The 144,179-nt window shown below is 45.2% G+C and overlaps 2 protein-coding genes and 2 pseudogenes across 2 annotated transcripts; 2 read left to right on the top strand and 2 right to left on the bottom strand.

Annotated features, from left to right (window-relative positions):
* Positions 1-17,430: 17,430 nt before the first annotated feature.
* On the top strand, positions 17,431-19,150 carry LOC123191796 (septin and tuftelin-interacting protein 1 homolog 1-like; annotated as a pseudogene).
* Positions 19,151-25,100: 5,950 nt separating this feature from the next.
* Positions 25,101-26,436, top strand: LOC123189902 (uncharacterized). The gene is made up of 3 exons (XM_044602418.1): positions 25,101-25,418; positions 25,529-25,683; positions 26,083-26,436. Exons 1-3 carry the CDS (start codon positions 25,256-25,258, stop codon positions 26,245-26,247), a joined length of 483 nt encoding a protein of 160 aa, XP_044458353.1. The 5' UTR covers positions 25,101-25,255; the 3' UTR covers positions 26,248-26,436.
* Positions 26,437-27,642: 1,206 nt separating this feature from the next.
* On the bottom strand, positions 27,643-40,175 carry LOC123189901 (probable inactive beta-glucosidase 14). Its single transcript, XM_044602417.1, has 12 exons — positions 39,921-40,175; positions 31,377-31,443; positions 31,186-31,244; positions 31,011-31,086; positions 30,841-30,915; positions 30,673-30,760; positions 30,330-30,582; positions 30,086-30,201; positions 29,487-29,739; positions 29,296-29,398; positions 28,523-28,631; positions 27,643-28,168 (listed from the first exon to the last, which is right to left on the bottom strand). The coding sequence occupies exons 1-12, from the start codon at positions 40,056-40,058 to the stop codon at positions 27,946-27,948; spliced, it is 1,560 nt and encodes a 519-aa protein (XP_044458352.1). The 5' UTR covers positions 40,059-40,175; the 3' UTR covers positions 27,643-27,945.
* A 1,765-nt stretch (positions 40,176-41,940) lies between these two features.
* On the bottom strand, positions 41,941-117,329 carry LOC123185768 (beta-glucosidase 16-like; annotated as a pseudogene).
* Positions 117,330-144,179: the final 26,850 nt, after the last annotated feature.

Here is a 144,179-nt window from a genome sequence, read left to right as displayed (position 1 = left end):
TAGATTTTTATTCCATATGCTCCTGTTCGAGGCCCCGTAACTTTGCATCTGTAGCTCCGATTTGGGCATATAGCATATCAAAATGTTCGCCTCGATGAGTACATCATTTCATTCCATTGCATCATTTTCATTTGAGTTCATCTTGATGCCTGAAATGCTGTTAGAAGGAGGCTTCATGAGTTAATTGTCAGATCTGCTAGTTCATCTTAGACTTTTGTCATTTTTGCCATGATTATTGTGTGCATGCTATGCCTGTGAGTCCTTCATATGTTTTGTTAAGGATTTTTTCATCTATCAAGAGGTGCAACCCATGCATTTTTAGGATGTGTGTGGTGACTTGTGCAAGCTTGCACAGTGAGGCACCCGGTAAATCTGTTTACAGGGACTTAGTAGTTTTCACTAAGTCTGGGATTATTTGGTTCATGATGTCATATGTTCAGCTTGTTTCCTAGTGATCCGTGCCTCTTTTGAGGATGATCAGTATAGGAGTTTTGTTAATCTTGTTATGCTCTATCCATCCATGTCTTTGTTTGCAATTATGGAGCACCCTAGCTTGAGTCAATCGACTTCTCCTTTTGCTTCGTTGTGAATCTGGGCAGATCGTCAACTCGTTTGCGATGTTGCCGATGTTATTGTAGTTGATCCGTGCATGCTATGCCATTGTTCTTGCCATGTCTAGCTTGTATTTTGTGTCTTCTTTATGGGTGTATGCTTGCCTTGCCTTGCCATGACTTGCACCGTAGTGAGTGCATCGAGCTTGTAAACACGCCTTCGTGAGTTATGTTTCAGCATGTCTCCGTTTTCACTAAGTCTTAAACTGGTTATGTTTTTTTGCTATGTTCGTGTGCTTGTTAGTATATTTTGTGATCCCTTTTGACTCAAGGTCACTTAGGGTCTTTTGTTAAGCTTGTTGAGTAGCTCCATTCCATGTTCTTACTTGTCTTAATCAGGTCATGTATCATGTTGTTTTGCTGCTCCGAAGAGGGCTTCGTGATCTGAAATTTCAGACAAGTGTTAATTTCACTAAGTCTGGAATCTGTTTTGCATTTGCGTTTTTGCCATGCTTGTTTGAACCTCATAATGGATGAATTGGCCGTGGCTTAGTGCTAGTATTTTGTTAAGCATCTTGTGTACATCCCTTCCATGCATTTTGTTGTCATGTTTGGGTGCTGTAGCATGTTCATCTCATTGCATTTAGATGCCTACTTGCTGTAAATCGCAGACCGGTGTCATTCTTAAAACGCTTGCCATTTCTAAACCGTAACTCCGATTCCAATGATCTTTATATCGTTTTCAAGAGATTTCATCTCATCTTTCCAGTGGCACACTTGGATTTCCAAGTTGAGGCCAGGTTCATGCATTTCCTGTCATATCTTGCATTTTGCATCCCACATCGCATCTCGCATAGCATATCATCATTTCATCATATCGCTTGATCCTTGCACGTGGTTGATTGTATCCTTGTTGCTTGTTTTTCTTGTTTGGGTAGAGCCGGGAGACGAGTTCTCTACCGAGGAGCCCGTTGAGTTTGCTTGTGAGGATCCAATCAACTCTAACAACTGTGCAGGCAAGATGATCATACCCTCGAAATCACTACTATCTTTGCTATGCTAGTTTGCTCGCTCTTTTGCTATGCCATTGCTACGATGCCTACCACTTGCTTGCAAGCCTCCCAAATTGCCATGTCCAACCTCTAACCCACCATTGTCGTAGCAAACCGTTGATTGGCTATGTTACCGCTTTGTTCAGCCCCTCTTATAGTGTTGCTAGTTGCAGGTGAAGTTTGGAGGCCGTTCCTCATTGGAACATTTATTTTTCTTGTTGGGATATCAGTATATTATCTTGTTATCTTAATGCATCTATATACTGGGTAAAGGGTGGAAGGCTCGGCCTCTCGCCTAGTGTTTTGTTCCACTCTTGCCACCCTAGTTTCTGTCATATCGGTGTTATGTTCCCGGATTTTGCGTTCCTTACGCGGTTGGGTTATAATGGGAACCCCTTGATAGTTCGCCTTGATTAAAGATTTTCCAGCAATGCCCAACCTTGGTTTTACCATTTGCCACCTAGCCTCTTTTTCCCTTGGGTTACCGGAGCCCAAGGGTCATCTTATTTTAACCCCCCCCCCCGGGCCAGTCCTCCCTCTGAGTGTTGGTCCGAACCGGGCAACCTGTGGGGCCACCTCGGGGAAACTTGAGGGTTGGTTTTACTCGTAGCTTGACCTATCTGAGTGTGCCCTGAGAAAGAGATATGTGCAGCTCCGATCGGGATTTGTCGGCACATTCGGGCGGTGTTGCTGGTCTTGTTTTAACCTGTCGAAGTGTCTTGAGTTACCGAGATACCGAGTCTGATCGGAACGTCTTGGGAGGAGGTCTATTCCTTCGTTGACCGTGAGAGCTTGTCATGGGCTAAGTTGGGACTCCCCTGCAGGGTTTGAACTTTCGAAAGCCATGCCCGCGGTTATGGGCAGATGGGAATTTGTTAATGTCTGGTTGTAGATAACTTGAACCTTAATTAATTAAAATGAATCAACTGAGTGTGTCGCCGTGATGGCCTCTTCTCGGCGGAGTCCGGGAAGTGGACACGGTGTTGGAGTAATGTTTGCGCAGGTTGTTCTCTAGCTTCTCGCTCGTGCTTTGCCTCCTCTTCTCGCTCTCTTTTGCGTATAAGCTAGCCACCACATATGTTAGTCGCTTGCTGCAGCTCCACATATATGTTGCCTTACCCTTCCTATAAGCTTAAATAGTCTTGATCGCAGGGGTGCGAGATTGCTGAGTCCCTGTGGCTCACAGATACTATAACTCCAGATGCAGGTCCAGGTGATTCCGCTCCAGGTGACGAGTACGAGCTCAAGTGGGAGTTCGACGAAGACTCTCAGCGATACTATGTTTCCTTTCCCGATGATCAGTAGTGGTGCCCAGTTGGGGGTGAACGGGACCTTGTCGCATGTTGGGTTCTCTTTTATTTTGGCGCCGTAGTCGGGCCATGAGTGTTTGGATGATGTAATGTTATTTATGTACTTGATTGACGTGGCGAGTGTAAGCCAACTATGTTATCTCCCCTTTATTATTATTCCATGGGATGTTGTGAAGATTTCCTAACTTGTGACATATGCCTTCAATGCGATTATGTCTCTAAGTCGTGCCTTGACACGTGGGAGCTATAGTCGCATCGAGGGTGTTATACAGACAAAAAGTTCTTCTTTGGGAAACTCTCATGGGACATTTCACCCTAACAGATGCAGATGTGGAGAAAGTCAAGGACGCTGCTCTTAGGTGCGGGAACAGTTCAGAGAGGTGCGGGAACAACTCCTAGCAGAGGAGCGCATAGAAGCAATTCAAGAGGAAATAGCGGGATTTTTGCTCGACCAGGTCATAGATCCCAAAGGAGAATACTATTACCCACTAACGCCCCATGAACCACTTCCAATTGTCATCGTGCTCCGAAGGCACCAGTTAGGCTAATGCCACTGGCTCCGAAGGCACCAATTAGGAGAAATTGTATATAGCTAGCTAATTGTATATATATACATGTGTGTATATATGTGTGAATTAATGGTGGTGGTGAGACATTCGATGATATATATATATATATGATCGGTTCTACTAGAAATTCTATTTATATATATGCATAATGTGTACAATATGTAGTACCGTAAAATACCAGCAAACGAAAAAGAATTAAATGGAAAACACAAAATTAAATGAAAAAAATCATAAACCCAAAACCCCCCCAACCTTTTAATACCGGTTGGTGTCACCAACCGGCACTAAAGGGCTCCCTGCCCCCGGAGCTGGCTCGTGCCACATGGTTGCCCTTTAGCACCGGTTCGTGTTGAACCGGTACTAAGGGGTGGCCTTTAGTGCCCACACTTGCTTGGTTCTGCACTAGTGGATGGCGACGGATTCTCCTCTCCGGAGCCCCGAACAGACTCCAGATCTGCCCTCCCGAGGAAGAACATGGCTTGGCGGTGGCTCCGTATTGTAAAACGCGATGAATCCTTCGCTTAGAATATTTTCTCCCCGAAAGAAAATATATGGAGTTGGAGTTGAGGACAGTGGAGGTCCAGGGGGCCCACAAGGTCAGAGGGCGCGCCCCCCACCCTTGTGGCAAGGGTGTGGGCCCCCTGGTGCTGATTATTTCGCCAATATTTTTATTAATTCCAAAAGTTATCTCCGTGAAGTTTCGGGTCATTCCGAGAACTTTTTATTCTGCACAAAAATAATACCATGGCAATTCTGTTGAAAACAGTGTCAGTCCGGGATAGTTCCATTCAAATCATGCGAGTTAGAGTCCAAAACAAGGGCAAAAAAGTTTGAAAAAGTAGATACGTTGGAGACGTATCACTATGCTATTCTGACGGTGGATGAAATAATGGAGGGATTTAAGGAGCTGGAGCTTTACTACCCTACAGGTGAAGGGGAGATTTATCTGGAAAATGCTTTAAGGAGTACCTGTCTATGGAGAAAGGAGTACATCAAGCTTCCAAACTGGACTCCACCTCCGCCACCTCTGGCGCGTCAGCCGGATGAGGCCCCTCGGCAGAGTCCTCTTCCGCCTCAGCTGTCTTCGGTGCGTCAGCGGACTCCGCCTCCTCCGGCGCGTCAGCGCACTCCACCTCCTCAGACGCGTCAGCGGACTCCACTGCCTCAGTAACGGCGGAAGAGACACGTCGCCGCTCCGGCAGCTAGCAGTACAAGAAGCGGGAAGAAATACAAAATTGGTCCAAGCCTCAAGGCTCCTGCAAAGTTACCATATGAGAGGACTGACAAGGAAAACGAGGACATCAGTGCTGCCGAAGTGCAGGCCCATTTTGAACAGAAACATCCACCTCCGAAGGAAACCGTAGATCCGGTGAAAGTGAAGCGCACTCTGGATGTGTCGGATTTCAGGTTCCGGCAGACCCTTGAGGTTCGAACACTGGGGTGCGCACGGAGATTTCGCCTCCTACCTACCTGCACCTCTCCGCCATGCTAAGATCTAAACCAAGGAAAGAACAACACAAGAGACACAGGGTTTATACTGGTTTGGGCCACCGTTGTGGTGTAATACCCTACTCCAGTGTGTGGTGTGTGGATTGCCTCTTGGGCTGATGATGATGAACAATACAAGGAAGAACAGCCTCGCGAGGGTCTGTTCTTGGCTGAGGCGATGAACTGCTGGGAGGAGTTCAGCCACCTTTCTCTCTCTCTCTCTCTCTCCTACTGTGTGGGTGGCTGGTCCTATTTATAGAGGCCCTGGTCCTCTTCCCAAATATTGAGCGGGAAGGGAGCCAACAATGGCGGGCTAATTTAAAGGGGGACAGCAAGTATCAGCTATCCTGACAAAAGTAGTCTTCGCCTGCGCAAAGCTCTAGTGATGACGCCGTCTTGGGCTCCACGGTGACCTCTGTCTCGTAGTCCTCCTGGTCTTGGTCTCGTTGCACCGAAATGGCAACCTTTGCCTGATGCCTTGGTACTCCGCGGCTCCGCTTGCCCCCTTTGCACCAAAGAGGAAAGGAGGACGCTGCGCGGGCTGGCACCCGCCTGGAGCCCTGAGTTGTCATGGCTTGCGTCATGGGCACCTCGTGAGGTACCCCGCTTTGATCTCTCCGCCTCCTCGTGAGCCAGCCTGACGAGGCCGTGCCTGAGGAAGCTTCGCGTCGTCCGCCCCGCGAGGCTTGGCCCCTCGCGAGGGTCTTGGGTTTGTGTTGGTGAAGATGGGCCGTGCTGGGCCCCCCTTTGAGCCACGCCACAGGCCGCAGGCAGGCAAGTCTGGGGACCCCCGTTCCCAGAACGCCGACAGTAGCCCCCGGGCGCAAGGCGCGCCTGGACTTGGCCGTGCAGGGAGGCGGAAGGGCAAGAGTGAAGCGCCGCAGGCCCTAACAGCCTGCGACCTTGGGCGCCGCGTGGCGGTTGATTGGACGTGGGCGTCTCCACTTCCCCATGGTGCCTCGGCAACTGCACTGACTGGACAAGTCCCTGCATGCAAAACGGGTCATGATTACCTGCGATCGTGGAGGTCGGCGGTTGGCCTCCGCCGACTATAAGTACGGGACGGCGTGCGCCCTTCCGGTTCATCTCCCCTTGCTTCTCCTTCTTCTTCATGGCCCCGTCGAGGAGGTTCTCGGCCGCGGAGAAGGGGAAGGCTTACCAGGCAGAGCATGCCTCTCCCTTGCCCAAGCGCGGCCGAGGGCGCCCCCGCAAACATCCTGTGACCACCACGGCAGCTCCCTGCGGCCGCGGAGACGCCTTCCAGCGCGGTGGCGGGCGGATTGCTGCGGCCGGGGGGTGCGCTCCGGCTGCGCGTCCCCCTATGTCGCGCTTACGCGCTGCAGAGGTGCTGCCGGAGTTCGTCGTGTGGTCGGTGGAGCCGACTAGCACCTGGCTCCCACTTCCTCGCTTCCTCCTCGGCGAGCTCCCGGCCGGCGCCACGGGCGGCCTCTGGCTTCAGGCCGACGGTTGCTGCAGCCGGGCCTCATGGGTTTCACTCGAGGTTTCCGCAGCCGGGAGCCTGGCCCTGGCCCGCGGTTGGCAGACGTTTGCCCGCGCGCGTGGCCTGGGCCGTCGGTGCACCCTATACTTCAGGTTCGACGGCGATGCCACCCTCTACGTGAGGGTGTTTGGGGAAGATGGTCGCCGCGCAGGGTGTTGCCCCGAGGGCGACGACTGCGGCTGGGAACCCGGCTCCGGCGATGATGGAGAGGACGGCGCTCGCGGGGCTGGCGGCGCTCAGGGTTCCTCAAGCTTCTCCGGTTCTTCTTCAGGCGGCGACTCTCCTAGTGGTGGCCACAGCCAGCCCCCACGCCGTCGTATCTGCTTGGGGGGTGGTGGCGCGTCCATCCACCATCGCGCCCTGGTGAAGCGCGAGAGGGAGTCCGCCTGAGCTCCGGAGGCAGCTCGGGCTTCCCTGCGGGCCGGTGCGAGGCGAGCTGCACCAGATTTGTTTTTTTTCTCTTCCCTTTTCCTGCATAAAGAAGGACAGCAGTGTGGTGCCCCGCGGGGGCGTGTATGGGTTATTGCTGTTAATTATCGTTTTGCTTTCTTCATCGTACCTTCCGACTATGTGCCCGCACGTGGATGGTTCCCGGCCCCGGCCATGGGGGCGACCGACCCAAGCCCTGTGTTTGTGTCACGGTGCCCGAGGGGCACGGACTGGAGGGGTGCTCCTGCAAGGGGCCCAGGTCGCGAACCCTTTGAGTGACTAGGATAGGAACACTCGCGAGGGCGCTCGGCTCTCCCCCTCGCGAGGCCTTGCACAAGATAAATCGAGGCAGGAGCGTGAAAAGCCGAAGAACCGCGAGCCAAAGATGGCAACAACTTCAATAAAACTTCAAATGGAGAAGAACAAGCCAATTGCGGAAAGCAAATGAAAAGCCGCGTCCGGCACCTAGTCTAGTCTTCGACGTATTCTCACCAGCGCGGAGCTAAGTGCTGCCACTGGGCGTGGGAGGGAGCCCCAGGGCCTGAGGCCGGCGCTCCTGAGACTCCGGGGCGTGTACAGCCCCAACTCATTATTACGTGAGAGTGTCACGGGCGGCGAGCTTCACAGGTGTTCGCCTTGCTTCACAGGCTCCGGGCCTTTTCCAAAACGCGATAGCTTCACAGTCATTCTCCTTGCTTCACAGGCTCCGGGCCTTTCCCAAAATGCGATAGCTTCACATGCATTCGCCTGGCTTCACAGGCTCCGGGCCTTTTCCAAAACGTGATAGCTTCACAGGCATTCGCCTTGCTTCACAGGCTCCGGGCCTTTTCCAAAACGCGATAGCTTCACAGGCATTCGCCTTGCTTCACAGGCTCTGGGCCTTTTCCAAAACGCGATAGCTTCACAGGCATTCGCCTTGCTTCACAGGCTCTGGGCCTTTTTAGGGGTAGAACCTTCGGAGGTGCTGGATGTTCCATGCGTTCTAGACCGGCACTCCCTCCTGAGTCTCCAAGCGCGCTGAGCCGGGCCTAGAAACATGAACAAACTTGAACGGGCCCTCCCACATGGGAGATAGCTTGTGGAGCCCCTCCCTGGAGAGGACCCGCCTGAGCACGAGGTCTCCTACCTTGAGTGTCCTGGGGCGGATGTTGCGGCAGTGATATCGCCGCAGCGCTTGTTGGTACCTCGCCGCTTGTAGCGCGGCTTCTCGGCGACGTTCCTCCCCTAGCACGAGGTCCATCCCCCGCATGGCGTCCTGTTGCGCCTCGTTGAACGCCAGGACCCACGCGGAGCGATGTCTGACCTCGTGAGGGAGGACCGCTTCGGCTCCGTAGACCAGGAAGAACGGGGTCTCCCCAGTCGGCTTGGTCGCGGTTGTGCGGATGGACCACAACACGGACTGAAGCTCGTTGTACCAACCTCTGCCGCAGGCCTCCAGCTTCTTCTTGAACATCCTGGTCTTGAGGCCCCTCAGGACCTCCGCATTGGCTCGCTCGGCCTGGCCGTTGCTTCGGGGGTGCGCCACTGAAGCGTAGCATATCTGCGTTCCAAGGTTAGTACAGTATGTTTTGAAGAGGTTACTGGTGAACTGCGAACCGTTGTCCGTGATGATGCGATTCGGCACCCCGAACTGGCTCACGATGCCCTTGATGAACTTGACCGCGGAACCCGCAGGAATGGTGCGGACAGCCTCCACTCCAGCCCACTTGGTGAACTTGTCTACAGCAACATAAAGGTAGCGGTAGCCCCCTGGCGCCCGAGGAAACGGACCCAAGATGTCGAGCCCCTAGACTGCGAATGGCCACGAAAGGGGGATAGTCTGCAAGCCCCCTGCCGGCTGATGGATCTGCTTGGTGTGGAACTGGCAGGCCTCACAAGCTTTCACTAGTTCAACGGCGTCATTGAGCGCGGTGGGCCAATAAAACCCATTGCGGAACGCCTTGCCGACGAGGGTCCATGACGATGAATGATGTCCGCAGTCCCCGCCATGTATATCTTCCAGTAGTTCCTTCCCTTGCTCCCTGGAGATGCAGCATAGGGATACATCGTTTGTTCGCTTCCGGTAGAGCTCTCCATCTCTGATGCAGTATGCCGTGGCCTGGCGTGCCACTCGCTCTGCTTCCTCCTCCTTCTCCGGCAGGGTCCCTTGCATCAAGTAGCTCCGGAGCTCCGTGATCCAACATTCCTCCTAAGGTTCCATCGTCAGGAGCAGGCGTGCTCCTGAGGCCGGGCCATAGGCTGGAGCTCCGGAGGCAGGTGGCTGGGGGAGCTCCTCCCGGGGCTGAGCCGTGTTTGATAGTGATGGCAAGGTTGAAGGCTTGAAGAGCCGTTCCTCGAAAACGCCAGACTCCTGAGGTAACCGCCTAGACGCGCGTTTGGCGATGTCATCGGCCTCTTGATTGGTGCCACGGGGCACATGCTGCAACTCCAACCCCCAGAACTGCTTCTCCATCCTGCGGACCTCTGCAAGGTAGGCCTCCATGTGCTCATCCTTCGGCTCGTACACCTTGTTGGAGAAATTGACAAGGAGCTGCAAATCACCCTTGATGGTGAGGCGTTTCACCCCCAGGGCAGCTGCGGCCTTCAAGCCTGCTATTAAACCTTCATACTCTGCTATGTTGTTGGAGACCTTTTCGCCTTGCTGGAAACAAAGCTGCACGGCGTAATAGAGTTTGTCCTGGGTGGGCGATATAAGCTCGCCCTAGCCCCTGCGCCGTGTCTGGAGAATGCCCCATCGAAGTACATGACCCAGCCTTCTGGCGCCTCGCTTCCCGGGGACAGGGACCGATCCTTGTCGGCCTTGAGGCCTGGCGCCTCCGTCCATTCTGCCACAAAATCCGCTAACGCTGCTCCCTTGATGACTCTGGTCGTGCTGAATTCGAGCTGAAACGCTTGCAGCTCTATGTTCCACTCAGCAACTCTCCCAGCTGAATTGGGGCTCCTGAGCACCCTCTCCAGGGGGTATGACGAGACGACCTTGATGGGGTGACCCTGAAAATAGTGCCACGGCTTGTGCGTGGCCATCAGTAGCGCAAGGAGGAGTTTCTGGGGCATAGGGTACAGCGCCCTTGCATCTCGCAACACTGTGCTGATGAAGTACACTGGGTGCTCAACGAGGTGGAGTGCGTTAGTGCTGGCGGCTTCCTTTGGAGACCATGGCACCTCTTGAGACAATGAGGCCTCCTGAGACTGGCCACTTGGGAGAGGGGTCTCTCCTGCCTCTAGTGCGCCCCTCTACGGCGGCTGGTCCTCATCAGCTGCCGTGGCGGCTTCTGTGGGCCTTCCTCGTACCAGCTCCGCCTTGTCCTGGGCTGCTGCCGCGGTTTTGATTCGACGCTCCTCTCTGACTGCCACCAGGGCTGCGCTGGCGAAGTAGGGAGTGGCGGCGAGGTAAAGCACCAGGGGCTCTTGAGGGCGCGGAGCCACCATGACCGGTGGGCTGGTCAGGTATTTCTTGAGATCCTGGAATGCCTTGTCGGCCTCTTCAGTCCACTCGAAGGGCCCCTTTTTCTTCATTAGCTGGAAGAAGGGTAGCGCTCGCTCCCCCAACTTGGAGATGAAGCGCCCTAGCGCGGTCACGCGCCCCGTGAGCTTCTGCATTTCTGTGAGGGTCTTTGGCGGGCTCATGTCTTCCACTGCCTTGACCTTCTCCGGGTTAGCCTCGATGCCTCGGTGAGACACGAGGAAACCCAAGAGCTTGCCCGAGGGGACTCCGAACACACATTTCTCTGGGTTGAGCCGTAGGTTCACTGCGTTGAGGCTCGCGAAGGTTTCCTCCAGGTCTTGTATCAAGGTCCTGGCCTCCCGAGATTTTACCACGATGTCATCGACATAAGCTTCAACATTCTTCTCGAGCTGCGGGCCCAAGGTGATATGCATCAGCCGCTGAAAGGTCGCCCCTGCGTTACGCAGCCCGAATGGCATGCAGGTGTAGCAGTACACCCCACACGGGGTTAGGAAGACTGTCTTCTCGACGTCTTCAACCGCCATCTTGATCTGGTGATACCCAGAGAAGGCATCCAGGAAGCATAGCAGGTCGCATTCCGCAGTGGAGTCGACGATCTGGTCGATGCGGGGGAGCGGGAAGAGATCTTGCGGGCATGCTTTGTTGAGGTTGGTGAAGTCGACACACATGCGTTCCTTCCCTCCCTTCTTTGGCACAACGACAGGGTTGGCCAACCAATCTGGGTATCGGACCTCGCGAATGACCCCAATGGCCTCTAATTTGTCGGTCTCTTGGACGATGAAGGCCTGCTTTTCTGTGGACTGCCGCCTGGCCTTTTGCTTCACAGGGCGCACGTTGGGGCATACGTTGAGGTGATGCTCGATTACACTCCTGGGGATCCCTACCAACTGGTCTGGCTCCCAAGCGAATACCTTCTTGTTTGCGCGCAGGAACCCGACCAGGGCCTCCTCCTACTCGGGTTTGAGGTGGGCGCCTATGGTGAAAGTGGCGTTGGTGGATCCGTCCTCATCGACGGGTATCTGCTTGGTTTCTGCCTTGTCTTGGGTGAACAACTGTTTCTTCTTGGCGGGCGCGGCCCCCTTGGGCTCGAGGGCCTCCAAGGCGGCAGGCTGTGCCAACGCTGCTGCCTTGAAGACGAGCTTGAGCACCTGCAGAGCGTCCCCAGTGTCCCCGTGCACGGTGAGGACACCGCTGCTCCCGGGCATCTTCATGAGGTTGTACGCCGGGTGCGTCACGGCCATGAACTGGGCCAGCGCCGGGTAGTCGAGGATGGCGTTGTAGGGGAGGCCGATGGGGGCGATGTCGAAGTCAACCAGCTCCGTGCGGAAGTTGCCGTAGGTGCCGAAGGTCACTGGGAGCCGGATCTGTCCCAAGGAGCCGGACGACCTGCCCCCAATGCCTGAGAAGGGCCGGCTGGGCTGCAGCCGTTCCAGGGGTATGCAGAGGAGGTTGAAGGCCTCGACTGAGAGCACACTGAGGCCTGCCCCGCCATCGATGAGAGTTCTGGTGACGGCCACCTGGCAGATGGTGGGGGTGCACAGCATGGGGAGCGCGCCTGAGCAGGCCGAGTTGGAGGGGTGGTCCTCCGAGCTGAAGCTCAGGCCGGTCTTGGGCGCCGCCCGATCCAGGGGAGCCCCCTGCCGCATGGAAGCGGCGCTGACCCGGTGTATGAATGGCTTGATGTGGTAACTTGTAGGCGGCGCCTGCGAGCCGCCCAAGAGGGTCGCGACGACTGGGGGTGTCGGTGCAGTGCGATAGGCGGGGGAGAGGTTGCGGGGCCCCATGGGCGCGCGGAGCGCGCGGGGCGAAGAACCAGCTGGGGCAAGCGAGGGAGTTGCGGTGCGGCCGTCTTGGCGCATGGATGGATGCTGAGACGATGCTTGCCGCTCGTCCCCCGCCGGGCCGGTGGCGGCGTTGATGGCAGGTGACGGGGAACGGCGTGGATGCCCGCCGACAGGGGCCGTCTGGGCGACGCGGGAAGCGAGTGCGGCACGACGCTCGGGGCGGGCCCGACGAGCGTCAGGCATGGGCGTGACGGTCGGAGGAGAACGGGGCGGTGGAAGACGAATTCCGGCGCACCCCTACCTGGCGTGCCAAATGTCGGATTTCAGGTTCCGGCAGACCCTTGAGGTTCGAACACTGGGGTGCGCGCGGAGATTTCGCGTCCTACCTACCTGCACCTCTCTGCCATGCTAAGATCTAAACCAAGGAAAGAACAACACAAGAGACACAGGGTTTATATTGGTTCGGGCCACCGTTGTGGTGTAATACCCTACACCAGTGTGTGGTGTGTGGATTGCCTCTTGGGCTGATGATGATGAACAATACAAGGAAGAACAGCCTCGCGAGGGTCTGTTCTTAGCTGAGGCGATGAACTGCTGGGAGGAGTTCAGCCACCTTTCTCTCTCTCTCTCTCTCCCCTGCTGTGTGGGTGGCTGGTCCTATTTATAGAGGCCCTGGTCCTCTTCCCAAATATTGAGCGGGAAGGGAGCCAACAATGGCGGGCTAATTTAAAGGGGGACAGCAAGTATCAGCTATCCTGACAAAAGTAGTCTTCGCCTGCGCAAAGCTCTGGTGATGACGCCGTCTTGGGCTCCACGGTGACCTCCGTCTCGTAGTCCTCCTGGTCTTGGTCTCGTTGCACCGAAATGGCAACCTTTGCCTGATGCTTCGGTACTCCGCGGCTGCACTTGCCCCCTTTGCACCAAAGAGGAAAGGAGGACGCTGTGCGGGCTGACACCCGCCTGGCGCCCTGAGTTGTCATGGCTTGCGTCATGGGCACCTCGTGAGGTACCCCGCCTTGATCTCTCCGCCTCCTCGTGAGCCAGCCTGACGAGGCCGTGCCTGAGGAAGCTTCACGTTGTCCGCCCTGCGAGGCTTGGCCCCTCGCGAGGGTCTTGGGTTTGTGTTGGTGAAGATGGGCCGTGCTGGGCCCCCCTTTGAGCCACGCCGCAGGCAGGCAAGTCTGGGGACCCCCGTTCCCAGAACGCCGACAGGATGCCCTTAAGCGACCACCCCTACCTCCGCCACAATCCAACTATGACCGTTGTATTGAAAGGACATATGATGAAGCGCGGCGGTCGGGAAGTACTACCAGAGTTGCAAGATTAGAAGCAAAAGGAAGAAGTGGGAAAACAATTCCCCAGCTTGGCTTATAGGAGAAGAAGTTGTGCCCCCCGCTCAAGGTGTCTAGCGATATTGCTAATCATATGGGGCTACTACCCGGTACCACTCTTGGTGATTACGTGGGCGATGATGTATAGTTTGAAACGGTTGAGGTAGTAGAGATCTTTAGATATGAGCATGGGAAGCCTCTCCTGATATCAAGTAATCATTTTCTTTGCCTGGCAGGGTTTGAAAAAAGTTCACCGGAACGGTTCCGGGTCTGTAGAAGGAGCTGCGATTTACACACCCCAAAGTAAGTAGTAGCAGCTAGTTCCGCGCATCTCTCATTGATTCTAGTTTCATCAATACCATTTTGTTGGGGAACGTAGTAATTTCAAAAAAATTCCTACGCACACGCAAGATCATGGTGATGCATAGCAATGAGAGGGGAGAGTGTTGTCTACGTACCCTCGTAGACCGTTCGCGGAAGCATTATATCAACGCGGTTGATGTAGTCGTATGTCTTCACGTCCGACCGATCCAAGTGCCGAAAGCACGACACCTCCGAATTTTGCACACGTTCGGCTCGGTGACGTCCTCGCCTTCTCGATCCAGCAAGAGGGGCGAAGTAGTAGATGAGTTCCGGCAGCACGACGGCGTGGTGACGGTGTTGGTGAAGAACAATCTCCGCAGGGCTTCGCCTAAGCACTACAAAAACTATTACGGAGGATAAACTAGAGGGGATGGGGTTGCTGGCACAAGGCTTGGTGTTTCTTGATGTGTCTTTGGTGCTAGCCCTACCCCTCTATTTATATGTTGAGCCCTGGGGTCGAAACTTGGAGTAAAAGCCTCCTCAAAGTCGGTTTCACCCGAAAGGCAAGAGTCCTTCTCGGACTCCAGGGCTAGACGCCAGGGTTCCCGGCGTCTACCCCCTAGACGCCAGGGTTCCTGGCGTCTAGCCTCTGGTCTCCGCAAAACTTCCTTTTGCACTTTCCAAAAGCCTCGTGGGCTTTCCCCTTTGGCCCAGATAAAGTGTTCTTGGGCCCAAACATTTTGGGAAACATCCGGAACCCCTTCCGATGAATTCCGGAACCCTTCCGGAGATCAAACACTACTATCCCATATATCAAAATTTATCTTCGGACCATTCCGGAGTTCCTCGTCATGTCCGTGATCTCATCTCGGACTCTGAACAACATTCGGTCATCAACATACTATATCGTCAACAAATGTTAAGCGTGCGGACCCTACGGGTTCGAGAACTATGTAGACATGACCGAGACACCTCTCTGGTCAATAACCAATAGCGGGACCTGGATGCCCATATTGGCTCCTACATATTCTACGAAGATCTTTATCGGTCAGACCGCATAACAACATATGTTGTTCCCTTTGTCATCGGTATGTTACTTGCCCGAGATTCGATCGTCGGTATCTCAATACCTAGTTCAATCTCATTACCGGCAAGTCTCTTTACTCGTTCGGTAATACATCATCCCGCAACTAACTCATTAGTTGCAATGCTTGCAAGGCTTATAGTGATGTGCATTACCGAGTGGGCCCATAGATACCTCTCCGACAATCGGAGTGACAAATCCTAATCTCGAAATACGCCAACCCAACAAGTATCTTTGGAGACACCTGTAGAGCACCTTTATAATCACCCAGTTACGTTGTGACGTTTGGTGACACACAAAGTATTCCTCCGGTAAACGGGAGTTGCATAATCTCATAGTCATAGGAACATGTATAAGTCATGAAGAAAGCAATAGCAACAAACTAAATGATCAAGTGCTAAGCTAACAGAATGGGTCAAGTCAATCACATCATTCTTCTAATGATGTGATCCCGTTAATCAAATGACAACTCATGTATATGGTTAGGAAACTTAACCATCTTTGATCAACGAGCTAGTCAAGTAGAGGCATACTAGTGACACTCTGTTTGTCTATGTATTCACACATGTATTATGTTTCCAGATAATACAATTCTAGCATGAATAATAAAAATTTATCATGAAATAAGGAAATAAATAATAACTTTATTATTGCCTCTAGGGCATATTTCCTTCACATTTATCACGCTTGATTATCAGTTTGATTGAACTCTATTCTCGTAAAGTGCTTGTGACAGGAAGGCAGGAATAATTTATGTGGATACTATGTTTGCGAGTTCATTCGCCACTCGACCTCTGAGCGGGGCTACTCTGACAAACAATATAAAATACACAAACAACATTCACAATTTTATTTTATTACCATCAATTGTGTTGAGTTTCATTCTTCATATATATGTATTGACCCCCTTCTTTAAATTAGATCTGGCAGATGTGGAATGAACTCCTATCACATGATCGCATACGAACAATTCAAGAGGAATTAGCGGGATTCTTTCTTGACCACGTCATACATGAAAAGGAAGAATACCATGTGGAAATTCAAATGGATTTTCGGTAGATGATGTCAGGGATTGTAGAGATGTTATATTGTATATATGTAGTAGCGTCGGATATATATACGAAAACTTGTTGTTCGACCAAGCACGGAAAAAGAGAGGTCACTTCTCTTTATATATGTTCATGATCACGATATTGTGTAATTAATGGTACCTTCATTTGATTACTAGCTACCATTTAGTTCTCTCTATATGTAGTAGCTACCGTCGACCAAGCACGAAGAAAGAGATGTCACTTCTCTATATATGTAGTAGCTATAACTAACACAATATGAAACACCTAAACCCTCCAAAACCCCTAAACCCCCCTTTTAAAAAAACCAACGCCTGTAAGTTGCTGACGCGTGGCTACCTTTTAGTCCCGGTTGGTGTTACCAACCGGAACTAAAGGTCCTCCTCCCTGGGCGCCCCACAGCGGCCATGTGGAACTCCTTTAGTCCCGGTTCGTAAGAAAACCGAGACTAACGGTTTTGGGCATTAGTCCCGACAGTTTTGTCCTGGATCCAGAATCAGGACTAAAGGCCCTATGAAACCGGGACTAGTACCTTGTTTTCTACTAGTGGGACGAGTTTGGCCCATTGACAGTGATCAACCTTTCGTCGTCATCGGAGGAGGAGTTCACCTCCGATAAAGAGGGGACCCTGGCGTATTGGAACACAGTCGACACCGACTATGTGTCGGACGACTAGAGTAGTAGTGATCTTTTATGTTTGATCAAAGTAGTATGGTGAAGTTTGTGTTTAAGGTTTAAATCTATACAATGTTTAGATGTTTGTTTGAATTGATTTATGCAATATGCTTTCAACAACAATAATTTGTTTTTAGGGCATCTACTGAAGTTGGCAGTCTTTGGTATTGTTTAAAAACAGTTTTGTGTGTTGCAAAATTTACTTGAGCCATCTTTTGGTGCCCTATTGGAGATGCTCCAAAGGAATAAGTGTAGAAAAGAAGAACACGAAGTAGGATGAATGTACAATTGTATTTGATCTTCGGAACGTGCATTTATACTATAAGCATTATATATGTCCAGAGAGCACGGTTTCATAAGTCATGCAAGCGACGGAATTGCGGGGGATATTCAGCTATACACCATGTTCAGTAGCGGGAAAATGCATTGCATACGAAGAAGGCAGCCCTTGAAAACGGTCTAATTCAAACACGATACATACTACGCGTGCAATTCTGTCACGTGAATCGAAATTGATATTTCGTGCACGTACACATTCGCTTGCGTGTTTCTTTCCGCATTAGTATATAGTAACAGATGACGCCTTCTTAACCCTAACGTTAAAGGTTGCCAAACTTGTTACGTTTCTTTCCGCATATAACATAGTGGGGCCTCCTTACAGTTAAAGGTTACCAAACTAGTTTTGTTTCTAACTTCCTATATAAGGGGAGCAATGTCGACGGGGAAATGCACCAGACACTCTCCTTGACGGTTTCACCGGTCCCTCCCCTCTCCAATCACCATTCTCCACCTGCGAAGCAATCCTACTTACGTGCTCATGGCCTCCGCTGGCGCTGATGAGTCGAGCAACGTCATGACGAGCGGCGGCTCCACCTACCGCCACGACGACCGCACGGGCTCTGAGTCCGGCGGGGCGGGCAGCCGTCCGTCGCCCCAGCACAAGCGTGTACGCGGCCCCGGCGATCTCCTCTTCGGACACGTCCCGTTCGTCGCCGCCGGCTCTGCAGGTCCGTCCTCTCCTCAACACCATCACCAACGCTGCACTAGGCAGCACTACGATCCGGCAACGACATGGAAGCCCCAGCCTGTTGTTGAGAGCCCGGTTTTCAAGAACACAACGATAGTAAATATGATGAGGCACATGAACTACGAGGTCGGGTCCGGCTCTGGCCTCGGCAAGCACGGCCAGGGCATCACATCTCCTGTGAAGGTGGTGAAGCGGCCAGAGAGCGCTGGTTTCGGTACGGTCGGCGCCGAGGGAGAAGGATCATACGACAACGGACTTCCCAACAAGGTCCCGGAAACCTTGCCGACCAAATGGGGAGCTGACCAGTGCGCGGACGAAATCTCTCAAGCGGTCTACAACGACTGGGAGATGGGCGACGCCGACGGATCGCGGCAGCAAGGCCGGGAGTTCTGCGAGAAAGTCCTCGCTGAAGTGCGGGAGCTGCAAGACGATGCCCTGGACGACGGCGAGCATATGGTGGTGGACGCGGCGGAGGTGATCATCACGGTCGTGACGCTGGTGCACGAGAAAAGTGCATCGGGGGAGCTGACGGCGGGCGACCTCATCTTGGAGTTTTCAAGGCTGAGGAAGAAGTTCCCGGAGGAGTACCAGACGTACTGCCTCGCGAACATGGCGGGCGTGCTCGTGGCGCCGCTCATTCGCCCGGTGCTCCAAAGGTGGCAGCCTCTATGGGACCCGGCCATGTGGCTGGACGTGTTCGTCTTCCTGAAGAATTCACTGGACGACGGGTCGGCCATGTCGCCGTACGCGGAGCTCGTCTACGACACGGTGGTTCCGGCTATCCAGGCATCGGAGTTCAAGGCCACGGACTCCGAGCGGATGCGCCGCTTCCTGGCGCAGTGGAAGGACACGCTGCCTCCTTCCGCCGTGCAGCGCATCCTCGTAGAGCTCGTCATGCCGGAGCTGACCTCCGAAGTGGAGTCATGGGACCCGCGGGATGCCTGGCAGGCCGACTGCTGTCACCTCCTGCTTCGCCCGTGGATGCCGCTCGCCGGTCCACTGCTGGAGAGCCTGTGCGTCACCGTGAGAAGCAAGCTCGAGAAGGTGCTGCGGGAATGGGACGACGACAGCCACGCCTTGCTCTCCAAGTCCAACCTTAACCTGGTGGCGCCCTGGAAGAGGAAGACCATGTTCAGCCCAGGCGAGCTGGGAGGAGTTCGTCGACGGGATCGGCGTCGTGCGGCACCTGGAACAGCGCCTGCGGAGCCTCCGGATCACGCCGCCGAAGCAGAATGACGACGCGTTCTGTGAGGTGATCATGAAGTGGGCGCCGCTCGCGCGGGCGGAGGACATGGTGCGGCTCATGGAGGCCGAGTTTTTCGGCAGGTGGCGGCACGCGCTCCGTCACTGGCTGCTGGCCGCGAAACCCGCCACCAGAGAAGCCGTCGAGTGGTGCAACGGGTGGGGACGCGCCTTCACGCCGGAGCTGCGCGAGGATGAACGCGTGTATGCCCGCCTCGAGGCTGGCATAGACATGGTCAACCGTGCGGCGCAGGGGCTGGAGATTTAGCGGCCATGATGAAGTTGTGCTGGGCGCTTCTGAACTTCGGATTCTTCTTTTTGTGGGAAACTTCGAATTCTTTTTATGATTACACATATAGTAGTGTAATTTTGTGTGTGTGGGCATATGTTATTTCTTGAGAAAAAATAGAGACATGAATGATCCAGACATCTTATTTACTTCAAAAGTCTGCCACTAATGTATGCGTGTGTGGTCAAATCTCAAATGCAGAACACATATTTTCTCTATCAAACTGCAGTATCAAGTTTGAGTACAGATTTTTCTTATGCAAAGTTTTCTTCATTATAGGCATGTATAGCTCAAATCTCAGACCTTGCATACACATTTCAGAAGAAAATGTAAGGCACCAAACAATGCAATGAACTCCTTCCAGAGCAAGTCTTATAGACAAAAAATAGCAGAAAGCAAAAGAGATCGACGCAAGAACCAGAGCGAGTCTTGTGATCCCAACTCTAAAGTAACACTTCCACATCAACGAAAATGCATAGGAGCTCTCGGGTGCTACACCCCCCTATATTCAAAAATAATTTAGTAATTCAAAAAAAATCAAAAAATCCAGGAACTTTTTATGGAATCAAACCTGACCAGGTATTGCACTCGTATAAAAAGATTTAAATAGGAAATGACTTTTATTGTATCCGGGGTCAAAGATTTCCCAAAAAATGCTAGAAACAAGTAGTATTCATGCTATATTGTCGTCATAAAATTTGTTTTTTTTTGCCCTGAAGACAACGAGAATTATTCCTTGGCCAAACATTTTATATAAGTACAATACCTAGTCATATTTGGTTCAAAAATATATCCAAGATTTTTTTTGGCTTTTTTGAATTATTAAATTATTTTTTAATATAGGGGGTGGAGCACCCGAGTGCTCCTAATCCGCTTCCATCAACGAAAATGCATCTAGATACATCACTGCTATACACAATCCTCACATATGTACTCCCTCCGTCCGGAATTACTTGTCATTGAAATGGATGAAAATAGATGTATCTAAAACTAAAATACATCTAGATACATCCATATCTATGTCAAGTATTTCCGGACCGAGGGAGTATAATATTATTACATGCAAGTTGTGCTGGGGCTGGAGATTTAGCGGCGCGTGAGAAGGCAGCTCATGACTGGCCATGATAAAGTTGTTCTGGGCGTGGGAAATTCTGCAAAACTATACTTCTGAACTTCGAATTCTTTTTATGATTATTATACATGTGTGTGGGTATATATTATTTCTTGAGAAAAAATAGAGACATATCTGCAAACTTCTAAACTACAAATTCTTTTTATATGATTATACATATAGTATATATTTTGTGTGTGTATGGGGGGGGGGGGGGTATGTGTTATTTGCTGAGAAAAAACAACGACATGATCGACACATCTTGGTCACTGCAAAAGTCTGCAAACTTGGTGAATTAGCTTGTATCGTAATACGTGTGGCGTGTGGCTGCTAATCCTAGAGATTAGCATTGTAATGGTCAAAAGGCGCTGTACCCGACTTCTTTACCACTTCTTAATGCAAATGCGTCTGTCTATTCTAGAGAAAAGAAAAAGACTGCAATAATGAATGGTCAAATGTCCAGGCAAAAAAAAGTGTGGTCAAATGCAAAACACATAAGTTCTCTCTGTTAAACTGCAATCTCAAGTTTGAGTACAGATTATTCCTATGCAAAGTTTTCTTCATTACAACTTACAAGGCATGTACTGCTTAAATATGAGAGTTTGCATACACATTTCAGAAGAAAATATACGGCACCAAGCAATAAAATTCCTTCCAGAGCGAGACTCGTCGACATGAAATAGCAGAAAACGACATCCACATGAGCTGAATTCAGTTGATATCATTTACCATGGGATATTATTAACCATGTCGCAAATACCACCACAAGGGTTGCAAAACATTTTTGCCAATATGATCCTGACTCTAAAGTAACACCGGTGTCATTCCACATTCATATCCACATCCAGATCACTGATATACCATCACTCAAAATTATTAATATTACATTATTCTCAAAAAATTACATTACTATTTACATTTTGTTGCTTGCTTTATCCAATGTATCCAGCTTCATAATCATTACTCTATGCAAACAAGATCAGTCTCATGCTCATGACCTATTTGGATCGAAACCAGTCCGCTGATTTTCTCTAAAACAGATAAAGAAGTTGGAGCATTCTTCATTACATGTATTAAGTAGAAAGAAACACTAGTCATTGCCAAATACTCCCTCTGTCTATTTATACAAGGCCACTTGCAACAGGGCATTGTTTTCTCTGAAGTACATTGCTGGATGTCTGGTAAACACTAAACCTGTGGAATTTGTCTGAAATAATAGCAGCTGCAGGAGATGATTACCACCACAGAAACCCTCCATTTTAATAATTTGGAGGGCTGGGAAACTTGCTGAGTTAAGCAGATGTTCACAAATTATTTTTTGCTCATGGATTTCCAGTGCCTGAATCTTTTGAAAGACCTGCGGCTTGCTAGCATGTCAGAATGGCAAGATGCTGAAGTGAAGGGGAATTTGTGGCTTCAGTTTCCTCTCCCATTGTTCCCAAACACACCATGTTTGTGAACTTCAGTATCTCCAACATAAGAAAGACTCTGTTATGCTGGATCCACGGCCACTGTAGCCAGTATCACCATATCTGTAAAAGAAACATTGATCTCACATTTTCTGCCTGCGAGTGATGGATCAAAAGATGTTCAAGACAAAGCAATTGACGAAGAAAGTCGGTTCATTACAATTCTCACAAGCATTCAACAGTAAAAAGGAAGCTAAGTATGTAACGATTCCCATGCAATAAGGAAAACCGAGGGCAGAAAGACCAATGATAACTAGTTACTCGTGGTCACTATGATGTTTAAGAATATCTAACATAGCATAGATGCCTCAACAGTCATCAGCATATATGAGTATTTGTCTTTGATCTTATGAGCTTGATTTTCTTTTATCTTTGATCTGGATGCTTCTCAAAGTGGTCGGACCCTTCCCTGGACCCTGCGCAAGCGGGAGCTACATGCACCAGGTTGCCCTTTTGATCTGGATGCTATCTTCTATAAGTATATGCACTCAAGCAATATTCTCAATTCATGAGATGCGTAGGTCACATCTAACCCTCTAAGCTTGACCAAGTCAACAGTTCTGCAACTACCTGAATCACTACCAACCTTGAGCATGCACATTCTTTGGGGATTTGATAATTCCCCAATTCCACATGGCATGCAGAAGTTCAAACTATCCAGGTATAGTTAAAGATGCAATATATCAGCGAGGAACTTCACCCTGTGAGCTGATTCACTAAAACAGTTGGGACATCTGACCTTCATCATATGCAACTTGACTTAGCTCTGGCAGTGGCAGACACTTGATTTTGGTGTTCTCAGGAGTCAAGATGAGGTACATAAGATGTATCTGTTCACCAATAGAGTGTGGCAGGCCCTATGTGTTTCTATTACTCTAACCGGGAGTACCCAAAGACACAAATGACTTGAACAGATTACCGGGCAAGTTTATGCGCTACTATCATTTTCTTCAACCTTTCTATTAAGTAAAATAAATTTGTCATCATGTTGTAAACAACCAACAAGGTCCACAGGCAAGAGAGATTTGATTCTTTACTATTGGTTTTGGGATGCACGAAGTACAGGTTCACTGTAATGAGCCTCCTTTGGAGCTAATGATACGTATCAAAGATCTTCATCTACCTTGCACAGCATTGTAATTTCCTCTAGTCTAGCATACTCCTTGGTTGACACATATTCCACAAGCGATCATGCATGGCATAGTTGTCGTAGGAAGAAGTGCTAGGGTACCCTCTGAAGATTCTTAAAACAGCGTAAACCCTTAAAACAGGAATATCATTAGAGAATGTCCTCATTACCAAACATTAAAACATCATAACACCCACAAAGAGCATGATTAGCATTGATTGTCATTACCAAACATTAGACAAATTAAACAGTAGAAACATATAAATTGAATAAAATATGGTTAGACGGTGCTGTCATAACCTAACATGAAGACAGGAAAGCATGAATTAGTAAAGCTACATAGGGAGATGCGTATGGCTAAGATAAGTAAATGTTGAGGCCATTCAGTTATAACCATATGGTGTGAACCTATGTAGCAGCAATAAAAATGCCAACTAATTCACTGGGTTGAAGAATGGATAGAACCAACATATGGAATATTATCAAAATGTGTCAATTCAGTGGTGCTCATAATTACTACTCCCTCCGTCCCAAAATTCTTGTCTTAGATTTGTCTAGATACGGATGTACCTAATACTAAAACGTGACTTGATACATCCGTATTTAGACAAATCTAAGACAAGAATTTTGGGACGGAGGGAGTATCAGTGAGGACACAATATTAAATTCAAGGTCGGCCGCCTCGCGTTTTAGAACTATCTTGTATGTTTTTGTGGCACACCTCATGAACGCAAGGCGACCGGCCTTGTTCATGAGGTGCGCCTTCCAAGTAAAATAAATTTATCATCGTGTTTTAGAACTATCTTGTATGTTTTTGTGGCACACCTCATGAACGCAAGGCGACCGGCCTTGTTCATGAGGTGCGCCTTCCAAGTAAAATAAATTTATCATCGTGTTTTAGAACTATCTTGTATGTTTTTGTGTCTACTGTAGATCGCATAATGTGTACTGCCCATGTGCCCGAACATGAATCAGAAACATGGCATGCTTCCAAAACTGCAGAACCTCTTATCAACTAGAAGACCTTATATTCAAAAGCAGTGAAAATTAATGGCCCACCATTAGAATAGTATATCTTGATGATTTTTATGTAGAAACAGTATTCTGAGTAATAGTCAATTTAAACCAACTATCATCAGATGCTGGTCAAAGCTTCTCATGTGTGTGCCATCTATTTCAATATTCTGTTTGGTTGGTTTCTTGGCAGAAATGTTTAGCATCCCCATGGGATAGGTTCAATCAATATACACATAGTTCAGCTTAATCAATATATCAATAATGATTTATCCTCAGGAAGATATCCAGTGCCCAGTGGAAACCACCCTCTCCATGAAAACTCCGCTGTTTATAAGTAATAACCTCATCATACATGCACATTTTAGAAGTTTTTAGTACTTGTACACATGATTTTGAGAGTTTTCATGAGAAGGTGGTTTTCACCAGATATTTATAAAGCTTTTATCCATAGGATGATTGGGATAAGCCCTTGCAGAAATAAATAGTAACCTAACAATACCTTTCCGCAAGATGGCCACCTCTGAAAACTCTTGACAACGCCATCAGAGTAGATGAAAGCAATATCTTCAGCACCATCTTGTGCCTTGTAGTCTTACGCACACCATCTGGCCCAACTATGCAGTTAGTTCATCTCAGGTCCTCCAGCGAGCTACAAGACGTCAAACTGTGGCAGGCCCAGACCCACATCTCATTTCAGGCTCGGAGCTGGCGTTCCTCTGATCCTATCATTGTATAAGTTCTGAACTAGAGTCATAGTCTTGCCCGCACGATGACATGTACAACGGAATCGGCACTGTAGCCGCTGGCTTCTTCAGAGCATAGCAAGATATAATCACCTGCCTGCTTGGCTCTTGTCTCTCCCCCTTCCATGAAGCCGTCATTTCGTCAAACAGCTGGTCTGCGCCAACGGGCTGACCACCTGACGCCTCTTCCCGTTGCTACTTCAGAGTGACAGAGCCGCAGCCCGCCGCAACGCTCAATGCCTTGCAAGCTCGCCGTCGAGGCGATGGGGGGAAGGAGGGGAGCAGCGAGCTGACCATGCGCTTCGACTTGCCGGCGCCGGTGACTGCGAGCTGACCATGCGCGAGCGGTGTGCCTGGCAAGTGGCAAGTGGCAACGGCTTGAGGACGATTTGTTTTGGGTGTAATTACCGGACTGACCCTGTCTCTGCCCGTGTGCCGTGGTACACCAGCCAAGGGAAAAAGATACTCCCACAGAAGACAAGCGTATTTCGGTTTCCTCGATTGCCCCCAATCCGTGGCTGCGCGTCCGCCGGTGGCCGGGGGTTCTAATCCGAGCGATTCCCAATCCCAACCGCCGCTGGAAGACCCCGCAGCTCCACGACAGCGCGGGCAGACATGGCGCCCGTACTACCTGCGCCGGCGGCGGCGGCGGCTCCTCCCACCTTCTGCCGCGTCTCTCTCCCGGCCCGCAGCGCCTTCCCCTCCTCCCCCGCCAAAAGCCTTCGCAGGTTTGCGGCCAGGAGCAGCGGCGGCGGCGGCCGTCCCGAGCCCAAAGCAGGTACATCCACCTCCTCCTGATGCGCCCGCCGTCCTTTGGATAGTTCGAGAGGGGCATTTCGGGCTGGGTCGCTTACTCCATCCCCCGTTGTTCTGCTGCTCATGTGCCAGGTGATGACGAGAGCAAGGCCGTCCTTGACGCCTTCTTCCTCGGGAAGGCCTTGGCGGAGGCGCTGACGGAGAGGGCCGAGTCGGTGGTGGGCGAGGTATTCAGCGTCGTCGGGCAGTGGCAGGCGGAGCAGCAGAAGCAGGTCCAGGAATTCCAGGTACTGCACAGCCGCGGCCCTTGCTTTGCTCCCCATGGTTAGTATACTAGTGTTTAGCTTTACCTTCAACCTGGCTACTGGACAACCAGATATGTTCCTAGGCCAGCTGATGGCAGATAGGCCTGTGAATTCTCAGTGCCAACTTAGTAAGTTCTTGTACATTCAGATGTCACACAACTAAAAACTAAATGATGTTATTCTTCTACATCCAGAAGTGCACACGCTTTAGCTTTTTGAGGTCACATAATCTAACTGCTTTCCATGATTAATCATCATTGTTGATCGATTCATAGTTTATAGCTACAATTTATTGTGGACATACTTTTAATTTTCTTCTCTTAACCTCAAAGAACTGCACTCACTTCTAAATTGCATTTTGGGGGATAATTGTAACTACAGGAGGAAGTAGTTCAGAGAGCCCAAAAGGCTAAGGAAAGAGCTGCTGAGGAGGTCGTTGATGATAAGGGACCAAAGACTCTAAAGGGACCTTCAACAACAATCGTGACGCCTGCACCTATGTCTCCTCCTTCTCCTAATATTCCCACACAGGCAGAACAGTTATAAGCGGCGATGAAGAGTTAGTGCTGCATGTAGACTCACTTTTGTGCTCCAAGAAAGTGATGAAATTCTCCTATGAGATATGTATTGATCAAGTTGTCCTTTCTTTGATAGTGAATATCCAGAATATCAACTAGAAAAATCTATGGTACAAGTTCCGAGATGAGTGGAATAAAAATCTGTTAGTTTGCTACAGATTCTGAAAATAATAATTTTATTGCCTGTATGATGTCGTTCTATATAATAATATGTTCTCAGGAAACAGCTTCAAAGAACCGTTACAACCAGAAACAATAGTTATCTTAATTTACATTTTTCTTTCTTGAGAAAACTTCACAAAGGACATGTGAAAGGGTGACTGTAGCAGTAGAACTCCAAACTTGGACTCCTACTCCCTTTTACTGGTGGCCTTTGCATCTGGTTCTTGGTGTCTTTATTCTGTCAAATAAACTGCTATTCAGTTCCCAGAGAAATTATGTGTGCACTGTGGCTAACTGAATATTCTCTTCGAGAGAAGTACTAGCTGGATTATGTATGCAACACATTTGTGACATGTGCTTTCCGTGATTTCAAGAATTTGTGTTGTGTCATAATGCTTTAGTCCATTATGAATAGTTAAATACGTACATAGAATGCAGGTCTTCAAGGGAAGAGCAGAACTGCAGACTATCGCAGATTATGTTGGGCGTTCTTGCCTAAAATGCAATATATTCCAACTGATGCACTGAACTTGCCAAAATCATTGTGAAGATAGACAACAGGTAATTATGCAACTAAAGTATTCTTATTATTTTTTTACGTACTATCATTAAATTGTAACTATTTTTCTTATACTCCTTCCGTTCCTAAATATAAGTCTTTTTAGAGATTCCAATATGGACTACATACGGAGGGATCTCTAAAAAGACTTATACTCCCTCCGTTCCAAATTACTCGTCGTGGTTTTAGTTCAAATTTGAACTAAAACCACGACGAGTAATTTGGAACGGAGGGAGTACATTGCATACCTGCAGAACCGCGGATGAGAATGATGTTGCAACTTCTAGTTTGCTTTGTTGATTCTTTTTTAGATGCTTATGTGATGAATTGTTGGAGTTAGAGCATAGGTATACAGCGTTGTTAGGAATTTGCAAAGTAAATTTTTATATGAATTTTCTCTAGAGTAGAACACACCATTGGTCGTGCAGTTTAGTCACACAAGTTGCAGAATATTTTAAACTGGTTAAATACTTCTGATAATAAAATGTTGCAGTTTAGGGTGCTTTATGCCAAACTCTGTTAGATACTCTCTATCTGATTGGGCAAAGGCTGCGCTATGCATGGTTTATTTATAAACATAAATATCTCTACATTCTTACGATAACAACCTTAATATTGACCATTTGTTCACACGCATAAAGATGTCTTGCAACTCACGACCTTGCATAGTATTCAGGCACGGGAAATAAGGTACGCCTTTACATGATATTCCTGACACATATGGATGGTACAAGCATAACCAACCAATCCCCCCCTTGAGCAACTGTGAACTGGCTCAGTGGCTAGGGGAGGTTTTAACACCCAATACGTTGTGGGTTCGAATCCTAACTTGCTCATTTGTTTCGCAACTTCTTAGTATCCAGGATTACAAATCGTGAGCTGAATATGTGAAATGTCATTCATATATTTAGATGATATTGACGCGCGGGCAGAACCATCAGTGGCTCAGGAAGTATAGTACTGCTGCAGCTGGGATCCATTTTGAAACTCTCTCGACACAAGTGAACCTTTGAGGAACTCCCTGAACCATTCAGCTGATAATTTCGGCGTCCTCTTCTGCGTCTTAAAGTCGACATGGTAGAGCCCGAATCTGTCCTTGTATCCTGAAGTCCACTCGAAGTCGTCAAGGATAGACCACACAAAGTAACCACGTACGTCAGCTCCTTTCCTTCAAACATTTCAACAAGGTTGGTTGGTATTCAGAGACTGATGCAATAGTAGCCATAATCATAATTTGTAGATAACATAAGAGCATATCATCAGCTAACATTTCAACAAGGTTGGTTGGTATTCAGAGACTGATGCAATAGTAGCCATAATCATAATTTGTAGATAACATAAGAGCATATCATCAGCTAAGGTCTACCATATGGTAGGGTCAGCCCTGCATTGTATCGAATTCCCTTTTGCGTTCTCAAGAAATGGTTAAACGACCACAGAACATGCCGGGAACCCATATAATATTCTAGTGCAAACAGTTGGAAACCAGATCTATGCATGAAGTGTCCACAGCATATGTTACCTTATTGCCGAGACTAAATAAGTGAGGTAGCCACTGATGTAATCAATTCTTTCTGTGTCACCGGTAAAATCCTTAGCAGTCATGCTGCTATTGCTTGCTTGAGCATAACCTGAAAATGTGAATTAGCCTCTACATATTGTTACACACATTATTCTCTGTAACAGAACAATAATAGACAGACTAGTGATGCTCTTTTTTTTAAAAGGAAAACCGTAGGGGAGGCCCGACAGTCCATGATATGTACAAGCAGGTGTGGAGTTAACAAAAACCAGCATAAGACCGACAAGGGATGGTCACAAATGATGGGCTCTTAGCCTCTAAGAGAAACACATAGCTTACTTTGGTGTGACTACTATATGATTCAAAATCTCTGAGTTTTTTCAGAACACACATCTATTGCACGTCACGTTGTATTAGAGAAAAAGAACACCAAGAGGCAAGAGGTACAGCTGTCAAACAACCTAACCCAGATATGACACAAGAATTATACCATAAGAAACATAATCGTTGGTTGACTGTTATTCATGCATATAAGCCACAAGCAGGCCAGTCTCTACTAACACTAGCTCTGATATCATTAGATGTAATTCTGGAGGGCCAGACGAAAAAACGATTTGTTTCCGAATGAGATAAAGTGCTCCGATTGTTTATGAACATGTAGACATGTGCCAAATAGGCAGTGTCCTACTCAGACGACGCTCGTCAAAAGTGTATAACAAGTTCAAATACTAATTATTTAAGCTTCAGAATATAGAAAAGACAGAGAGTCACACCGTTTTCTGTAATATATGTTGGGGTGTTGTTGTATCTTTGTTTGTAATACATGACCGCCTTTTCCATCCCATGTGGAACATCATAGAAGAATGGTGCTCCTGTCTGCATGAGTGAGACAGCAATCACTATTTGTTATTGTTCTTTTATTAATGACTTAACATGAATCAGTATTTAGCAATCTCGTGTTTACCTCTTTACCGATAGGCACCCCATCTCGTTCTACTAAACTTAACACTCGCGCATCCCCATCCATAGGATCCATTTCACATGGTGAAAAGATGCAGTCCTTCACATACCATGTCGAATAATGATTTAGTCCAATAAAATCCAGTTTGGTTGCATGTAGTTTCTTCTTCTGCTTTAATGTGAACTCAGGTAGGGTTGGACCCAAGATTTTGCGCATCTCTGCAGGATAATCACCAAGAATTATAGGGTCCAGAAACCTATCAAAAACAAACAAAACAGGTAAAGTAAGAAGGTAGTAATTGAAGATCATATTTATTTTGTTCCAAGAAATAATTGAAAAATAAATCTTTCAAAGTTCTGTTACAGAAAAGAGAGTCAGTTTCTCTGCCTCCGTGTAGTGAAACAAAAAATCATGGTGTTGCTGTGAATTATATCAGCCTGTTAGCCTGTTTGTTTGTATTAGACACATTTATTATCTTGTTTAAGAACACACTTGTTCTGAATTTATGAGGAAACAAAATGCTAATTATCCTGCAGCTATCATCTTATTGGATAGTATAGTATAGTACCTATTCACAAAAAAGAAGAAGGATGGTATAGTACCATGGAACATTGAAAGATATAGCCCGTTCAACTGCTAGTTGGTCGATTGTGGTATTTCGCAATGGTTCATACCATCTTGCGCTGACAGCAATTCCAATATATCCACCTTGTCTCTCCTATTAAGTGGCATAGATATTAAACCATACTAAAAATCCTCAGTTGATGGTGTTATATTATTAACTTCTATGGGAAAAAACACACGAGGTGATGGTGTACTCGTATCCAAGAAGGATCTAATTTGTACCTGATAGTTATTTCTGTAAATGCTCACAACGTTTGCGTGTGAAAGTATCATATTGTGACCTGCTATGTATGGCTCTATTGAAGAATTTCCAAAGGCACAATTCCCAAACGGCTCCGAACAATGACCAGGAGGGAACCATCCATTCAAATAAGAAAATTTTGCCAATAAGTTAGGCTGATTCATTGTAAGCCAGAATTTCACTCGATCGCCAAACAACCTGAAGCATATGTTTGCAAAGTAACCAAAGTCCTTCCTGAAAAGCACTTGGAAGTATGATAATTTAAGTTTTTCTTTTTTAATTCAGAGAAGTAAAACAAACTGAGGGGCACAGACATAGACATACTGGATTTCTGGACTCAACCATCCACCATATCGCTCTTCAAGCTCATGTGGAATGTCGTAATGAAATATCGTAACAAATGGTTGTATGCCTGGTTATGCATGCCATTAACAAATGCATATTAGAACCTTAAAAAAATTCTCCCGATGCCTGGAATTTTCTGTTAAATACCTTTGTGCAGAAGAGCATTGATGATGGCATTGTAGAATGCTACACCATCTGGATTTACATGTCCAAATCGGCCTCCTGCAGCAACAAACAATTTCTGGGACAGTCTATATATAACTTTAACAAATAGCATAATCCCTAAGAAAAGCAAATTACATTGAAGTCAAACTCACTTGGTAGAATTCGTGCCCATGCTATGGAGAATCTATATGAGTTCACTCCCAAGGAATGCATCAACTCGATGTCTTCCTGAAGTAGGGAAAAAAGTTATTCGTTAGTCTGCACAAGATGAATTGGAATAGAGATGCATCGAACAGTATCAACAGTATGCTTTAGCAGAAAACATACCATGTAACGATGGTAGTGATCAGCAGCAATATCACCATTGCTTCCATCCTCAATTGTGCCTGAACCACGGGATAAGCAAGAAAGGAAGAAAGACAGGTAAGAAGACATATAAAGAAATCAAGTTATTACAAGATAAAAGTGAACTATGTCTAGATTGAAACTGTGCAGTAATATGAATTCTGAATCTTCACCTTGCTTGTGGGTGTAGACATCCCAATTACTTAGGCTTTTCTTACCCTCCAAATATCCACCTTCAATCTGATGTTTGGAAACAACATGCTATCAGCAAACACTTGAGGTTGCCTAAAAGAGGCCGGTGTATTATGTAACTAGATAGCTCACATTACGAATTATAAATAAAAATTTAAAATGCACCAAAAGTCCAAAAGAGTGTACAAATTTCCCAGGCCTTTCCCAGCAATCAGAACAGAAGATTTTTCGTTTCTCACATCAAAAAATTGGTATCCCTTGACAATTGAGGGCGTTATTCATATCAGATTTGTTGATGTTCACCAGAGAGCCTGATAACGCGAACATTAGGTGTGCATTCCCGCTAAAAAGTTTTTTGCAGGGAAGTGATCATTCTCGCTAATTTTACAACCACTTCCAACAATCCATCAATGGACGACCTTGCACCGCATTTTCACGGGGAAGACGATAATCTTCTGGCTCTCGAAAACTTGGAAATCTAGATAAACTATGCTCCAAATTTTGAAGAAATAAAGTAAATCACTCAATTTGAAGGCCTCCGCTTTAGCAGATGCTTGCTCCCTCCTCCAATGCGCCTACCTCGTCGGTAGAGCAGGGCAGCCTCCTCCTCGTCCTAGCGGTGATGGCTTTTCCTATTCCGCGCATAGGGTGTTGCTGGTCAAGCAAACGCGCACTCCGGTGTTGATGGCTTTTCATAATTTGTAAACATTTTTAAAAATCCGGGAACACTTCTCAAATTCATAATGTTTTAAAAATTTAATGTTTTTTTAAATCCATAAACTATCCTTGATTTTTTTAAATGGTGAATGTTTTTGAAATTCAGAAAAAATTCCAAAAACATGAATAATCTTCTAAATTTTAGAATCTGTGAATATTTTCCGAATTAGTGAACATTTTTAGAGGGGAAAATCAGGCATGGCAAACGGTTTGCTACACTAATGGCTAAGAAAACAGGAAATAAACTATTGTTAGGAAAGATAATGGGTCGAGCAATTAATGGGCGACCCATGGTGGGAGCGCCAAGGTGCACATTTGCTCCCTAGTAATGCCCTATGCACGGACTATGTGCTTCATCATAATGGTATCATGGCCCGCGCTGTCGTCCGCCATGACCGGAGCTCCGCCTCCACAAGCTCCTAGTGGCGCCCACGCCCCCTGCGCGCCCCTGGCCGAGCCACAGCCGCAGCGCCCAGCGCCCGTCTGCATCCGCCTGCTGCTGCTTTGGCCAACGCTGCCTAGCGCCGCTGCAGCCTCTCCGGCTAACTGCTGCTCTTAAAACTGCTCTGCCGATGCTTGCATTTGCTCTCTGTAGCCTGCTGCTTGCTAGCGCTACCGCCGCCGCTGCTAGTCAAGGCCGAAGCCCCGACAGCGCCCCCAACCCCACTCCTCGTGCCGCTGCGCCTCGCCGCGGCCCCGGTTTGCCGCGCCCGGGGCCAACGCCCGCGCTCCCCCTTCTCCTGGGGCTCTACTCGCCGCGGCGCCCGACGGATGCCCGCACCCGGTAGCCCGCCCCAATTGGCCTCTGGGCCAATGACAGTGGGGCCCAGCCCCTTAAAAAATAGAAACAAAAATGTAAATAAAAAAGTATATAATTAATTAATTAGTGAATTAATTAACTTCATTAAAACTAGTTAATTAACATAATCACTTAGGTTAGTTAACAGGACAGGCAGGACTCGCATATCGGTTTGACCAGTCAACGGTCAACGTTGACATCTGACGTCATGATGACGCAATAATAATTTTTTGAATTAGATTAAATCAACAGTAATTCGGATGAAAATACTTTGTACATGAAAGTTGCTCAGAACGACGAGACGAATCCGAATACGTAGTCCCTTTGCCAGCCACCCATCCCTGGCATAGTAAACATGCAATTTTCCCCCTCCGGTCCGTTTGTCCGAAAATGTGAAACACCGGGAATACTTTCCTGAATGTTTCCCCCTTTCGCCGGTAGCACCTAGTACTGCGTTAGGTCATCCCTAGCACCGCGTATTGCCATGTTATATTTTGTGATACTTTGATTGCTCTGTTATTTATTGTGTTTCCCCTTCGTTATTTCTTTCCGGTAGACCCGAGACCGCGGTTGAACCAGTGATCGACTACTTCACCTTCGAGGGTTCATTTCTGTCTGCAGAGCAACCAGGGAAGCCCCCCTGATCACTAGATATCGCCTATTCCTTTCCTCTACTGCTTGCATTAGAGTAGTGTAGCATGTTACTGTTTTCGGTTAATCCTATTCTGTTGCATAGCCTGTCATTGTTGCTACAGTTGTTGATACCTTACCTGCAATCCTAAATGCTTAGTATAGGATGCTAGTTTATCATCAGTGGCCCTACATTCTTGTCCGTCTGCCATGCTATACTATCGGGCTATGATCACTAGGGAGGTGATCATGGGTATATACTATATATCTTATACATGATACATGTGGTGACTAAAGACGGGTCGGCTCGTAGAGTACCCGCGAGTGATTCACGGTTGGGGGCTGAAAGGACCTTTGTCTGACGGCCCTCTGGGTGAATCTTTGTGGCGGAGCGACATGGCAGGTTGAGACCGCCTAGGTGAGAGGTGGGCTTGGCCCTGGTCGGCGTCCGCAGATACTTTAAATAACAGTTTTAACGAGATCTTGGTATTTGATCTGAGTCTGGTCACTGGCCTATACGCACTAACCAACTACGCGGGAACAGCTATGGGCACTCGACATCGTGGTATCAGCCGAAGCCTTTTTGACGTCACCGACTGAGCGGCACGCGCCGGATTGGACTGAAACGCCTGCTCTTGTATTAGGGAGGCTAGGTCTGCTTCCGGCCGCGCTCGCAACGTGCAGGTGTGCAATGGGCGATGGGGCCTAGACCCCTGCGCGCATAGGATTTAGACCGGCGTGCTGAACTCTCGGTTGTGCCTAGGTAGGGCTGCGGCGTGTTGATCTTCCGAGGCCGTACATAACCCAGAAAAGTTTGCCCGGCCAGAGGGATCGAACGTGTTGGGTAATGTGGTGCACCCCTGCAGGAAAGTTTATCTATTTGAATAGCTGTGTCCGTCGGTAAAAGAACGACCTGGATTTGTACCCTGACCTTATGACAACTAGAACCGGATATTTAATAAAACACACCCTTTCAAGTGCCAGATACAACCCGGTGATCGCTCTCTAACAGGGCGACGAGTAGAGGATCGCCGGGTAGGGTTATGCTATGCGATGATACTTGGTTAACTTACCATCTACTCTCTTCTACTTCTTTCAAGATGGAGGTTGGCGGAAGCGTAGTCTTCGATAGGACTAGCTATCCCCCTCTTATTCTGGCATTCTGCAGTTCAGTCCACAGATACTATCCATTTCATTGATGCCAATGCATATGTAGTATAGATTCTTGCTTGCGAGTACTTTGAATGAGTACTCACGGTTACTTTGCTCCCTCTTTTCCCCATTTCCTTTCCTCTCGGTTGTCGTAACTAGATGCTGGAGCCCAGGAGCCAGACGCCACCGTCGACGACGACTCCTACTACACCGGAGGTGCCTACTACTACGTGCAAGCCGCCGCCGACGACCAGGAGTAGTTTAGGAGGATCTTAGGCAGGAGGCCTGCGCCTCTTTCGATCTGTATCCCAGTTGGTGCTAGCCATCTTATGGCAACTTGTTTAACTTATGTATGTACTCAGATATTGTTGCTTCCACTGACTCGTCTATGACCGAGCACTTGTATTCGAGCCCTCGAGGCCCCTGGCTTATATTATGATGCTTGTATGATTTATTTATTTTTAGAGTTATATTGTGATATCTTTCCGTGAGTTCCTAACCTTGATCGTACACGTTTGCGTATATAATTAGTGTACGATTGAATCGGGAGAGTCACAAGTAAACAACCCAGATCATTAGTTAAGGGGTACTTCTTCTAAAGATCACTTTCACCTTTTTAGACATTGACAAATGGCGTACTACATGTGCGCAACTTGTTGTAATTTGAGAGTTTTTTTCATAAACTCGTTTAAAATGTTTAATATTTTGAACGTACGTCCAAATTCCGAACCATTTTCATGGTTAGATTTATCGCGTCGATCTTCGACGCTAGATCCCATGTTAATAGGTTTCAATGAACTTTTTAAAAAAAAATCGGATGAAATATAACCAGAGCGGCAAGAATGTTTTTTCCTTCATTTTTTTCCTTTCTGAAAAGCACAACTATGCTTCTCGCGGAAGCAAATTCATGCTTCTCGTGAAAATACATATTTTCCCTTTCCGTGAGGCACAACTATGCTTCTCATGGAAGCAAATCTGTGCCTACACGAGGAACAAATCTATGATTCTAATGAAAACAAAAAAAACGCATTTTCTTCCTTTATGAGAGATACAGCTTCTTGCGAAAAAAATATGTGTGTCCACGAGAAGCGTATTTGTGCTTCTCATGAACGCAAAAAAACATGCTTTTTACCTTTTGCGAGAGGTACAACTATACTTTTCAAAGAAGCAAATTTGTGCTTCTCTTGAAAGCAAAAAAGCAAGTTTTTTCCATTTTCCAAGAGACATAGTTGTGCTTTCTCGCGGAAGCAAATCTATAGTTCAACGAGAAACAAATATGTGTTTCTTGTGAAAGAAAAATATATTTTTTTAAAGGCATAACTGTGCTTCTTGCGGAATCAAATGTGTGCCTCCATGAGAAGCAAACATATGATTCTCGTGGAAGCAAAAATAAACCGTGTAATTTTTTCTGGAAATGTTAACTGGCGTACGATCAACCAAGAGCCAGGTTCTAGTGAACCCTCTTTCTCCCGTTGGACTTTTGTTGCATGAATCTTAACACATGAGCGAAGACACGTCAAACTTTCTAAAGTGTCCGCTGAGGCACAAAAGCCGAACTATGGCCTTTCCAAAACCTCACCATCAAACCAAACTAGTTATGTTCCCGAGTCTACATCGAGGGGACTTGGGATCGAATACTAGTCTCAGCCTTTCTCATATTAACATGACAGGTTTTATTTTGTTAAGAGGATGTTTTCTCAGTTAGTTACATGGCAGTTTTAGTAAAAAATAAAATAACATGGCAGTTTTTATTTTTACGAAGATGATTTTTCACTTAGGTACATGACAATTTAACTAAAAAATTAACATGACAGTTTTTATAATTTTTTGTACGTGGCATTTTTTATTGTAAGAGGATGGCATTTTTATTATTAATAACATGACGTTTTTATTGTAAGAGGATGTCATTTTTATTATTAATAACATGACATTCTTATTGTAAGAGGATGACATTTTTATTATTGGACTATGGCAGTTTTGTTTATAAGAGGATGGCAGTTTTGTTTATAAGAGGATGGTATTTTTAGTTTTATAATAGGATGACATTTTTTAAAGAGAACGATATTTTTTATTTTGATATGTGGCATTTCTATTATTTTTAAAAGGGCGGCATTTTTAATTTGAGGGGATGGCATTTTTTATTACTGCCAACTTTTCCTGATTTTTGTTCATGGAAATTTCTCATAAAAAACAATTTTAGTGGGCTTTGGGCCAATTGGAGGTCGCCATGGCCATCCAGCTGGCGAATGAGCGAAACATTCGCTCGAGGGCCTCTCCCCTAGCGAATGGAAACGTTCGCTAGAGGATCCCTCTCAGCTGACGTCTCCCTAATATGGGGGTCCTCTTTTTGAATTGTTTTATTTAAAACCTAGGAAAACCAAAAATTTATTTTTTGTTTGAAAAAAACCCATCTAAAATCCAAAAACGCATACAGAAAAATAAAATAAAATTCTGAAGGAGAGCCTAGCACGCGACACGTGGCGGTGGCTGGACACATCACTTTGCGCTTCCGGCCCAATAAAGTGACCCTTGCGGGGTCCCGCATGGTACCCCTTGCTATCCAAACCGGCGGGAGCTCCTAATTGCTGCTTTAAACGCCACCGAGCGAAACCGGCACTCACGCCTTCACTAGCGTGGGCCGGCCCATTTATGCTCTCGTGCGAGCAGGAGCTGCTGCGTTTGATAAAAAACCAAACCTGACTCGTTTGCTCAGTCAACAATCGACCCTGTTGATAGCTGACAGTTGACTTTCAAGAAAAAAAATCACTAAAGTCGAAAAAAGTTCACGAATTAAAAAAATCATGAATATGAAAAAGTTCATGAGTTTGAAAAAAGTTTGCTGATTTCAAGAGAAAAGTTCACGGATTTTGAATAACTCAATGATTTTTAAGAAAGTTCACAGATTTGATAAAATTTCATTGACCTTCAAAACAGGCTCACAATTTTGAAAAAAATGTTCATGAATTTGAAAAATATACACAATTTTGAAAAAAGTTCATCAACTTTGAAAAAAAATTACCGACTTTCAAAGAAAGTTCAGCAATCTTGAAAAAAAAGTTATCGATTTTGAGAAAAAAGTTCATCAATTCTAAAAAAAGATCACAAATTTTCAAAAAGTTCATCAATTTTGAAAAAAGTTAATGAATTTTTAAAAAAATAATCACGAATTTAAGAAGAAAAAAGGGAAGAAAAGAAGAAAACAAAAGAAAGAACAGAAACAGGAAAAGGGGAGAAATTATCACAACAGGTGTTGTGTTCTAGCTGGTTAGTGCAGCTTATCTACGAACAAAAGATCATGAGTTCGAATCACCGTGGCGCGCACGCTTCTCACCGTTTGACAGAGAAAATAAAGTTAAACCGGCTAGCCCACACAAAAGGGGGGAGGGGGCTATGCGTTCGAAATCACTAATTAAAGAGTACTCATCGCAAAGATCACTCCCACATTCTCAAGTTGTGACAAGTGACGCGCCGCATGTGTATCACTTTGTCGTAATCTGAGAGTTTTTCTTTTTTTTCGTACATCTTTTTATTCAAAATGTTTTATCTCTTAAACCGTGCGTCTAAATCTCGAACTGATTTCACTGTTGAGATTTCTAGCCATGCTTATAGGTTTTGACGATTTGTTTTTCACAAGAAAAAGGACAAAAAAACCTAACTGGGAGCACGATTTTTTTCTCTTTCTAAAAGAGGCACGGCCGTGCCTCCCGCGGAAGCAAAAAAAAATAAACGTGGTTTTTTCGTTTTCGAAAGGCACGGCCATGCCTCTCGCGAAAGCACAACTGTGCCTGTCGCGAAAGCAAAATCATGCCTCTCGCGGAAGCAAAAAAAATGCGTTTTTTTCGTTTCCAAAAGGCACGGTTGTGCCTCTCGCGAAGCAAAACTGTGCCTCTTGCAGAAGAAAAAAAGAAAATGCATTTTCTTTTTTATTTCCGAGAGGCACGGTCGTGCCTCTCGCGAAAGCAAAACAGTGCCTCTCGTGAAAGCAAAACCGTGCCTCTCGTGGAAGAAAAAGAACGTGTTTTTTTTTTGTTTCTGAGAGACACAATCGTGCCTCTCAAAAGCAAAACCGTGCTTCTCGTGAAAGAAAAAAGCACGCATTTCATGCAAAAAAAATTCAATTTTTTCCAGAAGCTAAGGTCCAGTGAAAGGCCAGAATATACAAAAAACCAAAAAAACCATTTAAAAAGCCGATAACACGTGCGAAAAGAAAATTAAAGAAAACGTTCAGAACACGACACGTGGCAGGTGGCTAAGAGCGCGCCAAGTAACGTTGATCGTTATGGGACTCCCGAAGGATCGCTCGTCAACTAGTTGCTTGCGGAAACTATATGAAAAAGGGCGCGCGCCCTGCTTTTGGGCCTCAAGTATTTGCGAGATATAAACAAGTTTCAGGTACAAGTGGAATCAGACTGTGCTGCTGCCGTTGCGGCTGTGAATACAGAAGAAAGAAACAAATCTAAGTGGTGGGCTATTTATGAAGAAGCAAAGACTATAATGCGGGATTTCAGTTCGTGCATGGTGAGTAAAATTGGAAGAGAGTGCAATGTGTCCGCACATGAGATAGCAGCTCATGCTAGAGCTCATGGAGATTTTTATATACTGCAGCATGTGCCACTGAATGTCCTACATGTAATTGAGAATGACTATAGACTTGCTATGAATGAATGAATGAGAAAGCTCTCTTTCCCCTCAAGAAAAAAAGGGCGCGCGCCGTTTAGGACTCACCCAGTTTGGCTTGGGTTGGGTAGACAAATTGGAATGGGCTACATAGCTCAACTGGGGTTTGGTTGGGTACTCTGATGTTGGATGACAGGACCCAGCCCATAGACAAGGCCGGGCCAGCCATTCTTTTACGAGTGTTTTTCTTTTCTTTTTGAGTTGCATTCCTTTACAAGCTGATGTGCAGCTAGATACCCAAAAAATAAATGTGCAGCTAGATATTTCTTCATCAGCGAGTTGTTCTATAGGGAAGCTATAGACACTACGGAGTATTTTTTTTTTAGTGTATGGGGTTGCCTCTATCGAAGACGATGCTCGATTTCTTGAGGACTTCCCCAAATGGGTAGTTAAAATTTTCTTGAGCAACATAGTGTGTAACGATTGCAATTAAACGCCTACTGATTACTGAATGTTTGGAAAAGAAGAGGATGCATCAAGTCATCCAAGTAGCCCCAATCGAGAAAAGAGGAGGACGCAGCCACTCGGTGCACAATTCGGGTGGGGGTACCTGGTAGGCAGCGGTGGATGTCCCAAACAGGAAGCTCGTTGGAGGAGGGAACTGGCCGCGATGGATCGCCGAAGCACGTCGGAGGAGCAGGTGAGCAGACAAGAGCAGGAGAAGCCACAGGGCCGCCTCGCGCGCCATCCGTCCACGGCCGGCGCACCCCCTCCAATGTGAGCTGCCTCCGCTCTCAAACCCAGCAGGCAGCAAGTGTGTGGAGTCTATTTTGGGGCGAGGCGATTGTAACGTCTAGGGTGTAGACTCATGAGACGGAGGGACGATGCACATGTTACGCCCACAGACCGGCAAATGTCGCGCCTGTGCGCACAGTCAAACAATGACCCTTGTAGGCGGCATGGTAACGACAGGCAGGTAAGGTGTTGTGCTCGCCTAGACTGTGTGTTGATTAAGCTGCCGCAACGACGTGTTTTGTTTTCTTTATAAGGCATATATAAGGCGATTTTTTTATCAACTAATCGAGATCAAGACGTTTTACTCCGAAATGGTCTGGACGTGTACGGATATTTTTCAAGTGTTCACACGAAAATCATTAATTAAGGAGCATTTTTTTTGCAAAGGTCATTCCTATCCCTCAGATTGCGACATGCAGCGCATTGCGACATGTGCGTTTTTTTTTTCGTTTCCAAGAGGCACGATCGTGCCTCCCGCGAAAGCAAATCCGTGTCTTCACGAGAAGTAAACCGTGCCTTTCGCAGAAGGAAAAAGAAAAGAAAACACGTTTTTCGGAAGTAAATCCGTGTCTCTCGCGAAAGAAGAAAAAAACGCGTTTTCCTCATTTTTGAGAGGTACGGTCGTGCCTCTCGCAGAAATCAATCTGTGGCTCTCACGGAAGGAAACAACAGAAAACGTATTTTTTTCATTTCCGAGCGGCACGGCCATGCCTCTCGCGGAAGAAAATTCGTACCTCTCGTGGAAGCAAATTCGCGTCTCTCACGGAAGCAAAAGAACGTGGTTTTTTTTGCGCAATTTTTTTTGTCCAAAAGCGAGGGAGGCGGCGAGGGTGGGGAAGCACAAGCACAAGCAAGACCACGTCGTCCGGCGATTGCAAGGCTTCATCATCATCTCCGATTTCTCCTTCTCCGACGGGTCGGACGGCTCCGACATGGACCCACCTCCTGCTGCGGACTCCTACGACTACGCCGGCGACCGGAAGGGCAAATGCCGGCAAGGAAGTGGTGAAGATCCGTCTTTATTTCAAGTTTTAAGTTGTAGTTTGAACTTGTCCGCTATATTATGTATTATGTGAACTTTGCCTATCTTTCATGATCCGACTGTGATCTTTTGATGAACTGATTGTGCATTTGTATGTCCGCTCATGATCTACGTAGTTCTTATCAATGTTGTATGGTTTAGTATGAATATAAGGGACGGAATATGAGATACGTGGGTGTGGAGACGCAGATATAGGGAATGCCCGGCCAGTGTCCGCAGACGCGCCGGCGTTTGAGGGGCCGGGTTTGCTGAGTCCGGCTGTAGATGCTCTTACCCCAAAGTGATGACAATCTTCAGAGTTTGTAGTATACACCTTTAGAGCATATCCAACAGACATGCGGTAGCGCGGCACGCTAAAAAAGTTTTGTAGCACCGAAATAGTGTTTTGCGCGCGGGAGGTTTACCAGACGCACAAAAACATGGCGTCTAATGCGGCGGCCCCACATGCATCTGCTCGCGCGAACAATCCAACACCCCAAATTTGCAGCACCGGAGACCACGCTCACACCCATGCGCTAAAGTTTTTTTTTAGCGCGCTCTACTTTACAGCGCCTGCCGGAGCGCTTTTTTTTTTTGCCTCTGGCGCACAATAACAATGGGGTTTAGCGCGTGTGGTAGTTTTGGGCGCCTGTTGATATACCAGGCAAAGACACTATTAGGGAAGTGTTGGAACGATGTGTAGCAAACTAGGAGTATCTGTTTTTTTTCCTATAAAAAACAGTATCTATATTCACTGGATCCGACAGTTTCATTTCAGGGGTAATCGGATCTGACAATATAATAGTTGCAAGCATCACGAATCTGCTCTTAGCGTCTGTGCTTGGTCGACCGGTCTAGAGCCCGTGAGGAAGTCTCGGTACCACTTCCCTGACATCTTTGGAGTCCTCTCTTGCATTTCAAAATCCACGTGATAGATCCCGAACCTCACGGTGAAACCGAAACCCCACTCGAAGTTGTCCATGAGGCTCCACACGAAGTAGCCACACACATTTGCACCTCTCCTGTAATAAGCATGCCAGATGTTCCGGTGTATGTTGTGTCAGAAAAAAAAGGTAACACATTCAGAATGCAGAGTTGCACGCGCTGATTCACATTTCTTCAATCTCCTTTTTTACTACATATGCTACTGAATGATTTACTATTTTTAGTAAGGTTTATGGTCTATTAAAGGTGCCACCGGTAGATAATGGAGTAAATTGCAAAAAACCACCATATTTGGGGACGCGAAATAAAAAAACCACCACCTTTCATTTTTTTTTTGCAAAAAACCGCCACTTTTGTGCTAACAGTTTGCAAAAAACGCTGATTACTCGATCAGTCCCGTTTGAGGGCAGACCTGACGTCCAGGGCCCGCTGTCAGGTGCCACGTGGCCTGTGCGCACACGGCGCCCGTCAAGCGCCGTTAGACGGCGCAAGACAAACTGGTCGAACCCAACCGGGTCGGCCATTCCCCACTCCTCGCCTGTCGGACCCCGCCGCTCCCGCCCCGCCATCGCACCTTGCCCCCGCCGCCGCCGCCGACGGCGACCACAGCAGCCATGGTTTCCTGGAACGACGGCGAGACTAGTGACTCGTCTATTTCTCTCCCCTCGTACGAATCGGAGCCCTACGTGAGTTTTCCTCTCTGTCAGTTAGGGTTAGGGTTCTTCCCGAATTCAAGTTTGATTTCACCGATTTGATTTTGTATTTGACTGTCACGTTCTTCTCTGGTTCTAATAATGTAGATACCACGGACCACTGTGGATCCCGAATGGTGTGGCATTGTTTCTGGAGGCCCGATCTGCAGTCATAAGACGCCGGTGGAGAGGGGAGTTGCATTTCAAAGCATCCACACCGGCCGTAGGTTTTTGGGTTGTTCGGAGCAGGTTAGTAATTGTTAACTGTTAGTGATTATGTATACAGCTCTGTTTTTCCTTCTACTCCTTACTGTTAGCAGTAGATGTTAACTGAAGAATTAGGATTGTTAACTGAAGCAATAGATGTTACAAGTGGTTTATTTAAATAAATTATGAATGGTCAAATCCTGAGTAATTATGTTTAATTGGCATGGTTTCTAGCTGCTTGTAGCAAGTAGTACACGCATAATTATGTTTGTTAACTATATGAACTGCTTAAATCCCGAATAAATGATTAGAATTTTTGTTATAATATTTATTTGGTTAATCAGGGAGGTTACAGCTGTGGTCTTGTTGAGTGGGTTGACCCAGAATGGCCAGAGCCACTTAAGAATGCTCTGCGCAAGCTTTGGGATATGTATGAGCAGAGCCAAGAGCAGATCAAGGTTAAAGAAGATGTGATTGCCCTGCTAGAAGAAGAGAAGCGTCTGTTGCAGGAAAAACAGAAGAGTGTTCAGGAAAGTGGCGCTGACCAGGTTGCACCTGATGCTAATGAAATCAAGACTGATCTTGAGAAGGAGAATATGTCACTGAAGGGAGATGTAGAGCTGCTGAAGAAGATCCAGGCCACTCAGGCTGAACTCATTAGCAAATGGAGGAAAGATGCACATGTTGATGAAGTCAATCAGCAGAAGAAAAGGCTTGAGTTTGCCATATCTGACCTTTTAAAGGATGGAGAGGCCAACAAGTCTAAGCTGAAGAGAATCAAGGCTATATGTGATGAGTGATTGCAATAATTATGTATGGTGCTTATTTATAATAGTAGGATGGCACTGCTGTAATAGAAGGAGGGGTTGGAAAATTATGTATGGTGCTTATTTATGGTACTTGTTGTAATCCAAGATTTGGTATTTGATGGCACTGGTTCCATTTTAATCTGCCATGTGATGCTACTTGTTGTAATCCAAGATTTGGTATTTGATGGCACTGGTTAAATTTTAATCTGCCATGTGATGCTACTTGTTGTAATTCAAGTTTTGGTATTTGATGGCACTTGATAAAGTTAATATGAATTATGATGGTACTTGTTAAAGTTTAATATGAATTTTGATGGCACCGTCGAGGATGCCACCAACTCATGTAGGGTTAACCCTACCCCTCGACAACCGTCGAGGATGGCCTCAACTCATGTAGGGTTAACCCTACCCCTCGACAACCGCCGAGGATGGCCTCAACTCATGTAGGGTTAACCCTACCCCTCGACAACCGTCGAGGATGGCCTCAACTCATGTAGGGTTAACCCTACCCCTCGACAACCGCCGAGGATGGCCTCAACTCATGTAGGGTTAACCCTACCCCTCGACAACCGTCGAGGATGGCATTAACTCATGTAGGGTTAACCCTACCCCTCGACAACCGTCGAGGATGGCATCAACTCATGTAGGGTTAACCCTACCCCTCGACAATCGTCGAGGATGGTATCACCTCATGTAGGGTTAACCCTACCCCTCGACAACCGTCGAGGATGGCATCAACTCATGTAGGGTTAACCCTACCCGTCGACAACCGTCGAGGATGGCATCAACTCATGTAGGGTTAACCCTACCCCTCGACAACCGTCGAGGATGGCATCAACTCATGCTAAAATCCAGCAACACCATGATCATTTCAGCATGGTCATTTCAGCAAGATAAAGTATCATATGGATCATAATAACAGTGCATAACATCATATGGATCATAATAACAGTGCATAAAGTATCATAACAACAAGATCGTTACATGAGTTTCTTGCTCCATAACATCAGACCAACATAAGTTGTTCCAAAATAACAAGTTTAGGCAGACCAACATCAGACCAACATGAATAATGATCAACAAGGAAGCATTAGTTCCCTGAAGCATAAAAGTAATCTCTGAGCCTGGATGGTTTTTTCCTCTGTCTTGGTGGCAAGAAGGGTGCTGCTGGGGTAGCTGCTGCTGTTGAAGCTCTCCTTGTTGCTGCACGAGATGTGCTTGCACTTGCTGCTGGAGGTCTTGAGCTGCTTGCCCTACTTGCTAGAGGTCTTGAGCTGCTTGCCCTGCTTGCTGGAGCTGCTGAGGTAGCTGCCCTTGATGGTGCTCTCCCAGCTGGTGATCCAGCAGATGGAGCTGCAGTAGAAGATGGTGCAGCCCTTGGTGCAGAAGATGGTGCACCCCTTGGTGCAGAAGATGGTGCACCCCTGTTTTCCTGCAACAAGAATAAAATGAAAGATCAGAGCATTAATGGTACAATTTGGAAATCTATCTAGGGTCACATGTAATGCAAGGTACCTTGTGTTTGTTCTTCCTAGCAGCAAGTGCTGGCTTCAAAGCATCCCCACAATTTGTGTATCTGTGGCCTTGCTTGCTGCAGTTACTGCATGTAATTGTCCCCATCCTTGATGTTTCCTTAGGTTTAGGCACTTCAAACCTGCCCTTCCTCCTCTTTGTTTGTTTCCTACCCTTCTTCTTATGGAAAACAGGGGGGGTCAAAGTCTCTTGTAGCAGTTTTTGTCCATAGATCAGGTCTAGGAACAGGGTATATCATTGGCTTGTAGGCTTCCAAATACATTTCCTTCTTAAAGAACTGATGCACAAAATCTTCTGGATGCTGTTTGGATTTATAAATTGCAGAGACAACATGATTGCAAGGTATGGCTGTCATGTCAAATTTTCCACAGCCACAAGTCCAATCCTTTAAATTGACTGCATATGATTTCTCCCCACTATTGACTTGATACAAATCTGGGCCTGCCATCAAAGCTTTGCAGTTCCTAGCCCATTCCTTGGACTCTGCCAGTTTTTCTGAATATGTAGGGGTAATTGTCCATCTAGCAATCTCTCTCCCAATTCTCTTTTCATTAAACTTGACCATCAACTTAGACCTTACTCCTTCAAGCATTGTTTTAATGGGTTTTCCTCTAATATCTAAAATCGTCCTGTTGAATACCTCACTAATATTATTAACTACTAGGTCAGTTTTACAATTCTTGTCCATAGCATGCCTAGCCCATGTTTCAACAGAAATTCCCTTTAACCAAGCCCAAGCATCCTCACTTTCTTTCCTCATTTCTTCCATTGCAACATTAAAACCATCCTTGGTGTATGAATATGCAGCTGCATCCATATATTTCTTAAGTTCATCTCCTCTAAACCCAGCATTTTGGAAATTTGCATAAATGTGCCTTAGACAATATCTTTGTGGGCAGTTGGGGAAAATGTGGGTTATGGCATTAAGAAGGCCCTGGTGAAACAATTAATACCTAAGTTAAAATGCTAACTAGGTTGTCAAACTAAGGTTGCAAAGAATATTCTAAGTTAAGTAAATTTGCAAATGGAGCAACTCACCTTCTGCCTGTCTGAGATTATTGTGTAGTACCCAAACTGTCCACATTCTCCACCAATAGCAATCTTTAGTTGAGTTAAAAACCATGACCAACTTGCGGTGTCTTCCTTTTCAACCACTCCAAAGGCCAATGGAAAGATGTTATTGTTTCCATCTCTGCCTGTAGCAGCCAATATTTGTTGTCCTGTATTCAGCTTCACAAAACATCCATCCAGACCTGAAATCAACATGATTTAATAGAATGCAGCAGAACAAATTAAAAATGCAATGAAAGAGAATAAATGAAGTGGAATAAATGTGACAAGAACATACCAATGAAAGGTCTACACCCTTTCAAAAATCCTTCTATTTGTGCTCCAAGACACATGAAAAGTCTATGAAATCTTGGATTGGGACTAGGGTGCTCTCTCACAACTCTTGTGGTGACAATGCATCTGCTCCCAGGGTTGGTGTCCAACACAGTTTGTAGATAGTCTCTGATCCTTGTGTATTGTGCTTCTTGATCACCTTGGACAACTGAAAGAGCTTTCTGCCTTGCCCTATAGGCCTTGTTCTTTCCAACCCCCACACCAAATTTCTCCTTTGTCTTCTCTATGACAGTTTCAACTCCTGCTCTAGCATCTGTCCTCATGCTATCCTCAATTGCTTTTGCCACAAACCTTGTTGGTACCTTGTAGTTCTCACCAGATGGAGCACAGGTGTGCTCTAGTTGCAATTTCCTAATACAGAATTTTTTTTCATATCCAATTACAGAAGCAACCATGTGAAAGGGGCATCCTTTCTCAACACAGTCAACTATAATCCTGTCTTTGTTGTTTCTGTGGTAATGAAAATTCCTCCTTTGAGTGACATGCAAGTTAACCAAAGCTCTTCTGAACTGGTACACATCCAGAAAACACAAATGCCAGCAAATTTGCTCCTATCGGGTTAACCTTCTCTCATCATACCATTGCCTGACCTTCCTCTTCTTTGCCCTGGATTTTCTACCACTTGAGGGCAAATAAACCTCCACTTCCGCATCAGAATCATCTGGATGTGGCTGATCTATATCTTCATCACTTGAGGGGATATAGTCAGCCTCAAGTGCAGATTGAGAGCTGCAATGAGATCTACTTGTTGGGCCCCTCCTCACTGGCAATTTATGCAAAGGTTCTGGTGGAACAAATTCCTCTTGCTCCTCAGACTCACAGAACAAGTCCTCTGGCTCTGAATCCCCTTCAAATTCTCTTTTCCTCTTCAAATCTTTTATTTTCTGGTGGAGATCAGCATCATCATCCACTTCCTCTCCAGCTACATCCTTCCCCATGCCATAATCAGATTCTGAACTCTCATCATCATCTTCAGAGCTGTCAGCATTTGTAACTTCTTTCTCCACAAACATTTCCTCCTCCTCCATTTGAACTTCTTGCACTACTGGCATGTCATCAGCAAACTCATTGAGAAATGCATCTAGCTCATTGACACCTGCAATGTTCTTCCCCTTTCTCACATTGCAGCTCTCCTGAGTGAAAAGGTAATCTCCAATAGAATCTTGTGTATAAACACTTATAGTAGGAACAGAGCACTCTGCTCTTTCACTGGACTGACTTGGATAGAGCACACCTGCATCATCTATATCATATACTTTAGGTGAACCAATCTCTGAAATAGGTATCTGCTTCTCAACCTCATCTCCATTGTTGATGTGCAACTGTGGCCTAAGTGATGTTCTTCCTTTCATAACTGTGATAGTGATACACCTTTTCTCCTCATATAATTCTAGCATTTCTTCTACATCTTCAGTACATTTAATCAGCTGCATTCCTTCAATTCCTAAACCATCTTCCTTCACATAGTACATGGAGTCCTTCTCATCATACCCCTCTGTCCCAATAAGAGCTAAAAGATTGATGTAGGTAATATCTGACTGACATAAGGTCCTTTCCAAATTGTCACAGCCATGGAAATGAAACCGAACATCCCATATGTCATCATCCAGACTGCAAACACAAAACAGAGCACATGCTATTACGTTAACAATATATTCAGCTCATTGTAATTCAGTTAACAATACATTACATCAACACCAAATAAGTTAACTGACAATTCAATCTACTCTAAATTCAGTATATACCATATTCACATAAATGCAGTTAACAGTACACTGAAGCAATACCAAATCAGTTAACTTATATTTCTCTCCAATTTAAGTTTTCAATATTGCAGAATCAATAAATTGATTAAATTCAGTTTAGTTAACCGAAATCTAGTGAACCAAATTACAGTAATTATCCTCAACAAAAAATTTGGACAGCTTGTTCACATCTGAAACCAATATTTCTAAACCCTAGTTCCTAAACTGTAGAAATAGCGACATAGATTTATAAACCATAGTTCCTAAACAGCAGTGACAACACAAATTTATAAACCATAGTTCCTAAGCAGCAGTGGAAACCCTAATTTCTAACACATAATGCAAATAAATGTACAGACAGCGACACAGAATTCACTCTATGCCGCCGAGACCAGAAGTGAACTTGTGGCTGTTATGCAGATTCGCCTTCCAGACCTGCGCCAACCTTGCCGCCGCTGACATCTCGATGTCGTAGCTGCCGGGTTCCTGGGGGCGCTCATCTCCAGCGTCGCACGCGGCCGCACCAAGGACGAGCGTGCGTGCACACTGAACGTGGGAGAAAGATTTGTCCCCGCCGTCGAGGGAAGAGGAGTTCCCGCGGTCGTCCCTGCCATCTCCAGCAGAGCTGCCGCCGCCGCCGTCGGCGGCCATGGGTGAACACGACGGGGGTGAGCGCGAAGGAGGCGGCGCGGTGGGATTTGGGGGGAGTGGGGGGAATGGTCGACCGGGTTCGACCCGGTAGGGTTTTCTCTTGCGCCGTCTAACGGCGCTTGACGGGCGCCGTGTGCGCACAGGCCACGTGGCACCTGACAGCGGGCCCTGGACGTCAGGTTTGCCCTCAAACAGGACTGATAGAGTAATCAACGTTTTTTGCAAACTGTTAGCACAAAAGTGGCGGTTTTTTGCAAAAAAAAAAAAAACGAAAGGTGGTGGTTTTTTGATTTCGCGTCCCCAAATATGGTGGTTTTTTTGCAATTTACTCGTAGGTAATGTTAATGTGCATGATGATCGCAAATGGTTGCACATCTCACCTGACTGCTGAAGAGATACATGTGAGATAACCCTGCAGGTAGTTCACCCTTCCAACGTCATTGATCAAATCCTCCGTACTGTTATCGCTGGACTGCGAGTAGCCTGGAATAAATAAGGCGTAAGGGAACACATGGTCTTTGCAAACATGCAGAAGCAAATTAGGAGGCGCCGGAAACTTTTCAATCTTCAGGCATTCTTCTGAACGCATTGTGAATTCCTAATTGCCCTCCCTTGCCACTCACCATTTTCAGTAACGTACACAGGCGTGTTCTCGTATCTCTGACTGACATACTTAACGATCAGCTCCATACCTTCCGGAACATCGTAGTAACCATGGAATGCAGTCTGCAAGGTTGATCACCATATAAACAAACATGTCAAAGAGAGAAGAGAATGTATAGGATGGTAACGGATGGAGGCAGTTCTTACTGGTCTTCCAATTGCCACACCGTCCCTTTCACCTACAGCTTGGACCAGCGCATTTCCCTCGTAACTCTTAAGGTCGCATGGAGAAGAGACGCAATCCTTGGCATAGATTGCCGTGTAATGGTTTACCCCAATAAAATCCGCCTTGTTCTGCAGTAACCTCTTCTCCTCGGAGGTGAACTTTGGTAAGTTTGATGACAGCATCTCACGCATTTCTCTTGGATAGTCACCAAAGAATAACGGATCCAAAAACCTGTAGAAGAAAAAGGAACATTAAAAATGTCATAGTACTAACAAATTTTTTTTGGGTGTAAAGCTATTGTGAACATTAAAAATGCCATGCTTCATGTTCTTTTTTTGCGGGAAATGCTTCATGTTGCACAGAAGGTGAAAGAAGGAAGGACCTACCAGTCCACCTCAAAGGACAACGCCTGTCTTGCAGCCAGGATATCCTCTGTGGAGTTGGTCAGCGGCTCATACCATTTCATGGCGATGACGATCCCGATCGAACCGCCTTGGGTTGCCTAGCATGTATCAGAAGTTCAGAACAGCTAAGACAAAGGCCCACTGAAATGGCCATCCAGTGCCAATAAAGCCCTCGGTGACAGAGCAAGTATGTCTGTTGGGTTCACCTGATAATTCCTCTTGTAGTTGTCGACGGCGGCGGCATGTGACATGATCATGTTATGGGCAGCGACGTAGGGCTCCCGGTGAGAGTTGCCGCTATTACAGTTCCCGAACGGCCGGGAGCAGTGCTTGGGCGGGTAGTGGCCCAACATGTAGGCGAACTTGGTTAAGAGGTTGGGCTCGTTGAGCGTGGTCCAGAACTTGACCCGGTCGCCGAACGCTTTGAATCACACGTCCGCGTAGTAGTCGAACTCCTCCCTGTGAAGGAACAAAATTAGTTTCGAGAGAGCTTAGTTAATTACTAGACCGCCAAGACCGTGACCGTGGCTAAGTCAAGCCACGGGGAGCAGAGCATGGTGCTTATGGACAAGGAAGAGGAGGGGTTTGTCTTTGAAGATCCAAGTCCGCAAGTCCGTAAGGATTACCGATGGTCTGCTGCAGGTAAAGTCTATTCTCCCCATCCGGTGAAGATGTCAGTAGTTGAGAAGACATTGCCCAGAGCTTGGGGTCTGCATAAAGAAGCTAAATTTGCGGAGATCGGCCCGAATATCTTTGAAGTGCACTTTGGATCAGAGGGTGACTACAGGCATGTCATTTACAATGGCCCATGGCAGTTTGATTTTAGTGTCCTGGTGATGAAGAAGTATGAAGGAAATAAAAGACCGTCTGAGATGATCTTTGATAAAATTGATGTGTGGGTAAGGATCTTGGATCTGCCACCGGACAAGAGGACGGAAGTGTTTGGTAAGGCCTTGGGAGATTGGTTGGGAGAGACAGTCAGAGTTGATGTGGATAAAGATGGCATTGCTAGAGGTCAGTACTTTCGTGTACGGACTAAGATCTCTGTGTTTGAACCGTTGGTTAGGGGCATCTATCTGAAGAAGAAGAAGGATGATAAGGAGAAGACATGGTTTGACTTTTACTATGAGAAAATCCCGCATTTTTGTCTTGACTGTGGAAGACTTGTTCATGAGGGGGGGGGGGGATGTGAGCCCCCAGTTGACTCATCGTTTCAATGGGGGGGGGGGGGCTGGCTTAGGGCTTCTCCACGGAGGAACAACTCAGGCAAAGAGGGGTCGAAAGGAGGAGGGACGTGTAGCAATAACAGGCAGGGTAGCTCTCACGCTGGTGAGGCGGCTAACAACAACCCCGTGCATTCCAGAGCTAGGGACGTGCCTACAAAGAGGAATATGCAGTCTAAATTCTCACGTACCTCGGACGGTCACACTGGCGATCGCTCAAAACAAGGGGGTGGTGAGGTAACTAGTCCCAGCAGAGCTAGAGGCAAGATGAAAACGATGCGAGGGCATGACCTCAGGGACAACCTTGAAGCTAGGAGGGAGAAGGAGATGAGGAGTAAGCTCATGGAACAGCGCCCGGGAAGCCAGAGAGGTGGCCACATGGAGGCGGGCGCGAATGGAGGGAGCAGGAAAGAAGCAATGATTATAGTAGGATTCACGTGGGGGTGGCTCTAACGAGCGCCATGCAGAAGCGGATCGGGTCGACCCACTGGGGGGGGGGGGGGCGACATGCATGGGACCCGAGGCCGACGTCATGGCTATCACGTGAGAAAGGAGAGGTCAGACTATCGTCAGAGATACCAATCGGAGCCATACACGTGGAGGGATGGTGGCAGTAGAAAGAGGGGGCCGAGGCAGGTGTGGAGAGTAAAGGTGAAGTAGAAGTGAGGAGTGGGGAGGATGAGTTAATTCGTGATACAAGGCAGAAAACTGCCTCAGTGTTTGATCGCATCCGGGACAGAGACGATGAAGCGTCGGACCCTGGTGCTCAGGGACGCCGAACACAATGAATCTCCTTGCCTGGAACTGTCGGGGATTGGGGTTGGACTCAACAGTTGGCGAACTTCGAGATCTTATACGATCTCACAACCCAGCGGTGGTTTTCCTTTCAGAAACAAAAAAAGTCAGCGAGAGCGATGGAGCGTTTGAAATGGAGTTTGGGTTTCACTAGTGGAGTTGCTGTGAGTTGCAATGGAAGAAGTGGGGGTTTAGCATTGTGGTGGAGGGATCATGTGCAGGTTAAGGTGAGGCCATGGTGCCAATACTTCATTGATGTAGAGGTGGTTTGGGAGGGTAAGCTCCATAGAATCACTGGATTCTATGGGGAGCCTAAAACGGAACTTCGTAAAAAATCATGGGATGCCATTCGTTTCCTGCGTGCCCAAGACAATCTACCCTGGCTTTGTGTTGGTGACTTCAACGAGGCCCTCTTCTGCGTGGATCAAGTTGGGGGAAATCCAAGGTGTTTCAATCAAATGAAGGATTTCAGAGACTGTCTTGCCGACTGCGGCCTGGCTGATCTCGGTTTTACTGGGTACCCCTACATAGGACAATAGAAGAGATGGACAGGATAACATTCAGGTCCGGTTGGACCGTGCTACTAGCAACGATGGTTTCTTAGGAATATTTCCTGAGATGTCTGTGGAGCATCTACTTTCTGAAGAATCGGACCACCAAGCCCTCCTAGTGCGGATAATGGAGACGGCTCCAATTCGTACCGGAGTGGGGGACAGACCGTTTAGGTTTGAAGAAGCCTGGACCCGTCATGAGCAGTACGAGACGATGATCGCATAGGCTTGGGAAGCATCGAGCACAGGAGAGGAAGGAGTGAGGGCGGTATGGGAAAGACTGGGAAGAATGACGGGGTCTATTCAGCGGTGGGTGAGAGAGGTGTTTGGTTCAATCAGAAGGAAAATAAAACAGTTGAAAGCACAACTATTGGAAGCAAAGGAGCGAGCGCTCAAGTCTGGCTATCAACATGAGGTCCGGGAATCGGAAGAGCAGCTAAGGGAAGTGTATGAGAGAGAAGAAATAATGTATAGACAGCGCTCGAGAGTGGATTGGCTCAAAGCAGGAGATAAAAACACTAAATACTTTCAGAACCGGGCTTCGCATTGTAAGAGGAAGAACACGATCAAGGCATTGAGGCGGGCAGATGGAACAAGATGCACAGTGGATGAGGAGATGAGAGCTATGGCAGCATCATTCTATGAGGATTTGTTCACTTCGGAGGGGTCGGTAGGGGCGGAGGAGGTGCCGCAGAATATCCAATGGGTAGTTACTGAGGAGATGAACACAACACTGTCCGCACCGATTTCGGACTCTGAAATAGAGATGGCTCTATTTCAGATGGGTCCGACTAAAGCTCCGGGGCCGGACGGGCTCCCCGCGCTCTTTTATCAGCGACACTGGTCATTGCTTCGTGATGATATCCGTGGGGAAGTTCGTGATTTTCTGAGTGGAACAGCTACCCCAGAGGGTTTTAATGCTACAGTGATCGTCATGATTCCTAAGGTCAACTCTCCGGATTTGCTATCCCAGTTTCGGCCGATTAGTTTGTGTAATGTGCTTTATAAGATTGCAACAAAGGTTCTTGCCAACAGGTTAAAAAGCATCCTGCCAGTTCTTATCTCAGAGGAATAGAGTGCTTTTGTGCCGGGGCGCCTCATCACGGATAATGTTTTAGTTGCTTATGAGTGTGTTCATGCCATTCGCCATAGGAAGAGGAGAAAACCTCTATGTGCAGTCAAGCTAGATATGATGAAAGCCTATGATCGAGTGGAATGGGACTTCCTGCAATAGATGATGGAACGGTTCGGTTTTGCCCCGACATGGATAGCAATGATTATGCATTGTGTGACGACAGCGAGCTTCTCGGTTAAGCTGAATGGTGCCTGCTCTAGGTGCTTCTTTCCATCCCGAGGGCTTAGCGAGGGTGATCCTCTATCACCATATTTATTCTTATTTTGTGTTGAAGGTTTTTCTGCGCTTTTGAGGGGAGCACAGTCAGAAAATAAAATGAAAGGTGTTACATTTGGGAGCACTGGCCCCCATATTACACATCTTTTATTTGCCGATGACATCATCGTGTTCTTGGAGGGATCCCCGGAGTACCTACAGATTCTAAAGGAGATTTTGGTAACATATGAGGCGGCTTCGGGCCAGAAGGTTAATCTGCAAAAGTCATCAATCTTTTTTGGCAAAGGATGTCAGTGTGACGTCCGGATAATTAGGCTACAGTAATCCCGCGTTAATGATGCCATGTCACGCGGTTACTGTTTTTAAACTCGCGTTATTTCAAAATTGATTCAAATTCAAATTTGGATTTAAGTCAAACAATAAAAGTTTCCAAACATTAGAACTAAAATGCTCTAAACATGCCAAATAATGCATAGGTAATTATGGTGAAGAAACCCCATTTTTATAAAAAATTTAAATACCCTTAGGTGAATAAAACAGTAGCAAAAACCAATATTTAAATGTTTTTATAATTAACAAAATACTAAACTAAATTGTTTTGGGTAAAACCTTTTGTTGTAGTGGGTTTTAATGTATTACTAAATTAGGGATCATTTTAATATTAGATAAAAACTAAATGAGAAAGAAACTAGAAAGGAAATAGAAAGGAAATAAATAAAAGAAAGGTAAAATAAAACAAAAAACAAGAAAGGGAAAAGAACCCCCCGGGCTCCGGCCCAGTTGGCCACAACCGCCCGAATGGGCCGGCCCACCCCTACACCCCATAACCTCCCCCACTCCCCCATTCGCCCACCGACACCCCACTCCTCCCTCCCGAAATATCTCCCCCTCTCTCCCGATTGGATCGGGATCGAGAGGAGGAGGCCGCCGCCTCGGACCGCCATCGCCCGCCGCCGCCTCCACCTCGTCTGTCGTCGCCTGGAACACCGCCTCGGCCACCTCGTTGTCTACCCCGTTGGCCTGCCTCCCCCTAAGCACGTCGTCCCCAACCTCCCCCCCGAGCATCATTGCCCCGTTCCTACGAACCCGACGTGAGCTGCGCCCCTCTCTCCTTCCTATGTTCCCACTCATCGACCGCGGTCGCGGCCGCGCGCGCGGCTGTGCCCTCGTGCGCTCCTCTGCCGCTCCCTGCATGCAGTCCTGCTCGCCAGTGCCCCTCCTCCGTCCGACCGTGCCCGCCCCCGCTCTTGACTCTGCTCGCCACGACCTCCCCTCTCCCTCACCCCGCGGTCACCGCGCTCTGCCTCCTCCGTGACCACGCCGCTAGCTCGCCGGCCGCGCCCTCGCCCCTGTTGCTTGCGCGCTGCGCTGCTGCTGCGGTTGCGGCAACGGCTGCTATGGCCTCGCTCCGCCCTGCCGCCCGCACCCCCTGCTGCAGCCGCGCCCGCACCACTGCGCCCGTGCTCGCGCCGCCCGGGCCTCGCCTCCGTCGCCCTGCTTCCACTCCGCCACGGCCTCTCCCCCGTCCACGGCCATCGGCACCAAGCCGTGCGCCTGCCTCCGCCGCTCGCTTGCGTAGCTTCCCCTGCCCGCGCCGTCTGCCGTCCCGCGCCCGCGGACTCACCTCCCTGCTCGCCCATGGCGTCATGCAGGCTCTGCCATCGCGAGCGACCTCACCTCGCAGTGGGCGGGTTGCACGCCAGCGCCTGGTGCCCATGCGCCTGCGCCCGTAACCACTGCCTAGCGCCCGTTAAGGCCTATGGGCCAATGACATATGGGCCCCACCCACAAAACGATTAAAAAAGAATTAAAAATATAATTAATTAATCAATTAATCTTGTTTAATTAATCTAATTAACTAGTTAGTTTAATTAAATAGTAATTAGATTAGTTAAACCCTAATTAGACTAAACAGTCAATGACGAACGGGACCCACGCGTCAGTTGACCAGTCAACACCTCTATTGACTGCTGACGTCAAGCTGACGTTAGCGTGCACTGCTCTGGATAATGTTGAATTAAAATAATTAAATAAATGCTAAAATTAAATTAAATCTTTTTAAAATTAATATAAAATAAACAGTAGCTCAGATGGAAAAACTTTGTAAATGAAAGTTTCTTAGAACGACGAGACGAATCCGGATACGCAACCCGTTCGTCCTCCACACATCCCTATCATAGCGAACACGCAACTTTCTCCCTTTGATTCATCTGTCCAAAAACGGGAAACACTAGGGATGTTTTCCCGGATGTTTCCCCCTTCATCGGTATCACCTCATACCGCGTTAGGGCACCCCTAGCACCGCTACTTGTCATGTCATGCATTGCTATGCATCTGTTTGCATTATATTCATTGTTTCTTCCCCCTCTTCTCTTCGATAGACTACGAGACTGATGCCGCGGCTGGTGCCCCGATCGACTACGCTGTTGACGACCCCTCTTTCTTGCCAGAGCAACCAGGCAAGCCCCCACTTGATCACCAGATATCGCCTATTCTTTCTATACTGCTTGCATTAGAGTAGTGTAGCATGTTATTGCTTTTTGTTAATCCTATTCTGTTGCATAACCTGCCATTGTTGTTACAACTATTGATACCTTACCTGCAATCCTAAATGCTTAGTATAGGATGCTAGTTTATCATCAGTGGCCCTACATTCTTGTCTGTCTGCCATGCTATGCTATCGGGCCGTGATCACTCGGGAGGTGATCACAGGTATATATTATATACTTTATACATATTACATGTTGTGATTAAAGTCGGGTCGGCTCGTTGAGTACCCGCAAGTGCTTCCAATGTTGGGGGGTTGAAGGGGCAGGTGGTTCCACCCAGGTAGTGGTGGGCTTGGGTTCCCGACGGCCCCCGACTGTTACTTTGAGGCGGAGAGACAGGGCAGGTTGAGACCACCTAGGAGAGAGGTGGGCCTGGCCCTGGTCGGCATCCGCGGTTATGTCAAAATAACACGCTTAACGAGATCTTGATATTTGATCTGAGTCTGGCCATTGGCCTATACGCACTAACCAACTACGCGGGAACAGTTATGGGCACTCGACGTCGTGGTATCAGCCGAAGCCTTCGTGACATCAGCGACTGAGCGGTGCGCGCCGGGTTGGACCGCGTAACGCAACTTCCTTTGTAATGGAGGTTGCTAGGTCTGCTCTCCGGCCGCCCATGCAACGTGCAGGTGTGCAATGGGCGATGGGCCCAGACCCCTGCACCATAGGATTTAGATCGGCGTGCTGACCTCTCTGTTGTGCCTAGGTAGGGCTGCGACGTGTTGATCTTCCAAGGTCGGGCATGACCCAGAAAAGTGTGTCCGGACAAAGGGGATTGAGCGTGTTGGGAAATGTGGTGCACCCCTGCAGGGAAGTTAATCTATTCGAATAGCCGTGATCTTCGGTAACAGGACGACTTGGAGTTGTACCTTGACCTTATGACAACTAGAACCGGATGCTAAATAAAACACACCCTTCCAAGTGCTAGATACAACAGGTGATCACTCTCTCACAGGGCAACGAGGAGAGGATCGCCGGGTAGGATTATGCAACACTATGCTACTTGGTGAACTTACAATCTACTCTCTTCTACATGCTGCAAGATGGAGGCAGCCAGAAGCGTAGTCTTCGACTGGGCTAGCTATCCCCCTCTTATTCTGGCATTATGCAGTTCAGTCCACATATGTGATACGTCTCCGTCGTATCTACTTTTCCAAACACTTTTGCCCTTGTTTTGGATTCTAACTTGCATGATTTGAATGGAACTAACCCGGGCTGACGCTGTTTTCAGTAGAATTACCATGGTGTTATTTATGTGCAGAAACATAAGTTCTCAGAATGACCTGAAACTTCACGGAACAAATTTTCTGAAAATATAAAAAATCCTTGCAAAAGATGAAGGCCAGGGGGCACACCACCTGTCCACGAGAGTGGGGGTGCACCCCCTACCTCGTGGCCCCCCGGAGTTCCTCCGACCTCAACTCCAACTCTATATATTTGGTTTCTGGGAGAAAAAAATCATAGAGAAGAATTCATCGCGTTTTACGATACGGAGCCGCCGCCAAGCCGTAAAACCTCTCGGGAGGGTTGATCTGGAGTTCGTTCGGGGCTCCGGAGAGGGGAATCCATCGCCATCGTCATCATCAACCATCCTCCATCACCAATTTCATGATGCTCACCACCGTGCGCGAGTAAGTCCATCGTACGCTTGCTGGACGGTGATGGGTTGGATGGGATCTATCATGTAGTCGAGTTAGTTTTGTTAGGGTTTGATCCCTAGTATCCACTATGTTCTGAGATTGATGTTGCTATGACTTTGTTATGCTTAATGCTTGTCACTAGGGCCCGAGTGCCATGATTTCAGATCTGAACCTATTATGTTTTCATCAATATATGAGAGTTCTTGGTCCTATCTTGCAAGTCTATAGTCACCTATTATGTGTTATGATCCGTTAACCCCAAAGTGACAATAATCGGGATACTTACCGGTGATGACCGTAGTTTGAGGAGTTCATGTATTCACTATGTGTTAATGCTTTGTTCCGGTACTCTATTAAAAGGAGGCCTTAATATCCCTTAGTTTCCATAAGGACCCCGCTGCCACGGGAGGGTAGGACAAAAGATGTCATGCAAGTTCTTTTCCATAAGCACGTATGACTATATTCGGAATACATGCCTACATTACATTGATGAACTGGAGCTAGTTCTGTGTCACCCTAGGTTATGATTGTTACATGATGAACCACATCCGGCATAATTCTCCACCACCGATCCATTCCCTACGAGCTGTCTTTATATTGTTCTTCGCTTATTTACTTTTCCGTTGCTATTGCTATCATCACTACATAATACCAAAAACATTACTTTTGTTATCATTACCTTTTATAATCGTTACCACTACTATCATATTACTTTGCTACTAAACACTTTGCTGCAGATACTAAGTTTCCAGGTGTGGTTGAATTGACAACTCAACTGCTAATACTTGAGAATATTCTTTGGCTCCCCTTGTGTCGAATCAATAAATTTGGGTTGAATACTCTACCCTCGAAAACTATTGCGATCCCCTATACTTGTGGGTTATCAAGACTATTTTCTGGCGCCGTTGCCGGGGAGCATAACTCTATTCTTTGAGTCACTTGGGATTTATATCTGCTTATCATTATGAAGAACTTGAAAGATCCAAGAACCAAGATTTATCCCTCAACTACGAGGGGAGGTAAGGAACTGCCATCTAGCTCTGCACCTGATTCACCTTCTGTTTTGAGTAAGCTTGCGACACCTAAACCTGCTTCTACTATTCGTTTTGATATGTCGCATGTTATTGATGATGCCACTTCTGCTATACATGATACTTATGATGAAACTACTTCTTTGCTTGATACTACTGTGCCACTTGGTGAATTTTTTAACGAACAACTTGCTAGGGCTAGAGAAATTGAAAATATTGAATCTGATAATACTGATGGAAGTGATGATGAAGACTTGCCTGTTATTCCTAAGGGTTATGTTTTTGATAAAGAAGCTTCTTTAGCTATTTTAGCTTGCAAAGATAGATACAAACTCAAGTGGTTATTAGCTAAATGGAATCAACAATCTCTAAATGCTAGAATGAAACCTGACCCTGCTTTTGCTACATCACCTATCAGTGTTACTGATAAGGATCATGAATTCTCTCTTGATCCTGATATAATTACTTTGGTTCAATCCGATCCTTTTCATGGCTATGAATCTGAAACTATTGTGGCACATCTTACTAAATTAAATGATATTGCCACCCTGTTCACTAAAGATGAGAGAACTCGTTACTTTTATATCCTTAAAATATTTCCGTTCTCATTAAAGGGTAATGCTAAGATATGGTTTAATTCTCTTGATCTTGGTTGTGTGCGTAGTCCCCAGGATATGATTTGTTACTTCTCTGATAAATATTTCCCTGCTCATAAGAAACAAGATGCTTTAAGGGATATATATATATATATATAATTTTGTGCAAATTAAAGAAGAGAGTCTCCCACAAGCTTGGGGGAGGCTTCTCCAATTACTTAATGCTTTGCCTGATCATCCTCTTAAGAAAAATGAAATACTTGATATCTTTTATAATGGACTAACCGATGCCTCCAGAGATTACCTGGATAGTTGTGCTGGTTCTGTTTTCAGGGAAAGAACACCGGATGAAGCTGAAATTCTATTGAATAATATGTTGACAAATGAAAATAATTGGACACCTCCGGAGCCAATTCCTGAGCCTATTCCTAAACCAACTCCGAAGAAGAGGGGTATTCTATTTCTCAGTCCTGAAGATATGCAAGAGGCAAAGAAATCTATGAAAGACGAAGGTATTAAAGCTGAAGATGTTAAGAATTTACCTCCTATTGAAGAAATACATGGTCTTAATTTACCGCCTGTTGAAGAAACATATGATCTTAATCCTTTACCTATTGAAGAAACTCATGGTCTTGATAACCCGACACAGGTAGTAAAGGTAAATTCTCTCTATAGATATGATAAAGCTGAAATCCCATTTACTAAGTTTGCTAGCCCATGCTTAGATGAGTTTGATAAATTTATGGCTAAGCAAGAAGATTTTAATGCTTATTTTGGTAGACAATTGAAATACAATTCAAATATGCTTGAACACTTGGGTGATTATATGGCTAATGTCAAAGGTAAACTTAAACTTATTAGTAAACATGCCTCTATGGTTACCACTCAAGTAGAACAAGTACTTAAAGCTCAAAATGATTTGCTCAACGAATTGTATAGTAAGAATAATGATAATGCTGTTAGAGTTATGACTAGAGGTGGTAAAATGACCCAGGAACCTTTGTATCCTTAAGGCCACCCTAAGAGAACTGAGCAATATTCTCAGAGAAATAATATAGATGCACCTAGTCCTTCTAAAAGGAAGAAAAAGAAAAATGATAGGACTTTGCATGCTTTTAGTGAACCTATTACTGAAACACCTGAGAATCCAAATGATATTTCTATTTCTATTGGTGAAACACAATCTGGTAATGAACCTGAAACTAGTGATAATGTCAATAATAATGTTCATGATGATGCCCAACCTAGTAATGATAATGATATAGAAATTGAACCCGCTGTTGATCTTGATAACCCACAATCAAAGAATCAACATTATGATAAGAAAGACTTTGTTGATAGGAAACACGGTAAAGAAAGACAACCATGGGTTCAGAAACCCATGCCTTTTCCTCCCAAACCAACCAAGAAAAAGGATGATGAGGATTTTTAGCGCTTTGCTGAAATGATTAGACCTATCTTTTTGCGTATGCGATTAACTGATATGCTCAAAATGAATCCTTATGCTAAGTATATGAAAGATATTGTTACAAATAAGAGAAAGATACCGGAAGCTGAAATTTCCAAAATGCTTGCTAATTATACTTTTAAGGGTGGAATACCAAAGAAACTTGGAGATCCCATTGTACCAACTATACCATGCTCCATTAAAGAAACTATGTTAAAACTGCTTTATGTGATCTTGGAGCTGGTGTTAGTGTTATGCCTCTCTATTTATATCGTAGACTTGATTTGAATAAGTTGACATCTACTGCAATATCTTTACAAATGGCTGATAAATCAACTGCTATACATGTCGGTATTTGTGAGGATGTGCCTGTTGTAGTTGCAAACGTTACTATTTTAACGGACTTTGTTATTCTTGATATTCCTGAGGACGATAGTATGTCTATTATTCTTGGAAGACCCTTTTTGAATACTGCAGGGGCTGTTATTGATTGCACTAAAGGCAATGTCAGTTTTCATGTTAATGGTAATGAGCATACGGTACACTTTCCGAGGAAACGACCTCAAGTTCATAGTATCAACTCTATTGGAAAAATTCCATCGATTATATTTGGAGGTTTTGAATTTCCTCTTCCTACTGTCAAGAAGAAATATGATATTCTTATTATTGGGGATGTGCATATCCCCGTTGAGGTAACGTAGTGTTATTCGAAATTTCTCCGGTTCCATGTTATTCGGAATGAGTTCGTTAACAAGACTTGATCAACCTTGTTAGTGGATTCCTTTTGATGATCATGAGATGGATGAAACTAGAAGGCACAACCTTCTGTACCTTCATTTTACTTTCTGTTATTTATACTAAATAAAATAAAAATAGTACTTTCTATCTATTATCTGATTACCCGTGCAATATAAAAATACCCCGAAAATAAAAGTTCTCCAAATGCCCTAAAATTTAAATATGATTTTTCTAGAATATTTGATAATATTTGGCATTGAGAACACAGCAGGGGGGTCACCCACCTGCCCACGAGGGTGGAGGGCACGCCCCCCTGCCTCGTGGGCCCATGGTGACCCTCCTCCACTTATTCCTGCACCCACACACTTCTTCTTCCTCCCACAAACACGAATATACAGCTCCAGCACGAGTTCTAGCTCATCTTGCTGCCATTTTTGATCTCCTTGCTCAAAGCACCTCTCACAAAACTGCCTGGGGAGATTGTTCCTTGGTATGTGACTCCTCCATTGGTCCAATTAGTTTTTGTTCTAGTGCTTTATTCATTGCAAATTTTTGTTGCTTATGTGACCCTGTTCTTGAGCTTGCATGTCAAATTTATATGGTCAAAAGTAGTTTTGATGCATGATATAGGCCCTAGGCACTTGTAGGAGTAGTTGCTATCAATATTATTGAGTTTGGTTTACTTTTATCTTGAAGTTACTAAAAATTTCAGAATTTTTCAGAAAATAATGAAGAGACTTTTGAGGGGCTCATCGAGCCGAAGCTCGAAGGAAAAGGCACCGAAGCCCAAGTATAATCTGCCTTGCACCGCGGAGGTTCGGTCGTGTGAATGGCCTTCCGATGATTTCTTGAGAGCAGCCGAGATTTATGAATATTTTTATGAATTGTCTAAGAATGCAGGCCTCACCGCTTTCCTCCACGACCAACGCGATCAGCATCTCTTACTCACAAATATCTTTGTGCAAAACTTTCATTTCCATTCTAGGAGCTCACCACCTACGGTGGAGTTTTATTTATATGACGAGCATAAGGAGATGTCACTTTATGATTTTTGTCGGGTTTGTTTGGTCCCTTTCGAGGGCATGACAGAGGAACCACATTGCAGCGATGTGGATGGGTTTATTGATATCATAACTATAGGGGAAACGAGGAAGGTTTATGATGCACGAATAACTAGCATACATTTTCCTGTTTTATGTTATTTTGCATTATTTGCTAGTCGTTGCTTAATTGGTCACGGAAACTATGGAAACCTTAGTGTTCCTGATATTATCATTTTGCTTCACGGCTTATTCAGTGATAACTCTGTTAGTATGGGCGGCATTATTGCTAAACGGTTAAGTCTGAACCGTACAAAGGGTCCCATCTTTGGAGGCATCTATGCTTCACGCCTAGCTGCACATTTTAATATACCTATTAGGCATTATGAGAAGGAAGAAAAAGTGTTTCCTCGTGTTTATTTAGATTATAAGAGTATGGTAGCACATGATTTTATTGTTAAGAATAGGGAAGGAGAGCTTAAATACAAATTGTTCTTTGATAAACATCATCCTGAGACGATTACTCTGCCTGCTCCTTCCTTGTTTGATTTATCTGCAGGCCAGTACCTTGTTTCGTTAGAGGCTATTCACGCCTATCGGAACCCAACATCAGCCGCAGAGCTAGAGCCGGAACCACGAGTTGATCCTCCACGACAGTCTAATTACCAGTGGGATCCGGAGATGATTGCCAACCAGTGGCAATCGGAGTCTTCTTCATCGCAGTACGACCCCAACTACTATTATGGATATCCGCCAGGGCAGCCGTGGCCATAGACCAACTTGGGCCAAAAGCCTAAGCTTGAGGGAGTACGTATTTCTCACCGACATTACATTTATGTTCACACACTCATTACTAGATGTCGGTGCTCATAGTTTTTCATTGTATCATCCATGCTAGTTTATTTTCCTTTTTTATGCTTTCTTCTTATGTGTTTGATAAACCTTAAGAAAAACCAAAAAAAATTATGGTAGCTTTTAATTAGTTTACTCTCCATGCTTGTAGTAGTAATTAAAAGAAAACCCAAAAAGATTTCCTGTTCTTCTTTTGCTTGTTGGGAGCTCTCCCGTGTAAATAGTTTTATTTATTTTCTTTTCTTTGGGGGTCGATAGGAGAAGACCATAATTAAATTGTTGAAGTGGCTCTTATATGCATTATTGTTGATCTGACAAAAGAGCCCATATTGCCTTGTCTTCTCCTGTTTATTGAATGCTTGCAGATTCCATCTTAGTCCAATGCACGCGCACTCTTATTATTATACACATCATTCGGTCGTGCAAGTGAAAGGCAATAATGATGATTATACGATGAACTTATTGATATGAGAAAAGCTCGTATGAACTCGACCTCTTTTGTTTTTGTAAATATGATTAGTTCATCATTCCTGATTCAGCCTATTATGAATAAACATGTTTGCAATGACAACTAGAGATCATAGTTCTTGTGCCATGCTTGATTAGCTAGGAGCTTATAATGGTTTAACTTGCGTGCCAACATGCTATTAAAATGGTTGTGATGTGGTATGATAGGGTGGTATCCTCCTCTGAATGATTTAAGTGACTTGACTTGGCGCATGTTCACGCATGTAGTTGAAACAAAATCAACATAGCCTTCACAATATTTATGTTCATGGTGGATTATATCCTACTCATGCTTGCATTCGGTGTTGATTAATTTTAATGCATGTTCATGACTGTTGTCGCTCTCTAGCTGGTCGCTTCCCAGTCTTTTGCTAGCCTTCACCTGTACTAAGCGGGAATACTGCTTGTGCATCCAACTCCATAAACCCCAAAGTTATTCCATATGAGTCCACCATACCTACCTATATACGGTATCTACCCGCCGTTACAAGTAAATTTGTATGTGCCAAACTCTAAACCTTCAAATAAATATCCTGTTTTGTATGCTCGAATGGCTCATGTATCAACTAGGGCTGTCCGTATCTTCCATGTTAGGTGGGTTATTCTCAAGAGGAGTGGACTCCGCTCCTCACTCACGAGAAAGTGGCTGGTCACCGGGATGCCCAGTCCCATGCTTTATGCAAATCAAATCAAAATAATTGCAAACAAAACTCCCCCTAGGACTCTTGTTAGTTGGAGGCACTCGTTGTTTCGAGCAAGCCATGATTGATGCTTGTTGGTGGAAGGGGGAGTATAAACTTTACCATTCTGTTTGGGAACCGCCTATAATGTGTGTAACATGGAAGATATTGCCATCTCTTGGTTGTTATGTTGACAATGAAAGTATACCGCTCAAAATATTATTCATCTCTATTTCAAAACCGAGCTCCGGCACCTCTACAAATCCCTGCTTCCCTCTGCGAAGGGCCTATCTATTCACTTTTATGCTGAGTCATCATCTTCTTATTAGAAAGCACCAGTTGGAGAGCACCGCTGTCATTTGCATTCATTACTATCAGTTTACATTGAGTATGACTTGACTGGATCTCTTTTACCATGAATTACAATGTCTAGTCAGTCCTTGGTCTTTAAAGGTGCTCTGCATTTATGTTTTGCGGTCTCAGAAAGGGCTAGCGAGATACCATCTTGTTATATCATATTATGATTGTTTTGAGAAAGTGTTGTCATCCGAGATTTATTATTATTGCTCGCTAGTTGATTATGCCATTGATATGAGTAAACTTGAGACCTAAGCATTATTGTGTATGTGGTTAGTTATAATCTTTGCTGAAAACTTGAATCCTGGCTTTACATATTTACAACAACAAGAGCAAACAAAGTTTGTAAAAGTTTTTCTTTATCACTTTCAGTTTATCAACTGAATTGCTTGAGGACAAGCAAAGGTTTAAGCTTGGGTGAGTTGATACGTCTCCGTCGTATCTACTTTTCCAAACACTTTTGCCCTTGTTTTGGACTCTAACTTGCATGATTTGAATGGAACTAACCCAGACTGACGGTGTTTTCACCAGAATTACCATGGTGTTATTTATCTGCAGAAACAGAAGTTCTTGGAATGACCTGAAACTTCACGAAACAACTTTTCGGAAAGATGAAGGCCAGGGGGCCCACCACCTGTCCACGAGGGTGGGGGCGTGCCTGCCCACCTAGGGCGCGCCCCCTACCTCGTGGGCCCCCTGGAGCTCCTCCGACCTCAACTCCAACTCTATATATTTGGTTTCGGGGAGAAAAAAATTAGAGAGAAGAATTCATCGCGTTTTACCATACGGAGCCGCCGCCAAGCCCTAAAACCTCTCGGGAGGGCTGATCTGGAGTCCGTTCGGGGCTCCAGAGAGGGGAATCCTTCGCCATCGTCACCATCAACCATCCTCCATCACCAATTTCATGATGCTCACAACTGTGCGGAGTAATTCCATCGTAGGCTTGCTGGACGGTGATAGGTTGGATGGGATCTATCATGTAATCGAGTTAGTTTTGTTAGGGTTTGATCCCTAGTATCCACTATGTTCTGAGATTGATGTTGCTATGACTTTGCTATGCTTAATGCTTGTCACTAGGGCTCGAGTGCCATGATTTCAGATCTGAACCTACTATGTTTTCATCAATATATGAGAGTTCTTGATCCTATCTTGCAAGTCTATAGTCACATATTATGTGTTATGATCCGTTAACCCCGAAGTGACAATAATCAGGATACTTACCGGTGATGACCGTAGTTTGAGGAGTTCATGTATTCACCATGTGTTAATGCTTTGTTCCGGTACTCTATTAAAAGGAGGCCTTAATATCCCTTAGTTTCCGTAAGGATCCCGCTGCCACGGGAGGGTAGGACAAAAGATGTCATGCAAGTTCTTTTCCATAAGCATGTATGACTATATTCGGAATACATGCCTACATTACATTGATGATCTGGAGCTAGTTCTGTGTCACCCTAGGTTATGATTGTTACATGATGAACCGCATCCGGCATAATTCTCATCACCGATCCATTGCCTACGAGCTTTCTATATATTGTTCTTCGCTTATTTACATTTCCGTTGCTATTGCTATCATCACTACATAATACCAAAAACATTACTTTTGCTATCATTACCTTTTATTATTGTTACCACTACTATCATATTACTTTGCTACTAAACACTTTGCTGCAGATACTAAGTTTCCAGGTGTGGTTGAATTGACAACTCAGCTGCTAATACTTGAGAATATTCTTTGGCTCCCCTTGAGTCGAATCAATAAATTTGGGTTGAATACTCTACCCTCGAAAACTGTTGCGAGCCCCTATACTTGTGGGTTATCAATATGTTATCCCTTTTCCATTTAATTCCAATGCATGCATATGTAGTGTAGCTCCTTGCTTGCGAGTACTTTGGATGAGTACCCACGGTTGCTTTGCTCCCCCTTTTCCCCCTTTCTATACCCGATTGCTGCGAGCAAACGATGGAGTCCAGGAGCTAGACGCCATTGTCGATGATGACTGCTACTACTCGGGAGGTGCCTACTACTACGTGTAGGCCGCTGACGACGACCAGGAGTAGTTTAGGAGGATCCCAGGCAGGAGGCCTGCGCCTCTTTCGATATGTATCCCAGTTTGTGCTAGCCTTCTTAAGGCAAACTTGTTTAACTTATGTCTGTACTCAGATTTGTTGCTTCCGCTGACTCGTCTATGACCGAGCTCTTGTATTCGAGCCCTCGAGGTCCCTGGCTTGTAATATGATGCTTGTATGACTTATTTTATTTGTAGAGTTGTGTTGTGATATCTTCCCGTGAGTTCCTCATCTTGATCGTACATGTTTGCGTGTATGATTAGTGTACGATTGAATCGGGGGCGTCACAAGTTGGTATCAGAGCTGACTGCCTGTAGGAATCCCCTTCCACACTCCTTGGTGGAAGTTGAGTCTGGTCGATGAAAACTGTTTTACTAACATGGCTGTGCGGCCCATGGGCCCACATCACCATTGGGTGGTATTAGGATCTTTTACTTCTCGTCTATACTCTGGGACTCTGATCTCTCTCCTATTCAGGTTAAATGATTTGCTAACTCTAACTCTAGGTTCTCGTAAATACTTTCTCCCGGAGAGCCCCTCGGTCCGAATGATCGACTGCTTCAACAGAAGATTCCAACAATACTCTCAGATGTTCTCCCGAGACTTGTGCCATCACTTTTGCAATTCCATTCCATCGATAAACCCTATGGATAACCACGTATACTTTCCATTCATTCAATCATCCTCTGTTGATCTTGTTATTACAAGATACCTTGAAATTCTCGCTATTGTTGTTCCGAGAATACTGTGTGCCTACTGCCTTACAATTCCTAGCCACATGAATACCCTTACGGATAATTCCTCGCACTTATCGAGTATCCGCTAATTCCCAGTTGTTCATGTGTTTCACCAAGGTCTTCAAAATACCATTCGATCTTCTGAAAATCCTGAGCAGGATATTCCTCTTGAAATTCTTGCCTACTTGCATTATGGTTAATTCCATATGTCTAGTAGTCCTCGTTGACATCCCTTGTCCTTGCCATTTTGAGCCTAATGAATTATTGTCTGTGAATGCACACAATCATTAATTGAGCCTTATAAGTTATCCTTCCGACTCAGGCATCATTTTAAACATGAGCTGGATCTCGACCAATCAAATTGCCATCGATTGTACCCCTAAGGCTATTCTACCTATCCTTCCCTAATCAGAGCTTTGCTTCTGAACCCTTGTCTTGGAATTCATAATTCCTTTGCATTTGAGCTTTGAGTTAGTCAGTTGTTTCTATAATCTGATCTCCTTGCATTCTTTCTTCCTCTGATTGAGTACCGATGCTCACATCAGATCCCTTGTGGACCACGAAACCCTTTGTCGGAAATTTATCCGACAACATCCTTCATATTTAATAAGCTTGTGCGCTTTTCCTCAGCTACATAATGCCTTTTGGTAAATCATGTCTTATGCCTTTGGAAACTTGTATCCTCTGCTTTGTCAACCGTGCTCCACTTTCGAGCTTGTACTAATTACTCCTATAGTTTGTCGTATATGTTCCTAAGATTCCTTGATGGGTTGAACATATGCCTTCCCTAATCTATGTGATCCCAAGAGTTATGCGGGTATACCCTACTGATGCTTCGTCAGATAACTTTTAAACACTAGAATTTCGAAAACGGGAGGTTAATGTAAGGTTATGCATTGAAGAAGTGGGAGTCGACCTTGAACTTTGTGTTCATGCCCATAGGCACGATGTAGATCCTATCATGGAAGCTTCTTGTAATAATAATTACTTCCTTGATATAATATCATATGGTATCGGTGGATTGATCCTTTGCAATCGTGGTTCCGACCATATTTTCTCCTTGATACCATTTCTCGGACAAGTTTAAGTACTTGTCTTCTGTGGATCAATACACCAGTCCAACCTTTACTTTGATCTTTTGTCGAGTATTACACTCTGGTATCTCGAGAATATCACAGAGCTGCATAACTTCTTATGAGTTCTTCATCAACTATTATTCTCATCGATTCCATCTTTCCAACGGGTTCTGAGTTGTTAGAACCCCTCAAGGACACCGACAACTGAATCGAGTCTGCAATGCGATTCAACAACTCTTAGTAATCTTCATTGCTTACGAGTTTGTACTCGATCGTATCATTCCCAGCTGATTGACTACATCATTGTCGTCAGGCTAACTGCTTAACCATTCTACCTATGTCCTTCATCCTCGGTACACAATCCCGATAGTGCTCTACGAATATATCGAACTTTCACCATCATATTGTTTATTTTGAGAGACAATTCTGAATTCTGAGATAGCATCTTATCTATGGATATAATATCCTTTTGCTTCACCATTCCCTTGGCTTCATGTCGTCACCGAGCGATTGCATCTTCATGGAGCCTCTCGACAAAATTTGTCATGATCACCATCAGCATTGTAAGCTCTTCCAGGATATCAATCGAACCCATAATGACAAATACCATCCTTGCCCTCGACGATTTGTGTTATCATCGACCACTTTATTGCCTTCCGTTCAACACAAACTTGTTCGTGTTTCGTGATATACCTTGAGATCCTTGCTATCCAATATATGTTCTTTACCTTGGAGTATTACCATCTTTTATGTCAAGAATGTCGTGAGAAGTTCACCATCTCTTAAGAATTCTTGGTACAAGTGATACTTCTTGCCATATCTGTTCATTCCTTGCTCCCCGTGTTGTTTCTAACTGGAAAACCGACAATTGAACTATGATGTGTGACTTCAAAACTTCTAGCAACCCTATTGCTTTGAAGTCAATGGTCGGTATTTCATTCTTAGACCATTGGTTATCGAATCACCATTCTAACATTGATCATGCTACCTAAGCCCATATTTCGGGTGCACCTTTCAACCAATGTTTAACTGTGTATGTTTTCCTCGAGCATACCTCATTATATCATTTGATGTGACAAATGTTATCTCCTTGTTCACATAAGTGTGGAAATCCATCTTTTGAAAATCTCAATGAATTGTCGCTGAGATCATCAGCCACCTCCTCATACTCTCCTTGGTTTAGTGATGAACTCTTGTGTCAGAACTTGCTCCCATAGTTCATTTCTCGAGAATCTTACATTGTCATCTCGTCAATTTGTGTTGCACCTTTTCTCCTCAGGCATACTAAGTCTGAGTTATCCTGACACCAATCAGATCTGAATCTCGGTCAGATATAATGGTTGGAACATATTTCCAATAGTTATAACATTGGTATTTATGTGACCCGGTAAGGTGATGTCGTGCCTAACACACCTGGCTGGAGGCCCTATTGTTATAGCTTCCTTTTTAGGAAGGATATCCATTCTTCCGTGAGGAAGTTGTAAAACTTATTCTACAAGTTGTTCCTGATGGATCCTTCGTCCATCCAAATTCTGAACCTTACTTGATGACCATGTCAATACTATCTCGAAGCATGTTTGAGGTACTCCGATTTTCAACAAGAACATTTGAAACCCAATGCTAAATGTTTCCTGCTCAATTATCCAAACACCGCTATATGGGTAATGTCATGAAATTTCTCTCCCATACCTAAAGAATTTTCTACATTATATCCTGCCATGGATATCATGCTCTGTTTGTCGTTGAGAAGGTATACCCTGAAATATGTGTTTAAACACATTGACCTTTCCATTGTTCTATTTAATATGATGATCACCTTTTCCTTTCCACTGTTTTGTTTAACCTTACTGGTGATCTATATGATCTAAGCGGTAATATCCTCCTGCTTATGTAAAACACCTTGGTCTACAATCGTGTCAGTAAGACCCTGTTGCTTTTGTTGATAGCATTCCGGTAACCCCCGATGGACGAGAACTTTGCCTATTGGTCTGCCTCGTTCAATGAGCAGGAAAATGGTTCTCTTTGTCCCTCGCCCTTGGTACCGATGTTGTTGCCGACATAACCGACAGACTATCCTCTGACATGCCTTGCTTTCATGATCGTGCAAGACGTCACCGCCCTTCCTGCTTTTAACCCAAATGGTGGGCCCATAACCCACAGTTCCATAGGATCGAAACCTGACTCTCCTGTACACCCCTGGTCCCAAAGTTATTCCTCGCGCGTGGCCTCGTGTGTAATTCACGAGCCACCTTCCGATGAGATCGTCAATCTGGTATCAGATGCAGTACTTATTCCCATTGCTCTGAACCCCTTTCGCACTTTGCTTCAGGCAATGAACGATTGCCTATGCGCTTGAAAGTTCTATTTTACACCTTCTTACTTTGCTCTCGATATTGTCTTAAATTTCAATTCGAGAGTTACTTTCCGCCACCTTCCTCGTTGTTGTCTACCAGATAGTCTACCCTGCAGAGGTCCATTCTTCTGGTATACCCCCTTAATCTTTCGTTAGTATGATGAAGACTCCGAAGGAAGGATGGCCACTTCATCATGATGACCTCGAGTAGAGAAATGAAGACATCACCAAAAGGGATCAACTACTTTGGGAAGAGCAACCAAGACCGAGAAGATACGTTAGAATTTCGTAACCACACGTTTCCCCCTTAGTCCCCCTCTTAAATCTCGGGACGAGATTTCGTGTAGTGGAGGAGAATTGTGACGCCCGGATAATTAGGCTACAGTAACCCCGCGTTAATGATGCCACGTCACACGGTTACTGTTGTTAATCTTGCGTTATTTAAAAACTGATTCAAATTCAAATTTGAATTTAAATCAAACAATAAAAGTTTCCAAACATTAGAACTAAAATACTCTAAACGTGCCAAATAATGCATAAGTAATTATGGTGAAGAAACCCCATTTTAATAAAATGTTTAAATACCCTTAGGTGAATAAAATAGTAGCAAAAACCAATATTTAAATGCTTTTATAATTAACAAAATACTAAACTAAATTGTTTTGGGGTAAAACCTTTTGTTGTAGTGGGTTTTAATGTATTACTAAATTGGGACAATTAAAATTTTACCCCTAGTTGGTTCCTACCCACGGGTTTTGCCCTTACTTTTCGAGCTTGCTCAATTTTGCCCTTACTTTTTCCGTCGTGGTCCCTCGAATGCCCTTTGACCGTTTGACCAAAACTTTGAAAATTCATAACTAATTCATATGAACTCAGAAAAATGCAAATAAGATATCAAAATGTTTAGATAAACACTACCTTTATGTGCATATCATTTGCATCCAGGACAAAAACACCCTTTAAACTACCTGAGGTAATTAATGTTATTAACATTATTAAAAATAAAAAGGTATAAACCATATTTTTTTCACGAATAAAAATTACATGCAAATGTATGTGATGTTTTCTGAACATCGAGATATCTTATTTGCATTTTTTCGAGTTCGTATCATCTTTTTATGAATGTTCTAACGAGTTTGATCATTATTTGGAATCTTCATAACAAATTGATACGAACTCTGAAAAATGCATATAAGATATCAGGATGTTCAGAAAACATCACCTACATTTGCATGTAATTTTTATTCATGAAAAAATATTGTTTATACCTTTTTAATTTTAATAATGTTAATAACATTAATTACCTCAGGTAGTTTAAAGGGTGCTTTTGTCCTGAATGCAAATGATATGCACATAAAGGTAATGTTTATCTAGACATTTTGATATCTTATTTGCATTTTTCTGAGTTCATATGAATTAGTTATGAATTTTCAAAGTTTTGGTGAAACGGTCAAAGGGCATTCGAGGGACCTCGACGGAAAAAGTAAGGGCAAAACTGAGCAAGCTCGAAAAGTAAGGGCAAAACCCATGGGTAGGAACCAACTAGGGGCAAAAATGCAATTGTCCCTACTAAATTAGGGATCATTTTAATATTAGATAAAAAATAAATGAGAAAGAAACTAGAAATAAAACAGAAAGGAAATAAATAAAAGAAAGGTAAAATAATACAAAAAAAGAAGAAAGGGAAAAGAACCCCCGGGCTCCGGCCCAGTTGGCCACAGCCGCCCGAATGAGCTGGCCCACCCCCGCACCCCATAACCTCCCCCACTTGCCCACTTGCCCACTCGCCCACCGACACCCCACTCCTCCCCCTCGAAATATCTCCCCCCTCTCTCCCGATTGGATCGGGATCGAGAGGAGGAGGTCGCCGCCCCAGACCGCCATCGCCCGCCGCCGCCTACACCTCGTCCGTCGTCACCTGGAACGCCGCCTCGGCCACCTCATCGTCTACCCCGCTGGCCTGCCTCCCCCAAGCACGTCGTCCCCCACCCCCCCGAGCACCACTGCCCCGTCCCTACGAACCCGACGTGAGACACGCCCCTCCTCTCCTTCCCCTGTTGCCGCTCGCCGACCGCGGTCGCGGCCGCACGCGCCCCCTCTGCCGCACCCCGCGCGCAGTCCTGCTCGCTGGCGCCCCTCCTCCGTCCGGCCGCGCCCACTCTCGCTCTTGCCTCTGCTCGCCACGACCGCCCCTCCCCCTCACCCCGCGGTCAATGCGCTCTGCCTCCTCCGTGCCTGCGCCGCTGGCTCGCCGGCCGCGCCCTCGCCCCTGCTGCATGCGCGCTGCGCTGCTGCTGCGGTTGCGGCGGCGGCTGCTACGGCCCCGCTCCGCCCTACCGCCCGCATCCCCCTACTGCAGCCGCGCCCGCACCACTGCGCCCGTGGCCGCGCCGCCCGGGCCTCGCCTCCGTCGCCCTGCTTCCACTCGCCACGGCCTCTCCCCCGTCCACGGCCACCGGCGCCAAGCCGCGCGCCTGCCTCTGCAGCTTGCCTGCGCAGCTTCCCCTGCCCGCGCCGTCTGCCGTCCCGCGCCCGCGGACTCACCCCCTACTCGCCCGCGGCGTCATGCGGGCTCTGCTGTCGCCGGCGACCTCCCCTCGCACCGGGCGGGTTGCACCCCAGCGCCTGGAGCCCACACGCTCGCGCCCGTGCCCGTAGCCACTGCCTGGCGCCCGTTAAGGCCTATGGGCCCCTCCCATAGAACAATTAAAAAAAGAATTAAAAATATATTAATCAATCAATTAATTAATTAATTAATTAATCATGTTTAGTTAATCTAATTAACTGGTTAGTTTAACTAAACAGTAATTAGATTAGTTAAACCCTAATTAGACTAAACAGTCAATGATGAATGGGACCCACACGTCAGTTGACCAGTCGACACCTCTGTTGACCTCTGACATCATGCTGACGTCATGCTGATGTCAGCGTGCACTCTTCTGGATAATGTTAAATTAAAACAATTAAATAAATGCTAAAATTAAATTAAATCTTTTAAAATTAATATAAAATAAACCGTACCTCGGATGAAAAAACTTTGTACATGAAAGTTGCTCAGAACGCCGAGACGAATCCGGATATGCAGCCCGTTTGTCCGCCACGCATCCCTAGCATAGCGAAAACACAACTTTTCCCCTCCGATTCATTTGTCCATAAACACGAAACACCGGGGATATTTTCCCGGATGTTTCCCCCTTCACCGGTATCACCTCATACCGCGTTAGGGCACCCCTAGCACCGCTACTTGTCATTGATATGTCTCCATCGTATCTACTTTTCCAAACACCTTTGCCCTTGTGTTGGAATCTAACTTGCATGATTTGAATGGAACTAACCCGGACTGACGCTGTTTTCAGCAGAATTACCATGGTGTTATTTATGTGCAGAAACAAAAGTTCTCGGAATGACCTGAAACTTCACAGAACAACTTTTCAGAATATATAAAAAGTCCTTGCAAAAGATGAAGGCCAGGCAGCCCACCACTTGTCCACGAGGGTGTGGGGTGCGCCCCCCTACCTCATGGTCCCCCTGGAGCTCCTCCGACCTCAACTCCAACTCTATATATTTGGTTTCGGGGAGAGAAAAAAATCAGAGAGAAGGATTCATCGCGTTTTACGATACGGAGCCGCCGCCAAGCCCTAAAACCTCTCGGGAGGGCTGATCTGGAGTCCATTCGAGGCTCCGGAGAGGGGAATCCGTCGCCATCGTCATCATCAACCATCCCCATCACCAATTTCATGATGCTCACCGTCGTGCGTGAGTAATTCCATCATAGGCTTGCTGGACGGTGATGGGTTGGATGGGATCTATCATGTAATCGAGTTAGTTTTGTTAGGGTTTGATCCCTAGTATCCACTATGTTCTGAGATTGATGTTGCTATGACTTTGCTATGATTAATGCTTGTCACTAGGGCCCGAGTGCCATGATTTCAGATCTGAACCAATTATGTTTTCATCAATATATGAGAGTTCTTGATCCTATCTTGCAAGTCTATAGTCACCTATTATGTGTTATGATCCGTTAACCCCGAAGTGACAATAATCGGGATACTTACCGGTGATGACTGATACGTCCATTTTGCATCATGCTTTTATATCAATATTTATTGCATTATGGGCTGTTATTTCACTTTATGTCACAATACTTATGGCTATTCTCTCTTATTTTACAAGGTTTACATAAGGAGGGAGAATGCCGGAGCTGGAATTCTGGGCTAGAAAAGGAGCAAATATTAGAGACCTATTCTGCACAACTCCAAAAGTCCTGAAACTCCACGGAACGTCTTAAAATAAATAAAGAAAAATCCTCGCCAAAGATGAAGGCCAGGGGGCCCACACCCTGCTCACGAGGGTGGGGGCGCCCCCTAGGGCGCGCCCCCTACCTCGTGGGCCCCCGGTGGCTCTCCGACGTCCATCTTCTCATATATGAAGTCTTTCGATGAGAAAAAAATAAGAAGGAACTTTTCGAGACGAGACTCCGCCGGCACGAGGCAGAACCTTGGCGGATCGAATCTAGAGCTCCGTTAGAGCTGTTCTGCCGGGGATACTTCCCTCCGGGAGGGGGAAATCATCACCAATGCTCCTCTCATCGGGAGAGGGCAATCTCCATCAACATCTTCACCAGCACCATCTCATCTCCAAACCCTAGTTCATCTCTTGTATCCAATTCTTGTCTCAAAGTCCAGGGTTGGTGCTAGTAGGTTGCTAGTAGGTTGCTAGTAGTGTTGATTACTCCTTGTAGTTGATGCTCGTTGGTTTAATTGGTGGAAGATCATATGTTCAGATCCTATATGCATATTATTACCCCTCTGATTATGAACATGAATATGCTTTGTGAGTAATTACGTTCGTTCCCGAGGACAAGGGAGAAGTCTTGCTATGAGTAGTCATGTGAATTTGGTATTCGTTTGATATTTTGATAAGATGTATGTTGTCTAGCCTCTAGTAGTGTTATGTGAACGTCGACTACATAACACTTCACCATTATTTGGGCCTAGAGGAAGGCATTGGGAAGTAATAAGTAGATGATGGGTTGCTAGAATGACAGAAGCTTAAACCCTAGTTTATGCGTTGTTTCGTAAGGGGCTGATTTGGATCCACATGTTTCATGCTATGGTTAGGTTTACCTTAATACTTTTGTGGTAGTTGCGGATGCTTGCAATAGAGGTTAATCATAAGTGGGATGCTTGTTCAAGTAAGAACAGCACCCAAGCACCGGTCCACCCACATATCAAATTATCAAAGTATCGAACGCGAATCATATGGACGCGATGAAAACTAGCTTGACGATATTCCCATGTGTCCTCGGGAGCGCTTTTCCTATTATAAGAGTTTGTTCCGGCTTGTCCTTTGCTACAAAAGGATTGGGCCACCTTGCTGCACTTTATTTACTTTTGTTACTCGTTGCTCGTTACAATTTATCCTATCACAAAACTATCTGTTACCACTTACTTCAGTACATGCAGAGAATACCTTGCTGAAAACCGCTTATCATTTCCTTCTGCTCCTCGTTGGGTTCGACACTCTTACTTATCGAAAGGACTACGATAGATCCCCTATACTTGTGGGTCATCAAGACTCTTTTCTGGCGCCGTTGCCGGGGAGTGTAGCGTCTTTGGTAGGTGGAATTTGGTAAGGAAAAATTTATATAGTGTGCTGAAATTTATTGTCACTTGTTACTATGGAAAGTAATTCTCTAAGGGGCTTGTTCGGGGTATCTTCACCCCGTCCAGTAGAGCAAAGATTTGCTCCTCAACCTACTGAACCTATTGAAAATGAAACTCCTTTTGAATTTCCTTCGGGTATGATGGAAAACTGCTAGCTAACCCTTTTACAGGAGATGGTACAAAGCATCCTGATGAGCACTTAATATATGTGGATGAAGTTTGTGGATTATTTAAGCTTGCAGGTATACCCAATGATGTTGCTAAGAAGAAGGTATTCCCTTTATCTTTGAAGGGAGACGCATTGATATGGTATAGGCTATGTGATGATATGAGATCATGGGACTATAAAAGATTGAAGCTGGAATATCATCGAAAGTATTACCCTATGCATCTTGTTCATCGTGATCGCAATTATATATATAATTTCTGGCCTCGCGAAGGAGAAAGCATCGCTCAAGCTTGGGGGAGGCTTAAATCAATGTTATATTCATGCCCCAATCATGAGCTCTCAAGAGAAATGATTATTCAAAATTTATATGCTCGGCTTTCTGATAACAATCGCACCATGCTCGATACTTCTTGTGCTGGCTCTTTTATGATGAAGACTACTGAATTCAGATGGAATTTATTGGATAGAATTAAACGCAACTCTGAATATTGGGACCTCGACGAAGGTAAGGAGTCAGGTATGACACCTAAGTTTGATTGTGTTAAATCTTTTATGGATACCAATATTTTCCGTAAGTTTAGCACTAAATATGGACTTGACTCTGAGATAGTAGCTTCTTTCTGTGAATCTTTTGCTAGTTATGTTGATCTCCCTAAGGAGAAGTGGTTTAAATATCATCCTCCCATAGAAGTAAAAGTAGCTGCACCTATTAAGGTTGAAGAAAAGACTGTCACTTATAATGATCCTATTGTTCCTACTTCTTATGTTGAGAAACCACCTTTCCCTGTTAGAATAAAGGATCATGCTAAAGCTTCAACTGTTGTTCGTAAAAGCAATATTAGAACTTATACACCTCCTGAGCAAGTTAAAGTAGAACCTAATATTGCTACTGTTAAAGATCTCTTGTCTGATAATATTGATGGGCGTGTTATTCAGTTCGAAGGTGAAACTGCTAGAATTGCTAAACCTTGTGATAAAGATAAACATAGACCTGTGGTAGGCGTGCCTGTTATTTCTGTTAAAATAGGAGATCATTGTTATCATGGCTTATGTGATATGGGTGCTAGTGCTAGTGTAATACCTATTGACTTATACGAAGAAATTAAGAATGAAATTGCACCTGCTGAGTTAGAAGATATTGATGTCACAATTAAACTTGCCAATAGAGATACTATTTCACCAATTGGAATTGTTAGAGATGTCGAAGTCTTGTGTGGGAAAACTAAATATCCTGCTGATTTTCTTATTCTTGATTCCCCACAAGATAGCTTTTGTCCCATTATATTTGGTAGACCCTTCTTAAATACTATCAATGCTACCATAGACTACACAAAGAATGTTGTTACTATTGGCTTGGATGATATGGTTCATGAGTTTAATTTCTCTAAATTTAGTAAACAACATCGTGAGGAAGAATTACCTAGTAAGGATGAAATTATTGGTCTTGCTTCTATTGCCGTACCTCCTAGTGATCCTTTAGAACACTATTTGCTAGACCATGAAAATGATATGTTCATGAATGAAAGAAGAGAAATAGATGAAGTATTCTTTAAATGGGAACCTATTCCGCAACACAATTTGCCTGTTGAAATTTTAGGGGATCCTCCTCCACCCAAGGGTGATCCTGTGTTTGAGCTTAAACCTTTGCCTGATAATCTTAAATATGCTTATCTTGATGAAAAGAAGATATATCCTGTTATTATTAGTGCTAACCTTTCAGAGCATGAAGAAGAAAGATTATTGAAAACTCTGAAGAAGCACCGTGCTGCTATTGGATATACTCTTGATGATCTGAAGGGCATTAGTCCCACTATATGTCAACATAAAATAAATTTGGAAGCAGATGCCAAACCATTTCGTGATCCTCAACGACGTCTGAATCCTAAAATGAAAGAAGTGGTAAGAAAAGAAATACTAAAGCTTTTGGAGGCAGGTATAATCTATCCCATTGCTGATAGTGAGTGGGTAACTCCTGTCCATTGTGTCCCTAAGAAGGGAGGTATTACTGTTGTTCCTAATGATAAAGATGAATTGATTCCACAAAGAATTATCACAGGTTATAGGATGGTAACTGATTTCCGCAAATTAAATAAAGCTACTAAGAAAGATCATTACCCCTTACCTTTTATTGATCAAATGCTAGAAAGATTATGCATACATACACACTATTGCTTTCTAGATGATTATTCTGGTTTCTCTCAAATACCTGTGTCGGCTAGAGATCAATCAAAGACTACTTTTACATGCCCTTTTCGTACTTTTGCTTATAGACGTATGCCTTTTGGTTTATGTAATGCACCTGCTACCTTTCAAAGATGCATGATGGCTATATTCTCTGACTTTTGTGAAAAGATTTGTGAGGTTTTCATGGATGACTTTTCCGTCTATGGTTCCTCTTTTGATGATTGCTTGAGCAATCTTGATCGAGTTTTGCAGAGATGTGAAGAAACTAATCTTGTCTTGAATTGGGAAAAGTGCCACTTTATGGTTAATGAAGGTATTGTCTTGGGGCACAAAGTTTCTGAAAGAGGTATTGAAGTTGATAAAGCCAAGGTTGATGCTATTGAAAAGATGCCATGTCCCAAGGACATCAAAGGTATAAGAAGTTTCCTTGGTCACGCTGGATTTTATAGGAGGTTCATTAAGGACTTTTCAAAAATTTCTCAGCCTCTAACTAATTTATTGCAAAAAGATATACCATTTGTCTTTGATGATGATTGTGTAGAAGCATTTGAAATACTTAAGAAAGCATTAGTCACTGCACCTATTGTTCAACCACCTGATTGGAACCCACCCTTTGAAATTATGTGTGATACTAGTGATTATGCTGTAGGTGCTGTTCTAGGGCAAAGAGTTGATAAGAAATTAAATGTTATTCATTATGCTAGTAAGACTCTAGACAATGCTCAAAGAAATTATGCTACTACTGAAAAGGAGCTTTTAGCAGTTGTATTTGCTTGTGATAAGTTCAGATCTTATATTGTTGATTCTAAAGTAACTATTCAAACTGATCATGCTGCTATTAAATACCTTATGGAAAAGAAATATGCTAAGCCTAGAATTATTAGATGGGTTCTCTTGCTACAAGAATTTGATTTGCATATTGTTGATAGAAAGGGAGCTGAGAACCCCGTTGCAGACAACTTGTCTAGGTTAGAAAATATTCTTGATGACCCACTACCTATTAATGATAGCTTTCCTGATGAACAATTAAATGTTATAAGTACTTCTCGTAGTACTCCATGGTATGCTGATTATGCTAATTATATTGTTGCTAAGTTTATACCACCTAGCTTCACATACCAGCAAAAGAAAAAGTTTTTCTATGATTTAAGACATTACTTTTGGGATGAACCACATATTTATAAAGAAGGAGTAGATGGTGTTATTAGACGTTGTGTACCTGAGCATGAACAGGAACAGATCCTACGCAAGTGTCATTCCGAGTCTTATGGAGGACACCACACTAGAGATAGAACTGCACATAAGGTATTGCAATCTGATTTTTATTGGCCTACTCTCTTCAAGGATGCCCATAAGTTTGTCTTGTCTTGTGATGAATGTCAAAGAATTGGTAATATTAGTAGATGTCAAGAAATGCCTATGAATTATTCTCTTGTTATTGAACCGTTTGATGTTTGGGGCTTTGATTATATGGGACCTTTTCCTGCCTCTAATGGATACACACATATTCTAGTTGTTGTTGATTATGTTACTAAGTGGGTAGAAGCTATTCCAACTAGTAGTGCTGATCATAACACTTCTATTAAAATGCTTAAGGAAGTTATTTTTCCGAGGTTTGGAGTCCCTAGATATTTAATGACTGATGGTGGTTCACACTTTATTCATGGTGCTTTCTGTAAAATGCTTGCTAAATATGATGTTAATCATAGAATTGCATCTCCTTATCACCCTCAGTCTAGTGGTCAAGTAGAGTTGAGCAATAGAGAGCTGAAATTAATTTTGCAAAAGACTGTTAATAGGTCTAGAAAGAATTGGTCCAAAAAACTTGATGATGCATTATGGGCTTATAGAACTGCATACGAAAATCCTATGGGTATGTCTCCGTATAAAATGGTTTATGGAAAAGCATGTCACTTACCTCTCGAACTAGAACATAAGGCATATTGGGCTATTAAAGAGCTCAACTATGATTTTAAACTTGCCGGTGAGAAGAGGTTATTTTATATTAGCTCACTTGATGAATGGAGAACCCAAGCTTATGAAAATGCCAAGTTGTTTAAAGAAAAAGTTAAAAATGGCATGACAAAAGGATACAAAAGTGTGAGTTTAATGTAGGTGATTATGTATTGCTATACAACTCTCGTTTAAGATTTTTTGTAGGAAAACTTCTCTCTAAATGGGAAGGCCCCTACGTTATCGAAGAGGTCGATCGTTCCGGTGCCATAAAGATCAACAACTTCGAGGGCACGAATCCGAAAGTGGTAAATGGTCAAAGAATTAAACATTATATCTCAGGTAATCCCATAAATGTTGAAACCAATATTATTGAAACCGTAACCCCGGAGGAATACATAAGAGACACTTTCCGGAATGTTTCAGACTCCGCAAAGGAATAGGTATGTGGTACGGTAAGTAAACCGACTCCAAAACAATTTTAAGGCAATATTTCTCCGTTTTGGAATATTTAGAAAAATAGAAAAATAAGTAGCAGTCCGGGAAGGACATGAGGGCCCCACGAGGGTGGTGGGTGCGCCCCCTACCTCGTGAGCACCTCGTGTGCCTTCCGGACTTTGTTCTCTTGCACGATACGTATTTTGGTTGGTAAAAATTCATTATATAACTTCCCGAAGGTTTTGACTCCCGTATCACGCAAATCTCTTCTGTTCTTGTTTCGGGCTGTTTTCTGTCAGGGTTTTCCAGGCTAAGCATCATGTTGTCTCCCTCCTCCAACAATGGTGACAACGATGCTTTGCTAATGAAGATAGATACGAAGAGGAAAGAACCCACGAGGGTCAGCAAGGATGAAAGGATCAAGAAGGCCACGGAGGATCAAGCTCCGGCAGCAAAAGACATCCTTCAACTAAATCATAACCTTCTTATCCCAACTGAGATCGAAGCTTTCAAGATGATTGAGTTAGCTCGTATACAAAAAAAGTATCTCACACAAGAAAATATTTTGTTGAAGGAGCATATTGTCGCACTCAAGGGCATTATTCGCAAGCTGGAGGACCTCTTACGCTTGATGTGTGATTATCCGTCACCTCCACCTTCTTCACCGACAAAGGAGACATAATCACATGGGTATGGGCACTCCCCTTGGCAACTGCCAAGCTTGGGGAGGTGCCCCGGTATCGTATCACAATCACAACTCCTATCTTTATAGTTTTTCTTAGTTCGATCCTATTAGTAGTATCTTGATCTAGTAGAATAAAGTTTATGGCATGATCTAGTTTTGAGTTTTGCTTTATGATCTCCCTTTGTAATCGAGTCCATGAGCTATATATAATAAAGATTAGTGTTGAGTCAAGAGCTTGATTATTTTGCCATGATCTTGGGTGAATAAAAGAAAGAGAAAAAGAATAAAAAGAAACAAAAAGTTCATATTGATCTTATTGAGAGTAATGACTTCACATAGAAAGAGTATGATGATTAAAAGTTGTTGGGAGTTGGCAAACATAGCTTTGGTCATTGTTGCAATTAATAGGAAGTAATAAGGAAAGAGAGGTTTTCACATATAGATATATTATCGTTGACATCTTTTATGATTGGGAGCACTCATTAAAATATGACATGCTAAAGAGTTGATTTTGGACAAGGAAGACAATGTAATGAGTTATGTCTTTCTGATATCTGAGATAAAGTATGTTGTCATGGATCCTCTAACTTGTTGAGCTTGCCTTTCCCCCTCATGCTAGCCAAATTCTCAGCACTAAGTAGAAATACTACTTGTGCTTCCAAAATCCCTAAACCAGTTTTGCCATGAGAGTCCACCATATCTACCTATGGATTGAGTAAGATCCTTCAAGTAAGTTGTCATCGGTGCAAAGCAATAAAAATTCCTCTAAATATGTATGATTGATTGGTGTGGGAGAAATAAGCTTTATACGATCTTGTGATGTGGAAGTAATAAAAGCGACAGACTGCATAATAAAGGTTCATATCACAAGGGGCAATATAAAGTGATGTTCTTTCGCATTGAGATTTTATATATCCAACCATAAAAGCGCATGGAAACCTCTGCTTCCCTCTGCGAAGGGCCTATCCTTTATTATTATCTTCTACCTTATGCAAGAGTCATGGTGATCTTCACCTTTTCTTTTTCATTTTATCATTTGGCAAGCTCGGCATGTTGGAAAGAACATGATATCTATATCTAATTGGATGTAGGGGAGCAGGAACCATTATTGTTAACATTACCCTTGAGGTAAAAGGTTGTGGGGCAAAACTATAAGCCCCTATCTTTCTCTGTGTCCGATTAAAACTCCGTAACCACAAGTATCGCGTGAGTGTTAGCAAGGACTAAATGATAGTTGAGTATGTGGACTTACTTTTTAGCTCTGACATAGACTCTTTCCGATGTTATGATAAATTGCAATTGCTTCAATGACTGAGATTATAGTTTGTCGGAGCCCAATAAGGTTTATGATTTATACTTTTGCATTGTGAATAGATCATCACTTGAACATAAGTAATCATATGACAAAATCTATATATGTTGTTGTTATGAGAATAATCATGATGCCTTCATGTCCGTATTATATTTTTATCGACGCCTCTACCTCTAAACATGAGGACATATTTATTGTTATCGGCTTTTCGCTTGAGGACAAGCGAGGTCTAAGCTTGGGGGAGTTGATACGTCCATTTTGCATCATGCTTTTATATCAATATTTATTACATTATGGGATGTTATTTCACGTTATGTCACAATACTTATGGCTATTCTCTCTTATTTTACAAGGTTTACATAAGGAGGGAGAATGCCGGCAGCTGGAATTCTGGGCTGGAAAAGGAGCAAATATTAGAGACCTATTCTGCGCAACTCCAAAAGTCCCGAAACTCCACGGAACATCTTAAAATAAATAAAGAAAAATCCTCACCAAAGATGAAGGCTAGGGGGCCCACACTCTGCTCACGAGGGTGGGGGCACCCCCCTAGGGCGCCCCCTACCTCGTGGGCCCCCTGGTGGCTCTCCGACGTCCATCTTCTCATATATGAAGTCTTTCGATGAGAAAAAAATAAGAAGGAACTTTTCGGGACGAGACTCCGCCGCCACGAGGCGGAACCTTGGCGGATCCAATCTAGAGCTCCGGCAGAGCTGTTCTGCCGGGGATACATCCCTCCGGGAGGAGGAAATCATCACCATCGTCATCACCAATGCTCCTCTCATCGGGAGAGGGCAATCTCCATCAACATCTTCACCAGCACCATCTCATCTCTAAACCCTAGTTCATCTCTTGTATCCAATTCTTGTCTCAAAGTCTGGGATTGGTGCTAGTAGGTTGCTAGTAGTGTTGATTACTCCTTGTAGTTGATGCTAGTTGGTTTATTTGGTGGAAGATCATATGTTCAGATCCTACATGCATATTATTATCCCTCTGATTATGAACATGAATATGCTTTGTGAGTAATTACATTCGTTCCTGAGGACAAGGGAGAAGTCTTGCTATGAGTAGTCATGTGAATTTGGTATTCGTTTGATATTTTGATAAGATGTATGTTGTCTAGCCTCTAGTAGTGTTATGTGAATGATGACTACATAACACTTCACCATTATTTGGGCCTGGAGGAAGGCATTGGGAAGTAATAAGTAGATGATGGGTTGCTAGAGTGACAGAAGCTTAAACCCTAGTTTATGCGTTTCTTCGTAAGGGGTTGATTTGGATCCACATGTTTCATGCTATGGTTAGGTTTACCTTAATACTTTTGTGGTAGTTGCGGATGCTTGCAATAGAGATTAATCATAAGTGGGATGCTTGTTCAAGTAAGAACAACACCCAAGCAACGGTCCACCCACATATCAAATTATCAAAGTATCGAACGCGAATCATATGAACGTGATGAAAACTAGCTTGACGATATTCCCATGTGTCCTCGGGAGCGCTTTTCCTATTATAAGAGTTTGTTCCGGCTTGTCCTTTGCTACAAAAGGATTGGGCCATCTTGCTGCACTTTATTTACTTTTGTTACTTGTTGCTCGTTACAATTTATCCTATCACAAAACTATCTGTTACCGCTTACTTTAGTACTTGCAGAGAATACCTTGCTGAAAACCGCTTATCATTTCCTTCTACTCCTCGTTGGGTTCGACACTCTTACTTATCGGAAGGACTACGATAGATCCCCTATACTTGTGGGTCATCAATGACCGTAGTTTGAGGAGTTCATGTATTCACTATGTGTTAATGCTTTGTTCCGGTACTCTGTTAAAAAGAGGCCTTAATATCCCTTAGTTTCCGTAAGGACCCTGCTGCCACGGGAGGTAGGACAAAATATGTCATGCAAGTTCTTTTCCATAAGCACGTATGACTATATTCGGAATACATGCCTACATTACATTGATGAACTGGAGCTAGTTCTGTGTCACCCTAGGTTATGATTGTTACATGATGCCTACATTACACGTATGACTATAATTCTCCATCACCGATCCATTGCCTACTATCTTTCCATATATTGTTCTTCGCTTACTTACTTTTCCGTTGCTATTGCTATCATCACTACAAAATACCAAAAACATTACTTTTGCTACCATTACCTTTTGCTACTGTTACCACTACTATCATATTACTTTGCTACTAAACACTTTGCTGCAGATACTAAGTTTTCCAGGTGTGGTTGAATTGACAACTCAGCTGCTAATACTTGAGAATATTCTTTGGCCCCCTTGTGTCGAATCAATAAATTTGGGTTGAATACTCTACCCTCGAAAACTGTTGCGATCCCCTATACGTGTGGGTTATGAAGACTATTTTCTGGCGCCGTTGCCGGGGAGCATAGCTCTATTCTTTGAGTCACTTGGGATTTATATCTGCTTATCATTATGAAGAACTTGAAAGATCCAAGAACCAAGGTTTATCCCTCAACTACGAGGGGAGGTAAGGAACTGCCATCTAGCTCTGCACTTGATTCACCTTTTGTTTTGAGTAAGCTTGCGACACCTAAACCCGCTTCTGCTATTCGTTCTGATATGTCACATGTTATTGATGATGCCACTTCTGCTATACATGATACCTATGATGAAACTACTTCTATGCTTGATACTACTATGCCACTTGGTGAATTTCTTAACGAACAACTTGCTAGGGCTAGAGAAATTGAAAATATTGAATGTGATAATACTGATGAAAGTGATGATGAAGACTTTCCTGTTATTCCTAAGGGTTATGTTTTTGATAAAGAAGCTTCTTTAGCTATTTTAGCTTGCAAAGATAGATACGAACTCAAGTGGTTATTAGCTAAATGGAATCAGCAATCTCTAAATGCTAGAATGAAACCTGGCCCTGCTTTTGCTACTTCACCTATCTATGTTACTGATAAGGATTATGAATTCTCTGTTGATCCTGATATAATTACTTTTGTTCAATCTGATGCTTTTCATGGCTATGAATCTGAAACTGTTGTGGCACATCTTACTAAATTAAATGATATTGCCACCCTGTTCACTAAAGATGAGAGAACTCGCTACTTTTATATCCTTAAAATATTTCCGTTCTCATTAAAGGGTGATGCTAAGATATGGTTTAATTCTCTTGATCCTAGTTGTGTGTGTAGTCCCAAGGATATGATTTACTACTTTTCTGCTAAATATTTCCCTGCTCATAAGAAACAAGCTGCTTTAAGGGATATATATAATTTTGTGCAAATTGAAGAAGAGAGTCTCCCACAAGCTTGGGGTAGGCTTCTCAAGTTACTTAATGATTTGCCTGATCATCCTCTTAAGAAAAATGAAATACTCGATATCTTTTATAATGGACTAACCGATGCCTCCAGAGATTACCTGGATAGTTGTGCTGGTTCTGTTTTCAGGGAAAGAACACCGGATGAAGCTGAAATTCTATTGAATAATATGTTGACAAATGAAAATAATTTTACACCTCCAGAGCCAATTCCTTAGCCTATTCCTAAACCAACTCCGAAGAAGAGGGGTATTCTATTTCTCAGTCCTGAAGATATGCAAGAGGGAAAGAAATCTATGAAAGAAAAAGGTATTAAAGCTAAAGATGTTAAGAATTTACCTCCTATTGAAGAAATACACGGTCTTAATTTACCGCCCGTTGAAGAAACATATGATCTTAATCCATTACATATTGAAGAAACTCATGGTCTTGATAACCCGACACGGGTAGTAAAGGTAAATTCTCTCTATAGATATGATAAATCTGAAATCCCATTTACTAAGTTTGCTAGCCCATGCTTAGATGAGTTTGATAAATTTATGGCTAATCAAGAAGATTTTAATGCTTATTTTGGTAGAAAATTTAAATACAATTCAAATATGCTTGAACACTTGCGTGATTATATGGCTAATGTCAAAGGTGAACTTAAACTTATTAGTAAACATGCTTCTATGGTTACCACTCAAGTAGAACAAGTACTTAAAGCTCAAAATGATTTGCTCAACGAATTGAATAGTAAGAATAATGATAATGTTGTTAGAGTTATGACTAGAGGTGGTAAAATGACTCAGGAACCTTTGTATCCTGAAGGCCACCCTAAGAGAATTGAACAAGATTCTCAGAGAAATAATATAGATGCACCTAGTCCTTCTAAAAGGAAGAAAAAGAGAAATGATAGGACTTTGCATGCTTTTAGTGAACCTATTACTGAAACACCTGAGAATCCAAATGATATTTCTATTTCTAATGCTGAAACACAATCTGGTAATGAACCTGAAACTAGTGATAATGTCAATAATAATGTTCATGATGATGCCCAACCTAGTAATGATAATGATATAGAAATTGAACCCGTTGTTGATCTTGATAACCCACAATCAAAGAATCAATGTTATGATAAGAAAGACTTTGTTGCTAGGAAACATGGTAAAGAAAGAGAACCATGGGTTCAGAAACCCATGCCTTTTCCTCCCAAACCAACCAAGAAAAAGGATGATGAGGATTTTGAGCACTTTGCTGAAATGATTAGACCTATCTTTTTGCGTATGCGATTAACTGATATGCTCAAAATGAATCCTTATGCTAAGTATATGAAAGATATTGTTACAAATAAGAGAAAGATACCGGAAGCTGAAATTTCCACCATGCTTGCTAATTATACTTTTAAGGGTGGAATACCAAAGAAACTTGGAGATCCAGGTGTACCAACTATACCATGCTCCATTAAAAGAAACTATGTTAAAACTGCTTTATGTGATCTTGGAGCCGTTGTTAGTGTTATGCCTCTCTATTTATATCATAGACTTGATTTGAATAAGTTGACACCTACTAAAATATCTTTGCAAATGACTGATAAATCAACTGCTATACCTGTCGGTATTTGTGAGGATGTGCCTGTTGTAGTTGCAAACGTTACTATTTTAATGGACTTTGTTATTCTTGATATTCCTGACGACGATAGTATGTCTATTATTCTTGGAAGACCCTTTTTGAATACTGCAGGGGCTGTTATTGATTGCACTAAAGGCAATGTCACTTTTCATGTTAATGGTAATGAGCATACGGTACACTTTCCGAGGAAACAACCTCAAGTTCATAGTATCAACTCTATTGGAAAAAATCCATCGATTATATTTGGAGGTTTTAAATTTCCTCTTCCTACTGTCAAGAAGAAATATGATATTCTTATTATTGGGGATGTGCATATCCCTATTGGGTAACATAGTGTTATTCGAAATTTCTCCGGTTCCATATTATTCGGAATGAGTTCGTTAACAAGACTTGATCAACCTTGTTAGTGGATTCCTTTTGATGATCATGAGATGGATGAAACTAGAAGGCACAACCTTATGTACCTTCCTTTTACTTTATGTTATTTATATTAAATAAAATAAAAATAGTATTTTTCTGTCTGTTATCTGATTATCCATGCAATATAAAAATACCCCGAAAATAAAAGTTCTCCAAATGCCCTGAAATTTAAATATGATTTTTTTCTAGAATATTTGAGAATATTTGGCACTAAGAACACAGCAGGGGGGTCACCCACCTGCCCACGAGGGTGGAGGGCGCGCCCCCTGCCTCGTGGGCCCATGGTGGCCCTCCTCCACTTATCCTTTCACCCACACACTCCTTCTTCCTCCCGAAACACGAATATCCAACTCAAACCCGAGTCCAAGCTCATTTTGCTGCCATTTTCGATCTCCTTGCTCAAAGCACCTCTCACAAAACTGCTTGGGGAGATTGTTCCTTGGTATGTGACTGCTCCATTGGTCCAATTAGTTTTGTTCTAGTGCTTTATTCATTGCAAATTTTTGCTGCTTAGGTGACCCTGTTCTTGAGCTTGCATGTCAAATTTACATGGTCAAAAGTAGTTTTGATGCATGATATAGGCCCTAGGCACTTGTAGGAGTAGTTGCTATCAATATTATTGAGTTTGGTTTACTTTTATTTTGAAGTTACTAAAAATTTTCAGAATTTTTCAGAGGAAGAAATATGCTTAGGAAAACGTTCCAAGGTGGTTCTTCAAGGAAGCAAGGACCCAGGCTTGCAATGCGTGATGTTGATGAAGAGCCACCAAGAGACGCTCCAGTGCGTCCTTGTGAATGTCCTTCGGAAAATTTTATAGATCGAGCGGGCATAAAAGAAGAATTTAACGCATATTTGCGTAACGCCGATCTGGTGAGCTTCGAGGAAGAAAAGTGCAGCCAGTATCATCATCTCACTAGTTCCTTTGTGAGGAGGTTTGAATTTTCATCTTCACGTAATTCTCCAACTATCCTGTTTGATCTTTATGAAAATTCTTACACTATGGACTTAGAGGATTTTACCACTGCTTGCAAACTTCCACAATGGGGTAGTATCAGGGATCCTCGCAAATCTGAATTTAGAGATTTTCTTGCTAGTATAACTGTGGGAGAATCTAGAGATATAACACAAGCCACTATAGGGAGCATTCACTTTCCTGCTATACATTATTTTTCTCTCTTCATAGGTAGATGCATTAATGGTAAAGATGAGGCATGTCACATGTGTGTTCCTGACCTCAGTATTCTTAGGAGTGCTGTGTTAGGAGATAAATCTTATAATTTGGGAGCCATTGTTGCACGTAGGTTGCATCTTAATAGATTTAATGGATACTTCTTTGGTGGAATTTATGCAACCCGCATAGCTAATTTTCTTGGTACAGCCATACGCGAAGATGATATTGAATTACCCCTGCTTACCTAGACTTTAATGCTATGGTTCACCACCAGTTTGTAGAGAGGAATGAATCACCTCTCCAGTATCGACTAATCTTTGACAGACGCCATGCTGTCCATATTACTCTCCCTGCTCCTGCCTTCTTGGATTATCAGGCAAAAGGAAGACATGTTATTACCAGAGAGGAGGCAGATGAGTACGAGAGGAGGGCGGAGGCCGCTCGTCGCCACACTGCAGCTTAGGAGGCAATAGCCGCTGCATCGCAGTACGACCCCAACTACTATTATGGATATCCGCCAGGCCAGCCGTGGCCATAGACCAACTTAGGCCAAAATCCTAAGCTTGGGGGAGTACGTATTTCTCACCGACATTGCATTTATGTTCACACACTCATTGCTTGATGTCGGTGCTCATTCTTTTTCATTGTATCATCCATGCTAGTTTATTTTCCTTTTTTATGCTATCTTCTTGTGTGTTTGATAAACCTTAAGAAAAACCAAAAAAATTAGTTGTAGCTTTTAATTAGTTTACTCTCCATGCTTGTAGTAGTAATTAAAAAGAAAACCCAAAAATATTTCCTGTTCTTCTTTTACTTGTCGGGAGCTCTCCTGTGTAAATAGTTTTATTTCTTTTCTTTTCTTTGGGGGTCGATAGGAGAAGACCATAATTAAATTGTTGAAGTGGCTCTTATATGCATTATTGTTGATCTGACAAAAGAGCCCATATTGCCTTGTCTTCTCCTGTTTATTGAATGCTTGCAGATTCCAGCTTTGTCCAATGCACGCGCACTCTTATTATTATTCACATCACTCGGTCGTGCAAGTGAAAGGCAATAATGATGATTATATGATGAACTTATTGAGATGAGAAAAGCTGGTATGAACTCGACCTCTTTTGTTTTCTGTAAATATGATTAGTTCATCGTTCCTGATTCAGCCTATTATGAATAAACATGTTTGCAATGACAACTAGAGATCATAGTTCTTGTGCCATGCTTGATTAGCTAGTAGCTTATAATGGTTTACCTTGCATGCCAACATGTTATTAAAATGGTTGTGATGTGGTATGATAGGGTGGTATCCTCCTCTGAATGATTTAGGTGACTTGACTTGGCGCATGTTCACGCATGTAGTTGAAACAAAATCAACATAGCCTTCACGATATTTATGTTCATGGTGGATTATATCCTACTCATGCTTGCATTCGGTGTTGATTAATTTTAATGCATGTTCATGACTATTGTCGCTCTCTAGCTGATCGCTTCCCAGTCTTTTGCTAGCTTTCAGCTGTACTAAGCGAGAATACTTCTTGTGCATCCAACTCCATAAACCCCAAAGTTATTCCATATGAATCCACCATACCTACCTATATACGGTATCCACCTGCAGTTCCAAGTAAATTTATATGTGCTAAATTCTAAACCTTCAAATAAATATCCTATTTTGTATGCTCAAATAGCTCTTGTATCAACTAGGGTTGTCCGTATCTTCCATGTTAGGCGGGTTATTCTCAAGAGGAGTGGACTCCGCTCCTCACTCACGAGAAAGTGGCTGGTCACCGGGATGCCCAGTCCCATGCTTTATGCAAATCAAATCAAAATAATTGCAAACAAAACTCCCCCTGGGACTCTTGTTAGTTGGAGGCACTCGTTGTTTCGAGCAAGCCATGGATTGATGCTTGTTGGTGGAAGGGGGAGTATAAACTTTACCATTCTGTTTGGGAAGCACCTATAATGTGTGTATCATGGAAGATATCACCATCTCTTGGTTGTTATGTTTACAATGAAAGTATACCGCTCAAAATATTATTCACCTCTATTTCAAAACCGAGCTCTGGCATATCTACAAATCCCTGCTTCCCTCTGCGAAGGGCTTATCTATTTACTTTCATGCCGAGTCATCATCCTCTTATTAAAAAGCACCAGTTGGAGAGCACCGTTGTCATTTGCATTCATTACTATTAGTTTACATTGAGTATGACTTGACTGGATCTCTTTTACCATGAATTACAATGTCTAGTCAGTCCTTGGTCTTTAAAGGTGCTCTGCATTTATGTTTTGCGGTCTCAAAAAGGGCTAGCGAGATACCATCTTGTTATATCATATTATGATTGTTTTGAGAAAGTGTTGTAATCCAAGATTTATTATTATTGCTCGCTAGTTGATTATGCCATTGATATGAGTAAATTTGAGACCTAAGCGTTATTGTGAATGTGGTTAGTTATAATCTTTGCTGAAAACTTGAATGTTGGCTTTACATATTTACAACAACAAGAGCAAACAGAGTTTGTAAAAGTTTTTCTTTATCACTTCCAGTTTATCAACTGAATTGCTTGAGGACAAGCAAAGGTTTAAGCTTGGGGAGTTGATACGTCTCCATCGTATCTACTTTTCCAAACACATTTGCCCTTGTTTTGGACTCTACCTTGCATGATTTGAATGGAACTAACCCGGACTGACGCTGTTTTCAGCAGAATTACCATGGTGTTATTTATGTGCAGAACCAAAAGTTCTCGGAATGACCTGAAACTTCACGGAACAACATTTCAGAATATATAAAAAATCCTTGCAAAAGAAGAAGGCCAGGGGGCCCACCACCTATCCACGAGGGTGGGAGGCGCACCTTCCCCCCTAGGGCGCGCCCCCTACCTCGTGGGCCCCCTGGAGGTCCTCCGACCTCAACTCCAACTCTATATATTTGGTTTCGGGGAGAAAAAAAATCAGAGAGAAGGAATCATCACGTTTTACGATACGGAGCCGCCGCCAAGCCCTAAAACCTCTTGGGAGGCCTGATCTGGAGTCCGTTCGGGGCTCCGGAGAGGGGAATCCGTCGCCATCATCATCATCAACCATCCTCCATCACCAATTTCATGATGCTCACCGCCGTGCATGAGTAATTCCATCGTAGGCTTGCTTGACGGTGATGGGTTGGATTGGATCTATCATGTAATCGAGTTAGTTTTGTTAGGGTTTGATCCCTAGTATCCACTATGTTCTGAGATTGATGTTGCTATGACTTTGCTATGCTTAATGCTTGTCATTAGGGCCCGAGTGCCATGATTTCAGATCTGAACCTATTATGTTTCCATCAATATATGAGAGTTCTTGATCCTATCTTGCAAGTCTATAGTCACCTATTATTTGTTATGATTCGTTAACCCCGAAGTGACAATAATCGGGATACTTACCGGTGATGACCGTAGTTTGAGGAGTTCATGTATTCACTATGTGTTAATGCTTTATTCCGGTACTCTATTAAAAGGAGGCCTTAATATCTCTTAGTTTCCATAAGGACCCCACTGCTACGGGAGGGTAGGACAAAAGATGTCATGCAAGTTCTTTTCCATAAGCACGTATGACTATATTTGGAATACGTGCCTGCATTACATTGATGAACTGGAGCTAGTTCTGTGTCACCCTAGGTTATGATTGTTACATGATGAACCGCATCCGGCATAATTCTCCATCACCAATCCATTGCCTACGAGCTTTCCATATATTGTTCTTTGCTTACTTACTTTTCCGTTGCTATTGCTATCATCACTACAAAATACCAAAAACATTACTTTTGCTATCATTACCTTTTGCTACCGTTACCACTACTATCATATTACTTTGCTACTAAACACTTTGCTGCAGATACTAAGTTTTCCAGGTGTGGTTGAATTGACAACTCAGCTGCTAATACTTGAGAATATTCTTTGGCTCCCCTTGTGTTGAATCAATAAATTTGGGTTGAACACTCTACCCTCGAAAAATGTTGTGATCCCCTATACTTGTGGGTTATCAGTCATGTCATGCATCGCTATGCATCTGTTTGCATTATATTCATTGTTTCTTCCCCCTCTTCTCTCCGATAGACTATGAGACTGACGCCGCTGCTAGTGCCCCGATCAACTACGCTGTTGACGACCCCTTTTTCTTGCCAGAGCAACCAGGCAAGCACCCCCCTTGATCACCAGATATAGCCTATTCTCTCTCTACTGCTTGCATTAGACTAGTGTAGCATGTTACTGCTTTCCGTTAATCCTATTCTGATGCATAGCCTGTCATTGTTGTTACATCTGTTGATACCTTACCTGCAATCCTAAATGCTTAGTATAGGATACTAGTTTATAATCAATGGCCCTACATTCTTGTCTGTCTGCCATGCTATCCTATCGGGCCGTGATCACTCGGGAGGTAATCACGGGTATATATTATATACTTTATACATATTACATGTTGTGACTAAAGTCGGTTCGACTCATTGAGTACCCGCAAGTGATTCCGATGTTGGGGGTTGAAGGGGCAGGTGGTTCCACCCAGGTAGTGGTGGGCCTGGGTTCCCGACGGCCCCCGACCGTTACTTTGAGGCGGAGCGACAGGGCAGGTTGAGACCACCTAGGAGAGAGGTGGGCCTGGCCCTGGCCGGCGTCCGCAGTTATGTCAAAATAACACGCTTAATGACATCTTGGTATTTGATCTGAGTCTGGCCACTGGCCTATACACACTAACCAACTATGCGGGAACAGTTATGGGCACTCGACGTCGTGGTATCAGCTGAAGCCTTCGTGATGTCAGCGACTGAGCGGTGCGCGCCGGGTTGGACTACGTAACACAACTTCCTTTGTACTCGAGGTTGCTAGGTCTGCTCTCCGGCTGCCCATGCAACGTGCAGGTGTGCAATGGGCGATGGGCCCAGACCCCTGCGCCATAGGATTTAGAACAGCGTGCTGACCTCTCTGTTGTGCCTAGGTAGGGCTGCGGTGTGTTGATCTTTCGAGGCCGGGCATGACCCAGAAAAGTGTGTCCGGACAAAGGGGATCGAGCGTGTTGGGAAATGTGGTGCACCCCTGCAGTGAAGTTAATCTATTCGAATAGCCGTGATCTTTGCTAACATGACGACTTGGAGTTGTACCTTGACCTTATGACAACTAGAACCGGATGCTAAATAAAACACACCCTTCCAAGTGCCAGATACAACCTGTGATCGCTCTCTCTTAGGGCGACGAGGAGAGGATCGCCGGGTAGGATTATGCTACACGATGCTACTTGGTGAACTTACCATCTACTCTCTTCTACATGCTGCAAGATGGAGGCGGCCAGAAACGTAGTCTTCGACAGGACTAGCTATCCCCCTCTTATTCTGGCATTCTGCAGTTCAGTCAACATATGTTATCCCTTTTCCATTTAATACCAATGCATGCATATGTAGTGTAGCTCCTTGCTTGCGAGTACTTTGGATGAGTACTCACGGTTGCTTTGCTCCCCCTTTTCCCCCTTTCTATACCCGATTACTGCGACTAGACGATGGAGTCCAGGAGCCATACGCCACTGTCGATGACAACTACTACTACTCGGGAGGTGCCTACTACTACGTGTAGGCCGCTGACGATGACCAGGAGTAGTTTAGGAGGATCCCAGGAAGGAGGCATGCACCTCTTTCGATATGTATCCCATTTTGTGCTAGCCTTCTTAAGGCAAACTTGTTTAACTTATGTCTGTACTCAGATTTGTTGCTTTCGCTGACTCTTCTATGATCGAGCTCTTGTATTCGAGCCCTCGAGGCCCCTGGCTTGTAATATAATGCTTGTATGACTTATTTTATTTGTAGAGTTGTGTTGTGATATCTTCCCGTGAGTCCCTGATCTTGATCGTACATGTTTGTGTGTATGATTAGTGTACGATTGAATCAGGGGCGTCATAGTCAGGATACCACTAAAGAAGAGCTCAAGTCGGTGTTGGGTGTGTCCTCGGAAGCACTAAGTGAACAGTACATCAGTCTCCCAACACTGGTTGGATGATCGAAAGAAGGTACATTTCAGTATGTCACAGTGAGCTCGAAAGTAAAATGTAGCGGATGGAAGGGTTTGGGTCTGTCTAAGAAAGCAAGGGAGGTTCTCATCAAGTCTGGACTCCAATCAGTACCAACTTTCACCATGAGTTGTTTCTACCTCACAAAGAAAACGTGCCGGAATCTGAATTCTATCTCTTCGAAATTCTGGTGGGGGCAAAGGACGGTGAGCGAAAGGTACATTGGATCTCCTAGAAGAAAATGTGCACTTCCAAGCAGGATGGATGTATCGGGTTCCGTGATCCGGTGGCATTCAACCAGGCCCTACTGGCAAAACAAGCCTGGCGAGTGCTGCAATGCCCGGAGGCTTTGGTGGCGAGAGTGCTCAAGGTGCGTTACTTCAAAGACGATTCCATCCTGAGTGCGACGTGCCCTTTGACATCCTCATACACTTACATGAGTATTCTGCACGGGAGAGACCTCCTTAGAGAAGGGCTAGTTTGGCGAATTGGGGACGGCTCCAATGTTAATATACATCACAGTAACTGGATTCCGAGGAATGGTTCCCTGAAGCCACTTGGTCAAATCTATATGCCAGGGGTGACAAGGGTGGCTGACCTCCTTGAGGAGGATGGTAAAACATGGAACCGAGACCGGGTCTTCAAAATGTTCTCCCCGGATGATGCAAACGACATCCTACATATTGTGGTGGGTGGTGTGGGCATTGAGGACTATCAAGCGTGGAACCACACGAAAAATGGAGTTTTTTCGATACGTTCTACATATCATTTGAGAATGGCCATGTTGAGAGCGAGCTCTGGACGGCCGGAGTCTTCTAGCTCAGTGAACAAACATAAGGGGTATATGGCACTATGGGACACGAACGCACCGGGGAAGGCCAAAATTCATCTATGGAGACTGGTTTCAAATGGATTGGCAGTTGGGTCGGAGCTACACAGGAGAAGGACTAAGCCTGGAGTCTTTTGCGCCGTATGTGGTCATGAGGAAACCATTATTCCTCGGTTTTTGTCGTGTCAACAGTCTGTACAGTTTTGGCAGCTATTTCGCTCGGAGATGGGAGATATGGTGGCGATCCCACCATGCTAGTTTGACTCCCAGGGAGAAGTAGCGCGCTGGCTACTGCAGTGTCTAGCGGGAGCATCTGACAACGCGAGACATGCGATGGTGCAAGCGCTATACGGCCTTTGGCTTGCCAGGAACGAGGCACAAGATGGAAAGAGGATCAAGGCACCACATGAAATATTGGCCACTGTGTTGATGCACATGGAGGAATGGAGGCTGGCACATCCCACTTCAAACAACATTCAGACCCGTCAGCCACCACAGCCATGGGAACCGCTAGCCGAGGGGTGGACCAAGGTTAACTCAGACGGTGCAACGTCAAAATTGGGAAGCAAGGCAGGCGAAGGTGCTGTGCTTAGGGACCATATGGGGGCGTTCAGAGCGGGGGTGTGTCATCTTTTTTCCGGCGTCACTGATCCCGAGGTAGCAGAACTTCTGGCCTGCAGGCGAGCTCTCGAGGTGGCGAGTGATATAAATGTGCAAAGAGTCCATGTGGAGTTAGACTCCAAAGGAGTGGTGCGTACGCTGCAGAATGAAGCAAAGAGCTATCAAGTGACAGGACCATTAGTGGAGGAGATCAAAACGATGCTGAGATCTTTTGATGAGTTTAAGATTTTGTGGGTTCGACGTTCAGCAAATGTTGCCGCGCGTAAGTTAGCTAGAGTAGGTGTGGGTGATGAACTTTGTAAGGTTTGGTTGGGGGCTCCCCCAGACTTCGTTCTTTCTGTTTTGTTGGATGAGATTCCGAACTTCGTAAGTTAAATAAAGTGGAAACTTTTGACACGATAGTATGTCTATTATTCTTGGAAGACCCTTTTTGAATACTGCAGGGGCTGTTATTGATTGCACTAAAGGCAATGTCACTTTTCATGTTAATGGTAATGAGCATACGGTACACTTTCCGAGGAAACAACCTCAAGTTCATAGTATCAACTCTATTGGAAAAAATCCATCGATTATATTTGGAGGTTTTAAATTTCCTCTTCCTACTGTCAAGAAGAAATATGATATTCTTATTATTGGGGATGTGCATATCCCTATTGGGTAACATAGTGTTATTCGAAATTTCTCCGGTTCCATATTATTCGGAATGAGTTCGTTAACAAGACTTGATCAACCTTGTTAGTGGATTCCTTTTGATGATCATGAGATGGATGAAACTAGAAGGCACAACCTTATGTACCTTCCTTTTACTTTATGTTATTTATATTAAATAAAATAAAAATAGTATTTTTCTGTCTGTTATCTGATTATCCATGCAATATAAAAATACCCCGAAAATAAAAGTTCTCCAAATGCCCTGAAATTTAAATATGATTTTTTTCTAGAATATTTGAGAATATTTGGCACTAAGAACACAGCAGGGGGGTCACCCACCTGCCCACGAGGGTGGAGGGCGCGCCCCCTGCCTCGTGGGCCCACGGTGGCCCTCCTCCACTTATCCTTTCACCCACACACTCCTTCTTCCTCCCGAAACACGAATATCCAACTCAAACCCGAGTCCAAGCTCATTTTGCTGCCATTTTCGATCTCCTTGCTCAAAGCACCTCTCACAAAACTGCTTGGGGAGATTGTTCCTTGGTATGTGACTCCTCCATTGGTCCAATTAGTTTTGTTCTAGTGCTTTATTCATTGCAAATTTTTGCTGCTTAGGTGACCCTGTTCTTGAGCTTGCATGTCAAATTTACATGGTCAAAAGTAGTTTTGATGCATGATATAGGCCCTAGGCACTTGTAGGAGTAGTTGCTATCAATATTATTGAGTTTGGTTTACTTTTATTTTGAAGTTACTAAAAATTTTCAGAATTTTTCAGAGGAAGAAATATGCTTAGGAAAATGTTCCAAGGTGGTTCTTCAAGGAAGCAAGGACCCAGGCTTGCAATGCGTGATGTTGATGAAGAGCCACCAAGAGACGCTCCAGTGCGTCCTTGTGAATGTCCTTCGGAAAATTTTATAGATCGAGCGGGCATAAAAGAAGAATTTAACGCATATTTGCGTAACGCTGATCTGGTGAGCTTCGAGGAAGAAAAGTGCAGCCAGTATCATCATCTCACTAGTTCCTTTGTGAGGAGGTTTGAATTTTCATCTTCACGTAATTCTCCAACTATCCTGTTTGATCTTTATGAAAATTCTTACACTATGGACTTAGAGGATTTTACCACTGCTTGCAAACTTCCACAATGGGGTAGTATCAGGGATCCTCGCAAATCTGAATTTAGAGATTTTCTTGCTAGTATAACCGTGGGAGAATCTAGAGATATAACACAAGCCACTATAGGGAGCATTCACTTTCCTGCTATACATTATTTTTCTCTCTTCATAGGTAGATGCATTAATGGTAAAGATGAGGCATGTCACATGTGTGTTCCTGACCTCAGTATTCTTAGGAGTGCTGTGTTAGGAGATAAATCTTATAATTTGGGAGCCATTGTTGCACGTAGGTTGCATCTTAATAGATTTAATGGATACTTCTTTGGTGGAATTTATGCAACCCGCATAGCTAATTTTCTTGGTACAGCCATACGCGAAGATGATATTGAATTACCCCTGCTTACCTAGACTTTAATGCTATGGTTCACCACCAGTTTGTAGAGAGGAATGAATCACCTCTCCAGTATCGACTAATCTTTGACAGACACCATGCTGTCCATATTACTCTCCCTGCTCCTGCCTTCTTGGATTATCAGGCAAAAGGAAGACATGTTATTACCAGAGAGGAGGCAGATGAGTACGAGAGGAGGGCGGAGGCCGCTCGTCGCCACACTGCAGCTTAGGAGGCAATAGCCGCTGCATCGCAGTACGACCCCAACTACTATTATGGATATCCGCCAGGCCAGCCGTGGCCATAGACCAACTTAGGCCAAAATCCTAAGCTTGGGGGAGTACGTATTTCTCACCGACATTGCATTTATGTTCACACACTCATTGCTTGATGTCGGTGCTCATTCTTTTTCATTGTATCATCCATGCTAGTTTATTTTCCTTTTTTATGCTATCTTCTTGTGTGTTTGATAAACCTTAAGAAAAACCAAAAAAATTAGTTGTAGCTTTTAATTAGTTTACTCTCCATGCTTCTAGTAGTAATTAAAAAGAAAACCCAAAAATATTTCCTGTTCTTCTTTTACTTGTCGGGAGCTCTCCTGTGTAAATAGTTTTATTTCTTTTCTTTTCTTTGGGGGTCGATAGGAGAAGACCATAATTAAATTGTTGAAGTGGCTCTTATATGCATTATTGTTGATCTGACAAAAGAGCCCATATTGCCTTGTCTTCTCCTGTTTATTGAATGCTTGCAGATTCCAGCTTAGTCCAATGCACGCGCACTCTTATTATTATTCACATCACTCGGTCGTGCAAGTGAAAGGCAATAATGATGATTATATGATGAACTTATTGAGATGAGAAAAGCTGGTATGAACTCGACCTCTTTTGTTTTCTGTAAATATGATTAGTTCATCGTTCCTGATTCAGCCTATTATGAATAAACATGTTTGCAATGACAACTAGAGATCATAGTTCTTGTGCCATGCTTGATTAGCTAGTAGCTTATAATGGTTTACCTTGCATGCCAACATGTTATTAAAATGGTTGTGATGTGGTATGATAGGGTGGTATCCTCCTCTGAATGATTTAGGTGACTTGACTTGGCGCATGTTCACGCATGTAGTTGAAACAAAATCAACATAGCCTTCACGATATTTATGTTCATGGTGGATTATATCCTACTCATGCTTGCATTGGTGTTGATTAATTTTAATGCATGTTCATGACTATTGTCGCTCTCTAGCTGATCGCTTCCCAGTCTTTTGCTAGCTTTCAGCTATACTAAGCGGGAATACTTCTTGTGCATCCAACTCCATAAACCCCAAAGTTATTCCATATGAATCCACCATACCTACCTATATACGGTATCCACCTGCAGTTCCAAGTAAATTTATATGTGCTAAATTCTAAACCTTCAAATAAATATCCTATTTTGTATGCTCAAATAGCTCTTGTATCAACTAGGGTTGTCCGTATCTTCCATGTTAGGCGGGTTATTCTCAAGAGGAGTGGACTCCGCTCCTCACTCACGAGAAAGTGGCTGGTCACCGGGATGCCCAGTCCCATGCTTTATGCAAATCAAATCAAAATAATTGCAAACAAAACTCCCCCTGGGACTCTTGTTAGTTGGAGGCACTCGTTGTTTCGAGCAAGCCATGGATTGATGCTTGTTGGTGGAAGGGGGAGTATAAACTTTACCATTCTGTTTGGGAAGCACCTATAATGTGTGTATCATGGAAGATATCACCATCTCTTGGTTGTTATGTTTACAATGAAAGTATACCGCTCAAAATATTATTCACCTCTATTTCAAAACCGAGCTCTGGCATATCTACAAATCCCTGCTTCCCTCTGCGAAGGGCTTATCTATTTACTTTCATGCCGAGTCATCATCCTCTTATTAAAAAGCACCAGTTGGAGAGCACCGTTGTCATTTGCATTCATTACTATTAGTTTACATTGAGTATGACTTGACTGGATCTCTTTTACCATGAATTACAATGTCTAGTCAGTCCTTGGTCTTTAAAGGTGCTCTGCATTTATGTTTTGCGGTCTCAAAAAGGGCTAGCGAGATACCATCTTGTTATATCATATTATGATTGTTTTGAGAAAGTGTTGTAATCCAAGATTTATTATTATTGCTCGCTAGTTGATTATGCCATTGATATGAGTAAATTTGAGACCTAAGCGTTATTGTGAATGTGGTTAGTTATAATCTTTGCTGAAAACTTGAATGTTGGCTTTACATATTTACAACAACAAGAGCAAACAGAGTTTGTAAAAGTTTTTCTTTATCACTTCCAGTTTATCAACTGAATTGCTTGAGGACAAGCAAAGGTTTAAGCTTGGGGAGTTGATACGTCTCCATCGTATCTACTTTTCCAAACACATTTGCCCTTGTTTTGGACTCTACCTTGCATGATTTGAATGGAACTAACCCGGACTGACGCTGTTTTCAGCAGAATTACCATGGTGTTATTTATGTGCAGAACCAAAAGTTCTCGGAATGACCTGAAACTTCACGGAACAACATTTCAGAATATATAAAAAATCCTTGCAAAAGAAGAAGGCCAGGGGGCCCACCACCTATCCACGAGGGTGGGAGGCGCACCTTCCCCCCTAGGGCGCGCCCCCTACCTCGTGGGCCCCCTGGAGGTCCTCCGACCTCAACTCCAACTCTATATATTTGGTTTCGGGGAGAAAAAAAATCAGAGAGAAGGAATCATCACGTTTTACGATACGGAGCCGCCGCCAAGCCCTAAAACCTCTTGGGAGGCCTGATCTGGAGTCCGTTCGGGGCTCCGGAGAGGGGAATCCGTCGCCATCATCATCATCAACCATCCTCCATCACCAATTTCATGATGCTCACCGCCGTGCATGAGTAATTCCATCGTAGGCTTGCTTGACGGTGATGGGTTGGATTGGATCTATCATGTAATCGAGTTAGTTTTGTTAGGGTTTGATCCCTAGTATCCACTATGTTCTGAGATTGATGTTGCTATGACTTTGCTATGCTTAATGCTTGTCATTAGGGCCCGAGTGCCATGATTTCAGATCTGAACCTATTATGTTTCCATCAATATATGAGAGTTCTTGATCCTATCTTGCAAGTCTATAGTCACCTATTATTTGTTATGATTCGTTAACGCCGAAGTGACAATAATCGGGATACTTACCGGTGATGACCGTAGTTTGAGGAGTTCATGTATTCACTATGTGTTAATGCTTTATTCCGGTACTCTATTAAAAGGAGGCCTTAATATCTCTTAGTTTCCATAAGGACCCCACTGCTACGGGAGGGTAGGACAAAAGATGTCATGCAAGTTCTTTTCCATAAGCACGTATGACTATATTTGGAATACGTGCCTGCATTACATTGATGAACTGGAGCTAGTTCTGTGTCACCCTAGGTTATGATTGTTACATGATGAACCGCATCCGGCATAATTCTCCATCACCAATCCATTGCCTACGAGCTTTCCATATATTGTTCTTTGCTTACTTACTTTTCCGTTGCTATTGCTATCATCACTACAAAATACCAAAAACATTACTTTTGCTATCATTACCTTTTGCTACCGTTACCACTACTATCATATTACTTTGCTACTAAACACTTTGCTGCAGATACTAAGTTTTCCAGGTGTGGTTGAATTGACAACTCAGCTGCTAATACTTGAGAATATTCTTTGGCTCCCCTTGTGTTGAATCAATAAATTTGGGTTGAACACTCTACCCTCGAAAAATGTTGTGATCCCCTATACTTGTGGGTTATCAGTCATGTCATGCATCGCTATGCATCTGTTTGCATTATATTCATTGTTTCTTCCCCCTCTTCTCTCCGATAGACTACGAGACTGACGCCGCTGCTAGTGCCCCGATCAACTACGCTGTTGACGACCCCTTTTTCTTGCCAGAGCAACCAGGCAAGCACCCCCCTTGATCACCAGATATAGCCTATTCTCTCTCTACTGCTTGCATTAGACTAGTGTAGCATGTTACTGCTTTCCGTTAATCCTATTCTGATGCATAGCCTGTCATTGTTGTTACATCTGTTGATACCTTACCTGCAATCCTAAATGCTTAGTATAGGATACTAGTTTATAATCAGTGGCCCTACATTCTTGTCTGTCTGCCATGCTATCCTATCGGGTCGTGATCACTCGGGAGGTGATCACGGGTATATATTATATACTTTATACATATTACATGTTGTGACTAAAGTCGGGTCGACTCATTGAGTACCCGCAAGTGATTCCGATGTTGGGGGTTGAAGGGGCAGGTGGTTCCACCCAGGTAGTGGTGGGCCTGGGTTCCCGACGGCCCCCGACCGTTACTTTGAGGCGGAGCGACAGGGCAGATTGAGACCACCTAGGAGAGAGGTGGGCCTGGCCCTGGTCGGCGTCCGCAGTTATGTCAAAATAACACGCTTAATGACATCTTGGTATTTGATCTGAGTCTGGCCACTGGCCTATACACACTAACCAACTACGCGGGACAGTTATGGGCACTCGACGTCGTGGTATCAGCTGAAGCCTTCGTGATGTCAGCGACTGAGCGGTGCGCGCCGGGTTGGACTACGTAACACAACTTCCTTTGTACTCGAGGTTGCTAGGTCTGCTCTCCGGCTGCCCATGCAACGTGCAGGTGTGCAATGGGCGATGGGCCCAGACCCCTGCGCCATAGGATTTAGACCAGCGTGCTGACCTCTCTGTTGTGCCTAGGTAGGGCTGCGGTGTGTTGATCTTTCGAGGCCGGGCATGACCCAGAAAAGTGTGTCCGGACAAAGGGGATCGAGCGTGTTGGGAAATGTGGTGCACCCCTGCAGTGAAGTTAATCTATTCAAATAGCCGTGATCTTTGGTAACATGACGACTTGGAGTTGTACCTTGACCTTATGACAACTAGAACCGGATGCTAAATAAAACACACCCTTCCAAGTGCCAGATACAACCTGTGATCGCTCTCTCTTAGGGCGACGAGGAGAGGATCGCCGGGTAGGATTATGCTACACGATGCTACTTGGTGAACTTACCATCTACTCTCTTCTACATGCTGCAAGATGGAGGGGCCAGAAACGTAGTCTTCGACAGGACTAGCTATCCCCCTCTTATTCTGGCATTCTGCAGTTCAGTCCACATATGTTATCCCTTTTCCATTTAATACCAGTGCATGCATATGTAGTGTAGCTCCTTGCTTGCGAGTACTTTGGATGAGTACTCACGGTTGCTTTGCTCCCCCTTTTCCCCCTTTCTATACCCGATTACTGCGACTAGACGATGGAGTCCAGGAGCCAGACGCCACTGTCGATGACGACTGCTACTACTCGGGAGGTGCCTACTACTACGTGTAGGCCGCTGACGATGACCAGGAGTAGTTTAGGAGGATCCCAGGAAGGAGGCATGGACCTCTTTCGATATGTATCCCATTTTGTGCTAGCCTTCTTAAGGCAAACTTGTTTAACTTATGTCTGTACTCAGATTTGTTGCTTTCGCTGACTCTTCTATGATCGAGCTCTTGTATTCGAGCCCTCGAGGCCCCTGGCTTGTAATATAATGCTTGTATGACTTATTTTATTTGTAGAGTTGTGTTGTGATATCTTCCCGTGAGTCCCTGATCTTGATCGTACATGTTTGTGTGTATGATTAGTGTACGATTGAATCAGGGGCGTCATAGTCAGGATACCACTAAAGAAGAGCTCAAGTCGGTGTTGGGTGTGTCCTCGGAAGCACTAAGTGAACAGTACATCGGTCTCCCAACACTGGTTGGATGATCGAAAGAAGGTACATTTCAGTATGTCACAGTGAGCTCGAAAGTAAAATGTAGCGGATGGAAGGGTTTGGGTCTGTCTAAGAAAGCAAGGGAGGTTCTCATCAAGTCTGGACTCCAATCAGTACCAACTTTCACCATGAGTTGTTTCTACCTCACAAAGAAAACGTGCCGGAATCTGAATTCTATCTCTTCGAAATTCTGGTGGGGGCAAAGGACGGTGAGCGAAAGGTACATTGGATCTCCTAGCAGAAAATGTGCACTTCCAAGCAGGATGGATGTATCGGGTTCCGTGATCCGGTGGCATTCAACCAGGCCCTACTGGCAAAACAAGCCTGGCGAGTGCTGCAATGCCCGGAGGCTTTGGTGGCGAGAGTGCTCAAGGTGCGTTACTTCAAAGACGATTCCATCCTGAGTGCGACGTGCCCTTTGACATCCTCATACACTTACATGAGTATTCTGCACGGGAGAGACCTCCTTAGAGAAGGGCTAGTTTGGCGAATTGGGGACGGCTCCAATGTTAATATACATCACAGTAACTGGATTCCGAGGAACGGTTCCATGAAGCCACTTGGTCAGATCTATATGCCAGGGGTGACAAGGGTGGCTGACCTCCTTGAGGCGGATGGTAAAACATGGAACCGAGACCGGGTCTTCAAAATGTTCTCCCCGGATGATGCAAACGACATCCTACATATTGTGGTGGGTGGTGTGGGCATTGAGGACTATCAAGCGTGGAACCACACGAAAAATGGAGTTTTTTCGATACGTTCTACATATCATTTGAGAATGGCCATGTTGAGAGTGAGCTCTGGACGGCCGGAGTCTTCTAGCTCAGTGAACAAACATAAGGGGTATATGGCACTATGGGACACGAACGCACCGGGGAAGGCCAAAATTCATCTATGGAGACTGGTTTCAAATGGATTGGCAGCTGGGTCGGAGCTACACAGGAGAAGGACTAAGCCTGGAGTCTTTTGCGCCGTATGTGGTCATGAGGAAACCATTATTCCTCGGTTTTTGTCGTGTCAACAGTCTGTACAGTTTTGGCAGCTATTTCGCTCGGAGATGGGAGATATGGTGGCGATCCCACCATGCTAGTTTGACTCCCAGGGAGAAGTAGCGCGCTGGCTACTGCAGTGTCTAGTGGGAGCATCTGACAACGCGAGACATGCGATGGTGCAAGCGCTATACGGCCTTTGGCTTGCCAGGAACGAGGCACAAGATGGAAAGAGGATCAAGGCACCACATGAAATATTGGCCACTGTGTTGATGCACATGGAGGAATGGAGGCTGGCACATCCCACTTCAAACAACATTCAGACCCGTCAGCCACCACAGCCATGGGAACCGCTAGCCGAGGGGTGGACCAAGGTTAACTCAGACGGTGCAACGTCAAAATTGGGAAGCAAGGCAGGCGAAGGTGCTGTGCTTAGGGACCATATGGGGGCGTTCAGAGCGGGGGTGTGTCATCTTTTTTCCGGCGTCACTGATCCCGAGGTAGCAGAACTTCTGGCCTGCAGGCGAGCTCTCGAGGTGGCGAGTGATATAAATGTGCAAAGAGTCCATGTGGAGTTAGACTCCAATGGGGTGGTGCGTACGCTGCAGAATGAAGCAAAGGAGCTATCAAGTGACAGGACCATTAGTGGAGGAGATCAAAACGATGCTGAGATCTTTTGATGAGTTTAAGATTTTGTGGGTTCGACGTTCAGCAAATGTTGCCGCGCATAAGTTAGCTAGAGTAGGTGTGGGTGATGAACTTTGTAAGGTTTGGTTGGGGGCTCCCCCAGACTTCGTTCTTTCTGTTTTGTTGGATGAGATTCCGAACTTCGTAAGTTAAATAAAGTGGCAACTTTTGACCCTCAAGAAAAAGTAGTCGCATGCAGGTACCTCATTCCGGCGCCCAGCCAACCGCCATACCGGGTCTCCAGCTCGTGCGGCAGATCGAAGTGATGCAGCGTCACGAACGGCTCTATCCCTGCTTGACATTTTTGGCAATTATTAGTACAACGTGCATTTTAGGATTCCTCTTGGTTGAAGATTACCACTAGCATGAGTTGAATTTGCTGTAGATTAAACTCTATGCTTAATTAAAGAGAAGGCCAAACTTTGGGTCAAAGCGGGTGTGAAGAAGTTAAGGAATTTAAATTTGGGAGAGTAACAACATTGGTTGTAATGGCGTCGCTGTAACACAAACTCATTCTTCTCCTTAATTAATAGATGAGGCAAAGCTTATGCCTCCGTTTCGAAAAATATCGGCTGCAGATGTGTGGCGTGTGGGACTACCTTTCTCAAGGAGCGCAGCGATCAGGCGGTCGTAGAAAGCGATGGCAGCTGAATTAACTCCTCCAAGCCGGCCTCCTACGAGGATGATGTTAACGCCCCATATGTAACCTGCCATATTTGTATTCCAACTCTTGCCATTTTCGGCACTAAGTTATGATATTTCCTCGTTGTCGGGTTTTTGTCTCCGTGTTGCTTTTGTCTTTGTCATGCATCTCATATCATGTCATCATGTGCATCGCATTTGCATACGTGTTTGTCTCATGCATCCGAGCTTTTTCCCCGTTGTCCGTTTTGCATTCCGGCGCTCCTATGTCCTCCGGTGTTCCCTTTTACCTCTTTTCGTGTGCGGGTGTTCAACATTCTCGGATTGGACCAAGACTTGTCAAATGGCCTTGGTTTACTACCGGTAGACCGCCTGTCAAGTTTCGTGCCATTTGGACTTCGTTTGATACTCCAACGGTTAACCGATGAACCGAGAAGGCCTCGTGTGTGTTGCAGCCCAACACCTCTCCAAATTGGCCCCAAACCCAGCTAAACCCCCTCCATCATCTCGTTCGTTCGATCACGATCGCGTGGCCGCAAACCGTGCTCAATTTGGAGCCTCCTAGCCCCCTCTACCTATAAATATATACTCTCCCCCTAAATTTCGGATCAAAACCTAGATCCCTCTCCCCTCCGCGCGGCCGGACGTGTCCGCCCGCCGCCGCCACGTGGCACGCCGCCATTCGCCCGGCCGCATCCCTCCACCGCAAGCCCGCCGAGCCCAGAGCGGGCTCCCGAGGCCCACGCCGCCCCCGCGCCGCCCGAGCGTCGCCACGCCGCCGCGCTGCCCCGCCGCCGCAGCAGCTCCGGCGAGCCCGCGCCGTCTCCACCCGCGCCGGCGACCGCGCCCGCGGTCCCCTTCCTCGCCGCCGCGCCGCCCAGACCCCAGATCCGGCCGGTCCCGTCCATTCCGGCCACCTCCGTCCACTCCAGTGCGTCTCTGGCGAGCCCCCTCTGACGAACCTCAGAGACCGTGCCTGATCTAGATCTGGAACTCGAGGGTTGACCTAATTTTTGCCCCAAGTCCCAGTAATTTTTAGCATTTTTCATCATGCCATAACTTTGCATCCGTGGCTTCGTTTTGGGCGTGTAGCATATCAAATTGTTCGCCTCGATGAGTACTTCATTTCATTCCATTGCACCATGTTCATTTGAGTTCATATTGATGCCTTAAATGCTGTTGCAAGAGTACTATGTAATGTTAGTTTCAGTTTTTTATCAGAGATTGGACTTTTGTCATTTTTGGCATGTTTAAGGTGTGCCTCCTATGAACTTGAGCCCTACATGTGTTTTGAAGTATGCCATGCCATCTTTACAGGGGTGTATGCCATGTATTTTGTGATCTTTGTGGTGACTAGCACAAGCATGCAAAGTAGCTCTCGTATTGTTGCTGATTTCAGGGATTTAGAAATCTTCTAAGTTTTTGCCATGTTAATATTTTTATGCCATGTATTCTTGTTGCTACAGAGTGATCCATGTCTCTTTTGAGCATGTTCAGTAAGGATCATTTTGAGATATGGTTATGCTCTATCCATCCATGTCTTTTTTGAAATTATGGAGCACCCTATCATGACTCAATCGAGCTCTACTTTTGCTATGAAATGTTCTTGGCAGATTGTTACGTGTTAAGCAATTTTGCCGAGATTGTTGTAGTTGATCCGTGCATGCTATGAGGTTGTTCTTGCCATGTTTAGCTTCTATACCATGTCTACTTGCTGGGTGTATGCTTAGTTTGTTAAGCAATGCCTTGTGGCGAGTGCATCGAGCTTGTAAACATGCCTACGTGAATCTATTTTGCCATGTTCCAGTTTTATGTTAAGTCTGAATCTGTTAACGAAAATTGCTATGTTCACATGGTTGCCACTGTATTTTCTGATCCCTTTTGGCTTATGGTCAGTAAGGGACTTTTGTAGTATGCTTTGAGTAGCTTCATGCCATGCCTTGCTTTGCCATGATATGTTCCTGTAGCATGTTTTTATCTTGTTCTAAACATTGCTTCCTGATGTTAAATTCCTGACATGTTATTTTCTCTAAGTCTGTAACCTGTTATCTTTTGCACTTTTGCCATGCTTGTTTGAACCTGCTATTGAGTGAATTAGCCATAGCTCAGTGTTTATCTTTTGTCAAGAATCTTGAGTGGATCCCTGCCATGTACTTTGGTGTTGTGTTAGAGTGCAGTAGCTTGTTGTTCTTGATGCATTTAGATGGCCTCGTGCTGTTATCGCAGATCGGTGCCATATTTGTTTTGATTGCCATTTGCACACCGTGCATCCGATTCCGGTGATCTTTATATCGATTTTGACCGAAATCAACTCATCTTTCCAGTGGCACTCTTGGTTTTCCAAGTTGAGGCCAGTTTCAATCTTTCATTTCCAAAACATGCATATGCATCGCATATCATATCCCGCATATCATGCCATGTCTTGCATCATGTTGTTTGCGCATTGCACCATGGTTGATTGTGTCTCCCTTTGCTTGTGTTTTTGCTTTGGGTAGAGCCGGGAGACGAGTACGTGATCGAGGAACCCGTTGAGTACGCTTACGAGGATCAAGCTAAAGTCAACTCAGAGAACTTTGCAGGCAAGATGACCATACCCTCAAAATCACTTCTATCTTTGCTTGCTAGATGCTCGCTCTTTTGCTATGCCTATGCTACGATACCTACCACTTGCTTATCATGCCTCCCATATTTCCATGTCAAACCTATAACCCACCTTGTCATAGCAAACCGTTGTTTGGCTATGTTACCGCTTGCTCAGCCCCTCTTATAGCGTTGCTAGTTGCAGGTGAAGATTGGAGTTTGTTCCTTGTTGGAACATGTTTATTGTTGGGATATCATTATTATATCTTGTCTATTTTAATGCATCTACACACTTGGTAAAGGGTGGAAGGCTCGACCTTATGCCTGGTGTTTTGTTCCACTCTTGCCGCCCTAGTTTCCGTCATACCGGTGTTATGTTCCTTGATTTTGCGTTCCTTACACGGTTGGGTTATAATTGGAACCCCTTGACAGTTCGCCTTGAATAAAATTTCTCCAGCAAGGCCCAACCTTGGTTTTACCATTTGCCACCTAGCCTTTTTTCCCTTGGGTTTCGCAGACTCAAGGGTCATCTTTATTTTTAACCCCCCGGGTCAGTGCTTTTCTAAGTGTTGGTCCAAACTGGGCGATGTCCGGTGCCCCCTGGGCAACAAGGGTCTATGCCAACCCGACGTCTTGCCCATCCGGTGTGCCCTGAGAACGAGATATGTGCAGCTCCTATCGGGATTTGTCGGCACATTCGGGTGGCTTTGCTGGTTTAGTTTTACCATTGTCAAGATGTTTTTTAACCGGGATTCCGAGTCTGATCGGGTTGTCTTGGGAGAAGGAATATCCTTCATTGACCGTGAGAGCTTGTGATGGGCTAAGTTGGGACACCCCTGTAGGGTTTTGAACTTTTGAAAGCCGTGCCCGCGGTTATGGGCAGATGAGAATTTGTTAATGTCCGGTTGTAGAAAACCTGAAACTTAACTTAATTAAAATGAATCAACAGAGTGTGTGGCCGTGATGGTCTCTTTTCGGCGGAGTCCGGAAAGAGAACACAGTCTCGTGTTATGCTTGACCATAGGTTGTTCTAGGATCACTTCCTGATCATAGTTTCTCGACCGTGCCTTGCCTTCTCTTCTCGCTCTCATTTGCGTATGTTAGACACCATATATGCTAGTGCTTGCTGCAGCTCCACCTCATACCTTTTACCTTACTTATAAGCTTAAATAGTCTTGATCGCGAGGGTATGAGATTGCTGAGTCCCCGTGACTCACAGATTCCTTCAAAACTAGATGCAGGGACCGATGATACCATCCCAGGAGATTCGACTGAGCTCAAGTGGGAGTTCGATGAGGACTCAGGACGATACTACGTTTCCTTTCCAGACGATCAGTAGTGGAGCCCAATTGGGTCGATCGGGGACATTATGCATTTGGGGTTGTCTTTATTTTGGTTCCGTAGTCGGACCTTGATTGTATCTGGATGAATGTAATGTTATATTTCACTACTAGGGAAAAGCCTAGCAGCAGCGCGGATTTTGGGTGTATCAGTAGCGCGGGTGCCCGCGCTACTGATACGGCGTCACAGCTAACTTGTAGCAGTAGCGCTTGTTGACACACGCTACTGCTATACATGGTTAGCTGTAGCGTGTGTTGCAAACAACGCTACTGCTAATTAGCTGTAGCGGGTCTTATATCCCGCGCTACTGCTATTACTTTCAAAAACAAAAAAAATTCTCGATCCCGTGCGTGTTGTCAATGGTAGCAGTGGTTCGATCTAGCGATGTTTGGCGTCGCAGGAGGCATGAACGGACAGCGGAAGACCAGATCCAGCAGTGGCTGTTGGAGAGGGCCCGTTTCTATGGCAGAGCCAGGCCGCGGCGTGGGACTCCTCTTCCTGACCATGCCAGATAGCTCCGGGTGGTCCATGGCGACGACCTGCACGGGCATGAACATGGTAGGGTGAGTCAAACCAGAGGGAGAGAGAGGAAAGGAAAACTGAGGGAGAGAGGAAGGTGATGTAGGGAGCAGCGGAGCTAGTCACCGGTGGTGAGGTGCTCCAGTGTGATGGCGCGGGGCGGCGGCCTCCTAGACGTCGGTGGAAGACCGGCGAGCTCCTAGACGCCGGTGGCATGAGGCGGCGGCCTCTTTCGGCGCCACGGAGATGGATGGGCGCATGGGCAAGAGGTCCATGTGAGAGCGTATGGAAAGTGAGAGGAGAGAATGGTGGAAGAGAGGAGGGATTTGGGAGAGATGGGGATTCGGCTGAGTATATGGCGACTTCACCTACCTCGTACTTATTAGTAGCGAGGGGTATAAAACCGCGCTACTACTATCAACTTAGTAGTAGCGCGGGTTTATACCCCCCGCTACTACTATGGCATGTGTCGGGGGGCACGGTAGAGACCGCTTAGTAGTAGCGAGGGTTAAAACCCCGCGCTACTATTATCAACTTAGTAGTAGCGAGGTTTAAAAACCCGCGCTACTGCTAATTAGCAGTAGCGCTTCTTTTTGTGCCGCGCTGCTGCTAAGATTCTGTCTATAAGGTTTTCCCTAGTAGTGTTTATGCATTGTGTGACGTGGCGATTGTAAGCCAACTATGTAACTTTTTTTCTTATTCAGTACATGGGTTGTGTGAAGATTATCCCACTTGCGACATTGCTTACAATGCGGTTATTTCTCTAAGTCGTGCTTCGACACGTGGGAGATATAGCCGCATCGTGGGCGTTACACGATAATTCAATGACAGTTAGTTAGCTAAGCAATAAAACCTGAACACTAATAAACCACAAAAACTCATTAGTGCTAATTGTGTACTGGTTCTTCTTTGCATGCGTACTTGGTAGGAGTCTCGCCCATGAGATCGAGAGTATGTAGGAGTTGACACTTGACACCCAGATCATGCATGATCTCCACGTCTTCCTGCTCAACAACAAGGTAGTGTCAAGGGTTACATGCATGGGCAAGCACAGTAAATTAAGAGATGCGTAATCACATGACAAGTACTACTTGTGATTGCTTGTTGGGCTAATCAACTCTGTACCATGAAACGGTGGTAATGGTCGTCCGCCACGTCCCCGTTCCGCCCATCGTTGATCTCCCTAGCTGTAGCAAACCAAAACATTTTGAGAGCAAAGAAGCTTTGCCTAGCTTTTAAAATAGAGGATCACATGATGCGTTACCTGATCTTCTTTCAGAATATATGCAGATCCGCACGACAGAAATTGCCATATAGAACACGGATAAAACGCAAACAATTCTATGGCCACTCGCACTATTATCCGCAGACTGTTGCTGCAGTTGTGGCATCGCTGTCGCATAAGAACGCACGCCTACTGAATAGGTGATATATTCAAATCCCACTTGGAAGAGAAAAGAAAATGCTCCAGAGAGCGACGCCGTTTCTTTCCAAGTTATCCTATAAGCTCGAGGAAAAGGCGATGTGTTTGCCCGGCACACCTGCATCGGTGACAGTGAAATGGGTGCTGGCCTCCGTATCTTTCCGATGTCCGGCCTAGGGATCTCACTACTCAAACCTGAATCTTTCAAGGTTAACATTTTCGGACCCTAGCAGTACTACGACATGGCTGGCTTATGTCTCTATCTTGCTGATAATTTGCCAGCAATGAAGTAATCTAGCTTCATGATTACCGTACATGGTAAATTAATCAGTGAATTGTTATTTACGGCCTTATGAGCTATCGCCATCTGATATCTTTCTGCTTCGGAGAGCGTAAGCATCAGTTTGAGCTTTGTCCTAAGCAACAGGGATGAATCGGAGAAAGGCAAGAAAGAAGAAAACCATGGGGGAGATGATCGCTTAGAGCATCTTCAGCCGCGCCCCAACAGGCTCTCTCAAGCCACTTTTTCGGTGCCGGCGTGGAAAAAACGCACCAGTCGCGTCTTTAGGACGCCAAAAATTGTCGGTTCGGCCCTTTTTCCGCCTGGCGGTCACAGGCCGAACCCGGCGCACTGGGGAACAGTTAGGGGCTCTGGCGCAAGGAAAAAGCGTGGCTGGCCCACACCGTCAGGGAAAAAAGTTAAGGTTTTCTTCCCCGACTCGCCTCCCACCCCCCGCGCCCTCGGCCACCAGTAGCTATATCCCGGCGCCGCCGCCCGCCCTACACCGCTAGATAGCCATTCCCCGCCGAAAAAATAGCAGCGCTTCGCCGCGGCAGCCCCTCCAACAGCACCTGGGCGTTTCCGGCCGCCGTTTCCGACCGCGGAGGCGCGGTTTAGCGGTGGGTACACGCCCACCGAGCGCAAGGTGTTCGGCGACTTGCCTGCCTCGGCGATGGACTTGGATAACGAGGAAGCGCTCGCCCCGCTGCTGGAGGAGGAAGCCGAGGCCGACGTCCAGGAAGAAGAGCATCTCATGGTGCTCGCCGCCCTCTCCCAGCTGCTGGCAAGCAATGAAAAGCCGCGGTGAGGTGGCTCGGCGCCTAGGCGGGTGAAAGCAAAGAACCGGCATCGTCTCGAAGGTTACTGCATGCTCTACTCCGACTACTTCGCCGATGCTCCACTTCACGACGAGAAAACATTTCGGCGTCGTTATCGGATGAGCCGAAAGCTCTTCCTCAGGATTGTGAATTCCATCCGGGAGTTTGACAACTACTTCAAGTGCAAGATGGATTGCACCGACGTTCTTGGATTCACCTCCATCCAGAAGTGCACGACGGCGATGAGGATGCTTGCATATGGAGCTCCCGGTGATTCACTCGACGACTATGGACGCATGGCCGAGTCCACCAGCGTAGAGTGTTTCTACAAGTTCTGTCGGGCAGTGGTGGCAGTGTTTGGACCACAATACTTGAGAACACCCAATGCGGAAGACACTGCTCAGATCCTAGCACAGAATGCAGCAAGAGGATTTCCTAGGATGCTTGGAAGCATCGACGACATGCATTGAAAATGGAATAATTGCCCATTTGCTTGGCAGGGGATATACAAAGGCGCCAAAGGCGGTTGCAGTGTGGTGCTTGAGGCGGTGGCCACACAGGACCTCTGGATTTGTCACTCCTTCTTTGGTATGCCAGAAACTCACAATGACATCAACATGCTGCAGAGCTCTCCTGTCTTTACCAAGCTTGTTGAAGGTCATTCTTCTCCGGTGAATTTCGAGATCAATGGGCGGCACTACAACAAGGGGTATTATCTAGCTGATGGCATCTATCCGAGATGGTCGACATTTGTGAAGATGATCTCAAACCCTGTGCCAGGAGGCAAGAACGCCTGGTTTGCGAAGGGTCAGGAGGCTTACAGGAAGGATGTCGAGCGGGCATTTGGTGTGCTCCAATCTCGATTTGCTGTTATCCGATACCCCGCTCAGACCTGGTCGAAAGATCAAATGTGGGAGATTATGACTTGTTGTGTCATCTTGCACAACATGATCATCGAGAGCGAGCAAGAAGACCCAGTGTTTGACAGTGAACCATACTACAGGCAGGGTCCTCTAGCCGAAGTTGATCATCAGCTACCGGCAACCTGGACTGCCTATCTCAGTATGCGTCAGGAGATCCGAGACCCACAGGTGCATCATCAACTGCAGCAAGATCTGATAGAGCATCTATGGAGGCTCAAGGGCGACGCCGGACGCGACGTGCGATGAAATATGAGTTTTTATTTGTTGAACTATATAATTTGTATTGAACTATTTATTGTTGTACTATTTTGTTAAAGTATTTAATATTTTTTGATGAAATATGTGATAAAAGAATTTTATGTGCATAATTGAACGCCGAACAACGATGAACCACGTCGAATATGGGCCTATTGTCGCCCATATGGACTCTTTATTCGCCGAAATGTGACTGAAAAATGGATCAATTTCGACGCTTGGGAGCGAGCTGGGGGCGACGACTGGGCGCGAAACTGCCCCAGCGCCGATTGCATCGCCGGCTCATCCCCAAGGGGCGATTTTTATGCGTTCTCAGGGGTCGAACGGCTGAAGATGCTCTTACACTGCGTGTGGGTGAAAACATCCCAGTTGCTGAGGCCCTTGCCGTCCTCCAGGTACGCGCCCTCGATCTGGATGCCGGAAATCACAGCACGTTGGGAACGAATGGCATCTCAGAGAGAAGTACGACGACGACGGTGAAGCCGGCCAAGCTCCACCAGTTACTAACCTGGTAAGAAGAGGTGGCGGCGCCGAAGAGGAACCCGGGCGGGAACTCGGCGCGGTCGAGCCCTCTCGCCGACGGCGCAAGGATCGCCAGCGCCGCCAGCATGATGACCATTGCCATCGCCGCGGCCATTTCCTCAAGGTAGCTAAGCTTAGCTAGAAAGGCGACGCCTGCCTCTTCGTTTCTACTCCCCTGGATCAGACCAAGCTTATTTAAAGGCAACAGCGAAGTACGCCATGTCCCTGTCACCTGTCACTATATCTAATCATGCCTCGGGCCGCTGCCGATATACGAAGTGAGTACGTACGGCACCGCCGATATTTACCGCGCCGGCCGGCTCATCGTCACCGCCCACAAGGCCAGGCCAAGCTTTGGTCGGGGACTTGGGGTAACTGAGATCCACATGGTGCGCGCGAGAGCGACGTGTGAAGGGCGATAATGGATCCATCTCTGACGTACGCGCTGGCTTGGCGGACTAGACGATGCCCGTCGAATCAGCTCTACCAAAGCGCCGGGTCCTCGATGGATCCATCTCTGCTCTTGCTCGTGCGTCCTCCGATGCGTCGTCCGCGGGAAGAAACAAGCCGTCGAAAGCAACCTGACCGGCACACGACATGGTCGTCGCCTCACAGGGTAGGTAAGCACGGCTCGGCGCGCGCTGATCCCGTCTGGTCGAGCTCTGGTGCGGCTCTGGATGCTGCCGGTGGATTTGTGCGCGGCCCGGCGGCGACATGTGTCACTCACGTGGGGTTGGGCGGCGTCTCGCCAGAGTGATTTTGCGACAGGGAAGACGTGGCCGCGCGTGGCGAGCCACCAACCCGCCGGAATCGGTTCATCATCTTAGTTGCTGCAAGAAGCCAGAGTGATTATGACCATGCCCTAGGCTTGCCCCATGTGGCGTGAATTGAACTAGGATGAGGAGTGGCAAATTGAAGTGAATTTGTTTGTGTTGTAGTCAAGAGGATCTGATTGTCTGTTTTATTACACAACGAGTTACCCTTAATTGTGAAAAAAACGAGTTACCCTTGGTTCTGTTTGTGCTGTGTGCCTATGCCATCGTTATTCTGTGTATTTTATTGAGCTTTACATCTATTAAGTTGTATCTTGATAGAGATGCATTGGATTCGCAAGTAGTTTTAGTGCTTTTCTAGATAACTCATCCAAGCAGTAAATTTGGATTAAAATTTACTTACTAAACTGTACGCAACATTGTCCATTGATAAACAAATAAACAAAAGAAAAGTCCACATTACAACCCTCAATTAACCATACAGTTTAAAATACCCCCCTCAACTCCAAAACCGGTTATCCCACACCCTCAACTTGTCATCTGGCAAAAATCAACCCCGTGCTCACTTTTGACTGGTTTTGATTGTTTTGACCGGTTTTGACTGCATTGAGAGTTGACTGGGCAACACCACATCACCTCTTGACTGGTTTTGACGTCCCCAGCAGCTGATCGCTGACGGGTTTTGACGCTGCATGCGAACTGGTTCGCCGGGGACATGGCGGAGCTGATCGCTGACATGGAGATCAGGTCGCTGTTGCTGGAGACGAGCAGAAGGATCCTCAGGCGGGTGGCAGTGTTCGGCGTGTTCAAGCGCCACGCCGTCGGCCGTGGCCTACTCCGACTGCAGCTTCGTCTACGGCGAGATGCACCAGACACGAACCAAGCTAGCTGATTCCTTAAGTAGCTAGACTAGATCGATTCCTGATGCTGGCTAGCACACGCACGTATACAAGTATTACTAGCAAGTAGGCAGGTGTATGCTTTGTGAGGCTAGCTTCAAGTACGCACGAGGCACGACACGATGAAACAAACATGTGAGAACACGACGATGAGCGACACGCTCCCGTTAATCTTTTTATTGCTTTTTTGGTATACATCCGTGTTGGCGCTCCCCTCCGAATAGGTAAGTGTTTACAGCCGGCGCACCGGCTCAAAATTGCGCCGGTCGCCCCCGCGTCTCGTGGGGCCCCGCACCGCTCTGCCCCTTTCCCTTATCTTCTTCCCTTCGATCTAGAGCGTTCTTGGCCACAATTCTCCACCGCTGCTACCCACCACTCCTTCTCCTTCTTCCAGCTCCCCTCCCCATCGGTGCTGCCCACCTCTCCCTCTCCTTCCTCCGCCTCCCTCACCATTGGGGCTCCCCACCTCTCCCCCTCCTTCCACCTCAAGCCGCCAGCGCTTCCACAAGCAGGCGGGGCTGCGATGACTGTCCAACGACAACTGCCGCGAAGCTTCAACACCGGTGCTACAACGGGGCGTCGACCGGTGTTGTGGACGGGAGAAGCCTTCGGCGCCGTGGACAGGAGTGTCCACCGGTGGTTCAACTTCAATGACGCCCATTGCTGGAACCGGCTCATGGCGGTGCTGGAACCAGCACTAATTTTTGCTACCATCGGCACTTTGGTTTGCTACCACCGACGCCAATTTCTTTGCATTTTGTTACAACTGGTGTTTTGATTTGCTGGAACCAGCTTCAATTTTTGTTACAACTGCCGCATTCGCTTTTTGCTGGAAGAACGCCCAATTTTGCTACTTTGCTACAAATGGTGTTTTAATTTGATACAACCAGTTTTAATTTTTGCTACCACTGGTGTCTTTGATTTTGCTAGAACATCCTTCCACAAAGGCTCCTTTTTTTGCATTTTTGCTTCCACTGTTTTTGGTTTTGCTGGAACTAAAATAAAGATTTGCTACTACTGCTGTTGGCTTTGAGCCATGGTTTTCTGCTGCTGAGCTTTTTTTGCTGGAACTATCATTTAATTGTGCTGGAAGTGACATTTTTTGTTGCGACCGCCTTCGCGTTTTGCTACGACTAGGGAAGTTTTTTGCTACATCCATGCATGGCTCCAGAGTCGGCGAGAAACACCGGAGACGACGACGGCGAGGGGCGGCAACCGGCGGCGAGGGGCGGCAACCGGCGGCAAGGGCGGGGACCGGCGAGGGGCGGCAACCGGCGGCAAGGGCGCGGGCGGCGGCAAGCGCGATCCGCCATGGACGCGGGCTGTTGGTCAACGCACGAGAGGAGGCATAAGGACGAAGCGGTACGTCCAGAGGATGCCGCATCCAGCGGCTGGGCATAAACAGATCGAGCGGCTACGCGCTGACCGGCCCAAATTTGGGCCGGCGCACCGGCGCCTATAAGCGCCCCTCCGAATATGGCACGCACGTCCTGGAAGCCAAAAAAATCACCAAAGTGACGTGGCAATGCAAACAACACGGTCTGCTAGTCAAAACAGGCCCCATGTGAAAAAAACAGCTTCTAGCGGGTCAGGAGGGGGGGGGGTCTTTTGAATGGTATGAAAAGTTGAGGGTGTAGAATGACTGGTTTTGGAGTTGAGGGGGTATCTTAAACTGTGTGGTTAGTTGAGGGTTGCAAAGTGGACTTTTCTCAATAAACAAAGAAAACAAGGTTCAGTGTGAACCTAGGCATAAAATTGCAACGTGATACGTACATTAGCTGTCGAAGAGACACGCATGCACTTTTGATTAGTTTCATATTGCGCACCTTTAAGTCTTTGGATTTCTGACAGCTTAAGACCATCCACAGTCCACTTAAGTTTACCATTTGGCAATACGTTATTTTCGGCCAATTTGCCAATTTCATTATCCTTAAACTTTAGAGCTTTCTATGGCTTCTTTTCGGAAGAAATAGCCTGTGCTTGCAATCTGCCAATTGCATCATCCTTCACCTTAAGAACATCTACACTCTGCTGCCTGTTGCATTGCACTATGAGCAGCTTCTGCTCGCGATCTTTCAAGCTCATGGTTTGTCTTTTGGACCAACACCATAAGATCATCTATACCCTGCTGAAACTTTTGATCTTGTGCTTCCTCCCCTTTCTTATTCCTAACAAGCACGTTGTAGTCCTGCTGCAGTGTACTCAAATGGTTACTCACAAGTTCGTTTTCTGAGAGTAATGCAGAAACTTCCTCCTTTGAGCTCAGAACCTGATAAGCCACCTCGTAAGCATGCTTTAGTTGTCTTATTAATTCACCTGCCCGTGGTCTCTCACGTACGGCTTCAGTCCGTGACAACAGTAGTAGCTAGTATCAAAGAAAAGACCGAGAGGGATGGAAACCTAGCGAGGAAGGTAGCAAATCGATCCGTGTAACCTGGGCGTGTACTAAAGTTCCCTGTACTTTTTTGAGTTTAATCTGAGCATCCAACCAATTTCTGTAAGGTGGGCATTGCTTATACTTTATATATTATGAGTCCAATGTTTGCCAATCCCTATTTAATTCTCTATTTGCTCCCTTTTTGATTCAAATCCATGAACGAATAAGTTCGGTCTCTCCCTGTTTAATTCAAGTCGGAAATGTTCATAAATGCTACTCATCAGTCAGTAAATGAACAAAAAGCCATGACTTATCTTTAGTCAGTTTTTGTTAATGAGTAACTTAGTGCTTGAAGATTACAATTGCTTCATATATAATACCAAATATATCAGTCAGCAACAGCTTCTGCCAAGCTGCTGGATCGACGCCGACCGCCGCCACGACTGACCTCAACCGCCTGCACGCCATGGGCAACAACCATGGAGACCGCACCTCCGGCGGCTCGCCTGCCAGTACCTCCACCAACATCTCCTCCATTTGAGTTAATTGCACGGAGATACCACAATTGTGGCAGTGCGTGCAGATGATACCGTTTTTCGTATTTTTTACAAGTCAGTATTATATTTAGGGCAGTCTGTTACAAAATAGTCTAAACTGCATATAACAGTGTATTAACGGTGTGTCTAAACATTGGGGCCCGCCTGTCAAGTGCTGATGTGCCATGTACTTTTGCAAAAAATACCCTTACTTTTTATTTAATCAGGCATTCATCTCTTGTTTCCCGGAAAAAGGGTCCTGCCAGAGAAAAACTGAACAAAATTCCGCACGAGCGCGCAGTTGCCTTGATTCAAACTTTCGCCGCGTTAATCCTGGCTCGCCGACGCTGCCACTGCCCTACTCCACCTTTTGCGTCAAAATGCACGCGTACTTCTTTTATAGTTTGAGTCATTTCGTTTTTCTCTTCGTATATGTTATTTTCGTGTATATTTTTTTTTTGCGTGTCTGTTCTATCTTTTCTCAGATTTTGGGTATTCTTCGGGCCGTATGCATTGTGCGTAATGTATATAGAAAAACAATTATGCACATATATATATATATATTGTATATTAAAAATGTTCAATATATATATGATGTATGTTTGTATAATACGAAAAAGTTCATCGTATATTTAAATGTTCATCTTATATTTAAATAATATAATTTTACATTAAAAAATATTCAATATGTACATTGAACGATGTGATGAACATTTTATTTAAATACGATACACTTTTGTAATATATGATGAACTTTTCAATATATGATGCAATGAACATATTTTGAATTATATGACGCGATGAACATCTTCTTAATATTGTATAACCTTTTTCAGTATCGTATTACATTTAATACAAAATTTTTAATATACACATTTTTGTAATATACGGTGAATGTTTTTGTAATTAGGAAAACACAAACAAACATATATGTTCAGACATGCGACATATATGTTTTTATACACTTTAGACATATCCTAGCCCTTTGGACTCTTCCATTTTTTGTATATGTTTTTTTATTCAGATTTCTTTTATCTTCTTTCAGTCTTGGGTATTCTTCGGCCGTATGCCGTGTGCATATCATATACTGAAAAAGTATACACATAAATACACATTGTATATTTAAAATGTTCAATATATACATACGATGAACATTTGTTAATTGTAAATTTTAAAATTGTTGACAGTATTGAAAAAGGGTCCTACTTATATTATACAATTTTGCATGTTCTTATGAATCTATGAAAATGGTCCTATGCATATTGTATACTATATAATATACAGTATATGTAGATATCTGAAATTTTTCAATATACGTCTTGTATTATATAATTATAGGCACTGCCCATAATCTTGACAATACACATATTGTATATTATCTCTATAAATACACATCATATATAGTTATTAGATCATTATACAATATATACGCGGTGACTAATTTTTGAATAGTACTCAGTGACTATAATTTTTTATGCAGTATATTACGTAATCATGGTCACTGCCAATAATGTGTATACTTTTCATTATACGATACACACAATGCATATGGCCCGTAGAATACCTAGGATCTGAAAAATGATAAAAGAAATCCGAAAAAGGACATATACGAAAAAAATGGAACAGTCAAAAAGGCGGGACATATCTATACCTACTAATAAAGAAATAGATATTCTTAGTCCGTTTTATTATTTTATGAAAAACACCTTAATGTTACTGACATTAAACCCGCAGTACATATCAAATGTTTTTTAAAATACTTATATCTTCTAGACCGTAACTTCAAATTTAACATGTTATATATGAACTTTGATTAGAAAAATATGTAGAATCTGAATATGATATTATTTTACCTGTTGACAATTAAAAACTATTTAGGCTGCGATGTTAATAAACAATGCATTATCCTTTTTTTCATATCAGTACTGATTCAGATTGGGGATGAACACCTCAGCAAAATCAGGATTGTACATGAAATTGAAGATAAATTTGCGAGAGACACCCAATAAATAAGGACATGCATGACAAGAAATAAAAGAAGGCCCAATAAAGATGGGATGTCCACTATAATAGAAATAAAAGAGAAATTGCAGAGAAGATCCGATAAAGATGAGATGTTGCGCTATTCTCCTATATATAAGAAGAAGAAAAAGAGGGCATGCATGAAAAAAAAGAAAAAATGAGGCATGCATGACAAAAAATAAAATAAAAAAATAGGTATTCTTAGTCCGTTTTACTATTTTATGGAAAACACTCTAATGTTACTGACATTAAATCTGCAGTACATATCAAATGTTATTTTAAATATTCATATCTTCTAAACCGTAACTCCAAATTTAAGATGTTACATATGAAATTTGATTAGAAAAACATGTAGAATCTGAATATGATATTATTTTACCTGTTAACAATTAAAAAAACTATTTAGGCTGCAATGTTAATCAACAATGCATTATCCGTTTTTTTTCCATACCAGTACTGATTCAGATTGGGGACGAACACCTCAGCAAAATCAGGATTGGACACCAAATTGAAGATAAATTTGCTAGAAACACCCAATATATAAGGACATGCATGACAAGAAATAAAAGAATGGCCCAATAAAGATGAGATGTCCACTATAAAAGAAATAAAAGAGAAAATATAGAGGAGATCCGATAAAGATGAGATGTTGCACTATTCTTCTATATATAAGAAGAAAAAAAAGAGGACATGCATTAAAAAAAGTAAAAATGAGGCATGCATGACAAAAAGTAAAATAAAAGACAAGTTTGATAAGATATAAATAGTGATGAAACAGGGACCAATACCTATGACATGTATGGCAAGAAATAGTGATGAAATAGGGGCGCACAACCTGCGTCCACAGGAGACCATACAAAAATGTTGTTTTCCATACAAAAATAATAATATTTTATGATTAAAAAAATCATGTATCTTTTTTAACACAAATCCTACATCTTTTTAACAACCTTTTTAACAACTCTTCATCTATTTAAGAAATATGCATGTGGAAAAAAGTGTTCAAGAGTTACCCTAAGTTGGTGATTCCGTAGTGGGCTAATGTGTCATCGTTTGTTTTTGTCTTTTTTTACTCGCCCGTAACAACACCCATTTCGAGCATGGCATGAATAAATACATGATTATTTGTCCGTTTCTTTGTAGGGATTAAATCTACATGCAAGCCTGTTGAAATAGAACACCTGTAGAATCTTAAACTGCACTTTTGTAGTTTAATACCATATTTGTTTGGACCGTAACTACAAATTCTCAGATTATAGACATTTTTTTATAAATTAAGAGTATGTGGTATTTTTTCTCTCATTGCAACACATGAGGCTTTTTACTAGTCAATAGTAATAATAGTATAAAAGACATGTGAATGCTATTTGCACAATTTGACGTAGTGGCGTAGTGGTCAGCGCAGCGCCCGTTCTCTTCGTACGGCACGACGTGGGTTAGATTCCTGTCCACGTGCATGCTGTTCACTTATCTTTAATTTTTCTTTTCTGCCAGGACCCTTCCTTGGGGAAACAAGGGATGGACTTATCTTTAATTTTTCTTTTCTGGCAGGACCCTTCCTTGGGGAAACAAGGAATGGGTGTGTGATTAAATAAAAAGTGAAGGCCTTTTTTTGTAAAAGAACATGCCACGTTAGCGCATCGTCAATTCACTGTTATACGCGGTTTAGACTATTTTGTAACAGACTGCCCCAAACACGATACTGACATGTAAAAATTACGAAAAGTGGTACTAATCCGCACACAGTACCCCAATTGTGATACCTCCGTGCAATTAACTCCATCCATCTAGATCAGGGGCGTGACCTACAACACCCGAGGTTGGCAACAGTTTGGCCAAGGGCATTACAGTATTTCCAGCCGCGCCCCCAACAGGTCCCAGGGCGACTTTTTTCACGCCGGCGCCCGAAAAAAACCCCAGTCGTGCCCCCAAGACTCCGAAATCCGCCGGTCGGCCCGTTTTTGGGCCCTGCGATCCCAGGCCGAATCCAGCGCACTGGGGCGCTTGGGGGCTTCGGGCGAAAGGGAAAAACCATGTCTGGGCCACACCGTCAGGCGAAAAGTCATCTTGCACGTCCAGATTCGCGCCCCCCACGCGCACGTCCTCCCGCCGCCTTGCCGATCTCGGCGCCGCCCCCCCCCCCCCCATCACCGCTAGATAGGCCATTCCCCGCCGAAAAAGAGAGAGGGTTTCACCGCGACAACTTCTCCACCACCTTCTTGGACGAGTTTTCCGGCGCTCCGGCCACACGGGGCGGGATACCGGCGGCTGTGTGCCCACCACGCCCGCCAGGTGTTCGGTGATTTGTCTGCTCGGTAATGGACTTGGACGAGGAGGAGGCGCTCGCGGCACTGCTAGAGGAGGAAGCCGATGCCGACGTCTAGGACAACGAGCATCTCATGGTCCTCGCCGCCCTGGCCGGCCTCTCGTGAGCAATGCAAAGCCGTGGCGAGGTGGCTCGGCACCGGGGTGGCTGAAAGCAAAGAACCGGCATTGACTGGAAGGCTATTGCGTGCTCTACTCCGACCACTTCGCCGACGCTCCACTGCACAGCGACAAAGTCTTTTGGCGCCGTTATCGGATGGGCCGAATGCTTTCTCTCAGGATTGTGAATTCCATCCAGGAGTTCGACAGCTACTTCAAGTACAAGAAGGATTGCACCGGCACACTTGGATTCACCTCAATCTAGAAGTGCACGACAACTGAGGATGCTTGCATACAGAACTCCAGGTGATTCACTCGACGGCTATGGGCGCATGGCCGAGTCCACGACCATTGATTGTTTCTACAAGTTCTATAGGGCAGTGGTGGCAGTGTTTGGACCATAGTACTTGCGATCACCCAATGCTGAAGACACTGCTCGGATCCTAGCACAGAATGTAGCAAGATGATTTCTTGGGATGCTTGGAAGCATCGACGGCATGCATTGGAAATGGAAAAAACTATCCATTTGCTTGGCAGGGGATGTACAAAGGCGCCAAAGGCGGTTGCAGTGTGGTACTTGAGGCGGTGGCCACACAGGACCTCTGGATTTGGCACTCCTTCTTTGGTATGCCAGGAACTCACAATGACATCAACAAACTGCAGTGCTCCCCTGTCTTTGCCAAGCTTGTTGAAGGTCATTCTCCTCCGGTGAACTTTGAGGTTAATGGGCGGCACTACAACAAGGGATACTACCTAGCAGATGGCATCTATCCGAGATGGTCCACATTTGTGAAGACTATCTCAAACCCTATGCTAGGAGGCAAGAACTCCCACTTTGTGAAGTTTCAGGAGGCTTGCAGGAAGGATGCCGAGCGGGCATTTGGTGTGCTCCAATATCGATTTGCTGTTGTCCAGTACCCCACTCAGACCTGGTCCAAAGATCAAATGTGGGAGATCATGACTTGCCATGTCATCTTGCACAATATGATCATTGAGAGCGAGCAAGAAGAGCCAATGTTTGACACTGAACCATATTACAGGCAGGGTCCTCTTGCCCAAGTTGATCACCAGCTACCGGTAGCCTGGACTGTCTTCCTCAATATGCGTTAGGAGATCCGAGACCCACAGGTGCATCAACAACTGCAGCAGGATCTGGTGGAGCACCTATGGAGGCTCAAGGGCAACGCCTAGCTCGACGTTTGATGAACTATGAGTTTTTACTTGTTAAACTATTTGTTGAGCTATATAATTTGTATTGAACTATTTGATTTCTATAGATTTTCTGTGATGAACTATGTGATAAAAATAGTTTCTGTTGAATTTGTGTTGAAGCACGCTGAATCACTGAATACGGGCAGAAATTGGTCAATTTGCGCTGACAGTGGGTCATTTTGCGCCGAAAATGGGCTGGAAAGTGGGCTAATTTGCGCCGAAAGTGGGCCGAAATCAGCGCCTGGGGGCAACCTGGGGGTGGCGGTTGGGAACCGATCGCCCCCAAGCCGAAATTTTAGCCGGCGCGCCCCCAGGGCGGCGCTATTTCTAGCCCCTGGGGGCTGAACGAGTGGAGATGCTCTTACGACCACATCCTGACATCCACTGCCTTGGGCATAACCACCACTGTTTGCCTTCGTCGGAGCAAAGAATTATGAGCTCCCACATACACGACTTAAGTGCCTACAGGTGTTGGTGTCGGTGTTTTAACTTTTGCTCATTCTTTTGTTTTGAACACGTGAATGTCTCTTGCTGGAGCGTTTCAGTGAAACGGAATTTTGTTTTGAAACTAGTCTTGAAGCTTACGATTTGAAAAACATAGGGGAATTATTTTGCTCTATGTTGTGTTAAGGTTCCTGCCCAACAGGTGTTTATTTTTATGCCTCAAAGGAAGCATGTGCTTTCTAGAATAAGCTCCATATATATATATATATATATATATATATATATATATATATATATATATATATATATATATATATATATATATATGCATTGCTTGTGTTGACTGCTCCTAAATTCAAACACACTTTTGCAGGTTTATCAATGCATACTATACAATCGTGGTAGAATTAAAGTTTTTGATTAGTTTGATAAATGATTTCTGTAGCTGCATATTAGTTACAAAACATGACCTTGTGAAGAGACAAATTTCTAGCATTTTGGATAAGATCTAATGCTATAATTTTTGAAATAGGTCTCGAAAACTTTCTAATCAGATACTACTAGTGTATTGTTCTGTTTTACTGGACTAGATGACGTTGCTCACAAATATTAGACTATTATATGCAAACCCCTATTTTCGGGGATGTTTTTGCTCTCACGGTTAGCCACTTGGGTGAAAGCAACTCATGGGCATTTGGTTTGTTGACGCGTGCATTTCTTTGGGATGTGGCGGGGTAGAAACCCATGTGTGGCTGTACATTTGTTTTGTAAATTTTTTGAACGTGTTTGCTTCATCATCATGTGGCTCTAGCATCTTGTTTTCCTTTTGTGCGCCGTTCTGGCATGGAAGCTGCTCTAGCATGCAGCTTTTTAATCTTTCTGTGCGCCGTTCTAGCGTGCAATAGCTCAGGATGGCTTGGATATGTGGCAGGAAAAGTGTACGTGGGTGTTTGCATGGCATGAGAAGCACGTACATTGGGGAGAGATGAGCAAAGCGGTCGTCGGCGGTATGCGTCTGCGTCCAAATGCGAGGCGAGAGAGGCACGTAGTCACTTCAGTGCTGCATGCATGCGGCCGAGTGGGGACATGCGGCGTGGCTGTACTGAACACCAATCGGAACTGCCGGGAGCGGCGATCAGGCGATTCGGGCATGTGTCCAACGGCAAGAGGACAAGAGATATGGTTCGTGTGTATGGGGCGGTTCAAGCGCAGATTTTCTGTGTTTTTTGATTTGACAACGTCTCTTGCTTCCAACATTATATATGGTGCACGTCATTTGGATTGGTTGATGCATGTTGCCGTGATGGGACCACGTGTTGGCGTGCGTTTACTTGAGAGCGGTTGCTCCCAGGTTTCTCTCGGTCCTTCCAGTCTTCTCTCTCGCGCGTGATGGAATTCATCAAATCACACACTTCTCACTCCGTTCATAATCAGATGGAAAATTTCAGGGCGACTTTGTATGACTGTGGGTTGTGAGACTTAGGTTTTGAAGGGGACAAATTCACGTGGCGCAACCATAGTTAGACGGCTTCCAATTATATTAACGAGAGACTTGATCGAGCTGTGGCATCTGGAAACTGGTGTATGCAGTTCCATACCCATAAAGTGGTGTATGGAGACCCTTGTCACTCGGATCACAGACCAATTACTATAGTGGTGGAAGGATCAAACATGACAGTAGCAAGGGAAAACAGAGTACATACTTTCAGATTCGAAGCCAAATGGCTACAAGAAGAGGATTGTGAAGCGGTAGTAAGGAATGCTTGGGCTACATCAACACTAAGAGGTGAGAGTTGCTATACAGAAAAGCTGAAAATAGTAGCCCGTGACCTCCAAGATTGGGATACAAATATTCTAGGTGATCTACCAAGAAGAATAAAAGAACTGAAAAAGGAGCTAGAGAAGGCGAGGAGGGGAGAAATCAACCGAAAGATGGTTTCAAGAGAGCATTTTTTCAGAGATAAGCTAGACATATTAGAGCATCAATGGGATAGATTTTGGCGCCAAAAAGCACATGTTAAATGGCTTCAAGAGGGAGATAGAAATACAACTTTTTCCCATGCCTTTGCCTTAGAAAGGAAAAAGAAGAACACACTGAAAGGGCTAAGAGCAGAGGATGGCTGGTGGATAGAAGGAAATGATCCATTGCGAGAATATGTTGCGAACTATTTTTTTGACATCTTTTCTACCACTGTAAGACATGAGAATGAAGCAATCTTGAGAACTGTACAACCTAAAGTAACCGAGGAAATGAATGAAATCCCATGCGCTGAATATACAGAAGAGGAGGTAAAGACGGCTCTGTTAATATTGGAGATTTGAAAGCCCCCAGTCCTGATGGAATGCCAACAATCTTTTTCAAACATTTTTGGCAAACTGTGGGTGAGCAGGTTACAAAAGAAGTCCTCAATGTGCTAAAAGGGGGGCAAATGCCTGAGAACTGGAATGACACCCTAGTGGTTCTCATCCCAAAGAAGGAGAACCCCGAGCAGATTAAAGATCTGCGACCTATCAGTTTGTGCAATGTAATATACAAGTTGGTTGCCAAGGTAATAGCCAATCGTCTAAAAATCATTCTACCTGATATAATATCACTGAATCAAAGTGCTTTTGTACCAGGACGTATGATATCAGATAATATCCTTCTGGCATATAATTTAACACATTTTTTACAGCGGAGAAGAAATGGATTGCCCTCAAGCTTGATATGAGCAAGGCATATGACTGCGTTGAATAGAGTTTCTTGAGGGATATAATGCACAAGTTGGGATTTAACAGAATCTGGATTCAAACGGTAATGAAATGCGTTACCACCGCCAGATACCAAATTAAGGTAAATGGTGATGTTACTGATGTAATAATCCCACATAGAGGTCTAAGGTAGGGGGATCCCTTATCCCCTTATCTCTTCTTGTTATGTGCTGAAGGCTTCTCATCCATCCTTTATGATGCTGAATAGAATGGGAGATTAAAAGGAATCAAGATTTTCCATGGAGCACCTAGCATCAGCCATCTTTTATTCGCAGATGGCTCACTACTCCTAATGGAGGCGAATGCTAGCAATGCTCGTGAAGTAAACTACATATTGGACACCTATGAAGCTTGTTCAGGACAAATGATCAATACAGAGAAATCATCAATTCTATATAGCAAGAACACAAAACCTTGGCAGAAAGAGGAAGTAAGATAGATTTTACATGTTTCAGCAGAGGGCCTATCATCTAAGTATCTAGGACTACCAACCTACATTGGAAAAGCAAGGAAAAAGACCTTTGAGTATATAAAGGAGAAAGTGTGGAAAAAATACAGGGCTAGAAGGAGAAGATGCTGTCAAAAGCTAGAATGGAGATACTAATTAAGGCAACAACACATGCAATACCGGTTTACACAATGGCATGTTTTGACATAACAAAGTCCTTGTGTGAGGAACTGAGTTCCATGATAGGGCGATACTAGTGGAGCCAGATGGATAAGCAAAACAAAATTCATTGGGTGACATGGGAGAAAATTACTAAACCAAAAAAAGATGGCGGGCTAGGATTTAGGGACCTATACTCCTTTAATCTGGCTATGATAGCTAGGAAGGCTTGAAGAATATTGTAAAATCCGTCATCTTTGTGCGCTAGAGTCCTAACTGCGAAATACTACCCGAGAAAATCAATTTTAGAAGCTACCCCTAGAAAGGGTAGCTCTTATGTTTGGAGGAGTATACTCAAGGGGATTCAGCTACTAAAGAGGGGTATTATCTAGAGGGTAGGTAATGGAGAAAGTATTGAGATTTGGAATGACCCTTGGATCCCAAGAGGAATTACAAGGAGAGTTGTGATGCAAAAAGGAAGGAATCTGGTAACTAGAGTGGCTGAGTTAATTGACCCCAAAACCAATACATGGGATACACAACTTGTCCAACAGACCTTTCTACCTGAAGATGCAAGCTCAATATTGAAAATCCCCATCCATGAGCACGCAGATGACTTGCTGGCTTGGCATTTTCACAAAAAAGGTATTTTTCTGTGAAATCTGCTTATAAAGTAGCTATAGACACAAGAGATCGAGAAGCTTTGTCGGGTCTAACATCTTCCTCCAGTGCAGCTATCGGTGTCAAAACCGGTGGATCTTGGGTAGGGGGTCCCGAACTATGCGTCTAAGGTCGATGGTAACAGGAGACAGGGGACACAATGTTTACCCAGGTTCGGGCCCTCTCTATGGAGGTAATACCCTACGTCCTGCTTGATTGATCTTGATGAATATGAGTATTACAAGAGTTGATCTACCACGAGATCATAATGGCTAAAACCTAGAAGTCTGGCTTGTATGACTATGATAATGAATCTCTCTCCGGACTAAGCCCTCCGGTTTATATAGACACTGGGAGGATCTAGGGTTACACAAAGTTGGTTACAAATAAAGCAATCTACATGTTTGGTTGCCAAGCTTTCCCTCCATGCCAAGGAGAGTCCCATCCGGACACGGGACAGTCTTTGGTCTTTGTGTTCTTCACAGCCCATCAGTCCGGCCCATGGCTAACAGGCCAGACGCCCGAGGACCCCTTAATCCAGGACTCCCTTAGTAGCCCCTGAACCTAGCTTCAATGACAAGGTATCCGGCGCGTAGATCTGTCTTCGGCATTGCAAGGCAGGTTCCTCCTTCCGAACTCCAAGATAGTGCTCGGACGAAACAAACGTGTCCGGATCTGCAACACACAGCCGTAGAGAGTATACTATTTCACGAATCCAATCTGCTGACCACTTTAGTAACGTGACGTCACGCTTGCCCGGTCATTATTTCGAACCATTTCCCGTCGCGCCATTAGTTTCGGGGTGTGGTTTTTGTTGGCACATCCCGTCGAAGCAGAGATCGTGTCCCCTTATCGCGAGATTCTCATCAATACGAGCGTGGGTAACCCAACCGTCCTGCGGGAAAGATTCCTTAGGAATAGGCAGGTTCTCAGGCTTAGGAGGAGGCGTTCAATACCCGCTGCCTTTATAAAGGAACCAAGGGCCGTCTTTTTATGCCAAACCTCTCTTCAGCCTTCCCAACCTCGAGTTCTAGCACCCAAGGTCCGACTTCATTGCTTCGAGCCTCCCCATCATGTCAGGATCCAGCCCTAAAGGACGATGGGTGGCTTCCTCCGTTACAGAGGAGGATATTGCGAAGCTTCGGGCGGCCAGATACTTGACTGCGGAGATCCACCATAGGCTTCCTGCTCAAGGACAGGTTATTCCGACCCCCAGATCTGGCGACAGGTTTGTATTCATCTTCCACTTCCTCCGCGGGCTAGGGTTCGCTCTTCACCCCTTCGCCTGGGGGCTAATGTTTTATTACGGACTAGATTTTCATGATCTATCTCCGGACTCTTTCCTCCACATCTCTGCGTTCATCATTACATGCGAGGCCTTCCTCCGAATCCCCCACACTTCGACTTATGGCTCAAGACTTTTAGTGTGAAGCCGAAGGTGGTCGACGAGGAACAGGCGGAGTGCGGTGGTGATGCAGTGAGCAAGCTAACCAACACTTTCTGGCCAAAAAGCTCTTTCACCGAAACCTCCAACCAATGGCAGCGAGAGTGGTTTTATGTCACGGAACCCCGTAGCACCAAGTGGGCAGCTATACCTGCGTTCCGTTCCGGCCCTCCGCCACAACTTGCATCATGGATTAACAAGGGGCCGGACTGGGGATCAGTTGATGAAGTGCAAACTCTACAGAGCCACATCCGAACCCTCCTTGAGAGAGACATCGATCTTGTCAACGTGATTCAAGTGATGCTAGTTCGCCGAATCCTGCCATGCCAGCGCAGGTCACGCTGCATGTGGGAGCTTAATCCAGAAGGACCACGAACCCTCCAACACTTCTTCGGCACTATGCACGAAAGGATGTGGAAGCTGTTTTTCGGGAAGCGAAAGCATTGGCCGGACACTACTGAGGACGCTGGCCTTAACTGCCACCGTCCGGACACCCCGGTAAGCACTTGTCTTCCGAACACTTTGTACTTACGCATACCGTAATATGGTACTGAGCAAACTATCTTCTTCCAGGGCTAGATAAAGAAAGCGGAACTAATCATGTGTTCGCCCCCCCTGCCCGAAGGCCTAGCGAATCCTATCTTAACAAGGATGCTGGCCCTGGTACCATACCAGATGCCTGCGAAGGGGGGCAAGGCGGAGAGGACCAAAGATGGCCTCCATCCCGAAGGTGCATTGGACATCATGTCCGGAGGAATCAAGATCCCATCATCCAAAGACAAAAATGAGGGGGAGGTCAACGCCTCTTCCCCCCACAGAAAGAAAAGGGCTGCCTCCAAATATTGGGAGGAAAAGGATCCTAAGCGAGGCAAGATGCCTCTGTCGGGCGACTCGAGCTTGGAGGATGTCGACGCACAGTCTCATGATGAGGACAAGCCTCAGGCCAAATCGTAAGTAAACAAGGATGTCTTAGACCTGTCTCGTTCTTTTTTTTTGTGATGCCTGGAATATATTTTATTTGCAGTTCAGCACACAGTCTTCTTCAACAATCCTCTTCCTCGGGGGACCTTCTCCCAGAGATGATGGAAAGCGAGACACCTCCACCGGCCTCTCCACCCTATAGGGCGGATGACTTCGAGGTGTCGTCGCGGAGGGTATCCCCCGACCAACAGGTGGTGCGAGGGACGATGAAGATATTAGCCGAAGGTGATACTTCGGTGGCCCAGGGTCCGGGGACCAGTAATGAAGGCCCCGAACAATCCGATCTACAGCCGGATATGTATAAACGGATCCCTTCAAAGGGTGGCCATACTCCTACAGCAGCCTCAGGAGATCCAGAGGCGCCGGATATACTGACTAACATGCTGCAGCAGACGTCCGTCTCAGAGGAACATCATACCTTGATGGGCACGGTGGTTGAAAAGGTCCTGTCCACGAAGCGCGGATTGAATGAGGCCTTTGCGGGTCTGCTAAGAGGTTTCGAGGTTTGTACTGTAATATGTTCCATTGTGTTTTATTCACGAAATGCACCTATGTATAGATAGTAGCCCCTGAGACTCTGATTGGCTTCCCGAGGGAGGCAATCAGAGGATCAAAAGAAATTCCTAGGGACTGACCTGATTAATTGGAACACAGGTTGTTTCTCCCCTGACGACTGCTCGGACTACAGATATTGTCGTGCTGCAACGAAAGCTTGATGTGGCAGGGGATGACATTGCGTTAATCAATAGGCGTCTTGACGAGTCGCAAGGTATGTATACAGAGCAGTCCTTATACATACGTCTCTGTAATATAAGCGTGACACTGAAAATTGCATACTAGGATATATGTGGCTAGAGATGGTGCCGCCGCCGTTGAGTTTCTTCGGGCGGAGCTGGCCTGGGCCAAGGAGTAGGCCCGGTTTAGTAATGCGGCTGTCGAAAAGGCGTCGGCTGAGCTAAAGGCCGAATAAGCTGCTCGGCGCCAAGATGAGGAGAAAATATCCGCGAGGCGCTCGAAATAAAAAATGCTACTAGCCGCTGTGAATATCTTGAGAAGGAGAATGAAGCCAAAATGACTGAACTTGACAAGGCCTTGCGAGAGGCGAGAGAAGCGCGGTCTGAATCCAGAGCAGCCCGTGAGTAGATCCGGCAAGCTAGGGAGATTGCGGCCGGTAAGCCCTTTTTGCTACAGACTAAGTTCGGCGATCCGAACAATGCTCAGCTTAACCAAGTGTGGAGTTCTCCAGACGAGTTTTTAGACTTGCCGAAGAGTTCTTCCGATGCGGCGCAGTTTTACCAAGCGCGAGAGGGGTATACAATGGAGAAGCTTTTATGGTCACAATTTGGCACATCAAAGCGCCCTCTGTTGCTAAATGAACAGATGTCCCAATGGACCGAGCTTCATATGATATCCAGCACTGCCATGAAGAACGTCATAATCCGGCTGTGGCCGACTGAGCCTATTCCGAATAGCTACTTCGGCTTGGTGCGGCGGCTTGTTGATGCGGCACACGTATCGACGCTGTTAAGCGGTCGGCGTGCATTGATAGTGCACAGATGGCCTTTGCCCGTGTCGAGACATACTAGGGGAAGATGAAGGCCATCGATGTTGCAGCAAAGAATCCACCCAAGGGCAAGCACCACCACGCACCAGAGCATTATTTTGACGACGTCTTAGAGGCTGCCCCCTTGATAGAGGGTCAATGCTCAAAACACATAATATTGGAGTGAGATGTATGGGAATTGTAAAAGACAATTTTATATTTAATTTATTTTTATGTTTTGCTCGAAAGCTTTTGTTCCTCCCGTGCAGCCATTTTTATATAATCTGAAAGTTTTCCAGTCGTCGACTTCAGCCCCCTCATAGGAAGTACGGGGGTGTTCGGAAAAGCACTTGATCACTCTTGACCCAACGTCTTGATCCATGAAGGAGGTGACAATGCGGCGAACCAGGCAATCAGACTATAGGGCATTAACACTTTCACTTAGCCATATGAGTTTTATGGTGGGTCTATGATATAGCCCCTGGTATATACGCGACTTATTTTTAATAAGATGCATTGCAAAAAGTAATCTGAAAAAGATCCTTCATATGACATGGAGAGAATCGCTAAAGATTCTGATAAGTCGTCGAGTGGTTGAGCAGCTCTCGCCACATCATGACAGTCAATTTTCGGCTTTCTCTACTGAGGTGCTTGACCAGATGAACTAGAAGCACAATCGCAGTAGTTCTCCCTTTACTACCCTAGCCGATAGAGCAGAATGTAGGGTAGCAAGCACATGAGCCGGGCAACCCAACTATTGACCCAAGACATGATTCGGAGCTGATGCATATAAGGCCAAACTCGCGACGCCGAAGTACGCTATAAAGCTGTTCGGACTTGCCGGTAACTCATTTGTTCCCATACCGAGCCCCTGGCGGGTTATGCCGAGGTGTGTGTGTAAAACAACCACATGAGAAAAAATTCGGATCGATTAGGAAAAAGTTAATACTGGACACTAGTTGCTTTTACTAGGAGCTGAGTGATATGCCAATTATTATATAGATAACAAAGCCGCGACTCTCGCTATTTGGCATGCCAGGGGTTGAAGGCTGAGAAAAAAGGCACTTTACAGGCTCAGAATAGAGAGCATGGTCTACAAAAAGTTATTTTGGACCTCCTGTCGCATGTCTGCGCCGCCTATCCTCGGTTAAGGGATTCCTTGATAGGATAACCCTTGGGTGATTGTATGAACCCGAACTCTGGTAGAGTCCTCAGGGTGACCGGCCCTTGAGCTACCTGTAGAGGAAATAGTAAAAAAGGAAAATGGCAGTTAGAAAAGTAGGGGGGGGGGTTTGCAGGCCCACCCTCATTGTGCTTCCGCCGATGCCCAGGGTATTTCAAGTGCATAATTATGTATGCGCAGTACCCACTTCGAAGGCATATTAGGAGAATGGCGGAAGTCGAATTGCTAGTCCAATTTGGACATTGATCGGTCATATTGAATGGAGACCGGCGGCATGATGGCCGACATGGTATGCGGCGTGACAAGGCTGCTGCATAGTTCGACTGAGGTAGCCGTAGTACGATCTCATGTACACAGGGAGTGTTCCGTGCGCTCACCTCTAGGGGTGTGTGTCATGTATACCATGTTTACTATTTTTGCATCGGGGGAAACTGCTTCTGACCCCCGTTGTTCGGTTGGTGAGCCTGTTCGTCGTCGCTATCGTCGGGCGGCCTCTTCCCCTTGTGTTCGGCATTTAACTTGCCGGCCTGTTTGAAGACCCAACAACTTCTATTGGTGTGATTAGCTGGTTTATTGGGGTGGCCATGGATCTGGCAGGGCCTATCCAATATTTTGTCTAAATTGGATGGTCCGTCTTTATTTGCCATAAATGGATTTTTCCGTTGGTCAGGTTTGGGGCCGCTGAATCCAGCGTTAACCGCTGTGTCCTGTGTGCCCTCATTATTATTGCGACGTTTGTTTTCATTGCATCGTGGCTTTCCATTACCGCCCCGCACTTTGGAGGTGCCTGGATCGCTGGCGCTATTGCTTCTACGGGCGAGCTAGCTGTCTTCTCCCACACAAAAGCGGGTCATCAGAGCGGTAAGGGCTGACATAGACTTTGGTTTTTCCTGACCGAGGTGGCGGGCAAGCCACTCATCAGGGATGCTGTGTTTGAAGGCCGCGAGGGCTTCCACGTCCGGACAGTCAACAATTTGGTTCTTTTTAACTAAAAACCTAGTCCAGAGCTTTCTGGCGGACTCTCCGGGCTGCTGGACAATGTGACTTAGGTCATCGGCATCTGGTGGTCGGACATATGTACCTTGAAAGTTATCATGGAAGGCATCTTCCAACTCCTCCCAGCTGCCAATTGAGTTTTCAGGCAGACTGTTTAACCAGTGCTGAGCTGGTCCTTTGAGTTTTAACGGGAGGTATTTGATGGCATGAAGGTCGTCTCCGCGGGCCATGTGGATATGGATAAGGAAATCCTCAATCCACACCGTGTGATCTGTTGTTCCGTTGTATGATTTGATATTCACGGGTTTAAACCCTTCTGGGAATTCATGCTCCATTACTTCATCAGTGAAGCAGAGTGGGTGTCGGCGCCTCTATATTGGGCCACGTCGCGACGTACCTTAGATGGAGTCCGTCTGCGGTTTTCGGCCCGATCGTGACTAGACTTATCATGTCCGAATAGGTAGCCGCCGTTGCGCGTGGAGGCACGTCCTCGCGATCCGTAGATCGATCTGGTATGTTCTGCTCTACTATCCAGGTCCTGCCGAGGGTCGTATGTATGATCCCGAGCTGTTTTATCTCTGTTTTTTCTTTGGGTTGAGGCGGGATGCTGTTCGACTTGAGCTGCCGCTTTATCCTGACCGCATGGTGGTCGGTTACTGCATTGTCCCGACCACGTGGTACAGGTTCCGGTGCCTCCTCATCGAACCGAGGTAGCAATCTGCACTTCAGGTAACCCTTGGTTGTGCACTTGAGGCTGTATTGTTCAACTATTAGGATGTTTGTCCATCTATCATTGATCACGTCTTGGTCAGCTTGGAGCTGCTGTTGCTTCTTTTTCAGGCTCCTTGTAGTGGCCAATAGCCAGCGTTTAAAGCGCTCCTGCTCGAGAGGTTCCTCAGGCACGATGAAATCCTCGTCACCGAGGCTATCCTTATCCTTGGAGAGCAGAAGATAATTACTGTCCTCCGAGTCTTCGTGTATGGACTGTTCATCAGGACTATCATGCCCGTCTTCCCGTTCATTCTGTTCAGACGTTGCCTCAACAGGGTCTTCATTGTCTCCGGCATCGTCCGGGGTGTTTGTCGGTGTCAAAACCGGCGGATCTCGGGTAGTGGGTCCCAAACTATGCGTCTAGGCCGGATGGTAACAGGAGGCAGGGAACACGATGTTTTTCCCAGGTTCTAGCCCTCTTGATGGAGGTAAAACCCTACGTCCTTCTTGATTAATATTGATGATATGGGTAGTACAAGAGTAGACCTACCACGAGATCAAGGAGGCTAAACCCTAGAAGCTAGCCTATGGTATGATTGTTGTATATGGAGTTGATTCTATATCGACTAGCCTGGCCTCGGTTTATATAATGCACCGGAGGCCTAGGATAACAAGAGTCCTAGCTGAATACGTCGGTGGGGAGAATTCCTTGTATTGATCGCCAAGTCTTGTGGAATCTTCCTTGTATGCGGTAGCCGTCCAAACTGGCCCATGAGTATATGGCCACGGGGGTCCTCGGCCCAATCTAATAGATCGGGAGACGACGTGGTGAGTACCCCCTAGTCCAGGGCACCGTCAGTAGCCCCCTGAACTGGTCTTCAAGTTAGGGACGCTCCTCGATTCTTCCGAACTATTCTTCATCTTCGGTTGCCAGTCTTGAAAACTGGTTCAAGAAATCTTCTTTATCTTCGATCTTGAGGATCGCCGAAATGCATTCGACGAGTTTACACGTCGGGTATCCGAGGAGCCCCTTTAAGTTTCCGGCCTTTATCAATGCCTTGTTTATTTTTATGCCACACCTCGGGTTTGAAGTTGTTCCTGGGAGGCAGGGTCCTCTTGCGTCCGAGCTCCAACGCCGGACTGCATTCGAGGTAGCTTTTGCAGTCGAGCACCAACGCCGGACCGCTTCCCATCTCTAGCGCCGGAATGTATCCGAGCTCCAACGCCGGACTATGTATCCGAGCTCCAACGCCGGACTGTATATCCGAGGTGTCATATCACCTTGGTTCAAAAAAGTTGAAGGAGTTTAGCCAAGCTTAATGCCGGAAATGCCCTCTATGGAGCCAGCCACTAGCGCCCGAGCTTTATGCCGGACTGCTTTCGAGGTGGTGCACCACCCCGACTATGGGCCGATTTTTTGTCAATATTTTTTATTGGTGCAATTTATTCTCTGCCGAGATATATAGCCAGTAGCCCTCAAGGTGTGTATCGGTCTAAAACCCGAGATGCACATGAAGGATGACATAAGACCGTTGATCCCAGTAGCCGCTGAGACTCAGGTTGATTTGCAAAATCGGCCTGAGGATCAAGTCCTAGCTCGGCAGAATACTTCGGGACACAAAAGCGGCGTGCTCAGTCCTCAAGACTCAGGTTGGGTGCGGCCGACCAACCTGAGGATCAAAATCTCCTCGGAAACTATATTGCACATAAAATTTTCTGCATTGGACAAGCAATGGAGTATCCCCTGAGACACTGGTCGGGTGGCAACACCAGATCAGGGGATCAATGTGCCCCTTTAATATTTGTAAATAATAAGCCCGAAGCCCAGTAGCCCCCGAGCCTTAATGCGGGCACGGGTGGCCGAATTAAGGATCAATATCCCTAGTAAAATCACAAATTATGTGTAATGACTCTATGTATCCAAGTACTTTATGTCATTAATGCTCGGATCCACATTGTACAAAACTTTGTTGACCGACCATCGGCTTCCACCTCCTTGGCCAGTAGCCGAGGAGTGTTTGTCCTACTTTATAAAGCCTTTATGAGGGCAAAGATTTACGACAAACAAGGCAATCTGGCCACACAGTTTTATAAACAAAGATACGCAGAGAGATATGTTATATTACTGTTTAACAGAAGAAATGTATTCCAAAGAAAATAGTCCCGCTATCGGTTCCTTTCTTTGGGTTGTCATGCTAAGCATGATCATGAAACCTCAGCTCGAATGTAAGAGCAAAATATCGAGGATTTAGTTTGGGAGGCCAGTTAATAGCCCCCGGTAGTGTTCGGCGATAGTCGAGGTCAAGCCGTAAACACTTCGGCCAATGTTATGAATGGCCCGTCATAGTCATCGGATCGCTGACCAGTTTACGCTTATTGTGACAGTCAGTTTTCGGCTTTATCCACTAAGGTGCTTAACCATGTGAGCTGGAAGCACAATCGCAGTGGTTCTCCCTTTGCACGCATAGCCGAACAAAACTGAACGTAGGAAGCAAGTGCAGGAGCCGGGCAACCCAACTATTGACCGAAGACACAATTCGAAACCGATGCATATATAGCAATATCTGAGAATGTTTTTGCCGAATCCCTAAAGGTGTCCGGCGTTGCACTGCGAGACTAATGCTGGGAAAGCACAAATAGTTTAAAAGTGCCAAAAAGCTTGGAAAACCAAGAAACGTCAGTAAAAACATGACGTCCAAACAAGATCAAGCGTTCGGTGCCAATCCGAAAATTGGTCTTAGAAAAAGGAAGTGCTTCTGTCGTCCTTTAACATGACACATCCTATCTCAAGACTTCGAGCGGGTCAGCCTACGGCTTCAACCTCCTATCCCGAGGGCAGAGTACTTCTCATTAGGCCAGTTTAGCATACTAAACTCTAGCGGCTTTGAGAGAGAAATTAGGCTCTCCGGCTAGTGACCGCACACTCGCGTTGAAAAAAGGAGTGATAGATAATAATAATAGCACTTTGCAACGACTGAGAAGAAGAACACTTATTATAAAACGGCTCAAATAAACTTAAGAGCCCCAAGTGACTTGGGTAGAAGAATGATTGCATGTACCGAAGTACTTATATCATATCTATGTTCAACCGAACTTTAAACGCGTCTTAACCGACTGTCGGCTTCTCCCTCTTCGGTTAAGGACCGAAAAGTGTTATGTACTCCATCGGTCGAGAATATCGACGGTGTTTCCAATAACCAGGCAATCAGGCGATAAGGCTGTAACAGACAAAACGCGCTCAGGGAACTTATGCTATATTACTGCGAAGAGTAAGAAGCATCTTCGAAGAAAATAGTACCCCCACCGATACCTTTATTCGGTGCTCATTGTTATTATGAGACTTGTGCAATAGATTTTTTGTACTCATGAGTTCCGTTGTGTGCCGACCATCATTGAATAACTATAAGAGCGCTAGCTTTCGGCTTCACCCAGTCTGAGGTCTGGCTCGGGTGACCCGATCATGACAATCGCAGAGGTGCTCCCTTTACTCCCTAGCCGAACAATCGGGAATGTAGGGGTAAACACAGGAGCGAGGCAACCCAGCTCGCAAATCGCTTAAGTCAATGTGGTGCATATTGTGGCGTAATACACGAACAAGGAACGAAGCCGTACAAGTATAATCATATGCAACAGGAAAAAGCTTCATAAAGGAAGCCCCCAAGTAAAGGGGTATTTGAATTTATGCGTCACAAACAAAGTTTGGACAAGGAAATTTTTTAGAAGCAACTTTTTTCCAAAAAAGTATAATGCTTGGTCGAACCGAACGCAAGTTAGAAATTAAAGCTTCGAGCATGAAAGCGACTTAGCTGGTTAATGTGTTCGGTATTGATGACGCGGTCCGATCTTGATGCGGGGCAAGGTTCCATCCCTCAAGCCGGTCCCGAGGTGGCGGAGCGGAGAGCTTGACACGCCGAAGTGGTGACATAGCACGATCAATGCAGACCGGCAGAGTGACGCCAAAGTCCCCGGATCATTTTCCTGTGCACAAAAATAGTGCAAACCAGAGATAATAGTAATAATGATAATTAAAAAGATCGTTGCATAATAAATAATTTATGCAAAGTGAGTAATAAAAGAAATATGGCCTGGCGCCGAAGTCAAGTCGATGCAGGGTGTCGGCGTGATGCGGTAAAGGCGTGGCAAAGCCTGAATTCGCAGGTCGGTCCGAGCTCCGAGTGTGGCGTTCGCCGGACTATGTACGGAAACTGACCGAACCACCATGCGACTGTCGCTAATGCAGCCACCATTTGATAAACCTGTGTACATATGACGGACAAAGCAGAGTAATAATTCCTTGGGAAAAATGAACCCAAACAAGCAAAAAATACTGGGATTAATAGCACCTGGTTTATTTGTTGTAGCAATCCGAAGGAAGGTGATTCCTAAAATTGGGACCCGCCCCGCACACCCATTGCCTGATGGGCAATAAAACGACGGCATGGCAATGCTGGTAGAGGTTGACTCGCCAAGGCAAAGCCCTCGGCCCAGCTAATGTGACGGAGCTGGTCGGCTAGTGACGCCGAAGTGTTCGGAGTAGGTTGATGAAGAGATGGCGAAGCCCCCGGTCCAGCCGAGATGTCGAAGCCTCGATGTCAGCCGATGAGTCGAAGTAGGTCGGCGTGATGGACACCAGCTTGAAGAAGCAATAGTGCGGCCCTGTCGATGCAGGTCATGACGTGGTCGATGTCGGCTTGATGAAGCGACCGTGCGGCGATGCCGGTATGCCCGCTCCGTGTAATCCATGGGGCGGTGATGTTGGTGATGATTTATCCTTCGCGATGCCGGGCTCTTGTTCGGCTTGCCGAGATGATGATCCGAAGAAGTTGAGCTCGGCTCAACAAAGTGACGCCGTGTCTAGCGCAGGTCGGCAGCCGTAAAGTAATATTGCCGGACTGGTTTGACACCAGCATGATGTTGAAGATCATGTTCAAAAGATTTTACAGTTAGTGGGATGTGTTTGGGAACAAAACACAATACCCCATACAAAACTTCCTTCGAAAGGGATGTCCGAAATCCTGTTCATAAAAAAGATGAATTCGGGTCGGATTCGTTTTCGCGCAGAAAACAGATCCGAAAAGTGATGCACTGATCGGAAGGTTCCCGGAGTTTGGACGGTCGGATCGAGCGGAAATTTTGAGAGGTGGTAGATATAGAAATTCCGCAGCCGATCAACGGTTGGATCTTCCAAAGGACGTACGAGAGAGAAGCTGGACACCACGACCTAAACTCATCTAAATTCCCGTCCAGATTTGACAGGGCTCCGGTATATCGTGGATTGCCAGAGATTCCTCCATCGGAACTCGACGAAATTTTCCAGGGTTGTTGTAGACTCAATTCCGCACAATTCCACCCAAGCAATCGTCAAAGCGATACTCGAGGAGGTGGTGGTGGCAGATACGAGT

The sequence above is a fragment of the Triticum aestivum genome, chromosome 2A (assembly GCF_018294505.1).
Source record: "Triticum aestivum cultivar Chinese Spring chromosome 2A, IWGSC CS RefSeq v2.1, whole genome shotgun sequence".
Classification (NCBI taxonomy): domain Eukaryota; kingdom Viridiplantae; phylum Streptophyta; class Magnoliopsida; order Poales; family Poaceae; genus Triticum; species Triticum aestivum.
This window is presented reverse-complemented; position numbering and strand designations above follow the sequence as displayed.

Excerpts from the sequence above, each read along its gene's own strand:
- LOC123189901 (XM_044602417.1), bottom strand. The coding sequence starts at position 40,058 with ATGGCGCGCGAGGCGGCCCTGTGGCTTCTCCTGCTCTTGTCTGCTCAC. Across the intron at positions 30,761-30,840 it reads CAATGCTCTTCTGCACAAAG|GCATACAACCATTTGTTACG; the intron begins GTATTTAACAGA and ends ATGCATAACCAG. Across the intron at positions 30,202-30,329 it reads TTTACAGAAATAACTATCAG|GAGAGACAAGGTGGATATAT; the intron begins GTACAAATTAGA and ends GCCACTTAATAG.
- LOC123189902 (XM_044602418.1), top strand. The coding sequence starts at position 25,256 with ATGGCGCCCGTACTACCTGCGCCGGCGGCGGCGGCGGCTCCTCCCACC. Across the intron at positions 25,419-25,528 it reads CCGTCCCGAGCCCAAAGCAG|GTGATGACGAGAGCAAGGCC; the intron begins GTACATCCACCT and ends CTCATGTGCCAG. Across the intron at positions 25,684-26,082 it reads AGCAGGTCCAGGAATTCCAG|GAGGAAGTAGTTCAGAGAGC; the intron begins GTACTGCACAGC and ends TTGTAACTACAG.